Source organism: Rhincodon typus, chromosome 5, assembly GCF_021869965.1.
Source record: "Rhincodon typus isolate 14 chromosome 5, sRhiTyp1.1, whole genome shotgun sequence".
NCBI classification, from domain to species: domain Eukaryota; kingdom Metazoa; phylum Chordata; class Chondrichthyes; order Orectolobiformes; family Rhincodontidae; genus Rhincodon; species Rhincodon typus.
Genome location: NC_063336.1, coordinates 89367829 through 89512007, shown reverse-complemented (window position 1 = coordinate 89512007; position 144179 = coordinate 89367829). Strand labels below are relative to the sequence as shown.

The following is a 144179-nucleotide window of genomic DNA, read 5'->3' as shown; positions in this document are numbered from 1 at the left end:
AGCTGTTATAGTCAAGCAATGATTTTCATTTATTTTGTACGATTTCAGGCCTTTACTAGAAGGAAAGGAACCTCAGAAAAGCATTGCATCCTCAATCAGTAAAAACCTTTTGAGAAACTGTAATGATAGAATAGTAACAATACAGAAGGAGGCCATTTGTTTCTGTCATATTCATACTGCAAGAGCATCTGATTTAGTGCTACTCCCTAAAACATTTGCATTGACCTGTACTTTTTTTTCTTTTCAAATAATTATACATTTGTTTGAAAGCCATGATTGGATCTACCTCTGCTACATTCCTGAGCAGTACATTCCAGATTCTAACCACTTCCTGAGTTTCTCCCTTGTGCAGTTGTTGTTTCTTTATCTTCTTAAATCTATGTTCTCTGATTCTTGATGCTTCCACCAATAGGAACAGTTTTTCCAATTTACTCTGTCCAAATCCCTAATGGTTTTGAATTAATTCTAAGTTTATTTTCCGCTGAACTCCATTGAAGTGGCTAAAATAAGGAAATGGAGAGGGAGGGGAATGAAAGACTACTTTGAAGTTCCATTTTAAAAAATTGTTGGCTAAGTTAAAGAACTTAGATACAAGATACGCAGGCTATCAGCTATCTTATGTTTATATAATCTAAGCACTTTCCTGATAAATGGGTCATTTGCATTGTTTTCAATCATAGTTTCCCTGCACACTCGACAGTGGGATTCAGTCATTGTGATTGGAAGCGATTAAATGAACATTGACTGGCATGGTACTGCCTGGCTGAAACACACACTCCCTCCATGCCGTAGAATGTGCAAATTTACTACTATGACATCTTCCAAATCCATGACTTATGCTACTTAGGACAAAGGCAGATGTTGCCTAGGAACCTCCGAGTTGGCCTCTTAAAATGTTCACGCTAACCAAACTTTGAAAGCAAATCTATGTACAGAAGGTTTGGTGCAGAAGTGGGCTATTCAGCCCATTGAACCTGTTCTGCCATTCACTAAGTTGAATAGTTTATGCTAAAAATAGTTGGGCAGCACATGGCTAATTGCAAAGTGCTGAAATTATTTATAGAAGCACCTAACATCAATGTGCCAAAGTAAATTTCTAAGGCAGACCCTGCATTGTATTCCATCTGAATGTGATTGATTACAAGTCTGGTCCTTTCAAACATGTCTTCTAGGTATCTTCTTTTTCAGTTAAGGAATTCTTTTCTCTGTTCACCAAGTTTAGTGATTCAGAAGTAGCACCAAGTTTATAAGCTACTCTTGCACAAAGATAAATTAATCTTATTACCAATTACAACCAGTGTTTTTGTTCAAGCCTGCATGGCATCTCAGTCCATGATCTGAAAATTAATTGAACAAATGATATTGTGTCTCCTAACCTATCTATACATCTCTCACTGGTATCATTTATATGTTATGTATGTGATTCTGAAGTCTACAAATATCACATTTAATGAGGTCCTAATCATGTAGACACGTTAGTAAGAACTGTGTTAAGTCTGCCCAGCTGCATGACCATAAATTGAGGCTACAATAGTTAGGCAGCAGGCACAAAGTGATAAATCAACTCTTGCAGGTTTAATTCATATAATGGCTGCATGCATTGGCCAATGTTGTGTGCAATGATGTGGAAATAAAGAATTTATTCAGTGTGTATGCCTGACTTTGCTAAAAGCACAAATGGTTCTGGGATGTAAAGCATTATTCATGTCATTTTAGCGGTTTGGTTAATTTGTTTTATGGAAAACATGATCATTTTCTCAATTTTTTAAAAAGACCCATTTTCTTTCAAGTCTCATTGTGTTCTGTTTGCTTTTTCTGTGTTTCTTTGCAGTCTAATTTGTGCCAGTGTGAGCAGCATTGTGTACTTTTTTTCAATACTGACACCCGCCATTATTTTCAAGCCACATCATGCAACGTTTTCCTTATTCTGCTCTTTGTTTCAATTCTGCTTGTTTTCTTCTCACTTTCTGTATCTTTCCAAACACTGTTTACCAAAGCTCGTTTTCTTTTTACAATTTTAGAGCTCTATTTCTTTGGCTTGGCCTCTTTCCTCATCTCTCCTTTAAAGGCATGGCAGCTCTTGTAGGAAGCTACTGTTATGCAAGCACATTTTAAAAAAAAAAATAGGAATTTATACCTTTTTGACTTTAAAACACTATTTAGGTTAACTTTTGATTTTGTTCTTTTGCAAGTACTGTGTACAGTTCATGTGTTATTTTGATTTGTGACTGTGATGTTTACTTTTGCCCTTTTTAGCCCTCAGCCTTCATCTCTCCATTCTCAAATCCACCATCCCCTCATGATAAGAAAATGGTGTTTGCTTGTGGTGACAAATGCAATTAAATATTTTCTTTATCCAATGCAGGAAGTGAGTTTTAGTTAAGTGTTATAATTTGTGGGTAATTATGCCTTTCACTTTCGAAAGAATTAGTTTTGAAGTTGCGGAATAGTTGAAGAGAATAATGGGTGAAATTATATAAACTTCAACCCTGTCTTCTAACTTGAAAGTCCAGTTACTTTTGGATAACGTTGAAGCTTTGGCCATATTGAATCTGCACGGTTTATGACTTGAGAAGAGTATACACGATATTTAAGGTGGATCCTTATGTGAGTTGTAGTTCGTAAAATCTGTTTCAAAATTATTTACTGACGAACAGGTGAAAAGGAGTGGAAAAAGCACTGAATTAAAACAGACGGATGCTTGGCAATACAAAACTAGATGAAAAATCCTAATGTGTACTTTAGAATGTTTAAGAACTTTTTCATTTCATACATTATCTCTGAAAAATGTTGAAAACGTTTTTACAAAATTTTTAGAGCAAAATTGCTTTCATTTTAAAACAGAGCAACTTGTCAATCGTTCAACTTAGAAGATTGCATTTGCTTGTTTTTTACTAACCAAATTTTATAACTTTGTGGAAATATGTTTATATAATTTTCTGTGCTAAATTGATTCCAGCAGATAACTTGCCTCGCTGTGGAGCACTGGAAAATTTGGTGAATGACATGTCCGATGAAATGTGGAATGAACGTGCAATGAACAGAATCAGTGCAATACGCTTTTTAGATGATGAGGATGAGGAGGATGATGAAGAAAAGGTAATGGATGAGAAGCTAATTTTTGTAAGGTGCAGGAAAGACTTTTAAAATTAGTTTGGGAAGCACTGGAGTTGTCCCTAAGTCTTAACTTATAATCCTTATCTAAAGAAAAGTTTTTTCTGGTCCAGATAGTTACTTCAGACATCCATGCAATAACTACTTACTACCTTGTAGTTCACCTAATGGAAATTTGATGTGAAATGCATGATTAAATGTTGTAAGTTGTTATAGTCATGAATCCACTTCTGTCCACCAAAAAATGATCTTGTTTATAATGGCCTGAAAATGGGCAGTTCTTGTTTGGATTAATTCACCAACTGGTCTGTCTGGGAATAAGGTCAAATGCTGCCTGATAGACTCCAGAGTTGCACCCTTCCCTTCTCAGACTCCTATAAATAGGCAGTCGATCCCAGGAACATCGAACAATGTTATGAACTCTGACAGCTTGGAAAAGTCGGCACTGAGGGGTCCAGAAACCTACCTATCTATTTTTGTTCCCAGTGTCTCAAATACACATCTGAAATGGACATTGCCAAATTACATCTTGCTAACAGCTGACTGACACATCCCACCTTTCTCAAAGTGACTATTGCTGTGTCCAAAGCCATGTGACATCTGAGATTTTTAACATATGCCAATCCCATTTGAACCATTCATATGTAATGTTGATAGATCTGTTGGCAGGATTAGCTGGTGATATTTACTATTTCCATTAGAAGCAGATTGAAAGAGCAATGGTACTAAATCTTGAACTGTACATAACTTCACGTAAACTTCTCTCCTGGACCTTTCCAAATGAGTAGCATCTGAACAGTGGGACACTTCGGTGCACTTTCTGATCTGCCACTGGCTCCAGCTGTTTTGACTAGAGCTTCAGTAGACACCCTTTCAATGATCAGACTTTCAAACTATTAAATCTGACCCCATGTTGACTTCCATCAATCACATTATTGTTACAGTGAAGAAGGAGACCATTCAGCTCATTATCATCTCCAAATGTGTAGTTGCGTTTTTGACCTTCTCTTGCCTTCTTAGCGTAACCCTTTACATTCTTCTTTTTCAGATAACAGTCTAATTCTCTTTTGGGTACTTTGGTTGAACCTGCTTCCACTGAGTCATTTTTACTACTACTGCAAATTAGTTTAAATTTGTGCCTTCTTGTTCTTGATTCTTCATGAATGGGAACAGTTTCTCCCCATTCTCTCTGTAGAGACCTCTCATGATTTTGAATACCTCATTCAGATCTTCTTAGCCTTATTTTTTCCAAGGAAAACAATCCCAACTTTTCCAATCTAATCATAACTGGTTGTTCCTTATCCCTAAAACAATTTCCGTGAACCTTTTCTGCATTTTCTGCATCCTTTCTAAAGTATGGTGCCAAAAATTTGATGCAATATCCTGAACTAGTCTCTTATTCTGCTGGTTGAACAAAGAACCACTGTCGTTTGCAGGCTCGCCAGTTGTCACTCTGGGCAGCAAGAAAGTACATCACTTCACTTTGGAGTACCCTAAAATCCTCAGCATCGTCTTCACCTCCTCATTCTTTTGTTCTACTTGCCACAAGAACAATAGGCAAGATCCTGACCCGGTAGACTTGTGTGTATGAATGAAAATCTGTCTTAGATCCTCTATTTTTGGCCAACAAACCTAATATTGTCAGCCATGACTCGTGCTGTGTTGTAAGATTTTGTGAAACTTAACAATAGGAACAAAATATTTGATAGGACAATAGAACAAAGGAACAGCAAGCTTGTACTGGACACCACCTCAATTTGTTACAGAATTTTATCTGAATTTTCTTTCAAGTTGATTTTGAATTAACGCGAGAATAAAGAATTTTTCTTTCCGTTCTCTGGTGGTCTGAGCCACTTTGTGGAGAAAATTTCACTCATTTAACCTGTTTAATATTTTTAACACCAGTAAATCATTTCTTTCTACGTTTAACTGTGAGCCACAAAATAAAACTGATCAATCCCTATCATGTTTTCACAGACTAAAACAAATGCGTCATTGCTAAAAATTAGATATGGCTGATATCCATCTGTGTCAAGACCTAACTGCTTAATAAGCCATTGTTTGTGAACTGAAAAAGCAGATGTCTGATATCTGAGCAGGGTATAAATACTAAAGATACTACTTCCATAAAGCTGCTTTCACTCTTTTATCTTGTGTTCTCTAAACATTATACATAACTTCACTACAGTTTGAAACATGTAATTTGTGCTAAGTACAAAATATTCAGCCTTTTGTGCAAGATCTTTAAATCCAAGAAAATCCAAGCAAATTATTTTGCTATTCTGTAAACAGTATAAACTTTTGATCATTGAAAATTTGTATTTTTCAAGAATTGTTGAAACAATTTTTATACTACATAAATAATAAGTAAATATTCTGAAATTCAAGATAAAGTTGTGAAATAACAATTGACTTAAACTAAATACAATCTTCTGCTATACTATTTATTTGCTATGAAGTAGCATTAGTGGATTTTCTCTAAATTGAACTTGAAGGAGCAGTGCTTACTGTGCATTACACTTATAGCTGCCCACAGAATTTTATTGAACATTTGAACAATGATTTATCATTACAGAAGATAATTTCAAGCACTTTTCTGTGCTGGGGAACAATGGAAAGGATTCTCCAATTAAATTTAAAGACCTTCATTAAAATATGTAGAGTATAAACCAGGAAGAATAAATTAATTATCTAATGCAAACAAGGAACAAGAATAGACCATTGCACCGCTTGGTCTGCCTGTCATTTAATGATAACATTCTATTAGCTTTCCTAATTACTTGCAGACTAAACATTTATGATTTATGTTTTAGGGTACAAATCTTCCGTATTGCAGAGCTCTGCAATCTCTCACCATTTAGATAATATGCTTTTTTTATTCTTCCTGCCAAAATGGACAATTTCATATTTTTCCACATTATACATGATTTGCCAGCTTGCTGGATCTTTGCTGTCTCACTTAAGTTGTATGTATCTTTTTGTATCTCCTTATATCTTCTTTGCAACTTAGTTTCCTACCATGTTTGTTTCAACAACAAATTTATCAACCATACATTTCCCTCATATGTGACAACATGGTTGTGTGAAAGTGAAATCATAGTTCAACATGATTTCACTTTCACAAAACCATGTTGTCTCTGACTGATTACCTTGAACTTATTGAAGTGCCCTGCTATAACTTTTTAATAAATAGCTTCTAACATATTCTCCTTGACAGATATTAAGCTCACTGGCCTGGTCTGCTATTTCCACCCTTTTTGAATGTTGTGGGTGTGGGTCACTTTTTTGCTACCTTCCAATCAAATTGGACCTTCCCCAGATCAGGGGAGTTTTGGAAAATTAAAACCAATCCATCAACTGTCTGACTGTCCACTTCCTTTAAGATCCTGTGATGACGTCTACCGCAACCCGGGCACTTGACAACTTGCAACTCTAACGATTTACTTAGTGCCACTTTACTGGTGATTGTAATTTTCCTGAGTTTCTCCCTCCTTTTCAGTTCCTGATTTATAGCTGCTTCTGTGATGTTCCTTGTAGATATTTTCTAATCAACCTGTTCGGAGATGTTATTACATATCCCTGGAGCAGATGGGACTTGAACTGGGCTTCCTGGACCAAAGTTAGGGACACTACCACTGCATCCTAAGACCCCTTAAATCTGTTCAGATATTATTATCCATCTCTGGAGTAGATGGGACCTGAATCTAGGCCTCCTGGTTCAAAGGTAGGGACAGTACCACTGCGTCACAACAGCCTCCTATTTTAAATGTCATTTTAAATTTCTCACTTATTTTCTGTATCTTAGGCCAATCTTTTTCTTTCTGTACCTGATTTGGCGTTATATATTTTAAAATCAACCTGTTCAGATACATTTTGACATGCCTCTGGAGCAGGTGTGACTTCAACTCGGCCCCTCTGGCTCTGAGGTAGGGTCTCTACCACTGCACCACAAGAGCCATTGTGAAGTTCCTTGTATCCTTTATTGTGATGACTGAAGCAAATTACCTCTTCAGCTCATCTGCAGTTTTATTAATCTCTATTACTAATTCTCTAGACAAATATTCATTTTTTTTATTGTTTTCCTTTTTCATGTTTAAATAAATTTTTAGATAAAACTTTTACTATGTTTGTATATTTATGGCTAGCTTTCCCTTGTACTATTCTTCATTTATCTATTTATTGGTGTCTTTTACATTCTGTCCCATCTTCTCATGTGCATCTGTCTTTGTGCAATTATGTTGCCATCTGTAAGCTAAGTTATCCAAAGCAAAAAAAGAAAGATAGAGTAAAACAGAGTGAAAGAGGTAAAGGAGGGGTGAAAAACATCTCCGACAACAAAAGATTAAATTCTGCAAAAATGAGTTTCCAGACTTCTTAAATTTACTTTTTGGGGCTAGGCAAGTAGTTTAGTTACAGTTAATATTTAACATTTTGGTGATATCTTCACTTCTACCTAATAGCATGGGCCATTAGCATTTTTGTTGTATTTAATTGAGAAACTGGTGAAGTTTATGAAGGAACGGGCAAATAGGACGAGAACTTCTATATTTTGGCATTTAACTTCGATGCCACATTAAATGTCAAGTGAGAGGAGATCTTATTAAAAATGGATTTAAAATGTCAGTCCAGCAATGCGCACACACTATCTATCATAAAATGGGAGTTGGCGAATTAAGCATTAGGAAGCACTAGACATAATAGGGATTAGTACAATGTGGTCAACAGAAAGGTCAGCACTTAGTAATGAACATTGCAGAATTCAGCAGATTCAAAGAAGTTGGAGAAAAGGTGGGTCGAGTGGCTGTGCTTATTGGGAAAGCCTGACATTAAAAAAGGGGATTCAACTATGAGGAAGACAAAAATAGAATCTGTATGGATGGCGACACTGAAAGGTAAAGTATCGGTCACATTAGTAGATATAGTCCACAGAAAGCAAGGAAAATTCACTATTGGAGATGAGAGAAGAAAAAATAGAGATGGAAAGTTTTGGCTATAGCAACCATAATATGCTTTAGGACGATACCAAAGAGCAAAAGTGTGACAAAAATTAAGTTTGTGGATTTGAAAAAACTTGAATTTGAGGTTCTGAGAATGGGGGAGGGATTAACAATGTTGCCAAAAAAAATTACTTCACGCAAAAATAGGGAACATTTGAAACGCTGTTCAGCAGAGTGCAGAGAAAATGTATCTAGCTAAATGGAAAGAATGGACTAAACACAGATGGGCCTGTGAATAAATGAAGACAGAAGGAATTAAATGAATGTTAAGAAAGAGACTTGCATCAAGTACGTAGACAGCAGGAGCAGTGCAAAAGAGAGAATAAGTAGTTAGAAAGGTGAGGAGAAGGTACTATAACAGGAGACACTAGATAGATTACAGGGGTTGTTAATAAATATTTTGTTCTAAGATGACATGGCAGGTAGACGTGACATTGTATGATGAAATGAGCAATGAGAAAAGTGCAGTTAAAATTTCAAGTGTAGTGAACACATGATCAAACTTGAATGAATGAAAAAGTCCCTGGTCCTGATGGAATGCATACTTTAGAAGAACCTAGTGATAACATTGCAGAAGCCTTGCTAATCATTTATGATAATTCCTTAGGGTGCATGCCAGAGAAGTGGTGGATAGCTAATGTACTTCTAATATTTAAAAAGTGGGAATGGAAGTTGGAGAATAAATTATAGTCCAGTCAGCTCAACAATGGTGGTAGGAAAAATAATGGAATCCTTAGCAAAGGAAAGAACAGAAGAACATCTAAAAATGAGAAATATAATATGAATAGAATGTTGGATTTCAAAACACACAATTTTACACCACCAACTTAACTGAATTTTGAGATAAAGTAATCAGTGTTGATGTTGTCGATGTAATTTTTCTGAATTTTCAAAAGTCATTTGATAAGGTGGACTCATAGTGGACTCATGAATAAGATCAGAGAATGTGAACTTGGGGTTCAAGTGGCACAATGATTTGTCAACTGACTTCAAGACAGCAAGCAGAGAATGGAAATGAAAGAGAGAATGTGGGAAGTGATGCTCCAAAAAGATCAATGCTCAGGTCATGCTGTTCATAATTCACTTTAACAATTTGCCCTCTTGATGCAAAAATACAAATTTTATAAATGGAACGGACATCAAATTGGGAAGGACGCTGTCAGTACTGAGCATGACTATTGTAACAGATTACAGGGGAACATTAATCATTTTGCAAAATGTGCAAGTAATTGACACATGATCTTCAGCAGAGGTAAACGTAAGATTGTATGTTTTGATGGGAAGAGTAGGGCAGTCACTTACTTGCAGAGTACAGGTCTACATGAGGCAGAGGACTACAGATATGCCAACCAGTCAATTTTCTGTTGCATGTTAGCAACATCATAAGAAGGCAAACCAATTGCTTTGTTTTATTTCGATAGAGATAGGATTGAGAAGTAGAGATGTTATTGCTAAACCTGTATCAGAACTTAGATCAGATTATTAAGACTGGCAGTTCTGGAACGATATTATGAATAGAAAGATGTGCCGTGAAGAGTTACAAGGACAACATCAGAAGATACATGAGTATACAAATCAAGAATGGTTTGACAAACTGGGTTTCTTTTCACTCGAAACAATAGAATGGCTTAAAATAGAGAATTAAAGAGAGTGGGTGGCATGGTGGCTCAGTGGTTAGCACTGCTGCCTCACAGCGCCAGGGTCCTGTATTTGATTCCAGTTTCAGGCAACCATCTGTGTGGAGTTTGCACGTTCTCCCTGAGGGTTTCCTCTGGGTGCTCTGGCTTACTCCTACAGTCCAAAAATGTGCAGGGTAGGTGGATCGGTAGTGTGCAGGGATGTGCAGGCTCAGTGGATTAGCCGTGGGAAATGCAAGGTTACAAGGATAGGATTAGTGGGGATAGGTGTGGATGGGTTGCTGTTTGGAGGGGTTGTGTGGACTCGATGGGCCGAATGGCCTGCTTCCACACTGTAGGGATTCTATCATTCTATGGGTGCAGTGAGAATGCTCTTCCCCACAGGAAAAAACAAAACTAGAGTCCAACAATACAAGATAATTCAATAGAGAAGAGGCATTTAAATGGAAAGAATAAACTAAACACCAGCCGGAATGTATGAATTAAGTCATAAGGGTTGAAGGTTAAGAAAGATGCTTGCATCAAGTGCAAAGACAGCCAAGAAATCTGATAAAGAAGACACATATTTACCCAAAGCATGACAAGAATGTGGAGTTCACTACCACAGGGAGTGGTTGAAGTGACGAATAAAGATGCATGTAAGTGGGAACCACTCAAGCAATGAGACAGCAAGGGAAATAGATGGTTGCATGGTAAATTTAGGTGACAATAGAATGGAGGTGGTCTGAGTAGAATATAAACTTTGGCATAGACTAGTTGTGCTGCTTGGCCTGTTGCTGTGTTGCACATCCTATGTCATAGAGTCCGAGATATCTACAACACAAGCAGAGGACCTTCGCCCGTTGTGTCCATGCTGGTGAAAAAAACAATCACCTAACTATTCTAATCCTGTTTTCTGCCCCTCGGCCCAAAGCCTTGTGTGCCTTGGCATCGCAAGCGCTTGTCTACATATGACTTAAATGTAGTGAGGGTTTCTGCCTTAACCACCCTTACCGATTGAGTTCCAGCCTTCCACAACACTCTGGGTGAAAATGTTTTTCCTCACCTTCCTCCAAACTTTCTGCTCCTAACCTTAACTTGTAGAATCATGGAATCCCTACAGTGTGGAATCAGGCCATTTGGCCCATTGAGTCTCCGAAGAGCATCCCGTTCAGACTAACCACTGAGCCACTGTGCCACCCTTGTCATTGATCTCTCTATCAATGGGAAGGGTTCTTCCTGTGTACCCTATTTATGTCCTTCTGTAATTTTATACATGTATAATCCTATGTCAGCTTCAAATGTGATACCACTAGAAGTTGCTGTCTGACTTCCTTTTCAACAATGGTGAGTGCACAGCCACTGTTGTTTTTACTGCAAAATCTTGGCAGTTATAATTTTTTTCATTAAAGCACTGTTTGAATGCCTTTCATACCAGTAAGGTGTTAGCTTTGGTTGTCAGATATATTGCATCAATATTAGGAGGTTATTAGAGTCTAGTAAATTTGTCTTTACTATCTGATTGGCAATCTATCCAACAACTTGAACATTCAGTTCCTGCTTCATTGACAGTGGCAGCAGTGATGCACTAAGGCTCCTCTGACAACACCTTCCAAATCTGCAACTTTTACCACCTAGCAGGACAAGATGCATGGAAATGCCACCACCTGCAAATTCCCCTCCAAGCCAACGATCATCCTGACTTGGAAATATATTGCTGTCCTTTCATTGTAATCCGGTAAAAAAGAGTCTTGAACTCCCTTCCTAACAGGAATATGGGTATACCTACATCGCAAGGACTATGGCAGTTGAAGAGTGCAGCTTCTTCAGGGTAATATGGGATGTTCAGTAAATGATGGTTTAGCCAGCAATGCCAACAAACCATGAACTCGCCTTTAAAAGGTGTATATTCTAAATATTTCCTGCTGTTTGCAGCTGTGGTGTATCAATGATGCATTGAGCTTGTTTGATATTTGAACGATTATATTAAATATTTGTTTTATCTTGCAGAATAGTATTGAATTTTTACAGCAGGTGTCTTTCAAGCTGTGTGGAAGGTTGTGTTTTCTTAGGAGTATTTGTTCTAATCCGAATTCTTTGCTCTTTTACTTGATTTCTTTATGTTTAGCTATAACCCGCTAAACAAGATTGGCCATTTTGTGGTCATTCAGGGATATAGGAGGCAAATTACGTGGCTTTACACTTGAGGCTTGAAATGTAGGACAAATATAACCTAATCTATGGCAAATATCTGTTGTTATTTCATTAGCCCCTTTTCAGGAAAGTTTCGAGAACAGGCTCTCCAAGGCAGGTGTCTGATTCCTATTCAGACAGATACTAGTAAACCACATCTTTCTTACTGTTATGATCTTCACATATTCAAAAAATGTAGCAATATTTTTCTGAAATGCTGCCACTTTGTACTGGAAGTTTCTTTCTCCTCTGACCTCCCTCACTTAGCTGACTACTTTGTTTTTCTGGTGTACATCTCCACAGCATGTTGACCATTCCAGTTTGAGAGATCCTGATCTGTTTCAGGTTATCAAGGAAGCAAAATGAGTTGAATGTAGACATTGTTACTGTTAGAGGGGATAAGACAATGGCTGACAATTCTCCTCAAACTGTTCTTCATGTGCTTATCAGTTCATATGTGAAGAAGTTGAGATATTTGGTTATTGCATGTCTGAATTATTATAATAAGTGTTTGCATTTCCACCATTACTAAGACAGTCTACCTCCATATGTTTTCTGACAACATCCCTTCCTCAAGTTGTCTGCTCCTCAGTGCCTTTGTTACCTCTAGATGTAACCATTTTAAAACACTTCTGGTTGGTCTTGCATGTTCCACCCTTTAAACTTGAGGTCAACCATACTATGGTGTTATTCAAATCTGTGTGCTTGCTGACCTAAATTAGCTTCTGATAAAGCAGTACCTTCAATTTAAATTTGTCCCATGTTTTCAAAACCCTCTATGGCTTTGCCTCTTCTATGTCTGTAGCATCACTCAGCCTCACAACCCACCAAGGTATCTGTGATGCTCTAATTTTTATTTTTTGATACATCCACAACTTTAATTTTTCAATCTTTGGGAGTTCCTTCAGCTACTTCAGAAATTTTAAGCTCTAGAATTTACCCCCAACCCACTCCATTTCTGAATTTTTTTTTCCTCTTCTGAGATGCCACTTAAAACCTCTGTCTTTGACCAAGTGTCTGTGTGTCTGCCTGGTATCTCCTTACGTGATTACTTTGTTTTATAACACAGCTGTGATGCACCCTGTGATATTTTACTAGATTCAAAGGTGATGTAGAAATACAGATTGTTGTTTGCATTTAATTTGGAATTATTCACCGAACCTAGAATTTGTGGGATTTGAACACGATCTGCCCTATATAAAATTATGAATTTGACAATACTTCTCACTTAATAGAACATTTCTTGGTATCATAGTATGTACAAAACAACCTTCAACTTCTGGTGAATACAAACAACGCAAGATCTCTCTTTGTTGTTATTTGGTTACATAATTGGGTTGCTTCTAGTGGGCAGCTGCCTTAATTGTTTTGTATTTTATGTCTAGGGTACACTTCTGAGGAGAGCCACTCCACACCCAGGGGAACTGAAGACTTTAAAAAAGACAGCAGAAAACTTGAGGAATGATATGAATGCTGCTAAAGGACTGGACTCCAACAAAAATGAGGTCAATAATGCCATTAAAAGAGTGACCACTTCTGTATAGAGTTTTACCTCAAACTCACGCCTTGTGTGTCTCCCCGACTGTGTGAACGTTAATGTTAACCCATCCTTGGAATTGTTCCAGTCTGTTTGTACGCACCAAACTCACCTGATTTTGTTTCTTCATGTCGCAGTGTTTGTTGTAACTGCAACCTGGGAGAAAGTGCCTTGTTTCTGCTAATGATTGCACCAAATTGCCCAGACATATTCTGCACATTTTATCATGTCATGTTTTGCCTAAAAGAACTATTCATCTTTTTTATATATTTTATATATATAAATATATATATATATATATATATAGGTAGATGCACTACTGTATAGAAGTAGAAATCCTTGCATATAATTTTGTTATACACAGGGTGAATGCATTCTTTTTAAAAAAGCTATATTTTTGGGGGTTGTATGCCCAGGTATTTGGACCTGCTGAAAAATAATTGTACAGTTTTATGTGAAATTTGATACTTTTATACAGGTTGGCAGCTTGATTGTGTAAATTTTTTTTGTATAGCAAGTTTAATAATAGGTAATGCAAGTTTTTGAATTTCATCAAAAGTGGTACACTTTTATTTTTCAGTAGCTATAGAAGTCAGTTCTTTGTTTCCCAAATCATCTGCATTTTGTGTTGAACCTGTTTAACTTTTTTTCCAGCTGAGTTGCCCTTTCCCCACCCTCCCCATTCCATGTTGTAAGCCAAGTCTTTGGTATGATGTGCTAATAGCACAGAGCTCTTTTACTCCTTGGGATAGTTTTGCAATGGTTGGGCACTTTTTGTGGGACACAGAAATACACAACACTAGATCAGATTAGAAGACTTTCAGGTTTGTTATTACTTTTAGTTCTTGCCCTGCTGAACAAACAGACTTTGCACCAAATGAATGTGCTGTGAACAACACTTTAAAAGGTTAATTCTAATCAATGTAACATCATCTTCCTTTGCCTGATGCAGCATTTTCTTTTGACTGGAATTTGTAACTATTATACAGTTGTGAACAGTTTTATAATGTGTAAAACCTGGGGTTCAGTCTTGATTTTTATTCATTGATCATGTACTGCACAAAAAATATTATGTTTTACAGTAAGTGAAGACTTAGTTTTGGCCATAGATGACCACTATAAAAATTTGGCAATAGTCTTTCAAATGAACACTTGATTTTCTGCTGGTGCTGAGAAATATATTGACTAGGTGTATAATCTTATATTGGGGACCTCCAGTCAGGCAAATCATAGAAATAAAACCGAGTGGTTTATGAACATGTCTAAACAGAGATTGTTACGGGTTTGAAGTCACTCATTTCTGTTTCTTCAGAATATGTCCTGAACACTTGTCATTTTGTTAATTACATTGCTGACTCTTTTTGTTCATTGTCGTACTGTATATGGAAACTGGTAGGGTCTCTTTGTATAGATTCATTGATCTGCTTCTTTCTTTCTAGATACATTTTATGTATTTTTGCTGAATAAACATGATTAATTTTTGTAAGAATTTGTAAGAATCTGTAAAGAAAACAAATATTTTAGCATACTTTGAAAAATTTACATTAGCTGCTTTACAGTTGACATTGAAGAGCTTCCTGCTGGGATTTTGCAGCTTTTGATCTTTCTTCTCTTTTGCTGTTAATACGTTGACTAATATTGTTGTTTTCTTCCATTTTTCCAGCTGTTCTGCAACTGCTGTTTTATTTCAAGGATTTCTGTTCTGTTTTTGTTGTATTGACAATTGCCTCATTCTTTGTGTGCAGAAGTATTATGCTTGTTTTATACATTATGACTATATATTTCAGTTACAGAATTATACCTTCTATTAATTTATATTTATTAACTCCTGTTAATGCTAACTTTCTCCATTGCTGCAGAATTGCTGACTTTAACGAAGAAACTTCATACTTTTTGATCACTATTTTATTTCAGGATTTCATTAATGAGCACATGAATGAACAAATTGTTTCTGTATTGGATTTTGTGCTCTGAAATTTGGAAGAACACCCGTTACTTTCCTATGTGCTGTATTTTAAATGAAAATCAACTTACTGATTCATCATCAGCTCTCACTGGTGGCACTATCAGCTATGACATTCGGTATGAAAATTTCACTCTCAACTCTTGAAATTTCTCTCCTTTTGTGAAGAACTGGCCCTTGTGGTTACATTGCAGGTGTTTTGCTGTGCATCCTATTATTAGAATATTTGTTAGTGGCATGCAATCTTGGCTTTAAAATATTTACATTCCCAAGTGGGGCATACTAATTCAAGGATTCCCCACAAGTGAGGAGTCTGTCTTTTAAGATGAATGTGAAGTTCAAATCAAAAATGCATGTCAGGTACTTGTCAAGAGCACAGGAGAAGTAATTACGGTTTTAAAATCAAGTTACATGGAAAGAGTAAAGAAACAGTCAAGAATTCTACTTCAAATATGGCAGGCAATGGCAAAACTATATGAAGTGCATTGGTTAAACAGGAAGAGAGAGATAATAAACGGGTGAAGAACGAATCAGTGCTGAAGGACAGATTAAAATGTGTGGTCAAAATAAGAGTTCTATGTATGAATGCGTGAAGTGTAAGGAATAAATTTAATAAGCTGCAGGCACAGATTCAAATTGGAGATTATGATACAGTAGTCATTACTGAGACATGGCTGCAGGATTGTCGGGATTGAGAACTAAATACAATAGGTATAAGGTTTACAGCATGAACAGGAAATATGGCAGAAGAGATGGAGTTGAGTGAATAAACAAAATTACTTCAGTGGTGAGGGAGGATATAATGAGGAGAATTCAGTGAAGCTGATGTAATTGTAACACAGAACCCGTAAAAGATCTAAAACTGTAATTGGTGGCGTATACACTCCTCTGGTAGCAACTCTGAAGTGCTAGACTGTATAAACAGAAATTAGCCAAGTGTATGCAGTATTGACAGGGGACTGTATAGTTAAGGACACAGTGTTTCTGTGACTGCAAACGAGACTCCAGGATGGTCTATTGTGTCCCTGGTGGCAGGGTCAGAGATGTCTCAGCGTGCACGGGATGTTCTGAAGGGGAATTGTGAGCAGTCCAAGGTTGTGGCCCATATTGGTACTAATAGTACAGGCAGAAAAAGAGATGAGGTCCTTCAAATGGAGTTCAGGGAGTTAGGTAGAAAGTTAACGAGCAGGAACTCTAAAGTTGTGATCTCGGGATTACTTTCTGTGCAATGTGCTAGTGAGATTGGGAATAGGAAGGTAGTGCAGTTAAATATGTGGCTAAAGAGCTGGTGTAGGAGGCAGCGCTTCAGGGATGTGGATCATTGTGATGTGTTCTTATACAGGTCCCACCTGCCCCAGAAGGACATATTGCACCCAAACTGAAGGGGCACCAAAATCGTGGTGGTGGGGCTGAAGAGGGGACCGAGAATAGTTGATCACCAAGTTAAATGATAAAGGAAGTGTCAGAGACTAAAGCCAGTAAGGCTAAGAGAAAGAATAGACAGGGAGAAGTTGCTGAACACAGCAGGTCCGGTGGTCTGAGATGTATTTCTTCTAATGCGAGGAGAATGTCAGTGAAGGCAGATGAAACTTGAACATAGAGCTTGAATTAGTACATATAACTATTATATAGCTATTTCAGAGACTTGGCTGAGAGAGGGATAAGACTGGCAGCTTAACGTACCAGAATTTAAATGTTTCAGGCGAGATAGAGAGGATGTAAAAGATTTGGGGGAGTTGTGTTACTGATTGGGGATATTATTGCAGTTGTACTGAGAGAGGGCATCTTGGAGGTCTTATTCAGCAAGGCCATATGGGTAGAACTCAGGAATAGGAAGGGTGCAGTCACTTTCATGGGACTGTACTACAGGCCTCCCACCGGTCAGCGTGTGATTGAGGAACAGATATTGAAAAATGTGAAAACAACGGGGTTGTTGTATTTGTGTTTTATACATGAAGGTAGCAAGGAAAAGGTAGATCCACTCCAGGATAAAGGAGTGAATTTATGCATAGAGCCAGAGAAGGTGGGCAAGGTTCTTGAATATTTTCCGTTGGTATTCACAAAGGAGAAGGACATGGTGGATGATGAGTTTTGGGAAATGTTGATATTCTAGGGTATGTTGGTCTGAAAATGAAGGTATTGGGGTATTTTAAGAGTATTAAGTCCCTAGGACCTGATCAGATCTATTCCAGAATGCTGAGGGAGGCAGGTGAGGAAATTGATGGAGTCTTGTATGAAATCTTTGTATCCTCTTTAGTCACAGGAGAGGTTCCAAAGGGCTGGAGAATAGCCACAGTTGTTCCTTTGTTTTAGAAGAATAACAGGGATGATCTAAGAAATTACAGGCTGGTGAGCCATACATCAATGGTTGGGACATTATTGGAGAAGATTCTCTTGGATAGGATTTACTCAAATTTGGAAAAATATTAACTCCATTAGCGATAAGCAACATGGCTTTGTGAGGACAAGGTCACGTCTCACAAACTTTATTGAGTTTTTTGAGGAGGTGACAAAATGATTGATGAGGGCAGGGCAGTAGATACTGTCTATATGGACTTTAACAAGGCCTTTGTCAAGTTCCGTTATAATAGGCTGATACAATGAGGTGAAGTCACACGGTATCTGAGGTGAGCTGGTAAGATGGATATAGAAATAACTCAGTCATAGAAGACAGAGAAGTGGTGGAAGGGTGTTTTTCAGTTTTGAGAGCTGTGACCAATGGTGTTCCACAGGCCTCAGTGCTGGGATCCCCGTTGTTGTCTTTATATATATAAGAAATGATTTGGAGGAGAATGTAGGTGGACAGATCAGTAGGTTTGCGGATGACACCAATTGCCAGTGATTGCAGGTGATGCATTTTGGGAGATCTAATAGGGGAGGGAGGTATACAGTAAACGCTAGAGCCTTAGAAGCATCAACATATAGAGGGATCTAGGCATTCAGGTCCACAGTTTCCTGAAAGTGGCAACACAAATGCATAAGGTGGTCGAGCATTTGGCATGCTTGCCTTCATCAGTAGGGATGTAGAGTATAATAATTGGCAAATCATGTTGCAGCTATATAGAACTTTAGTTTTGGAATAGTGCATAGAGTTCTGATTGCAACAATACCAGAATGATATAAGATCTTTGGAGAGGGTACAGGAAGTATTTACCAGGATGCTGACTGGTTTGGAGGGTATTCGCTATGAAGTGAGATTGGACAAACGATTTTTTTTTCCACTTGAGAAACCGCAGCAACTCCCATTGGGCAATTAGGGACAAGCAATAAATGCTAGCCTAGGCAGCAGTGCCCACATCCTGAAGGAATAAAGCACTTGAACATCAAAGGATGAGGAACAACCTGATAGAAATTTATGAAATTATGAAAGGCATGGATAGAATGGATAATTGGAATTTTTTTTCCCCAGGGTAGAAATGCCAACTACCCAGGATAGAGGCTTAAGGTAAAAGGGATTACGTTTAAAGCAAATGTGAAAGGCAGGTTTTTTACGTAGAGGGTTGTATTTGCCTGGAATGTGCTGCCAGAGGAGGTAGTGGGAGGGATACGATAGCAGATGTATGAATAGGCAAGGAAAAAGAGGGGTACGGACAGCGTAGAATAGAAAGGCGTCATGTTGGTACAGTCTTGGAGGGCTCAAGGGCCTGTTCCTGTGCTGTCCTGTTTGTTGTTCCCATTTAGCAAAGCAAAAGTAGTATTAATGAGGGATTTTAACTTTAACATAGATTCGAAGAGGCAGACAAGCACTTGTTAAAAAGCTAGTGATTTTCTGGAGTGTGTCCAGGACAGTTTCTTACAGCAATATGTCCTTTATGCAAATAGGAGATTAGCAGTTTGGATTTAGTAATGAGCCAGATTTAAATAGTAACCTAATTAGAGTTTAGAATGATGAGGCAGAATCTCATTGAAACTTGTGTGTAGCTCTGGCCTCTAAAAGGGCTTTACATGCACGAGAGAAGATACAATAGGGTTAGAGCTTAAAAAAAACAAGTGATTCTTTTCTCTTGAAGAGTGGAGTGACATAAGAACATTTTTGAATTTTGACGGGTTTGATACAGTAGGCAAAGTGAAGACATTTCCATTTGTGGGTAAATTCTATAAATGCATTTGACTCCTAGATTATATCTCAAAATCCAATAACCAATTTGGGAGAATTGTTTTTTGAAGGAGGAAGCAGTCAGAACGTTGAACTTGCTACCACAAGTCACTGAGGTGAGGAGTACTGGTGCATTTAACGGGAAGCTAGATGAGTGTATGTGGAAGAAAGGAATAGAGAGCCATGCAAATAAAATTAGGTGACTTGAGGTCAAATAAATTTCATTTGGATCATAAACACTAGCACATACCAGATTAGCTGAATAGCCATATCTATGCTGCAATGTATGTGTAATTCGATATAAATTCAGGTTTGAGCTGACAAAAAAGGATTGAAGAGCACACTGACAGTATAGCAGCATATCACCATTCTCATGTGTTCATAACCAGAGCATTAGTTTAGGTTAGTTCGTCTTCTCAGATCTAAAGGGTTCGTTCTTCACTCAGAAGCTGTGTCCTCGAGTCCTAGTCTGTCCTGCAAGTGGGAAGATCTTGTCCATATCTACTGTATCCAGGCCTCTCAGAATTCTATAAGTTTCAATGAGATTCTGCTTCATCCTTCTAAACTCTATTCAGTACAGACCTAGAGTCTGTAACTACTATTCATGTGACAAGCCCTTCACTCCCAGGATCATTTATGTGAACCTCCTCTGGACCCCCTCCAATACCAGCAACACCTTTCTTTAGATGTGGGCCCCAAAACTGCTCACGGTATTCAAAATGCCATCTGACCAGAACCTTTTATAGCCTCAGCAGTAGATCCCTACTGTTGTATTTGAGCCCTCTCGAAATGAATGCTGATATTGCATTTGTCCTAATTGCCAACTAAACCTGTATGTTAATCTTGAGAGAATCCTGAACTAGGGCTACCAAGTCCCTATATGCTTTAAATTTCTGAAGCCTATCCCCATTTAAAAAATAGTCTGTGCCTCCGTTCTTCCCACTTTGCCATGTTGTATTTCAACTGGGACTTCCTTGCCCACTCTCCTTATCTGCCCAAGTCCCTGTGCAGCTTCCCTGCTTCTTCGACACTACCTGTCCCTCCACCTATCTTTGAGTCATCTGCAAACTTAGCTACACTTCCCTTAGTTTCTTCGTCTAGAATGTTAATTATTAACATAAATAGTTGTGGTCCCAATACTGGATCCTGCGGAACTCTCACTAGTCACTGGCTGCCATTCTGAAAAAGACCCTTTTATCCCCATTCTCTGCCTTCAGCCACTCAGCCAATCCTCTCTCCATGCCAGTACCTAGCCCCTAACACCATGGACTCTTATTTAGCAGCCTCCTGTGTGGCACCTTGTCAAAGGCATTTCTGGAAATCCAAATAGATCATGTTTACTGGCTCTTCTTTGTTTAACTAACTTGTTGCCACCCCCAAAGAATTCTAGTGATTTGTCAGACATGACCTTCCTTTTGAAGAAGTCAAGCTGACTCAACTCTATTTTACCATGCACTTCCAAGTACTCTGCAATCTCATCCTTAATAGACTTTAAAATCTTACCAATGAACAAGGTTGGGCTAACTGACCTACAGTTTCCTGTCTTCTGCCTCTGACCCTTCTTAAACAGCGGAGTTACTTTAGCCATTTTCTCGTGCTATGGGACCTTACCTGACTCTAATGATTCCTGAAAGATTACCATCAATGCCTCAACAATCTCTTCAGCTGTCTCCTTCAGAACCCTGGGGTGTAGTCCATCTGGTCTGGGTGATTTATCCACTTTCAAACCTTGCAGTTTCTCCAGTGCTTTCTCCTTAGTGATGGCCAGTGTACTCACCACTGCCTCCTGGCTCTCTTGAAGTTCTGGTATGCTGCTGGTGTCTTCCGCTGTGAAGACTGATGCTAAGGTACCTATTCAGTTCTCCACTATTCCTTTGTTCTCCGTGACTATTTCTCTCCAGCCTCATTTTCCAGCAGTCAAATGTTCACTCTTGCCTCCCTTAAACCCTCTTACCATTTATATATCTAAAATTGCTCATGTAATCTTCTTTTATATTACTTGTTAGGATATTCTCATTGCAACTTCTTCCCTTCGCTGCCCTGCTATGTTATTGCTTTTTTAGTTGTCCTCTTCTGGTTTTAAAGGCCTCCCAATCTTCTGATTTCTTACTAATCTTCACCTCATTATATGCTTTTTCTTTTGCTTTTATGCTGTCCCTGACTTTCCTTGTCAGCCATGGTTGCCTCTTCCTCCTTGGAATAAACTTCTGCTGTGCGTCCTGAACTACCCCCAGAAACTGCTGCCATTGCTGTTCTACCATCTTCCCTGCTAGGCTCCCCTTGCTTTCAACACTGGCCTGGTCCTCCCTTATGTCTTTGTAATTACCTTTACTCAGTTGCAATACTATTACATATTACAGCTTCTCCCCCTCAAAATGCAGAGTGAATTCTACTGTGCTATGGTGACTGTTCCCTAAGAGTTCCTTCACCTTAAGCTCCCTAATCGAGTCTGCCTCATTACACATGAATAAATCCAGAATAAATGGGGAGCTGGAGGAACACAGCAGGCCAGGCAGCTTCAGAGGAGCAGGAAAGCTGAGGTTTTGGGTCGGGACTCTTCTTCAGAAATGGGGGAGGGGAAGGGGGCTCTGAAATAAATAGTGGGGGGAGGTGGTGATAGAAGGTGGACAGTGGAGCGGATAGGTGGGAGGGAAGACAGATAGGCCAAGGAGGCGGGGATGAAGCTAGTAAAAGTGAGTGTAGGTAGGAAGTGCGAATGGGGGTTGGTCAGTGAGGAGGGAGGGGTGGATAGGTGGGAGAGAAGACGGACAGGTCAAGGAGGCAGGGATGAGAGATGGGGCTGGTCTTGGGATGAGGACCTGACCACCCCCACGACCTCATCCCAAGAACAGTTTCCCCCCCCCTCATCCCCGCCTCCTTGACCTGTCCGTCTTCTCTCCCACCTATCCACTCCACTATCCACCTTCTATCACTGCCTCCCCCTCCTCTCTATTTATTTCAGAGTCCCCTTCCTCTCCCCCATTTCTGAAGAAGGGTCCTGACCCGAAATGTCAGCTTTCCTGCTCCTCTGCTGCCTGGCCTGCTGTGTTCCTCCAGCTCCACACCTTGTTATCTCAGACTCCAGCATCGGCAGTTCCTACCATCACTAAATCCAGAATTGCCTGTTCCCTAGTGGGATCTACTACAAACTGCTCCAAAAAAATCTTGTAGACATTCCACGAATTCCTTTTATTGGGATCTGCTGCCAGCCTAAATTTTCTCAATCCGCTTGCATATTTATGATTATTAAAATAGCATCTTTTTTTTAATGCCTTTTGTGTTTTCTAATTTATTTGCTGCCCCATATTCTGACTAGCGCAAGGGGGTCTGTACATAACTCCAATCCAGAGTCTTTTTTCCATTTTTTGTCCCTCAAATCTACCTACACAGATTCTGTGCCTTCTAACCATATATTGCTTCTAGCCATTGGTTTAGCTTAATTTCATACTAACAAGACAATACCACCTCCTCTGCCCATTTGCCTGCTCTTTTGATGGGGCACGTATCCTTGGATATTTAGTTCCCAGCGCTGCTCCCCTTGTAGTCATGTCTCTTGATACACACATCATATCTGCTCATATCAATCTGCGCTGCAAATTCATGCAGTCATGTCTCTTGATACACACATCATATCTGCTCATTTCAATCTGTTCAATTCATTTACTTCGTTCACATACTGCACACATTTAAGTACAACATGCTCAGTCCTGTGTTTCCTAATTTGCTGTGACTGAAGTTAGATCCTGATCCTTTCCATATTCTCTGTCTCTCCTGAGCCATTTTCCACCCCCCTCTCCCTCTTTAACTAGTCTAAGTCCTTGGGACCACTGTATTATCCTTTCCATTTGGATCCTGGTCCCAGATCAATTCACGTGGAGACTGTCCTGATGGTACAGTTATCTCCCATCCCAGGATCCTAGCGGAAAGTAAGCCAAGGAAGAAGAAATGCTAGATAAGTGGTAATGGGAGCTATGAATATGTGAAACTGGGTTGGTTGCGCTGGGTGTGGGAATAGTTGATAGACATGGAAGAAGGTGTTCATGCTGTAAACTGTTACACTTTCTGGACTCAACATCAAGTTTAAGGTTCCCAAGCAAAAAACGATAGGGTGTTGTGTTTCCGACATGCATTGAGTCTTGCTGGAGCACTACAGCTGCCCTGAAGCAGAAAAGTTAACATGGGAACATATGTTGAAGTGGCGGACAACTGGAAACTCAGTCATTTTTATGAACAACAAGTAAGTATTTCACAAAGTGGTTACCCAGTCTTTGTGTTGTCTCCCCACTGTAGAGGAGATTGCATTTTGAGTAGCAAATGCGGTAGACTAGACTGAGTGAAGCGCAGGTAAATCGCTCCTTCACTTAGAAGGTGTCTACAACATTAGATAATGAGGATGCAGGAGGTAAATGGCAATTGTTGCACCACCTTCTGTAGTTGCATGAGAAGGTGCCGTGGCAGGGGGGTGTTGGGAGTGGCAGAGGAGTGAACTGGGTGTCCCGGAGGGAAAGTCCCTGGAGAATGCTTCCGCTATGTGTCTGGTGATATTCTGCTGGAGGTGATGGAAAGGGTATGTTGTGATCCTTTGGATGCGGAGACTGATGGGGTGAGGACCAGAGACTCCATCATTGTTGTGGGAGGACAGAGAAGAGGAGAGGGCAGAAGTGTAAGCAATTGTTTGTATGTGGCTGAGGCCCCGTCTACCATGATAGCAGGGAATCCTCGATTGAAGAAAATGTTGGACGTTTTTGAAGTGTTAACTCAATTTTTCTCTCCACAGATGATACCTGACTGAGTTTCTCCCGCAGTTTCTGATTTTAATTGTTTCTTCTGTCTTAATATCACTTTTGCTGTTCACTGTAATGGCTTTCCCCTCATAACTCCGTTGATTACTCTTTTCTATGACAGTTCGACCTTAATTTGACTGCTAATACCTACTTGTTGAACTGTTTATTAAGGTAAATGTTATGAATTCCTGTAATGATTTTAAAACTGCTGTCATGTTGCTGTAATCCTCTTAACCCTTCCTGTGAATAAGATACAACTTTCGTTACCAACGCTTGACTCTGAATAATTATATGTATCTTTCCATATAGCATCAATTTATATAGTACTTGCGGTGGATCAGATTATTGCCTTCTGTAGTTTAGATTGATTTGTATTTTGTCGCTGCCAGTGCAATCTAGCATCTGGCTTTTTCATTTCTATCTATTCTTAGTTACTAAGTAAATTGTTTCAGTGTTTTACTGTTTTTGAATAGACATTTCTGCTCAGTGTCCATTTCTGGCAACATTTGTATGATGTACGTTAGAAGATTTTACAATTTTAAAATTAGTATTAATTTTCCTGATAGGACTCTGGAATGTAGACTTCAGGAAGAAAAAGCTCCATGATGACATGAAACATCCAAGCCTTTACAGGTGGCGCAGTTTTGTTGCATCAGGGGAGCTGACCTCTTACAGAGGCCACTCAACATGAAGTAATAAGAAGCTACTTGCTTCTGATTAATCCTCAAGAGTCTGGAACCTTGTTTGCTAATACTCCTGATTGGTCCATCTTTAAACCATTCCATGTCTCAGCTGATTGAAAGCATGTTGGCCAACATGGTACAAGTGCATTTATACAGTTTTCTTTCTCAAGGAACTGTGAAGAATGTCCTGTGTTTGCATATTTTTTCAGGAAGGGAACACCTGAACAAAGGTCAGTATATATCACATGTGAACTCGCAGTGATTTGGCTCAGCATCCTTACCGGAGCCTTACTGAGCTTCTTTTCTCTTCAATCTTGAAATAAGTTTTGTACATTAAGGACAAGGAATGAGGCAGAGGCCCTGTTTAGTTTTTCTGAATTAGATTCTACCTAATGCTTCCCGAGAAGGCGGTGTTCCTAACTGTCTAGGTTCTGTGATCCTCTTGGCAGGATATCTTAGTGATTTTCTACTGTGCATCACCCCCTTGGTCTCAGTTATATAAGCGGTCTCGTCCTCCTTTTGGAGGGCCAGTTACATGGGGCTGGATAGCTTGTGATTGCCAGTTCTTCAGATATTGGCAGATTGTGAATGAGAAAGAAATTGAAATGCAATGCAATGAGAAATCTGTTGAGTGGAATGATAAAGCAGTGCCAGTATTACATTAAGCATTAACGAAAACAGAAATTCTTGGAGAAACATGTCAGGTCTGGCAACATCTGTGGGGACAAAACAGGGTTAATGCTTCAGGTCCAGTCCTGAAGAACGGCCATTGGATGTGATAGATTAACTCTACTTTGTCACCACAGACGCTTTCAGACCTGCTGAGTTCACAATTTGTTTTTTTTTGCTTGATTTCTGGCTTTTGCAATTCTTTATTTTGTTAATTAAGCAATATTGTGTTTACTGATTAACTTAATACCTGCTAAGATGGTTAGATGTGACTTCTCTCAGGATTTCAGTTGCTCGGAGGAGAGAGTCCAATCCTCAAATAGTGTGCTCAACATGGGTTATGGTGTTTAAAATGTTTTGTATTCTCACCACTTTGAAGGAATGTTTCAGGAATGCATAGAGTTACAGAATGATTCAGCGCAGTAACAAACTATTGAGCCTAGTGTGTAAGAACTGTATGACTTGTCCGATTACCCCTCTTTGTCTTGGTTGTACTACACTTTCTTTTACTGTCAGGTTAATGTGCAGTTCCCTTTTGAAATCCATGATTGAATCTGCCTCCAGAATCCTTTCAGATCTTGGTGCATTAAAAACATGTTTTTCCTCATGTTGCCTTTTGTTCTTGCCAACCACCTTAAATTGATAACCTCGAGTTTTCAACCCTTCCACCAATGAGAATTATTTTCTCTGCATTTGCCTTGTCTAGACTACTTATGGTTTTGAACATCCCTATCAAAGCTTCTCATAACCGTCCCATCACCTCCAGTCTATCCTCCCTGCAACCATTTCCATGAATCTTCTCTGGACCCTTGCTTAAACTTGTGCATCCTTCTTAAAGTGATCAGAATGGGACACAATAGTCCAGATCAGTCCAAAACAGTACTTGAATTCTATGTACCATCTCACTGCCTGTAGCCTTCAACTAATTTTGTGCACTTACAGCCGGACCTCTTAGTTCCTGCATCCCCTTTAGACTTGTACCCTTTAGTTTATATTGCCCCCTTTGCTCTTCCTAACAACATTTATCACTTTTCACTTCTCTGTATGCCATCTTCCATGTGTCAGCCTATTTTGTCACCATGTCTGTTGTCTTGAAGTGTCTCACTATTCGTCCTCATAGTTCACTTTACTTTCAAGTTCTTATTATCAGTCCTTTATACTGGAGACTTGGCCATTAATATATATTGGGGAAAAGTCTTGATTCTAGTTCTGACCCTTGGTGAAATGCACTGTATACCTTTCTCCTGTCTTGTCATTTAATTAGTTTCTTCTTAATGCTGCAATTGTCCCTCCGATTCTGCAGGCTACAACCTTGCCTTCTACTTTGTTATGTGGTATAATATCAAATGTCTTTTGGAGGTACATATATGCCACATCGAGAGCATTATCTTTCATCAATCCTCTCAATTACATCAAAAAACTTAACCAAGTTAGTTAAGATTATTTTCCTTCATCACATCTATGCTGCCTTATTTTCATTAAACTTCACTTGTCCAAGTCTCTGTTAATTTCTGTTCTGGATTATAATTTCTAAAACTTTTCTACCACTGAAGTTAAACTGATTAGTCTGTGGTTGCTGGGTTTCTAGTTAAATCATCTTGAAGGAAAGAAAGGATCAGTTGCAATTAATCAGCCTTCTGGCATTACCCCCATATTTAAGGACGATTTGAAGATTATTACTTTGCAGTGCCGGTTCTTCCTTTTCTCAACTTCCTTTGATGCTTCCATGTAGTCCTGGTAACATATCAATTTTAGATGCCACCAGTTTATCTAATACCTTTGTCATTAACAATGTTTAACTTTTCCACTAAATGATTAAGGATATGGAAGACATCAGAACGTGATCACAGGTGTCCAACTGCAGGGGATTTTCAGGTTGCAGTGTGATTTGGAATTTTATTTTTTGCCCAAGATAGTATCAATTCCAAAACACTTTCAAGAAGTGCTGAGAATTCAAACATCAAGTCCATAGTTCCTTAGCACCTTAAACTGGGTGTCCCTGTCAGGGCCTACATTGTTCTGAGTGATTTGGTTGATTGACTCTATAAAATCCCTCAAACACTTCATTTCCAAGTATTTTGAAAGAAATTGTGTGCTTGAATTTTTTGTTTCACAGGATTTTATAATCAAAGTATTAGTTTGTGTGATGAAATCTCCTAAAACTGGTATGTAGCTACCAGACAAAAAAGTTTTTGATCCTGTTTATTGCCTCACAAAATCAATGACCAGTGTTCCAATATGAAACACATGTTCCATAAATTTGGACCAAAAAGTGGTACTTACCAACGAGTTGTTGAGTTGCAATTTTTATAAAGTTGACTTAATTTCACTCTGGAGTTCAATTGTGGCAGCAACAGTTTCATTTTCAAGTGTAGGTTGCCAGTGCAGTGTTCACATGTTGGTCTATTCCGGGCTAATAGTTTTTACAGTGCATCTTTCAGTAAAGAAATAAACAACAACTTGCCTTTATATAGTGCTTTTCATGATCAACTAAGTCTCAAAACACTCAACAGATAAGACAGCAAGGTGCAGAGCTGGATGAACACAGCAGGCCGAGCAGAAAGGCTGACATTTCGGGCCTAGACCCTTCATCAGAAATGGGGGAGGGGAAGGGGGTTCTGAAATAAATAGGGAGAGAGGGGGAGGCGGATAGAAGATGGATAGAGGAGAGGATAGGTGGAGAGGAAACAGACAGGTCGAAGAGGTGGGGATGGAGCCAGTAAAGGTGAGTGTAGGTGGGGAGTTAGGGAGGGGATAGGTCAGTCAATGTGGTATCAATGTGGATTTCACAAGCTTCAAAATCTCCCCTCCCCCTACCGCATCCCAAAACCAGCCCAGCTCGTCCCCGCCTCCCTAACCTGTTCTTCCTCCCACCTATCCCCTCCTCCCACCTCAAGCCGCACCCCCATCTCCTACCTACTAGCCTCATCCCGCCCCCTTGACCTGTCCGTCCTCCCTGGACTGACCTATCCCCTCCCTAACTCCCCACCTACACTCACCTTTACTGGCTCCATCCCCGCCTCTTCGACCTGTCTGTTTCCTCTCCACCTATCCTCTCCTCTATCCATCTTCTATCCGCCTCCCCCTCTCTCCCTATTTATTTCAGAACCCCCTTCCCCTCCCCCTTTTCTGATGAAGGGTCTAGGCCCGAAACGTCAGCCTTTCTGCTCCTATGATGCTGCTTGGCCTGCTGTGTTCATCCAGCTCTGCACCTTGTTGTCTCGGATTCTCCAGCATCTGCAGTTCCTACTATCTCTGATTCAACAGATAAGACCGTACTGTTTTCTTGAAGGGTAGTTGTTGGGGGGCAGGAAAAACAGTAACTAATTTTGCATATGTAACTCCTACAAATAGCAATGTGATCGTGACCAGGCAATTTGTTCTGATTGAGGGATAAATATTGGTCAGGACATGCGGGATAGCTCTCTTGCTCATCTTTGAATCTTTTATTGTATCTTTTATGCCGGTTGAAAGTGCAGACGAAGAATCGGTTTAATGTCTTTTCTGAAAAATGGCACCTTTAACTGTGCAACATTCCCTTAGTACTGTGCTAGAGTATCAACCTGATTTTTGTGCCAAGTCTCCGAATGAAAGTTGAATACATAAGTTAGTGTCTCAGAGGCACAAGTGCTACCAACTGAGAAATAACTGACACTGCACTTGCAAACTATTTAACATCTGTGTCTCTGACAGATTTTTATGTACTTGTCAATAAGCAGCTGGTTGTTCTAAGCTTTCAGCCAGCACTCTGCCTGGAGGCTGGTCAAGTACGTTGAAATGCACTTTGCAGAATTTGGCCAGTTGAATGATATTGCAGTCTGACATTGTTTTTTAGAGCCAAAATTTTCTGCATTCAAATGCAGGGAGCGTTGGGGCTTGTTTGTTTGCTCATGGACCTAGTATCAATGATTAATTCCTCTAACGGGTAGTACCAGTTTCCTGCAATTGTGCATGGCCTTTTTTAGAGCTTGCTAGCTTAATCGGGTACTGATGTTTTGAAATATCCTTGTTCTTGTTATGTTAATGAGAACAGAACATTAATGTAAAATCTTTGCTGTTAAAGGTCAACAAGTCTAAAATTTCTTAGACGTGGTCTGTTGGAGTCTCAGTTCTACATTGAAATGAGGCTTATTCTTATTACAAGCAATGTCATGGCCAGCTTATTTTAAAAATGCCTTGACAAATTTAACAGCAGCCCATGTGGATTAGGTATGCGGACTTTCAGAACTGCTTTATTTGCTGTTGTTGCAATAATATTACATTCAAATATTTGAAATTTCATTCTTGGTCCTTGATTTGGTGAGAGTGAGCAACTCTAGGACAAAATTAGTACAAAGTCTATCTAAGGTTGATTCAAAGAATATTCTGCAGTTGAAGGCAAACTTGTTGCATTTTTGGGAAATGTTTAGAATAGTTTCTCAAATAGGAAACATCAATGGAAGTGGACATTTTTTCTAGTTTTGAACTCTATAAACAAAAATGTTAAGGAACACAGGGTCAAGTGAGATGGAGGAACCGAAGGAAATCTATTTAGCAGGGAAATGATTTTCGGGAAATTGGCTTGAACTATCTGTACAAGCAAGGTGTCTCCTATGAAGGATGAGTATCATCACTCTACCACAGCTGATGAAATGCGTGTTAAATCAACTATGTGAAGGTCACTATGGTATTGCTGGAAGAACAGAGATAGCCAGAAACTAGTTTTGGTAGCCAGGGCTTGACTCCAAAATTGAGGAAAAGGTGGGAATATGTGCAGTTTATTCAAAAGTTCATAACCTATCTCCATTAGCACCAATTTATCTATGGGAATGGCCAGAAAAGACATGACAAAGAATTCATATTGACTACTCACCAAGCTGGCTGGTTATAGTTCAGACGTTTTGACGCCATGCTAGGTAATATTAGTGCAGCCTCTGATGAAGCGATGTTGTTCTACTCCGTTTAGTATTTATATGATCCAGTCTGTTGAGGTGTTTTGTGTCATTTCCAGTCCTTGTTTGCGTATGTAGTCTAATTCCACATGTTTATTGATTGCATTATGGGTGGAGAACCAGGCCTCTAGGAATTCCCGTGCGTGTCTATGGTTGGCTTGAGGTAGAATGGTCATGTTGTCCCAGTTAAATTGATTGCCTTTGTTGTCCGAGTGTACTGAAATGAGGGAAAGTTCGTCGCATCGTTTTGCTGCTTGCTGGCGTTCATGTATTCTGATGGTTAGTTTCCTTCCTCTCTGGCCGATGTAATGGTTTTGGCAGTCCTTGCACAGTACTTTTGTACACTGTTGGTCCTCCATGTCATGGGTATGGGGTCTTTGGTTCTTATAAGTGTTTGTCGTAGTGTGGCTGTGGGTTTATGTGCTTTCCTGATTCCTAGTGGTCGTAGGAGTCTCGTTGTCAGTTCCAATATGTTCTTCACAGACAGTAGTGTGGCCAGTGTATTAAGTCATATTGTGTCCTTTTGGTGTTGTTTATCTAGTGCAACACACCTGAACTTCGCAAGTGTGGGAGAGGGGTGGTCATTTTAGCCACAATATCTGGGATTCTTCTGATTGATAACATGGTTGTGTTGAGCTCTAAAGTGAGTGTTTCATGATGAGGGAAGGAAGTCTTTATTTAAAGCCATTAAAGCATCAATTAATCTCTTTCCATGTTAGCCCCATATTAATTCATTTGAATTTAACTGTGAATCTTGCTGTGTAACAGTTTCTGTATATATTCATTATACCAAAGTCATTCTATGTGTAGGTGAGAATAATGTTTCAGATGTGTTTAATGTTCAGATTTTAGAGGAAAAACAATCACATTTATATCATGCACGTCATAACCTCAGGATGTCTTAAACTTGCTTTATAACCATCAAGGACTTTGTTGAAGTGTAGCCACTGTTATAGTGAAGGCGATGTAGCATCTAATTTGTGCAGAAATTTGGACAAGTAATAAAGAAAACATACGAGCAAAGCAAAAGTAGTCCTTCAAGTCTGCTCTGCCATTCGATATGTTCCCGGCTGATTTGATTTTAACTTCAGTTAAACTTTCCTGCATTTCCCTGAAATTTTTTTCAGTTGATAATCAACTATCTCTGTCTTAAAAATGTTTAAGATTCTGCATACACTGCATTTTGCCTCAGTGAATTCTAAAAACTTGCAACTCTTGAGAGAATATTTTCCACTCATCTCAATCTTAAATGATAATTATCATTTAGTTTGTTTTGGTCCTGTTTGTTGGAGGATAAATATTGACCAGGACATGATATACACAAGTGAAGTATTTGAAGTCATTGTAGGTTATGTGTTTAAGTTCTCCATGACTGGGCTTGAACCCACAAACTTGGATTGTAATCAAGATTGTTACCATTGATTAGTGGCTGACATATTCACATTCAACAATATTCAGTTTTAAGTATGTATTGAGAACTCTCTGAACAGAAATGATATGAATCAATGCATCCTACGAGAATATTAAGTTGAATGTCATTCAGAAAATGCCATTCTTCCTAACTATACATTTACCTGTCTTTAAAAATGCTAAGCAACACCTTATAAATTACTCTGATCCATATTTATTTCTGATGGACAGCATTGCTTTTTATCTTGACAGATTTGAATATCATCTTCATTGCATCCTACAAGCCTATTTATTCTAGTTGTCTTGTGCGTTATCAGTGTCCATTTTCAATGTAATAGACGAGCTATATATTTTAATGCCTGCCTGTGAATATATGTTTTCCAATTGCCTGAAGTATTTAAAAATGTTATTCATACTCATCATCATTTGAGCTTTTCTTTGAATTTCAAACTATCAGGGTCTTTCTCTCTTTTCTTTCCCTTTCCCTCTGTTTTACTGTACTCTTGAGAGATAGTGACAATAAAGCTGCTTCTAATTCCCTCCCCTTCCCTTCCACACCGCCCTCTCTCTCTTTCCCTTTTGTGCAAGTGTTGATATCCAAATTCGTACATTCCAAACGTCACTTTCTTAGTGACCTGTACAAGGTGAGAGTAATTTGTATTTTTATACCTACAGCTATTTAAGGTGCAGCCAAATTACTGATTGATCTAATTTTATTGTTATGCTGTTATTGGTCAATAATTGCTCCTAATGCTTTGACTTTGCTCGTTCCCTTCTTGTGTGCAAGCTTCCTTTTCTAATATGTAATGGTTAATTATTTTTCTACATCAAAATCCTCTACCTTCCCTTAGTTTATATGCTTCCTATGCTTTTTCAATATCTTACTGTCATCTGAGCATCTTACAATATTATGGCAAGTGTTCTTGGAAACAGTCACGAATAAAAACACAGAATTTGTCTGTCACTGGTTTCCAGGGCAAAGGGAAATCTGTTAATATAAATGTTACACACTTGTGAATGAAATTGTGAGCCAGTTATCTAGGATAAGTTTTAAAAAAAAAACTTTTAGGCATATGTTGTGTGTGTAGTAGACTTTAAATAACAAATATCGTATTTTTCTTGCTTCAATCTTTCCTTACACATGCTGCATAACAAACTACTGCTGTTTCTCATTTCTCTGCTCTCTCTTTACAGAAATCCTCGTTCCCTCTAATTTCAGATGTTTAAAATGTCTGTGTCTTGCTGGCACTAAATGAAAACTCACTGTCACAATATTATCTTAGCATACACCGGTGCCTGTCAGGCAAAGGCTGGAAGAGATGCCTTCATGCTCCGCTCTACAGGAGTGGTGGGGGGCGGGGGGGAATTTTGTTTGGTGATGTAGGATGCACCTATGAAATCTATGATCCCTAGTGCTGAGGGCAACAGCAGCAGATGCATGTGAACATCATCACCTGCAAGTTCCTTCCTGCATCGCACACCATTTTTATTTGGAACTGTCACTATTCCTCTATGTTACCTGGGTCATAAACCTGGAACTCCTTCATTAAAAGCACTGTGGAGTGTACAAGCACTTCATTGACTGCCGCAGTTCAAGAAGGCAACTCACCACTACTTTTCTCAAGGGCATTTAGGGATAATACAACTGCTGACGTGGCCACTAGTGCGCACATTGTGAAAAGGCAATAAAATGTGTCGATTTAGAAGATTTCATACTAGCTCTTTGCAGGGAACTTGGTTGCAGTCCTTTTTGATCAGACAAGTAAGATGGATCCTCTCCACTGCTCATGTTTGCGGTGTTTGGTAGACTTCATGCCTTCATTCTCTTTCCTGCTAGTGATCTACAGGGCCTCCTTGGTCAAGTAGAGGCAAGCCAGTTGATCTACTAAAGAGAAGACTGTCATTTTAAACAGGATGTAGTTTATTGCTTGAAAGCAACTATTTACAAGTTACACTAATAAGACAGATCTAACATTTAAATCTTCCTTCCTCAAGATCCTAATCTCTATTCCCATCAAATTTATATGATATCAGAGTGGATGGTGCTTGAAGCACTCCGTATTGAGCCTTCCAGCATTTTATGCAACGATAATGACATGGCAGTTATTTGGCACTATTTAATGTAGTGATGCATCACATTGTAAAGGAGGAGGGAGAGTTGGGGGCATTTAGAGGGGGAGTTTGAGCTTAGGGCCTAGACTAAGCCCCATGGATGTGTTTAAAATCAGGATGTACACGAGGCCACATTTAGGGGAGTGCAGAGATCCTAGAAGCTATAGAGTCGGAGAGCATTACAACGAGCGAGCATGGAGGGATTTGAAAAGAAGGAGGGGAATTTAAAAAATCAGGTCATTGTTAGACAGTATAAATCAGCAGGCAAGGGCATTATGGTTGAATGAGAATTGGTGTTAGCATGGCTTATATTCTAGGCCACCTTTGCAGCTATGTCTGGATTTTGATGGGGATTAACATCCATGCTCAGCAGTCCACCTGTGAACTGATGGCCTAGTTGGAACATACGGAGCATAGAGGACTGTTGCTGTATACCATTCATGATGCACTTCTTGTGGTTGCAATCAATGGAGATGGCAGCTGGTGGAGAGCATTGAAGGCACTGTGCATACAGTCCATGACCCTTGTGCTCTGAAGAAGACTGTGATGTGGGTGTAACCTAGTACGCTCTCATTCTCTTTGCCATGTTCATTGAGAAATATTCTTGCAGATATACAGAATCCTGGTACAGTAGTGAGCAGAAGACTGGAGTTATTGTTGATGTTGCCAGCAGCAATCTGTGATAACCCGTTGGCATGAAGGGAATCTTTGCTATATAAAAATTGTATGATTAAAGCTAATCCGGTTGTTCTCTACTCAGCCCAAACTCTTTAGCAATTGAGAAGACTGATTCTCCAAATTACAAAATTAGACAGCCATAAAATAAGCAACTGACTTTTGCTCCAGAAGAAGAGACTAAAAATGGGCATTAACCTATCACTGTAAGAGTTGTGGTTTCTTGTGCTTCCTAGCATTTGAGTGAAGGCTTACTACTAGGTCATTGTCTACAAAGAGTGAAAGATTATTAAATATTCACTGCAGTGACTTTGGCCAGGCATCCCCCGCCCACCCCAACCCATCCAGCTCCCTTAGTGTTTGTCCTTATGTGGTAATAAGCTCCAGGACAACTGATCACTGGAGGTGATTAAGCACTACTTGATAAGCATGTTTTCTTAGTTCTTGATTAAGCTGCTAGACAAAATTATTGATTGTTTTATTTTCCAGATGCATCATGCTAACCTGGCCCAAATTTACATTGTTTTTATAATACTGTTGAATCATTGATTTACTCTAGATTTCGTTCTTTCCTCCTGTCTGTATGGTGGTACACAGTTTGTGTGGAAGCTCAGGAGCAACAGATCTGAAGGATAGAGGGAAAGCAACTTTCGAAGAATTGAGAGGACCTCAGTTTCTGAGGAACCCAGCATAATAATGAAAATCAACAAGCGCCCACAATTGTCTGGAAAATGTGGAAGTGTAGGTAGATTATTGAATATTGTTGAATATAGCTGTGTTCATAATGGTCCGAGCCATTGGAGGGCTATAAGCCATCTCCTGTGCCTTTGGCCCATGGATCAGGAGCCATTTACCTTGCTATAGGGGATCCATCTCAGGATGCTTGGCCTATTTCCATGCTGCTAAATGATTACCCAAGGGTGATTTTTAGTTTAATGCCGTTTAATGTAAAAAAAAATTCCATAATATACAAAAGGATTTTTTTAGAATTGGTCTTCATTTGCGTATTAGTACGAGGAACACTTGCAAGTTAATAATATTGGGCAAGTGTGGATCAGTGGTGGAAAACCTGGTTGTATGGTTTGCTGAAGAGAATCCCTCTTCACTGATTTATTGACAGACTTCGAGTTCTGACAGCTAGTAGCACATTGTCTTCCTCACCATCCTCTGTTTCCTCATCCATTACTGTGGCAACTGCAAAGCTTTGCTACTTTAAATGGCAGAGTTGCAGAACATGCCACAAATCACAAATCCACAAAAATCTGGAGATTTGCTTGGAGCTGTTTTGTTCTGGGTTGACCAGTCACTGAGAATGATTTGTTCAGTGGTGGCTGTCTTTGAGTGTTGCTGTAGTTGTATTTATATTTGACATTTTTGTGATGCTTGTGATGGGTGTCATGACAATGGTGTGGAGAGATATGTGTTCAAGATCTGGTCTGTGTTAAAGGCAGGGTGGGTTTCAAGACTGGCATTATTTCTGTTGTCTGAAACCTGCATAGGGACCTGCATTATCTGCTGTGTATGCTTGTAGACTTGTTGAATATTCAGGGAGTTGAATATCTTGCACTTACAAATAGAGCTGGTTTGTGGTAGGAGAATGCATTACAGTCAATATGACCTGTGGAATCTCAACAATACAGAAAATCTCAGGTTCTCTCCTCCTGATCAGTCTTGATTAGATGCATAACAAATCATATTTATTTTGTGAAGAGGTTATATTTAAAGCAAACTGATAGTTAACATAAGCAACAGTCATAACATGTTAACTTTCTTGCTCATTAAGTAACAGGCAATGCTTTGTCTCCTGATGTTTGGCCTCAGTTGCTTTTGCAAGAGATGATGCAGTTAAATCATTGCCTGTTTGCTAAAGAACCTCTTCCTCATACACTGCTCCCCTGTCATGTCATGAGATATTGTATGCTGACTGGGTTCCTTTACCTTTTTTGAACATCCACAAGTCTTTTCTGCCATTTTTGCCCAAGTTGCTGCTCTGTTAATACAAGGAGCAGTTAACATGACTTATAATTTAACAGGATATAATTGGTATGAAGTCTTCAATCTTTTGAGATGACTTTGAAAGCATAACCCATATGTACTACGCAGTACCTGATCTGTAAAAATAATTGGTTAAGTGCTGAAAGAGCTAATAATGTAGGTGCAGCCAAAAAAACTTGGAAAAGAGAAAATATTTCTAATTCCTCATATTATAAAATATTACAGTCCACCATATTTTTGCAGGTAGAAATTCAGTTTGTTTATTGTTTCATTGTGCCAGTCACTTGGTGTTCCAAGTTTTACAGAAGGATGACCTGTTCCAAGGACTGTACACAATTCATTCATTTTCTCATACCCATCTTTGCCCATTCTTTCACTTATTTTTAATCTCTACATTTAACATGAGATATTAGTTTTACCATTAAGGTCCCATCAAAATAAATTTAAAAAGAATAAAGAATTGCAGATGATGGAAATCTGAGACAAAAACCAAAATTGTTAGAGAAACTTGGTAGGTCTGGCAGCCTCCATGTAGAGAAAGCCAAGTTAACATTTTGGGTCCAGTTAGCCGTCAGAACAGGCAAGCCTTGCAGTTGCCACAGCAGTGGATGACGTTCTGAAGAAGGGTCGTTGGACCTGAACAATAACTCTGCTTTCTCTCCAAAGATGCTGCCAGACCTGCGGAGTTTCTCCAGCAACTTCTGAAATTATATCAAATATTTGCCTGACCTAGTGTAATACAGTAAAAGTGGACTTCTCAACAAATGATTCGCAGCAGGAAATGTATCCAGTCAGGCCATTTCATAATATACCTAAAAATTAGTTAGCATAGATTTCCCGCATACTCTGAAATCATCCTTTATTGATTAGCTAAAGTGATCAATCAGGAACAACAAAGTAGTGAGTATTCAATTTTAAAGCTCAGGAATTGCCAGTGACTTTTTATCAAAATGGGCAGTCCCAAATAATGCACAAAATCTGAGAGCAGAATGAAAGTTGGTAATTGTTCAAAATAGTTCAACATGCCACTTCTCATTCTACACACTGACTCATCGTCATTGATAATCCACTGATTTGAGGATGGTGCCCATTCAAGATTGTTGATTCTTGACCCACAGATATTTAGGCACGAGGGCACGATGTCCCACATTGGAGTGAGATCTGTATTGCAGGATTTACTTTGTTTTCTTTCCTCGTCCATGATCCTCTGCCTCACCGTGACAAATTTTAACTCAAAGTCTGAAGTAGCTTGATGGACAAGTTGTCACTTTTTGGAGGATTGGTAGTGAGCACCTCTGTCATCAATTTCAACATGACCACACTCAAAGGAAAACTTTTGAGTAGCTTTGAAGCATTTTTCTTTGACCTCTGGAATGTTGACCATTGGGAGTTGAGAAAACAGGACCTGGCAGGGAAAATTGTTTTCGGCATCTTGGTACAAGTATTCAATCCAGCAAATTTGATTGTACAGTAGTTTTGTCCAAATACTTGTGGGATTGGCTTCAAGAAGAATACAAATATTTGTTCAATTGTCCTCTTGTTTAATCCAGGTGATGCAATGGAAGCATTGCTGATGGAATTTCTCCAGCAGCTCTTTTGTATCTCGGTTTACACAGCTCGGGTTTCTCTGCAGCATAAGCATGTTGGCATAACTGTTCTGTACCATAGGACTTTGGTTGACTTGCAGAAGTTTTTGTTGTCAAACACTAGCTGTTATTTCTGGAACGCTGAGATAGTGTAGCTGATTCAGTGCTGGATTTCCTCATCAACAGTGGCCTTTTGGGAGAGGTGGCTGCCAAGGAATAGGAAGTCCCCAACATATTCCAGATTCTCTTTCACATATGGTCAGTCAAATCAACTCTTCGGTGTGTGGGTTGATAGTTTTGAATTGACAACAGTCAACTTGTAGAACTGAAGAAATCAGAAGTGCTTGTAAGTCTGGTTCAGAGTGAGCAATGATACTGTAGTCATCCACACACTCAAGATCGTGTACAGTGACCAATTTAGTCTGGCATAAAGGAAACAGAAGTTAAACAGTTTTCCATATTAAGGCTTCAGAAAAGATTTATAAGGATGTTGCCAGCGTTGGAGGGTTTGAGCTATAAGGAGAGCTTGAACATGCTGGGACCTGGAGCGTCGGAGACTCGGTGACCTTATAGAGGTTTGTAAAATCATGAGGGCCATGGATAGGGTGAATAGTCCAAGGTCTTTTCCCCAGGGTAGGGGAGTCCAAAATTGGAGACATAAGCTTAAGGTGAAAGGGGAAAGATTTAAAAGGGACCTAAGGGGCAACGTTTTCACGCAGAGGATGGTGCATGTATGAAATGAACTGCCAGTAGAATTGGTGGAGACTGGTAAAATTACAACATTTAAAGGGTATCTGGATGGGTATATAAATAGGAAGTGTTTAGAGAGATATAGGCCAAATGTTGGCAAATGGGACTAGATTACTTTAGGATATCTGGTCAACATGAATGAATTGAACCGAAGGATCTGTTTCTTTGCCGTACCTCTCTGTCTCTATCTTCAATTATTTTTAATTAACTTGTTTGAACGTGTGGGACAGTTTAGTTTTGCAGAGGGTGGTTCATGTCTGGAATGAACTTCCTGAGGAAATGGTGGATGTGGGCACAGTTACAATATTTTTAAGACATATAGATATGTACATGAATAGGAAGGGTTTGGAGGGAAATGGGCCAAGAGCAAACAGGTGGGGCTAGTTTAGTTTGGGATTATGTTTGGCATGGACTGATTGGACTAAAGGGTCTGTTTCCGTGCTGTATGACTGTATAACGTTATGTTATGACACATTCCCCATCCAACGCAGGTGACCTTGAACCCACTCCTCTGGCAGAGAGGTAGGGTCGCTATCACTCTGCTCCAAGATCTCCAAAAGTATTTGGAAGTAAAGTTGTTTTTTAGATATGCATGACACTCTGGGGCAGTGGTACTAGAAACTGGACCTTCCAACCCAAAGGTAGGGACACTATCACTCTGTCTGAAGACTCTAGGTGATCATTAATGTAGACACCAGAGGATAGTTGATTTTGATCAAGTGAATAGCCACTGAAAGGTAGATCGTATATAATATCGGGGCTATCACACAGCCTGTTTGACCCCAGTTTGCAGGCATCTGTTTCAGATCTCACACTCTTAAGAAGTTGCAGTTATGTTATCATGAAGCAGTAGTAAGATTATACTGAATTTTCTTGAACATTCAAATCTCTAGAGCACAGTCCACAGAACCTTGCAATTTACTGAGTTCAATGTTTAGCTTAGGTCAATGAATACATTGAAGACTTCTTATGATATTCTCAACCTTAATCTTGTAAAAGGGATGATTTGTCTAGCAACAAATATCATGTTGGAAATTCCTCAACAGGTCTAAAGTCCAGGCCTAAAGAATTTCCTCAGGCACAGGAAATAGTCAATTCAGGAGATTATATGTCAGAATGCTCTCTGCTATGGACTAGAGGGAATTACCCTGATAGTTTCAAGAGCATGACTTATTTCTCTACTTGAAGATGGTTGCAACTATTACATTCCTGAAGGAGAGGTAGTGAGGAGGAAGAGGATTCCTTTTGCTCCCAAATCCATAGGATGAGTGCATGGAGTGAGCCAAGTCCATTGGCTTTGAATACCTCAGCTGGAATTCCAAAAAGGATAAAATTAGTCAAAATAGTCATTTTATGTTGCTGAGTACCTTCATTTGTGTTTGAAAGCTTTTTAGAAAGTAGGTTTGAACTTATCTCATTTTTGTTCGCTACAACCCTCGTTCTATACGTAGAAGGGAACTCTTGCAATTTGAGTTTGTATTTATCAGTATGTGTCAGTGAAAATCAGAGAATGTAATTAATGAAAATCTAAAGATGTTTGTGAACTTTGAATTTATTTTCTGTTACATTCCATGTTTCATCATCAATTGCTTAAAGTTTAATTTAGTGTGTTCGAACTATGCCAGCAAATGTATTTTATTTTGTTAAAAGTCAAAGACTTTATTGATGGTCTTTGAAAACATTATTAGTTGTTACTTTCCTTGGGTGTCATTCCTTGTACTATTAAATTATTTCTCCAGTTTCTTTTGAGTAAAACCAAAGTGGAATGTAAATCTGAAATCTTTTCAGATAAATAAAGAACAAAAAAAATACAGCACAGGTACAGGCCCTTCAGCCCTCCAAGCCTGCACAATTTGCCCTTCCACAGTAAAACTGTGGAAGTCTTCACTTACAGGATCCGTATCCATCTGTTCCTTCCTATTCATGTATTTGTCCAGGTACTTCTTGAATGCTGCTATTGTGTCTGCTTCCACCATCACCTCTGGCAGTGTGTTCCAGGCACACACCGCCCTTTGTGTGAAAAACTTACCTCACATGTCTGTTTTAAACTCCATCCCATCGCCCCACCTTGAACCTGTTTCCCCTAGTAATTGACCCCTCCACCCTGGGAAAAAGTCTCATACTTTCCACTCTATCCATGCCATTCACAATCTTATAAACTTCTAACAGGTCACCCTTCGACCTCTTGCATTCCAGTGAAAACAACTTTTGTTCATAGTTAAAATCCCCCATACGAGACAACATCCTAATAAACCTTTTCTGTACCCTCTCCAAAACAGCCACATCTTTCTGGTATTGTGATGACCAGATGCGATATTCCAAGTGTGGCCTAACAAAGTTCTATAAAGCTGCAGCATAACTTGTGCATCCTTATACTCAATGCCCCTTCCACTGGAGGCGAGCGTGCCATAGGTCTGTTATTTTTAATACCTTGCCTACCTGTGCTGCCACCTTCAGTGATCTGTGAACCTGCACACCCAATTCCCTCTGCAAATCAATGCTCCTAAGGGTTCTGCCATTCCCTGTATAATTTCCAACTGTACTTGACTTTCCCAAATGTATCATCTCACATTTGTCTGGATTAACTTCCATCTGCTATTTTTCTGTCCATGCCTCCAACTAATCTATATCCCACTGTGTCCTCTGACAATCCTTCTCACTATCTGCAAACATAGTAATTAGACCAGGTACAAATTATTTATCTCAACCATGAACAGCAGAGGTCCCGGCACTGATCTCTGTGGAACACCACAAGTCACAACCCTGAATTCCAAAAAGCATCCTTCCACCGCTACCCTCTGTCTGTCTCCTATGACTAAGCCAGTTCTGTATCCATCTTGCCAGGTCACCCTGATACCACGTGACCTCATCTTTTGCACCAATCTGCCATGAGGAACCTTGTCAAAGGCTTTCCTGAAGTCCGTGTAGACAACATCAACCGCTTTTCCCTCATCAATCATCGATCAAGTTAGTGAGGCAATACCTCCCCCACACAGAACCATGCTGTCTATCACTAATAAGTCAATTTGGTTCTCGATGCATATAGGTCTTTTTCCTGAGAATCTTTTCCAATAATTTCCCTAACACCAGCCTGAGGCTCACAGGCCTGTAATTTGCTGGATTATCCCTGCTACCGTTATTAAGTAATGGGACAACATTGGCTATTCTTCAGTCATCTGGGACCTCTCCGTGATCAAAGAAGATGCAAAGATATCTGTCAACACTCCAGCAATTTGTTCTCTTGCCTTCCTCAATGTTGTCCAATAGATCCCATCAGGACCCAGGGACTTATGTATCTTAATACTTTTTAAGATGCACAACACCTCTTCCTTTTTAATCGCAACTTGGCTTAGAAACTCAGCACTCCCTTCCCTGAGATCATACTCCACCAATTCTAATATATATAATGCCTTGGGGTTCTCCTTAATTCTGTTCACTAATGACTTTTCATGACCATTTTTGGCCATTCTAATTCCTTGTTTAAGTTCTTTCTTACTTTCCTTACATACTTTAAGGGCTTCGCAGCTCCTAGACTTTACATATGCTTCCTTTCTCTTTTTGACTAAGTTCATAACATGCCTGGTCATCCAAGGTTCACGTAACTTGCCATATGCATCTTACATTCTCGCAGGAATGTGCCGCAGCTGAACTCTTATCAGCTGCCATTTGAAATACTCCCACATGTCCGATGTGGATTTACCCTCAAACAGCCGCCTCCAATCAAAATTCTCCAGTTCCTGCCTAATATTATTGTAATTTGCCTTCCCCTAATTTACGTGAGGACTGCTGTGTCCCTATCCATGAGTATCTTAAAACTCCCAGTATTATGGTCACTACTCTCGAAATGCTCCCCCAGTGAAACTTCACTCACCTGACCGGGCTCATTTCCCAAAACCAGGTCCACAATAACCCCTCCCCTGGTTGGTCTATTTACATACTGTGTCAAAAAACCCTCCTGAATTGTCCTTGCAAATAAATGTTTTATGAAGTTGAATTATGTGAAACTGTGATTTGTTTTACTTTGAGATCCAAAAAAAACCCTTTAATTAATAATGAGGCTGATTAAAGGAAAGAAATCTCAGAACATTTTCTGAGCAAGGTATTCAGGCGAAAACTGTTAGGAATGTTCTCTGGAGTGGAAGCCTTCATAACTTAGTCAGCTTCTGTGATGGTCTCACCAGATCTGGGACAGAGGACTAGGTTCTGGTCCCACATGCCCTGGAGGAGGAGTGTGTTTTAGGTTCAATAAAACTATCATTTTTAACCCAATGTTAAGGATTAAGTGTAGCCCCGCATACAGGCTGCTATAACCTGCCATATCTTGCTCATGCCCAATACACACTGCATACCACCTTACATTATGTCCTGGATAGTACATATTTTGATTGATCATTGGTCGTGAACATGTGATAATAGAGAACTAGCTTACAGATTTCCGTTTTGATATGTTCACCATGACTTGATCATGAAAGCAGATCTGAAACTCTTAAGATGCTGTGCAATCAATGTAGCAGCCATGGCTCAGAGATCACTGTTTCATTTCTGTCAAGACTTCAACATGTTACCTGGAAATCTAGGCGGGCACATCAGTGCAGTACCAGGGAATGCTGTAGTATTGAATATGCTTTCTATTCGACAGGATGTTAAACTGAGCCTTGTCGCCACATGCACATACGTATACAAACACTCTTCCCCCAAAAAACCAAAACTCTAGGTCCTATTTCAAAGATGAGCAGGAGAATTTTCCTCCATTGTCCTGATCAATGTTGATCCCCCAAAAATTATTGGTAAAGCAAGTTATTTGGTCATTTTATTAATTGCTGTTTGTGGGAGCTTGCTGTGCACAAATTGACTGCCATGTTTTGAAATAATTTCATTAACATGAATATTTAATCAAAATTGCTACCACTTGAAAACCAGTGCACTCCTGCTTGAGCAAAAGGAAATAATAACATTTGTGTGGAGGCATCATAAACTATTAACTCTCATTTGTTGTGACTGGAGTAATGGAACATTCTAAAGTTTCTTTGTTCTCTCAGCCATATCTGTAGGTAGATTCCACATCTGTTACATAGCGAAATTGTCTCAAACTCCTCTATTTGTTGTTATAATAGTGTCATCCATCTATTAGATATCCTGTTTCATGTAGATGTATCACTGATCTTTCACAAACAAGTGCAAGAAACCCAGCAGATCTGGCAGCATCTGTGGAAAAAGAAACCGAGTTAATGTTAATTATAGTGATTGTAATGCGGTCAGCCAGGTGGACCTCGGTAGAATGAGTTGCCTGATTGGACCAGATTAATAGCCCCCATCAGGGAGCCCTGGCTGACAGATATAAATAGGAGTGTCAGACATCCTGACCTCCGAGAGCTGGCTCTGAGGGAGCTGGAACAGTGTCACCACTTTCAACATGTAACATGTGGAGTTATTTCAGCAATGATGAAAGTAAAGCATGCTCAAGAATAAATTCATTTACAACAGTCATCTTTTAGTTAGGATAAGTATTTCTAGCATCATGCTGTTATCTGGGAAGCTAGACTTGTTTGATCCTGTCATGGAAGATTGGGCCCAACATGTGGAAATAATTGTTATGTAATGGGTTATTTTTTTCCAGGCAAATGACATTGGGGCAGATGAGGACCAATGAGTAATTCTCCTGACAGTTTGTGGGCCTGCAGCTTTCTAGGTTATTAGAAGCCTTACTTTCCCTGAGGCACCAGATTCTAACACTTTTCAAGTGTTGACGGATTTGGTTAAGGAATATTACAATCCCAAGTCCTCTTCTAAGCTGACATCGTTTTTACTCGGTAATTCGAGAACAAGAGGAATCCATATTGGAATTTTTGACTAGGTTCAGACGCCTGGCAGAGGCATGTAACTTTGGTTTAACCCTTAATAAGATGCTGAGACCCCATTTGCTATGTGAGATTAATGATGTAACCATGCAAAAACGCCAACCAACTGAAGCCCAAGTGGACTTCAAACAGGCATTACAACTGACTTCATCATTGGAAAGATGAAATCACAATATAGGACAGCGTATTGTTATGGGTAGCAAGAGTAATTGTCCTGAGCAAAGGTCGCTGCCAGATACTGGCTAAACTCGACCAGGGTCATCCTGGGGTTCCAAAGTGAAGATGTTGGTGAGAAGTTATGTCTGGTGGCCCCAATTGGATGCAGACATAGCCACGTTGTGGGGCAGTGACCAGAGTGCCAACAAGGATGGAAATTACCACCAGTGTCTTCCCATGTTCGTGGGAATAACTGGGTAAACTCTGGACTCAGTTACACATCGACTGTGGGTCCTTTCATGGGCTCACTGTGTTTAGTTATTGTGGATGCCCACTGAAAATGGTTGGATGTACATAGAGCTCATTTGTCAAACATGGGGATCATGTTAGAAAAACTGCGCGCATCTTTTGCAATACATCAACTTGACAAGTGTTGGTCATGGATAACTGGCCATCGTTTTCCAGCAGGGAATTTGATTATTTCCTAAAGTTGAATGTATTCATCATATAAGGACAGTTCCAATGACCTGGCAGAAAGAACAGTCCAAAACTTTGAAAACAGGCTTAAAGAAATAGTCTGCAGCTTCACTAGGTACCAAACTGTCCAGGTTCCTATATGATTTTAAGACCACCCCTCATGCAGCTATAGGATAGCCCCCAAAAAATTACTAGTTGGGCGAAGACTGTGCAGTAGGTTAAATCTGATCTTTCTGGACCTAGTGGGGGAAAGAAGGTGAAACAATGTCAGGAATGCCAATGCCAAAGGCAAGACTCTGCAAAGCGAGAAAGAATGTTTACTGCTGGGGATGATGTTTGGCATTGGAACCATAGGACTGGCCTTGCATGGGTCTGAGGCATGGTTGATGTGAGGTCAGGTCCAGTGACAAATAAGGTTCAGGTAGGCATGACGATCCGGAACAAGCATGTGGACCAAATGAAAGCTGCAAATTTGCAAATGGGGTAGGAGCAAAACATGCCCTGCTCCTCAGAACATTCGGAAAATCTGTTGGAACCTATAGGTTCTCCCTGTCCATCAAGCATTGAAGATATCTTTGGAAGCTGAGATGGACACGATGGATGTCACCACTTTGACGCCTGTAGAAAGGAATGAATTTCTTCCGAGACGCTCTGGCTGCAAGAGGCGCACTACTGTGTATTACACACCGGCCATATCCGAAGCAAAGTTGGAGGTACCTGACCTGGTACTAAAGTGCCCCAGGAAGAGGTACAACAGACAAGAACCAACCTCTGCCCTTTGACTCAGAGGGGGAGAGATGTAGTGTTTGTAACAAGGTCAATCAAGTGGACCTCATAGAATATGAGTTCCCCAATTGGGGCTGTTAACCTGCTCCAATTGGGGGCCCTGGCTGACAGATAAAAACAGGAGTGTAAGACATCCTGTTCACTCTGAGGGAGCTGGATCAGTGTCAAGAACTTTCCATGGGTAAATATAGGGTGACTTAATGATGGGATACCGGCCTCCGTGGTATTATATCATTTAATAGTCCAAAGATTCTCCTTTGCTTGTGATCTTGCAGTTGAAGACCTGTTTTTGCATTTAATAAGATTATTTCTCAGTCTGAAAGTAATCATGCAAAGCAAAAGCTATGATTGGCCCAATTTAATTCAAACATCTGGAAGAAAAGAATGTATTCCTTTGGAAGAATTTGTAGGAGATGATGGGTGTGGTGGTAATATCACTGGACTAGTAACTCAAAGGCCTGGAGACATCAACTCACAATCCACCATGACAGCTGGTGAAATTTAAATTTGATAAATAAATTTGAAATGTAACCTAGTCATAGGAATGGTGACTGTGCCAACTGTCATTGTTATAAAAACCCGTCAGGGAAGGAAATCTGTTGCCCTTATCCTATTTGCACCGCATGACTCCTGACCCACAGAAATATAATTAAGCTAATTGCCCTCTTAAATGGCCAGGACAACCACTCAGTTCAAGGGCAATTAGGAATGGGCAGCTAATGTCAGCCTTGCTGGTGACGTCCACGACCCATGAAAAATAGAGAAAAGGACCTTTTCAGAATCATGGGACATTCCAAATCACTTCACAGCAAATTAAGTAATTTTCTTTCAATTATAGTCACCATTGTATTGTTTAAAAAAATGACAGCTAGTGTGCACATAGCAACCCCCCTCAAACAGCAATGTGATATTGACCAGATAAACTGTCTGACATAAGGGGCGAATAGATATTGGCAAAACACTGTGTAAAATTTTTGTTCTTGGAATTGTGCCACTCATTGAATGAATCCACTTGAGAAGTTTAATGGCTCATTTGATAGCTTGCAACTCCAACATTGCATCACACCCTCAGTATTGCATTGATGTGTCATCCTAGGTTGCATGTTGAGGTTGGTTGGCTTGCTGAGCTGGTTTGTTGTTTTGCAGATGTTTTGTTACCATGCTTGGTAACACCCTCAGTGCAGCCTCTGATGAAGCGTCGGTGTGTTTTCCCGCCTGGTTTTTAAACTCTGGGGTCCGTTGAGATGGATTGCCTCACTTCCGGTTTTCCTTCGTAGTGGAATGTATATGGGGTCGAGTTCAACGTGTTTATTAATAGCATGCTTCGTGGAACGCCATGCTTCCAGGAATTCTCATGCTTGTCACTGCCTAGCCTGTCCCAGGATCTTGGTGTTGTCCCAGTCGAAGTCGTGGTTCTCCTTGTCCATGTGGATTGAGATGAGTGAATATCGGTCGTGTCTTTTTGTAGCCAGTTGGTGTTCATGTACTCTTGTTAGTTTCCTTCCTGTTTGTCCGATGTAGTGTTTCTCGCAGTCTCTGCAGGGGATCTTGTAGACGACATTGGTCCTGTCCATGGCGGGGAGGGGTCTTTAGTTCGGGTGAGCAGTTGTCGTGGAGTTGACGTGGGCTCGTGTGCCACTCTGATGCCCAGCGGTCGTAGGAGTCTTGTGGTGAGTTCCGACGTGTTCCTGATGTAGGGTAGTGTGATGACTGTGTCGGGGCGTGTAGAATCTTCCTGATGCTGTTCCTGTAGGCATCTCCTGACCCAGTTTTTTGGATATCCATTATCCTTGAACAGTTGGAAGAGGTATTCTTCTTCCTCTTGGCATAGTTCTGTGTTGCTGCAGTGTTGTTGCCCTTTTACGAATACTATTTAAAAGGGCAACAACACACTGCAGCAACACGGAACTACGCCAAGAGGAGGAGGAATACCTCTTCCAAGTGTTCAAGGATAATGGATATCCAAAAAACTGGGTCAGGAGATGCCTACAGGAACAGCATCAGGAAGATTCTACACGCCCCGACACAGTCATCACACTACCCTACATCAGGAACACGTCGGAACTCACCACAAGACTCCTACGACCGCTGGGCATCAGAGTGGCACACGAGCCCACGTCAACCCCACGACAACTGCTCTCCCGAACTAAAGACCCCTCCCCGCCATGGACAGGACCAATGTCGTCTACAAGATCCCCTGCAGAGACTGCGAGAAACACTACATCGGACAAACAGGAAGGTAACTAACAACAAGAGTACATGAACACCAACTGGCTACAAAAAGACACGACCGATATTCACTCATCTCAATCCACATGGACAAGGAGAACCACGACTTCAACTGGGACAACACCCAGCTCCTGGGACAGGCTAGGCAGAGACAAGCACGAGAATTCCTTGAAGCATGGCACTCCACGAAGCATGCTATTAATAAACGCGTTGAACTCGACCCCATATACATTCCACTACAAAGGAAAACCGGAAGTGAGGCAATCCATCTCAACGGACCCCAGAGTTTAAAAACCAGGCGGGAAAACACACCGACGCTTCATCGGAGGCTGCACTGAGGATGTTACCAAGCATGGTAATGAAACGTCTGCAAAACAACAAACCAGCTCGGCGAGCCAACCGACCTCAACACCCACAACCCGAGCTACAGATCGACTCCAAAACCTTAGGTTAAGTGCTTAAAGTGGGGACTAAACTTCTGACTTGGCATGCTACCACAGAGCCAAGGCTGACTATCTTTGCAATATAATGTATGTGTTGCCCTTCCCACATCAGTGAAATTTTTTTTATTAATTTACGGGATGAGGGCGTCGCTGGCTAGGCGGTATTTATTGCCCAGAGGGCAGTTAAGAGCCAACCAAAATGCTGTGGGTCTGGAGTCACATGTAGGCCAGACCAGGTAAGCATGGCAGTTTTCTTCCCTAAAGGACATTAGTGAACCAGATGGGTTTTTCCAACAATCGACAATGGATTCATGGTCGTCCTTAGACTCCTATCTCCAGATATTTATTGAATTCAAATTCTATTATCTACTGTGGTGGGATTCAAACCTGGGTCCCTAGAACATTATCTGGGTCTCTGGGTTAACAGTGCAGCGATGATACCAGTAGGCCATCATATCCCCAATAATGCTTAAATAAATTCCAACTTCCTTCCTGTATTGCAACCTTTGCAACATTGTAAAATTGTACTCTAGCAACTTCAAATCTGACAATTTCTATTCCTATCTTATCTTTGTGTGTTGGTCACTAAAAGGCAGGATCAATGACAGATCATCCAGAGACCAGTTAGGTTCCAACACAATGAGTTTTTTCAATTAAACGGACAGAATAACAAATTGTGTATTCTTAACAGACTTAATGCTTAATAACATTTTAACCATTTTTTTTGTTTCAGTCCTGCTTAAAATACAATTTTTGTGAATCCTTGGCTTTAATCTCCTATCTAAATGTGGATATTAGTGCTACTCTTTCTGTGTAACGAAGAAAATGCTAAACAAAATCCTAAGTATGACAGAATCATCATTAAACTACTTTCAACTGGACGGATTTCTTGTCAAAATCAGTGATAGGCTAAGAATAAATGAAGCAATTATTTCCAGAATTCAATGAAAATTAAAGCTCGGGAAAAAAAGAGCAAAAAATTTTAAATTTAACATGAGCAGTTTGAATGTGGCACAAATTGATGATTGGAGGCACATTCTGTGAAATAAGTTTGGGGATGCTGAACCTAGTGCCACGTTTGCTTGGGCCTACTTCACAAGGCTGCCTTACTGAATGTAATAATAGATGATGTGGGCAAAAAGGGGAAAACCATTACCCTTGTTTGGTAGTGAGTGCATTTATTTTTTAATCAACTTGTTCTGACATAGGACACACCTCTGGGACAGGTAGGATTTGAATGTGGCCCTCCTAGTCCAAAGTTAGGAATACTACTACAGCACTACAAGACCCCAAATTGGTTGCACTATTTGGCTGCAATAATGTGAACTTTATTTTGTAACTCTCTCCTTAACAGCACTGTGGGTCTGCCTACAGCAAATGGACTGCCACGTTTCAAGAAGGTAGCTCACTACCACTTCAGGGCATCGAGAGGATGGCAATAAATGCTGGCCAGCCAGCAATGCCCACATGCCATCAGTGAATATATAAAAAAAACAAATCTGGTTATGTTGTATCTAAAGTGGGAATGCTTCAGATTGATGTGTGATACCAAACATTGGAAGCATTGCTAAGCCTAAAAAAGCATGGGAAAGGTTTGTTCCAAACTATAGCATTTAGTAAGAGGAATGTTCTGAATCAAATATTGATTAGGCAATTCCTTAAATTGTTCTACTACTGGAATAATGTTCTTGAACACTACAATACTTAATATATTGTTGAAATAATTTTAATGGAATTTTTAACAATTATTTGGAACAAAGTGCTATTGTGTTGCTCGTCGTGATGGTGAGGGAAAACAGCCTAATTCACTGGATGAGAACTGTGTGATGAGAACAATATATCCTGTCAGTGAATGTGATATAGAAATTGAAATCTTTACATTTGAATGCTGAATCCATGTGATATATCTAATCCACAAGAGAAACTTTAAATTGAACTTTCATTTTCTTTTTCTCTGCATGCATAGCTACCATGTTTGATTCCAATCTTTCTTTTCTGCCCATAGAGTTCCTTGAACTGCCGACCTAAGTCACCAACAAACTGTACTATTTCTGGCTGGGACTTAGGTGGTGTATATTGGACTGCTTCACCATCCAAATGGCAAATCCTTTCCCTTGAACAGGAGTCAAAAAGGTCTGCGGGTCATGACAGATGGAGCAATTGCAAAACCAGCCCTGAACAGGAGGCTGAGGAGGAAATGGAGGATCAATTTGACGATGTAAGAAATACACAGTAACAAAATTATTGAGTATTATTAAGTGGGGTTGTATATGATGTGATAAATTACAGAGTCAAGAAAAATTCACATTCTATACTGAAGTACAGGCAAATGATTAGCTTGCCTGAAACGCACAGGTCACCCAATTACATATCTGAAAATGACACTTAAAATTCTTACTTCATGTAACCTTTGACCATGCTAATATTGTTAAAGCTGCTTGTTACCTCATCTATTTGCCTTACCATTGTATCGCTACACCTCCATCAAGATGAAAAATATTTGCCTAAAAGTTATGTTGCAGATTTTAGCATTTGTTAGCATTTAATTTGTTTTTACGAATGTTAATCATAGAAGCTTATTATTACTACGGTAGTTTATTGTTATCCTGCAGTTTGTTTAAAATCCCTAATTGAACTGTGAGAAAGCAAGAGCTGCAGATCTAGAGTCGGAGTCAATACACGAGTCTTGATGAAGGGTGTAAACCTGAAATGTCGACTTTCCTGCTCCTCTGATGCTGCCTGACCTGCTGCGTTTCTCCAGCTCCACACTGTATTGACCCTAATTGAACTGCGTCGTGTTCACTTTATTCAGATGCATTTGTCCAGTAACATTAGGAAGTCCAGTCAATCTGCTGTTGCATCATTTTCCACTTTAATAGTATCTGATGGCATTCATTAAATTGGAAACATCAGGGCTATCTCGCAATAAACTGAAATAAGTCTGATACACAATGGTATTTTGACTCCCTGGGATACTGCACTGTAAACTGAGTCTTGCTATTCCTGGAGTTGTGCTAAATGTTAAAGATTTACACAGTACCCCAATTTACCCGATTTTTCAGACCAAGGTTTCTGTACTAAACTAGAATTGTTATTTATTGTAAGTAATTTCGCAATAGCCACAAATAAACAGATATTAACCATTGGCATATAACACTGCAAACTAAAACTCTGATCCTCCTACATGCTCTCACACACTTATTGATGGACGTAGAGAAAACCTGGAAAGTCCGTTTGGCAGTTGTTGTTTCCTAGTACCAATGTTGAGATGAATCCGCTTCGGCTTGCCAGGCCTTTGGTGTTCAGTTATCTTTCTCTGGAAACTTACACTGGTTTTTAAGAAGTATAGTGACTGGTTCAATGTTGATTTGAATTTATCAGTTCAAAACTCACAGATCTCTGCAACTGCTGCAAGAAAGGCAACTGGTCTTCTTCAAGTTTACGCTGAGTTTTTTTTGCTACAGAGAACAGGCAGCTTCTACTGGGGACAATTCGAACGTACCCTTCTGTGTCCTCCTCTGCCTTGGGGTCTCTGTCCCTGTAACGTGTTTTCAACCTGCTCAGTTTATGAGAACCAGTCAGCTTCATATGTAAACAACTCCTCAGCTCCTAATCGTCTGCACTTTGCAAGAACTCCCCCTGTCATAAAAACAGAGTTCAAAGTAGATATTGAATTCCTTGCTGTGAAGTTATGCAGTCATCCTGGTAAATCCCTGTTTTTTTAAAAAAAATAGTGCTTTCTCCTTGCAGTCCAAAGTTTTTAAAGATATGAAAATAAAAAGACGCTCTTCTACAGCAGCAAATCATAAATAGTGCATTTAATTTAATCCATGTAAAAAAGATATAATGTGGATTATAAACTAAATGTTACAATTTTAATAGAGCTGTAGGGACAGAAACCTGTGCTTCACAAACAAATCTTTAAAGGAGATTAGGATGAATTGATTAGTTTAAGAAAATAATGCAGAATTCTTAGTCTGAAAAGTAGAGGCATGGAGTATAAAATTTTAATAAATTAAGTCATACCTTTGCATCTTTATTAGTTCAGCTTCAGTTGGCAAATTATATCCAATTCAGGGTGACACACCTTCAGGAAGGATATTAAGGCTGTAGAGAGGGTGCACAGGAGTTTTATTAGGTTAATACCAGGGAATTCAATAATTGGGAGGGACAGGAGAAACGGGGATTATTTTGTTAGTTTACAGAGAGATTTACAAAATTAATGGAGGGCTCTTATAGAAGAAAATAAGAAGAAACTGTTCCTGCTGACCAGCATGTTGGTCACGAGATAAGGTAGATTTAAGACAGATGGCAAAAGGACAAGTGGGGAACTAAGAATTTTTTTAAACCTTTTAATTCTTGTGATCCGGCATGTTCTACCTGAAAGGCAATTTGGGGAGATTCACTGATAACTTGAAAAAAATCGAATCAATTCTTCAATGGTGAAAAATAATTACAGGGATTTGGGGATAAAACAGGGGTAATGAGACTAATGGGTTAGATCTTTCAAAGAGCTAGCAAAGACACAATGGCTCAAGTGTCTGTCTTCTGTGCTGCACAATTTTACGATAATATTTTGTCAGAAAATCAACAGTAGAGCTCAGTGAATTCCTGAAAGTACCTAATTCAATGTTTAAGTTTAATCATGTATGAAAAATTCTTAGACTGAACAATGAAATTGTGTGAATTAAAATCCAAAGAAATGGCCAAAGTCTGCATTCTGAACGTGAGTTTAGATGTTATCAGCAGATGAACCATGGATACAATCATATTGTAAACTCTACTATCAAAGTAGGAAAAGTAACACTGTGGTGGGTGAGTCCATCATGTCCAAGGTTCCCCTCCCGTGGCACACATGATCTTGACCCCGCCATGTATATAATTGTTCCTTCATCCCAGCGCTTCTTTGTAAATGCTAACACACAAGTAGCATCACCCTTTGGCTTGCATTGTTTCATGAGGTTCACCGCCATATTCTCAGTGCAACTTGGAATGGACAATAGTTGCATCCTCTGCAGCATCAACCTGTGGCAAGGACAAATAGAATAAAGTAACTAACGTTAATGGAATGATTTCATTATGAACTCAGTGGTGCATTATTATGATGCACATATCTGGATTTAATCAAATACTTAAGCATAATGAAATATTAATCAGGTAATTGCTGATCTGTTTTTTTATTTGTTCATGGGATATGGGCATCATTAGCTAGGTCAGTATTTATTGCCCATCCCTAATTGCCCAGAAGACAGTTAAGAGTCAACCACATTGCCTTGGCTGTGCAGTCACATATAGGTCGGACCAGGTAAGGTTGACAGTTCCCTTCCCTAAAGGGCATTAGTGAACCAGATGTTTTTTTACCCCTGACAATCGGTAATGGTTTCATGGTCCTCATTAGATTTTTATTTCCTGTTTATTATTAAATTCAAATTCCACCATCTGCCATGGCGGGATTTGAACACATCTCCAGAACATTACTTGGGGTCTCTGGATTAATAGTCTTGTGATAGTGCCACTAAGCTATTGCCTACATATGTGAACAGCAGATAACTTTGCCAGTTTTGCTTTAGTGATTGCATTCTCATCTCTGTCAGACGGCTGTGGTTCAAGTCCCACTTCAGAGATTTGAGTATCTAATCTAGGCTGGCTGTGCAATTCTGAGGGAGTACTGCAGAGTTAGAGAATTGCCTTTTGGATGTTAAACAGAGTCCCATGTGCTCTCTCAGGTGGAAGGTAGGGATCCCATGATTACACTGAAAAGAGAGCAAGCAAATTCTCCCGACCAATGCTTATCTTCAACCAAACCTAAAAGTGATTGTTTCTTCATTATCACATTGCAGTTTGGGGAGTCTTGCTACTCACAAATTGACTGCTGCATTTCATATAATACAGTAGGGACTAAACTTGCGATGTCAAGTAGTTGTGAGATGCATGATATAATGAAAAGTTGTTTTCTTCAAGTGGAACTTTTCTCAATATCTTCTAATTGTTTTTTGGTTTGTCACATTTCTAAAACTTCAGGAACCTGTATCCAAATTTTCTGGCAGCCTGTTTGACACAGAAGAAGGTTTTCAACGGAATCGCCACATGAGAGCTTTTCTACATGGTAATCAAAGGCAACTTAACATACCAGGTAGCTCGGACACCAGCAAGCAACAGGTCTGTAAGTTGGCAAACAATACTGGTGGAGATGTTAAGTGTCCAGAGAGAAGTAATTGCCAGCCGACACTTTTAATATCCACGGGATTCAAAGAAACTTTGGCAAAGGTAATAGCAAAGTCTTTTCTATCATTTCCTATTTGAATTAATTTACCTACTTATGTGGTTAGTATTAGCTGTGCCTGGTTAGTAGTTTCCCTCACTATGAATCAGGAACATCATTAAGGACTTCAGCACATGACTAAGACTGCACCCTTGTGCGTTATTGAGGGAATGCTGTCTTGTCTGAGCTGCTTTTATTTTTCAACTATTCATTCATGGGATGCATGCAACATTGGTTAGGCCAGCATTTATTGTCCATCCCTAATTGCCATTCAGAAAGTGGTGATGAGCTGCCTGCTTGAACTGCTACAGTTTGTGTTGTGAAAGTATGCTCACAGTGTTGTTAGTGAGAGAGCTGCAGGAATTTGACCCAGCAAGAAGGAGTGGCACTATAGTTTCAAGTTAGAATGATATGTGACTTAGAGGGAATTTGCACGTGGTGCTTTCTATCATCTGCTGCTCATGTCCTTCTAGGTGGTAGAGCTCGCAGATCTGGAAGATGCTGCCTAAGCAGTCTATGTGAGTTGCTGTAGTATATGTTGTAAATGATGCACACTGCTGCATTGTGTGTTAGTATGGACAGAGTGAATGTTGAAGATGTTAGAAGGGATTCTAATCACGCAGATTACTTTGTTCTGGACAGTGTTGAGCTTCCTGACTATTGCTAAAGTTGCACTTTCACCGAAGAATATTCTAGCATAGTCCTGACTTGTGTTTAGTGAATAGATTTTTGAGGAGTCAGGTGGGGAGTTATTCACTGTAGAATTCCCAGCCTTTGACCTGCTGTTGTAGCCATAGCGTTTATATCGCTGGTCCAGTTCAGTTTCTGGCCAACCGTAACCCCCAGGGCGTAGCTGTGGCGGATTTGGTGATGGTTCTGACCATTTCTGGAAAGGTCAGTGGACTTGAAACATCAACTTCTGTTTTCTGTTCACAGATGCTGCCAGACCTCCTGAATTTCTCCAGCATTTTCTGTTTTTGTTTGAAGCGAAATTAACTCATTTATCTCATTTGCTGTTTTGGATCTTTATGTCTATAATGTAGTTATCTGTGTGAGTACTATATATGCTTTGAGAAGTAAATTCTTGAGTTGTAAATTTGCAAAGAAACATACTGGGGTTCTGATAAGCTGGAGTTTGAATTTAATTTATTATACCTTATTCATTAGACCTGTGAGATATTTATTTGGCTGTAACATGTCTGGAACTAAATTGGGTGCTGATCTTTTTGTATTGGCTCAGAAAATATATTCCTCCTAACTGAAAGAAATATGGATTGGGGAAAAGTCCCACACTTAAACTAATTGCATTGTAGAGTTTATTTTATCTAAATGGTTCTAGCCACTATTAACCTTTTGGAATCTAGTGCTGTATTCACAAGATAACAATACATAGAAAAACAATAGATATTTTGCGCAATTCATTAAGACTATCCATATATTTTCTTTGATAGCATACTGGTTTTCAAGACTGTTTCCAGACATATCCTGCTCATGTGCTCTGGATTTGAGTTATGGTTGAGTAACAGATCCAAGAAATTCTATCAGGACTTTGAGTTGGGGATTTCCAGCTCAATTTGAGGGCCTGACCTACACGTGCACATACATATATACAAGTATCATGGATATTATTCAATGTGTGAGAGAGAATGCCTGACATGGAAGTTACATCCTGCTCCATTTACATTCAAATATTGCACTTTGACAATCTGTATCATATGCTAACCAAGCGGAACATCAGCACTTGCTAATCGTAAGCCACAGATAAAGTAAAACACATTTGAGTTTTATGTTGTTTAACCAGTAATTAAAAAAAAAATGATGCTGGATGTTACTTGCATTATACTACGTTACTTTATACAGGGTGACTGGTATTTCTTGTTGGATAGAATTTGGTGATTACATTTGGAGCCATCAAGGCTGGTACTGTAACGAATGCCCTCCCATGAGTTACTAAATGACGAGAACCTTGAACACATCATTGGAAAATCCCTAACCTCTTGCAGCCAGAATCCTCACCAGTGATGATACCTTGACCATTGGAAATAATTAGGAGAAAAATTATCATTCCCTGTGATATGAATAACTGGGAAGAGTTTTGGGACCTGGCAAATAGAGTGATCAAAATACTTTTTTATTGACCAAATAAATCCACTGCTGCAGAGCACGAATATTTAATATAATATATAGTTATTTCAGCTGATGCTGAGAGATTTTGGGGAGAGAAAAACGTTGTTACTCTCATTCAAAACAATATTTCCTAAAGTGGGAAGTGCAGATATTATACACTTCCCTTTCTGAGTCTGTTAAAGGCTGATTTCAGGTGAGCTTGTTCAGTGATGGTAAAGCACTATTCTCACAAACAATTTTTCACTTATTCAGTGTAATGTTTCAAATATGTGAAAATGTTATCAATCGAGCAAACCTGTTTAATGGAAACGGCATCTATTGAGTATGTAGTTATTTTAACTCAAAGTTCCTGATTTGAATTCAAATCCCATCACAATTCACAGGTTTATATATCTTTCTGACAAAGAGAATACTTTTCTACAACCCTTTTTTTAAATCATAAAATTGCCATTGTAAAATGACAAGATTTGTATGTGTGCTGAATGGGTAAAATTAAATATGATTGATGAGATACACAGCCTACAAAGATGACTATGCAAACAGTGTATAGTTTCATGAATAATAACCGCCCTTGGTACATTGTTGATGTAAAGAAGGGTTTGATATACCACAGTGCTTTTAAAAAGACTTGACAAGTTGATGAAGGAGAACAACTTTGGGACATTTAAAAGGTTACAGATTAGTCAAAAACAAAAACAAAGTTGCTGGAAAAGCTCAGCAGGTCTGGCAGCATCTGTGAAGGAGAAAACAGAGTTAACCTTTCGGGTCCGGTGACCCTTCCTCGGAACAGATTAGTCAAGTTGTCTAATGAGGCACCATAGGTAAAAATTTTCGATTCACACAGGTATTAGCATTACTGGTGATGGGGACGGGTGGTGTAACAAAGTTTCAGTGCCTAGTTCATATGATGGCTAATGATTAGGATAATGGTCTTTCCTGTCAGTCTCCTTCACATTTGTCCGTATTTGTTATCTATAACACTGACTGTATGACTTTAGGCTTATTGTTACTGAACGTTCACATGCCAACTTTCAAGTGTTGAGAGCAAAATCTCTGATTTTGCTTTCCCTTTCTGCATGAATCTGTGACCACATTTTCAGTAGATGAGCTGAATGTCAAATCAATATCAAAAACAGTGCTAGTTCTGGTTGTGTTTTTTTTTTTAGAAGCTCAATATTACAGTGCACAGTCCGATGGGAAGTCTGGGGATCAGTATTGCTGGAGGAAAAGGGTCAACTCCATATAAAATCAGTGATGACGTAAGTTTTTATATGTTAAACATGATGAACAATATGAATTTAATTGACTTGCCATCTCAAAAATGCTTTTGATGGTGAATTTTGAGACATAGTTTTGAATAAATGTTATCACTGACAAAGCAGAAATGTGTTGTATTATGTAGCTGATTGGTCAAAAATATTCCCTGTTATCAACCGCATTTCCACAAAGGTTTCTAGTATCCTTAAATGGAGCTCCAGAGCTCATTAATGCACACCCATGAATCATGATGTGTGACTAGAATAGAAGACAAAACAGCTAAGTTGTTTATAATTTCTGATTATTAATATTTTAGATTAGGTTTTTGGAAAAATACAGTTTCATGGATAATTGTTGAACTACACCTGTTGTGTAGCTGATTTCTAGAGTTTAAATCAATGGCCACGTTGAGAGAAAAGTAAAACTTAATGGTTCCACTATCATATATATGCATGGAAAAATTGAATTTGTAAGACTAAATATTTAGTCAAAAATTAGGTGGTCAGCTTTTACATGAGTAACATTTTTAGAGGTGCTGAATTTCAGTCTCTCCTTATGTCTTGCTATTACGGTGTTGCCATGTTGAATATCTTCTCCAATCATTCGGTCGTTCTACTCATTTCGTGTGTTAACCTTTTGAAGGGCTTGTTTCGAGTGATATGCAATGGTTGAATAAGGCTGGTTTGATCATCAGGAATCACTGCAACATTACTGTTTTGTGATCTAACTTTAGCAACAACATCAACAAGGTTTGATTTGAACATGTCCCGGATGAGAAGATCTTTATCTTTACACAATCTACCTCGTTGAAAACATCAAATTTTCTTCAGCTATAATTTCAACGCACCTTCATCCATCTATTCTTTATTGTGAACCTAGTTGTCTACATTCCTTCCGGGAATTGCTGTTTCAAGAGGAGTATTCACATGAATATCGCCATTGGCTTAGGCTTTGTCCTGTTTGACATACATGGCAATGCAATAGTGAATTTTCTCTCTTCATGGCCAGTTGTCTTCACCAACACTGTTTTCTGTCCAGTTTTGCTGTTTGTTTCTCTGTTTTGCCTATCAAAATTCATGGGAATCTCAGCAGTGTTCTCAATAGAGATCAGTCTGCATCCATTTTCTTTGTCAATGTTTGATTATAAGCTGTTGAAATACAATAAGCATGCTATCAAATTCTTCTGAAGATGCTGTGAAATCTTGGTCTTCTAATACTGTACAAAATTGTCTCCCTTCATAAACTTGATAGAAAATATTGAGCTGTCTTTGAAATTTGTAAATCTTCTTGTTTTTTTTAAATATTTGTTCAAGGATGTGGGTGTTGTTGTTGCCCTTGAATAGGTAGTGGTGAATTGTCTTCAACCATGTAGTCCGTGGAGGAGGGATACGGTCACGCACAGTGCTGTTATATAGGGAGTTCCAGGATTTTACTCCAGCAAGAGTGAAGGAACTTGTTTCAGGCTGAAGATGTGGATAGATACTAAGGAAATTGAAACTATTCTGACAATTTTCATTGATCTGTATTTTGCAACTTCATTTCTAATGGCAGCCTCATGCTAGGCTTTCTCCACTTGAACACGTGCACGAACTTGTGGATAGCTTCCTCTAATATCTAAATTTCTTCTTTGATATTCTAGATTCTCGAGCTTCTGTATTACTTGTCTGTTGTACAATGTCAATTACTTTAAGTTTGAACTGGGCTGTGTATCTGTTTTTCATCCTTGATACTATATTGCTATAATACAGAGCAGGATTGGTGGAAATGCCATGTGACCAGTAATGTGGTAGGCTTAACAGCATGTGTTGTATAAGGAGCTGAATAGTGTGTTATTCTATTATTTAATCAACAAGGTTTGCATCAGTTTACTTTCAATGGTGAGCAGGTGGTAAGTGCAAGAGTTTAGAGTTTCTGGCTAAATACAGAGGGTTATCTTGTACATGAGATTAATTTTTACTTGGAAGCAGATGATATTTCTTTTTTTTTCCTGATTTTGATCTGCCTGCATTGGTTGTTATTTCTGGTTGAAGAGAGTTGGTGAGAAACTTGTGTTCAGACCTTTTTAAGTATTTGAAGTGTAAGATCTGGGTGCATGGATTTTCTGGCTGTAAAAATTCCCAAGGCTGTTCTCAGCTGTCTTCTCAAAGGAACATCTTAGTCTCTTATGAAGTAAACTCGAGCAATTTTCCTCAACTGCGGTCTCTATATGCAAATATCCATCCAGTTGACTTTCAATTTCTGTTTCTTTATTTTTCATTGGGACTTTGACCCAGGCCAAGTCCTGTTCTTTCCACAGTTGATTGGTGGAGAAGTGTCTTGTCTTGTGCTAAATGCTAGACACATCTTCAAAGTTGAGAAATGGACGGAATGCATTGCTTTAAAATAAAGTTGACTCCCTGTCTACTTGTATAAAATCTACAAATACAGGGCAGCTTTGTCATCAACAGAACAGAGAATTCTATCATTTTGGGTATAGAACCCTTGTATGACCTTTCACTTGAAACATGAGCTTATATTTTCATTTTATACATGGTGGCGATATTGCAATGTTAATGATTTACTTTGTTTTGTGACAGAAACTTTGGCAAACAACTTAAATTTTTCTCATGAAAAACATTTAATGTATAAAAAAAATCCCTTAGTTTCAAGATGTGAACGGAAAATAACTTCAGAGGCAGGTCCAGAAGTTAGAATCCATTTAAATCTTAAAAAAAAAATTGTTCAGATGCCTACTTATGATTTCTGTTGTCAAAAATATATCCATGTTTAAGTATAACAACATCTATGTATAAAATTGCCACATGATTAGTTGGAATTTTAATATTTCTCGTCAATTTCCCAACAGATTTTTTTTGTTGAACAGGTGTACATGTTACGTTAGATTGTGCTCCCTGCATTGCATTCCGTTGCTGCATTATTTTTGTTGAGTCTACTCCCATTGCTATTACTGTACACTTGAAGCTGCAGGAAAAAAAATAGAGGGTGGAAATTGCTGAGGGAGTTTCACTGTCAGTCCACAATTCAGATGAGAAAGATTAATTTGTGTGGATGCATCAAATGTAGCTCACTGACTTGAGGTCTCTGGACTCTGAGTACCCCAACTCTCAGATGCATTGAAGGTCAGTGACCCTGCAACCACAGCATGTCTGAAGTCATAAGTTTCACCTGAGAGAATATCACAGTGAAGTCATCTATTGCAGGGGTGTCTAATATCTGTGAAAGTTACCACAGCAGTAAACTTTTACACTCTGATCTTTGAGTTACCACAGGGAATATCTGCCAGGTTAACCAGTTAACAGTCATGGATGTATCAAGAAAATGCCAGATCTGTCTTTAACTCTGTTTCATTAGGTAGGTTTTTAATTGGTTAAAATCAGGCTGTATTTATATGTATGCCAATTGTTTTCACTTTCAGAAGAAGGCATTACTTGAGTATGTTGCTCTAGAGTGCAGGGTACAGTGGAAGATAATACATGTTAGTATTGGGCTTTCTTCGCCTCAACCCTACAACCAACGTAATCAGTAAAGTCCTATTTAATTAATACTCAGCTGTTTTCTGACCATAGAAATTTCATAATTCAAGTGTATGTCGTTGCAAATAATTCAGCGCCTTAGTTATGTTCCCTGCAATGTTTGATGGCAAATACACTGTAGAATCAAAGCAAAATACTGTGGATGCTGGAAATCTGCAATAAAAACAAATTCCTGAAAATGCTTAGCAGATTTGACAGCATCTGTGGACAGAAACAGGAGTCAGAATTTTCCAGTTGAAAATAATTCTTCTTTAGAACTGAAAGAAGGTAGAAATATGATGAATTTTGTCATGTGAAGTGGGGGAAGGGGAGGATGAGCAAAAGGGAAGGATTGAGGATAAGAGAGATTAAATGACAATGCTTTGCTTCTTTACTACAAATGTTACCACTTCCTTTGCCTTTTGTTCCACGACAGGTTTGTCATTTAACCTCTCCCAAACCCAGACCTCTCCTTTTGCTCTTCATCCCACTACTCTCTTTAAAATGCAAAAAGATTACATTTCTACCTCTCTTCAGTTAGAGTCAAATAGGACTCTTCTTCAATGTTAACTCGTGGTCATAGTTTAAAATAAGGCGGTGCCCATTTATAACGGAGATGAGGAAACTTTTTCTTTTCTCTCAGAGGATTGAGAGTCTTTTGAATTCCCTTTCTCAAAAGGCAGTGGATGCAGAATCTTTATATATTTTTAAGGCAGAGCTGGATTGATTCTTGATTACCAAAGGGATGAAGGATTATTAAGGATATGCAAGAATGGAGAGTTGATCAGCCATGACCTTATTGATTAGTGGAGCAGGCTTGAAGGGCTGAGTGGCCTTTCCTTCTTCGTTTGTTCATAACTCTGTTTCCCTCTCCATGGATGCTTCCAGACCTAATAAGTATTTCCAACACTTTTTCTGTTTTAAGTACACCAAAGAATGGTCACTGTGGACTACAACAATGATGACAGGGGCATCAAAAATATCCTGAATAGTGAGAAAGTAAACACCATGAGGCAAATACCTCAAACAGAATTATGTAAAGCAGACCAAAAGAATGGTAAAATTGACAGTCATGCAGGCAGGGTGCAAAAGACCTTTCAGCAGGATGAAGGAGGACAGAGCAATAGTAGAGCAGGAATAAGTGTAGATGCGGCCAGAAAATAAGGACTCATTGATCACTGGTTCAAGTGATTCCTACCTCCTACACAAGTATTGCAACTGAACGGAATATTTTAGCTGTACAGGTAGACAACATGCTGTACTTGAATAAAATCAAAATACTGTGGATGCTGGAAATCTGACATTAAAAACAGAAAGTACTGGAGAAACTCAGCAAGTCCAGCACTGTCCGTGGAGTCAGGAAACAGAGTTAATGTTTTGACTCCAATTATGTATTGTCTTCAGAAGAGTCATACTGGATTTAAAACGTTAACTCAATTTCTATCTCCACAGATGCTGCCAGGTCTGCAGAGTTTCTTCAGCCCTTACTATTTTAATGCAGTATCTGAAACTGCCAGCTTTGTCCCAACATTCATTAGATAGTTCTTGCAGGGCATGAGCGTGACTACCTACAACTGAGGAGAAATTAAATGATCGGAACTTATTAGATAAAAGAAAGCAATGCAGGGGCCAGAGTCTAACAACATGGATGGTTTTTCAAAAGTAAGATTATTATGACTTTTCCCCAAAGAAAGCTAATTTTCTGGCAGTCATTAGGATGTTTGGTGCCCTTCATTGCCATGAATAAATCTAAAAGATGTGTTTTTCCTTTCTTAAATACATCTACATACTGCTTTAGTATGTTGCCAGATTATATCAAGACCATTGTTATGTCCTATTACCACAACAGCTGAGATCTGAATGGAATAGACTGGTGATAGGGTGTAGAACTTCAATGCCCTATATGGCAGTATTAGTTAAAAATGTACTGATAGCAACTGTGTGTTTAAAATCTTCTAATGGAGGTAACTAACCAAAAATTTCAAAATGGAAACTTTGAAACTTCTCCCTCGTCTTAAATATGACTGGGCATAAATACTCCAGACATCTGAAACTAAAATCCAGAGAGAAATTTCACACAATTGTAAAATCGTGTTTGTATTGAACAGATGCTAGGTATTAACATGCTGCTTTTGTTACATGAGGGAAATATAGAGAAAAGGTCTTTGTATTTTGATACTTTATATCATTTTTGACTTCTGCTGTACAAAATGCTTCCCATGTTTACACAGAGGGTTTCACTATTACCTGTAATTGTAGTCTGACTCGGAGTACAATTGTTTTCTAACATCTGATTTCTAAAATAAGATGTTAGTGTAACAAATAATGATTCATAGTGTTGTCTGTGCCAGAGAATCTTCATTTCTAAAGTATCGAAGGGGGGTCCTGCTGATCTTGCTGGTGTACAAGTTGGCGATCTAGTACTGGAGGTAAGTTCGTGCAACTCCTTGTCACCAATTCTCAATGATCTCTTTTCATGAATATAAGAATTTGAGAAACACTTGCTGATCTCTCTATGTTAAGATGCCTCTTTGAATCCATCAAAATAATCTGGCAAAGATGAAAGGAAAAGGAAAGAAAGTGACTTTTATAAATTCATGATGCCCTCAGGGCACTTGACAGCCAATGAAGTACTTTTGAAGTGTGGTCACTGCTGTAATATTGCAAATTCAGCAGCCAATTTGCACACAGTGAGCTTTTTTAATGACTAATTAATGAGCACTCAGAGTGAATTCTTGAATTTTTCTAACCCAGAGGGCTGTAGAAGCTCAGCAATTGAGTTAATTCAATTTAAAGAGATTGGTCAATTTTTTTGGATATTAAGTGAATTAATGGGCATGGGAATAAATGAGGAATGATATTAAGGTAGAAAATAAAAAAAAAACGACTTCATTGAGCGATTTTTTGCAACATGGCGACAGACATCCAAATCAAATCAGCTTCTTATTCCTGTATTCACAGTAAAATTAAAATATTCAATGACCCTCAATGGTTACTAACCAGACTTTGTGAATAACTGATACCAGACACTAGGCTTATTGCTTCAACAAAAGATTTAACTATTTATTAACAATACAGTAGTTTTATCAAAGCAAAGTTAAATCATAGATAGTCTAATTAATGTATATCATTTAAACCCAATCATTTTTGATTCTATCCCTGACTTGCACACAAAGACAGAGAGCCAAACAGGCAGTTAAGAGATAAATTAGAAATAAAAGAAATAAATGAGATGTAACTGGCAGGTTCACTTAAGCTGTCTCCACAAAGAGTAATCTCACTAGCACATGGGATTGTACATTGCTTGCTTTCTGACATCCCTGATACATGGAGGTAGCTTCCAGTAGGCTCTTAGGAATATGCATTTAATTCTATTCTCTGAACTTTTAATATGTTGATGATGAAAGGTTAACCCAGGTGCTCAGGACCAGATGCAATATTCCAGATGAAGTTGAACTTAAGTTTATATGGTGTTACAACCAGTGATGAGGGGTCAGCAAGAGATATGGTCAGTGTGAGGAAACTTCAACAGTGTGAGATAAATACTGAGTGACCTGAGTATACCATTGGCAAATTGGTTCAAAGTGGAAAGTTGCTGCAAAAGGGGACAGAGGCTCTCTAACTAGGGTTTACTGCAAAATGTAAACCCTCTGGACTGAGAGATGAGTGGAAGAGGATAAAAGGTGTGGAACAACTACCTGCAGTGAGACTAGTGGTGGAGAGACGTCACAAACTATGATGTGACATAAATGTGGGGCAAAAAGCTGATTGATGAGTAGGAATGCTGAACATTTCTAGTCTTTAAAATAAATTCTTCAGTTTAGGTCTCCAATGCTTTTTTCTTCTCTCTTTAAAAAAAAAACTGGTTGTTACTGTTGATTTTTTTCCTCTTTAGTTTATGAAAATGAAATATTGCAACAAAGCGTAAAGCCCAAGGAATTTAGAGCAAGTAAATTAAGTCAAATGTGTTGGTAGGCAGGTGATGTGTTGCTGCTGCAACATGTGGAAGCAGCTGGACACTAATATGATCAAGAGCAAATGCATCTGTAGTAACTGTTTGCAGTTTGAGGAGCTGGAATCTGAGCTACAGATATTGCCTCCACTATCTCTTTAGCTCCTTCCTCTAGAACCCCTGGGAGTAGGCCATCAGGTTCTGGTGACTTGTTTGCTTGAAAAGCAGCATGTTTATGTACTTTGTGTCTACAGAAGGCAAGGTTCTCTGCAGCTGTAAATATTCCTATAAACGGTGAATTGAAATAAGCGATGAGAGCCATTTTGTGCAATTTGTGAGGCGTTCCTAACTGGTTTCATTGCTTTTGGATAACGTGTTAATTTCGGCTTGGCTGCTGTTGTCTAATCCAGACTGATTTCCTGAAACTTTGCTACTTTTATGTGGTCAAGTGATGCCTTGGCCATTTTAAACTCAGTGTTTTTCATTCCTTTTTAAAACCATTCCAGTCCAAGGAAGACCCAGGTATTAAATTGAACGATGTTGTCCAAAAATATGTAGTCCATATTTAATATAATTGTGATAACAGGTTTACAGTAACTTTCTTGCTTTTGTACCCTATGGCCCTATTTATAAAGCACAGGAACTTCTATGCTTTTTCACTTGTGCTCTCAACATGCCCTGCCACTGTCAATGGCTTGTGCTTCCAATTCCAGCTGCTCTTGCACCCCTTTAGAATTTGGCCCGTTATGTTGTCTCTCCCTATTCTTCCTACCACAAAGAACGTCTTTGCACTTCTATTACATTATACCTGTCACTTGTCTGCCCATTCCACCAATCTGCCTATGTCTTTTAAAGTTTAGCACAGAAGTTGGAATTTAGGAATAAGAAGGGAGTTCAGACAAGGGGCACGGGATTTATAAACGATTCCAATGGGCTGAAGGCAACAAGATCCTTTAATGGAGAAAGGAAAGAACAAGATGTGAGGAAAGGGTAACTGGTGTTCAAAACAACGTAAATGACTCAAAGGTCTATTGTTGAGCTTCATTGTACTTGCAATGGACCTCATCTGTTTGTTCCTACTTAGGAGGAATGAAAGTTTCCTCGTTATGTCCGGACATGTTAGCACATATGCAGGAGGTTCCCCCCACTCCATTGCTTTGAGTGCCTTATAGTTTGGGTAGTTAAGCTATTGATGAAAGCTGTAGACGTGGCTTTGAAAGTTCCTACTGCCATTGTTTAAGGGGCTTGTTAGTTACTTTATTGAATTGAGCACAGCATAAAGAATGCATTTCAGTCCATGGGCAGGTTCCCTTGCAAAGCTTGAAATTTGATTCTTCAAATTTTTACTGACACAATTAAATGATATTCACAGTCATTAGATTATTCATAAAATAATAGTTAAATAGTGCTTAAAGGAAAAGTAAACATTTGCTCTAAGAGTTCCCTCTATAGGGCATGTCATTCACTTTTGATGTCACTGCTGTTACATAACTGCAGATTCATTCGAAGTAAAGCTCTACATTAAACTTTAACAACTTTTGCCAGTGCTTGAGCCCAGAATAAAATTCAGCACATAGCTATTATCTCATGTACATGGAATGTGCCGTTTATTCCAGCTACAGTTTGAGAGACAACACCCACATGAAATCACTATGTAATGAGCTGCTGGCAGAAACAGTCTCCAACTACTGTCTGCCGGCTCCCCTCACCAGTTCACTAAAACACCTGTAGCCATGGCAATATCCTTGCCATAATTGCCACTAAGTATTGTGAAACATGAATAGGCCAAATAAAACCTGTTTTTGTTGCTGTTGTTGAGTGCCCATGGCTTTTGCAGAAACAAATGTGGTACATAATCCACATGGAACTTAAAACATGAGCTTTTAATAAAACTGAACTAAAGAAACCTGCACAAGATCATATTGTAATAACAATTATACATCTTTGACTCTACTTCAACATTTAGTCATCAACTTGCAATATCACATATATTGGATCAGTATCCAACTCTAAATATCCTGAATAGTTATTTCAAACTACTTATTATTGTCCTTCATCAACTTTCACACAAAAGTTAAACATCAACATTAAGATCCTGGAATGATGCAAGTGAAGTTGTTGAAAATTGTTCTTCAACAAATCAGGAAACCTGTCTAACTCTGTTGTGATGTTGGGTAGAGTACTTGTGGAATAAGAGGCAAGAAGTTAGAATTTGGTGTTTGTAAAATCTTACAGTGGAAAGCATTGCATGGTCCCTTTAAAAGATGATGTGCCTTTTCTATGCTTGGTGAGTTAAAATAGATGTCTATGAGCAGCAGCTTGAATGTTTGCAAGTATGCAGAGAGCACCGAATTCAAACACTTGTATCAAAAGGCCATACAGTTAGCTGGCCAAGCAGCAGTTTTTACCAAAACAACAAGTTTTGAATTTAGCCAATCAATTTGAACCAGGCAGTTAGATACCAAAAACCAATTAAATTTAAAGGTTTTGTCAATATAGGACCAATCTTAGTGTAAGAAATTGATATGTCATCAAGAGTATAAAAGAGGAGGGCAGTTGGACAAAAATAGGAGAGCTAACAGCCATCTGCCAGAGTTAATAGCCCTCAGCTCTCAAAAGTCAATCACTGGCACTCTCAGTCTCCTCTAAGTCTTAAAGAAAGCACCATCTAAAGTAAAGGTACCAATGGCACAACTAGTTAACATTCCTGAGAAGCAAATTGATGGAGAAGGGATTCCTGACAGAAGAATTGAGAGAGAAGGCACAGAGCATTCTGGAAGACATGTAGCTTGGCTATATTTTTGAGAGACTAAATTCTTTTTTTATTTTTAGGTAAATAGGATTTGTTTTTATTGGAACAGCATACCATTAGACTCTTGCTCTATTTGGGAATAGTCCCTAATTAGAAGGCATTTATTCGGTTTGTTAATAGTTTAGTTAATTTCTTCATTGTTAGAGTTAAATAAATTGTTACTTGTTGATTTTAAAGTGAGTGTCAGGGATTCATTTTAATTAACCACTAGAAGTTACTGAAAAGCAGTTTACCCTAGTTTTCACACTCTTTTTGCAGATTATAGGGCGAGGTGCTCCACTTTGGTGTTAGTTCTCAGAGGAGGGTCAACCTCTGCTTTATATCAATTCCAATATTCCATAGGTTTCCTTCATGATTAGAATAATTACTCTGTGGGACATATGTGGGCTTGACTATGTTTACTGTGCAAACCAGATGATGTTGCCTGTGATGACCACAATGAGGCTCAGAGACCTGATCTGTTTTTGATTGGACCCCATAAGCATGCTGCCAAGCATATGCGAGTGCTCAACATTGCTTCAAGGCAGCTTGTGATCACAGAAGCTGGGTAATAGGCCAAGTCCTACTCCAGGCTTGCCAATGTTATAAACCAGTAGGATTGCAGGAGAGGAATCTGAGAGAAGCTGTCTAAAGATGGACCATAAGTACATTCCTGCGCCTTCCGATGGCACAAAAATGAAGTCAAAGAGAAAAAGGGCCTATTTTTTGCAGTTCTGCAGTGACCCCTTTAAAGACACCACTAAGGCTGCTGCACACCATAGGTCAATGAGTGAGGCATGTATGTATGACATCAATTGGTCCATAAAAAATAATATTAGGGATGTTGGACTTGATTTAAATATGGCTTGCACAGGATTGCTGGCTGCCTTGTTCAAGGTCCACCCAACAGAATTTGAGCAGAATCTGAACCTTGTTGATAATTGTGCAGCTGCTTCTCTGTTCTTGCCAGGAAATGGGGTGGAGACTCTTTGAAAATTGCCCAAATTGTTTTTAATAATACAACATTCACTAACTTCTGCGTACAGGGTCTTCCAAAGTTAATAATGGTAAATGTCAACAAAGTCTTTTGTTTTGCAGGTCAATGGAATAAGTCTGCAAAATGTTACCCATCATGAAGCAGTGAATGCCTTGAGGAATTCAGGGGCTGTAATTAAGATAATAATTTTGAGGGACAGAGATGTGACAAGTGATGCCACAGTTACTTCTGACTCAAACAATGGTGAAATAGATATCATAAAACCTCATCAGACTGAGCAGTCCTGCTTTATAACTCAGCCATCTGCCATCCACCAGCAACTCAAAATTGGCAATTTCTTTCTTGAAGGAAAGGCAGTATCTACGTGCAATGCAAATAGCTTAGTAAGTAAAGTTTGTGCATCTGAATGAAGTGAACTAATTATGACCTTGGTGATGTTATTGTTCCACCCATTCCATTTCCTCTACCATACATACCCTTATCTTTTAAAGGTTCATTGAATACAACCAAATGAGCATTGGTGTGCCTTAGCATATACACATATGAATCTCTTCATATGCATGCTGATTTTAGGGAATTATTGAATAATAGTTGAACAGGGAGTTTTCAAGGACAATGTCACAGAAAACCACCTTCGCAGTACATAAGAACTGGGAGCAGGAGTAGGCCATCTGGCCCCTTGAGCCTGCCCTGCCATTCAATAAGATCATGGCTGATCTTGTTGAGACTCGGCTCCACTTGCCCGCCCGCACACCATAACCCTTAATTCCTTTACTGTTCAAAAATTTATCTAGCCTTACCTTAAACACATTCAGCGAGGTAGCTTCAACCGCTTCACTGGGCAGGGAATTCCACAGGTTCACAACCCTTTGGGCGAAGAAGTTCCTCCTGACCCCAGTCCTACATCTGCTTTCCTTTATTTTGAGGCAATGCCCCCTAGTCCTAATTTCACCTGCTAGTGGAAACAACCTCCCTGCCTCCACCTTATCTATTCCCTTCATAATCTTATGTGTTTCTATAAGATCTCCCCTCATTCTTCTGAATTCCAATGAGTATAATCCTAGCCTACTCAGTAAAATCAGACAGTTCAAAGAATGAATAAAAACCGAAAGAACTGCGGAGGCTGTAAATCAGGAACAAAAAACAGAAGTTGCTGGAGAAGTTCAGCAGGTCATAGAATCCCTACAGTGTGGAAACAGGCCCTTCGGCCCAACAAGTCCACACCAACGCTCAGAACATCCCACCCAGACCCATCCGCCTCTCACCTACCTAATCTACACATCCCTGGACACTATGGGCAATTTAGCATGGCCAATCCACCTAACCTGCACATCTTTGGACTGTGGGAGGAAACTGGAGCACCCGGAGGAAACCCACGCAGACACAGGGAGAATATGCAAACTCCACACAGACAGTCACCTCACGGTGGAATCGAACCCGGGTCCCTGGCACTGTGAGGCAGCAGTGCTAACCACTGAGCCACCGTGTTGCCTGTCTGGCAGCATCTGTGAAGAAAAAAATCAGAGTTAACGTTTTGGGTCTGGTGACCCTTCTTCAGAACTGATGGTAGCTGGGAACATGTTGGTTTAAATGCAGAATATAGGGAGGGGGGTGGGGTAGGGAGTAAACGATAGGATAGAGCCCAAAGAGAGAGAAGAGTAGTTGGATAGATAAAGGAGTTGATAACGATCTGGCTAGGAGGGTGAGTAGTTATTAATGGGGACTGTTAGTGACTAACAATAGGTAGTGTGTAGTGGCAGTCTATGTGATAACAAAGCCTGGTGTGTAGCGTAGGGGGCTAGGACATGGGAGAGTTTCGACCTTAAAATTATTGAATTCGCTATTGAATCCAGAGGGCTGCAGAGTCCCCAAGTGGAAAATGAGGTGTTGTTCTTCCAACTTGCGCAGTGCTTTGCTGGAACACTGCAGTAAGCCTGAGATGGAGAGGGAACAGGGCGGCGTGTTAAAGTGGCAGGCAACAGGTAGCACAGGATCTTTTTGGCGAGCGGAACATAGACGTTCTGTGAAGCGGTCACCCAGTCTACGCTTTGTTTCTGCAATGTAGAGGAGACCACATTGTGAGCACCGAATGCAGTAGACTAGATTCTGGGAAGTGCAGGTGAAGTGTTGCTTCACCTGGAAGGTATGTTTGGGCCCTTGGATACCGGGGAGGGAGGAGGTAAATGGGCAGGTGTTGCACCTTTGCTGGTTACAGGGGAAGGTGCAATGGGGCTGTGGGTCGGAGGTTGGTGTTGGAGGTGAACAAAGAGTGGACCAGACGGAACGATTTCTACGGAAGTTGGACAGGGGAGGGGAATATGTGTCTAGTGGTGGCATCTTGCTGGAGGTGACAGAAATTCAAAGATTTGAGTTTGTGGTAACCTGCTCTGCACAGCTTGAAGTCACGTTTTCTTGTCTGATGAGGGAAACCAGAAATAGTGAGGTTGTGAAAGAAGAGTTCCACGCAGTTCAATAGATAGGTACAATTGTACTTCCATTTCCTAAATCCGAGTAAAACTATTCTGTGGTAGCCCTTTGAGTGAGTTTTCTTTTCTGTTCATTCTTTGCCAAATCCACAAGGTGGCGCTGTAGACAGTCCTGTCACTCTTGGGTTAGTCCCCTTGCTATAACTCTTCAATGTATGGACAAAATGAGAAAAAGTCGGAAGAGATAAGGTCTTCAATTTCATTAAATTTCATCAAAGAACAATTTTCTTTTACAGACTCTGACAAATGTATGTGTGTGAGACAGATATATAAATGCCTCATTAACTTTTCCTTTAATATTTTAATGTCAGGAATCTGAATCTGTAACGTTGAAGAACCACACCACTAAATCTGCAAGTGAGATGCCGCTAAATAACACCTCGTTCTGTATTGTGAACCACGCAATGCCAGTAAGTAGCAACTTTTTCCTACAATTTTGAGGCATCAAGAAAGAAATGGTACAAATGTTTAAAATGTTAATAAAGGAAGCAAAAACGACATAAGGTAAATTCATTCTCATGCAGTGAGTGTTTAGCAGCCTGGAATAGACTTGTTTGAGTGCGTAGTGGTTGCAGGTTCAACAATCACATTCAGAAGAGAAGTAGATGATTATTTGAAAGGGAGCACTGTGCAGGTTTATAGGGAGAAGTCAGGAAAATTGTGCTAACAGAGCAGCTCATTTGGAGAGACAATGCCGACAGAATGGCTAAATAGCCTCCTTCTATAATGTAACAATCCTGTGAATTATAGAAATATCCCACTATTAGTAACGACTATAAAAGCTCTGACTTTGTGTTTTGGAAGACCAATAATTTAAAAAAAATTATTAGCCTAGATCTTAAAATATACAAGTATACTGTATACAGTGTTAGGTCATTGTAGGTGCTGTATCAAAAATGGTTCAAGGCATAATTATCCCCAACAACAATTTCTACTTTTGAATCAGTTGTTAAATGATCTTCGTAGTCAAATATGGCTCGTGCTCTTTGTTTCAAAATTTTCAGCAGTCCTCATATGAGCTTAAACTGTACTTGGCAACATGGGATACTCTAGCCAAATCTAATCAAACCCTTAAACATGGTGCGTACGCTAAGTATATTTCCACTATGTGGACATTACAATCAAATTCGATGACTGAAATGGAAGTAGAAAATTGAGCATTAAAAGGGGAAAAACAAACTATGCTTTCAATCTAACCAGCAACACCACTAGAAACTGAAAAGTCAGTTAGCATCATTAGAATTGGAAAATAAATCAGAGAAAAATTACAGCAGAAGAAATATTAAAACAATTTAAAAAATGAAGAAAGCAAGGACTATAGCAATTTATGACCAATGGTGTATTTTTGGCTGCCTTGTTCTTTTGTGAGGGAAATTTCCCCATACAAAATAAAATTGTAAACTTGTTCATTACAGTTTTATGCATTTGTTGCATGAATTCCTCCATTGCTATCTTGGGATAGGACTTTAAAATTGTTCTCAAACAGCTTTTAAAGTGTATTATTAATAATGCAGTTTTCAAACAAGGCAAGTCAACACTTTGGGAGACGAGTTCCATTTTCCTTTAGTCCAATGGTTAGTTCAATTCATCACCAGTTCCTAGCACAACTCCCAGTCCTTGACCAGAAATCTTATTCAAATTAAACAATCTCACTTAAGCGGGTAAAGTATGGAGAAGGAGTAGAGAAATTGAAACAAGCATAAGTCACATAGGGTGACAATAATAGGATTGGCTAGACTAATTTCTCTCTTCCAACTGAAGAAGTTTACAACAAATGGGGGGAACCAATCTAATCACCACCTTGCTCCCTGGCCAACATCTCTGTCTCCGGCTTGCTACAGTGTTCCAGTGAAGCCCAGCGCAAGCTGGAGGAACAACACCTCATTTTCCGCTTGGGGACCCTACAGCCCTCCGGACTGAATATTGAGTTCAATAATTTTAGGGCCTAAACTCTCCCATGTCCCAGCCCCCCACCCCACACACCAGGCCTTGTTACCACATAGCCTGCCACTACATACCCCCTGTTGTTAGTCACTAACAGTCCCCATTAACAACTATTCACCCTCCCAGCCTGATCGTCAGCAACTCCTTTGTCTGTCCTACTGTCTCTCTGTCTCTTTGGGCTCTATCTTATCGTTTACGCCCTACCCCACCCACCTCCCTATTTTCTACATATACACTGACATTTTCCCAGCCACCATCAGTTCTGAGGAAGGGTCACCGGATCTGAAATGTTAACTGTGTTTTCTCCTCCACAGATGCTGCCAGACTTGCTGAGCTTTTCCAGCAACTTTGTTTTTGGAACCAATCTAATGTTTGTGATGTAGATTTCTTTAACTCTAAATTATGAAATTAATAACAGTAAGAATCTTGATATTGCTGATGCATTGCTCTGTACTACTTAGATGATTTTCTATGTTAGATGAGTTTTGCCATTCTAGGGGATCTGGAACATATTAAATGAGAGCAACATTGTTTAAATCTTAAGTATAGAGATCAAAACCAGTTTGAATTGAGGTGCTACAGTTTTTGCTTGGCAGCTATAAAGTCTCAGTCCAGGTACTATTTTGGAGTAGTTCATAATGAAAAATTGTCCATAATTATATCCAATCTGAGTAACCTTGCACAAGGTGGCCATGAGGGGAAGAATAATTTGCATCCAAAGTGTCTGTCAAACGCTAGACTTGAAACAAATTATTGGCGCTATCCAATGAGAGCTCTGAACTGGAATTCCTCTGAACATACCTGATTTGTGTAATGGTTATTGAGAATCCTAGATGGATAGAGTGGATAGCAAAGCATTCTTCAGCATTATCCATCCATACTTGATGAAACCAATTCAAAATCACCATCCTTTCTGCACTGTTTGTTGTTTGTTCAGATGACCTTAACCAGTGAGAAATTTATGTGACTTTGTGGAGTGTAACGTATATAATAACAAAACGGTTTATTCCCTTTAACTCTTTGAGGTGAGAAAATGGCTAAATGATTTGAAAACTAATAATATAATAGGTGGGTGTGAACACTGAATTGATCTATCGTTATTGCATTCTCACATAACTATGCCTTTGCTCTGAGCTTTTCATCTTTTTTAGATTGATTTCAGGCTGTGTCCCTACGATCTCCAGCCTCCTCATTAAATCCCTCAAGGAGGGCAATTAAGAATGGAGATGCACATTAGAAAAATATTAGTGTACAGTAAACTGATTTTAAAAGCTGTTGTTTGAAATTAATTCAAATTTGTAGTATTTCTTCATTGCCTTCAGTTGTGTATAATTACTTAATTATTTTAGATATCTGATTATTTCTTTCTATTACATGTTGTTTAAATATCACCACCTTGATTTTAATTTTTTGCTTTCTCCTTTTGTGTATTTCATTTTGTTCCCTCATATTTGTTCCTGATTTTCATGCTTCATCACTTCCTGTCTTGATCCTAACTCTGCCCTCAAGATGCCACGCATTATCCTTACTTGCCCTTCTTCTTCAGATGAGGAATTGGAACAGTTAACACGAGAGCAGGGTGCCTACGGCTTAGAGGAACTTGAGAACTCAGACAGCAGTGGCTTTTTAGGCATTTTATCCCCTTTAATCACTTACTGTGAAGAATAAACATTTCCCCCAAACATGCACCATTTTCAAGTAGACCAGATGGCCTTACTACTTCTATACATCATTAGTTAAAGGGGCCTTTCTGCAGGAGGCAAAATTAGCACTTGACATATAATGGATGGTTACATTGTTGCACTTCAATCATGGTTTTTGTTTTCTGGAAATTTGGTTGGTCATGTATTAAAGTAACAAAAATGGAAGCTGGCAAATTAAATCATGTGACTGACTGAAAAATGGTAAAGTTCAGTTTGTTTTAACTGAAGTGCCCACGAACTACTTAAAACAATTAAACCCCCATGCATCTCCTGGTTAGGAAACACACTACCTTGTTTGTAACTGTGGCATATAGGCCTGGAAGATCCTTGATCCTTGTTCACAGCTCAGGCCCGAGCTGAGATGACTTAGTTGGTCTTAGTTACCAATGTGTAAGAGAAAATTTGTCAAAAATTCTTCTGGTTGTTTACTGTCTGTTGATTTTTTGCTGGAAACCTGTGCTTTGTAGCCATAGTATGAGGTCAGGATTACTTCTGACATTCGCTACCCCGTCACCACTGCCAAAAAGCCTGCGAAATTGGCTGAACCTTCCTAAAGAATGGATATTGTAGAGATAGGGAGAAAATTGGAGTGAAAATAAATTCAGATCACAAGATAAACTTAGCAGTTTTAATCAATAAATCACAAGCAAAATATAAATATAATGGGAATTACGGACTATCTTTCATTTCTTTTATCCTGGGATGTCATTGCCCTTCAATATTGCACCAAAATTGAATGTCTTTTTCTTTCAATAAAATATAAATGCCTAAAACATTGACTGTGCCTTCAGTGTGAAGTCATTTGAAAACAATTTCTTTTCTCATTAATTTAAGATTGATCTCCCTGCCACCTGTACAGTAAGCTCCTTTTCTACAGAGCTGACAAAGATCCATTCAGAGAATTCATGCCTGCACGCAATTAATGTTGTTATGGTTCATGATTTCAAGATAAAGAAGGGAGACACTAACATGGAGTAAACAGCGACATGTTGCAAAATCAGGGAGGGAGAATTGAAGTGTATGAGATTATAAACTAAAGTGGAATTGAACTGAGTTGGAGTCTTGACAGTTGCACCACAACTACTAACTAGATTGAGGCATTTAGGAGGAAACTGGACTCATTCCTGTTTCATCAGGGTGTGGAAGAGGGAAAATATGAAAAATTAGTCAGCATGTGTCCTGAAACAGGAGCTGGAGGAAGGGGCAGAGTGGATGGTTTGAATTAGCCTTTCTCATTCCTCTGCTCTTATATTACAGTTTAAATTCACCTAGTAACCAACCATGTATACACAAACAGATGTTGGCTGCACTAAATAGCTCACCAGATTTTTCTTTTGAGTTCTAGGAATTATTTTCATTGCATAAAGAATGTCATGAAGTAACTGAGAATGAAGGTAAGGCAAATGTCCTTCCCTCCAGGTAAATATACAGGCCTGATGTGCGACTGCACCATGCGGAGCAGGCCCAAAGTTCAACTTCTGGTTTCTGCTGATTTAGCTGATGTCATTGCCCAATTGGAAAGACAGGGAAACGGAACCAGGCAATTTGTTCTTTGTGCATGTATGCGTGTGGATCTTGAATGTGGATGGATTTGGATTGAATTATGGCAGTTGGATAGACTGCAACCTTTCCTGTTGGTGAGTACAGTGGTCCTAGTGGAACTGCATCTGCACAAGTTAGTTTCAATGGCAGAATAGTCGAGCCAATTGCATTTGAATTTAAAAAAGCTCTAAGAAAGTAACTAAGAAAAACCTTTTGCCAACAGAAAATCCATTAATTTGATTGTGATCTTGAAGTTGATGTTAGCAAAACAAAAAACTTTATTCTTGAATGTAAAGGCCAGTGCGTGCCTGGTGTTGTGGATTTGGGCAGTTACAATGCATATTGCATCCTTATCTCCCCTTTGTGTCATTCTTAGATGATATCTTTTTAATCTTTTACTTAAAATGTTTTCAATAAAACATAACCATTGAAAACAAAGTCCAGCCATTTTATAAACTGATTTTTAAAATGACCTACTCTTGCTTTGCATTTTTCATTAGTAGCTGTAGTAAAGAGGTACAATTTGCAAAATCATTACAAGAATCAAAAAATGGAGTTATAATCTAAAGATGCTACAAGTGAAATTCAGCTTGGAAACTTCTTTGGATTCTGTTTAATTTTTGTGTGCAATGATTAGGTTGCAATAAATAGATAAGAATTCAATTCATTCCTAAATCATCAGAGATATGAGAGTGGGACAGGGAGAGATGGAAAATTGTCATGTCTGGAAACATACGGGGATCAACCTGTTCCTCTTGTTTATATCCAGTTCATTACACACAATGCATCCAAAAGCAGATGTTGGCAGAGTTAAATAGCTCATCAGATTCTTTTTTTATGATTCTTGGAATTGTTTTTCATCACAATGAGAATAACATGAAATAACTGAGAACAAAAGCAAGGTCTTTCCTGTTGGTAATCATACAGCCCTAATGTGGAACTGAGCCATACTGATCATAAAGGACATTGCTGCAGACCCAATCTAGCAGCTGGTGATGAGGGAACCAACGCCAGGGAAGAACATATTTGACCTCTTCCTTACCAATCTATCAGCTGCAGATGCATCTGTCCATTGCAGTATTGGTAAGATGACCACCGCACAGTCCTTGTGCACATGAAGTCCTGCCTTCACATTGAGAACAACCTTCATCGTGTTGTGTGACAGTATCACCATGCTAAATGGGACAGACTTTGAACAGTTCTAGCAACTCAAGATTGAGCATCCATGAGGTTCTGTGGACCATCAACAGCAGCAAAATTGTATTCCCCAGCACAGCCTGCAACGTCATGGCCCAGCATATCCGCCATTCAATAATTATCAATTAGCCAGGGGATCAACCTTGGTTCAATGGAGAGTGCAGGAGTGCATAGAACATAGAACAGTACAGCACAGTACAGGCCCTTCGGCCCACCATGTTGTGCTGAACTTTTACCCTAAACCTAAGGTCTATCTAACCTCTACCCCTACCTTATACTATCATCCATATGTCCATCTAATTGCCGCTTAAATGCCCCTAAGGAGGCGGACTCCACTACCCTCTCCGGCAATGCATTCCACACCCCGACCATTCTCTGAGTAAAGAACCTACCTCTGACGTCGCCCCTATATCTATCTCCACTCACTTTAAAACTATGCTCCCTCGTAATAGTTACGTCCACCCTAGGAAAAAGTCTCTGGCTGTCAATCGACATCCATAGGTGTGCAATGTTCAGGCAGAAAAAAATCCTGTGTCCTTAATCATCTTTCATCTAAATCAGCAGAGTCTGTGGAGCCCTGGCTGCTGATCTAGAAGATCTGTGCCAAGATGGGTTCTTACCAATCAAATACGAAACAGAACTCAGCTGATGACAGCCCTTTATTTCATGCTGAAAATTGCTGCTTTTCCTCATTCGAAAGCAAAGCTTGCCTGGAGGTGCAAACAGGTTTCATCAGTACCCAACATCAGAGGCGTTTCAATCACAAGGCCTAAAGAATTAAATCTGCATAGCAGTAGAAATATGAAACTAATGCAAAGAATATAGATCTAATTTGCTTTGAAAATGTACAGCTATAGAAATACTTTGTGTTAACGTTATTCCCACTGAACTTCCCTCTTCTGCCTTAACAAATCAACTGTTAAGTAGGAGTTAAAATAAATATATTAATTGTTCCCTACTTCATAAGGAAGAGTGCAGATCACACTTCCCGAGCATTTTCTAGGGATAACAAACAAACTGGTCCTGGGAAGATAATGTTTAGGGCCTAAAGGTTGCACAGCTGCTAACCAAGATGATGTCCTGTCCATCTAGTAGGCAGTCCCTTCAGATTCTGTGTATGTTGTATTCTGGTTTCCATCAGCACCAGTAAATGTCAACAAAAGATTGTTCTGGATAGATATGCCAGGAGCAGTACCAGGCAGACTTAAAAATGAGGTGTCAACCTGGTGAAGCTATCAAACAGGACTACTTGTATGCCAAACAGTATAAGCAGCAAGTGGTAGGCAGAACTAAACGATCCCAAAACCAATACATCAGATCTAAGCTCTGCAGTCTTTCCACAACCAGTCATGAGTGGTAGTGGACAATTAAAAAAACTCACTGGAGGAGGAGGCTCCACAAATATCCCAATCCTCAATGATGGAAGAGCCCAACACACAAATGCAAAAGATAAGGCTGAAGCATTCACAGCAATCATCAGCCAGAAGTGCCAAGTGGATGATCTATCTCAGCCTCCACAAGTCATCACCAGCATTATGGATAACAGTCTTCAGCCAATTCGATTCTGTCTATGATATATTAAGAAACAGTTTCAGGTACTGGATACTACAAAGGCTGTTGGCCCTGACAACCTTTTCAGCAATAGTACTGAAGACTTGTAATCCAGAAATTGCCATTCCCCTAGCCAGTGTTCCAGAACAGATGCAACATTAGCATCTAACTGACAGCTGGGGAGACGATGGCCTGGTGGTATTATCACTGGACTGTTATTCAAGAGATCCAGATATTGTTCTGGGGAAGTGGATTCGAATCCCCCTGTGGCAGTTGGTGGAATTTGAGATCAATTAAAGAAAAAAATCTGAACTTAAGAGCCTAATGAGGACCACGAATTCCACTGTCAATTATCAGGAAAAAAACACCTGATCTACTAATGTGCTTTTAAGGAAGGAAACAACCATCCTTACCTGGTCTGGCCTACATATGACTCCAGATCCACAGCAATGTGGTTGGCTCTTAACTACCTTCTGGGCAATTAGGGATGGGTAATAAATGTTTCCGAGTCAGTGAAGCCCTCATCCTGTGAATGAATACTGAAGCAAAAATATCGAAAATTGCCCCGGTATGTCCTGTACACAAAAAGCAGGACAAATCCAACCCAACAATCACCACCCCATCAGTCTACTCTCAATCATCAGTAAAGTGATGGAAGATGTCATCAGCAATACTATCAAACAGCACCTGCTCAGTAATAACCTGCTTAGTGAGGCTCAAACATTTTCACTGATGACCTTCCCTCCATCATAAGATTTGGCTTCCGCCAGGGTTACTCAGCTGTTGACCTCATTCCAGCCTTGGTTCAAACATGGTTTATAAAAAAAGCTGATTTTCAGAGGTGAGGTGAGAGTGTTCGTTCTTGACATCAAGGCTGCATTCGATGAGTTTGACATCCATGAGCCCCAACAAAACTGGAATTAATGAATATTGGGAGCAATCACTTTGCTGGTTAGAGTCATACCTGGCACGTGAGGTGGTTGTGGTTGTTGAAGGTCAGTTACTCAGCTCCAGAACATCCACTGCAGGAACTTTTCATGGTGGAGTCCTAGGCTCAAACATCTTCACTAATGACCTTCCCTCCATCATAAGGTCAGAAGTGGGCATGTGCAATCATTGGTGAACAATATCCAGTACCATTTGCAACTCCTCAGATATTGAAGCAGGTTATGTTCAAATGCAACAAGATCTAGACAATAATCAGGCTTGGGCTGACGAGACAAGTAACATTTGCATCACACAAATGCCTAGTCATGACCTTCTCCAATAAGAGACAATCTAATCATCACCCTTACCATTCAGTGGTGATACTTTCACTGAATCCCCCACTATCAACATCCTGGGGGTTACCATTGACCAGAAACTCCACTGGACTCGCCACATGAAGACAGCGGCTACAAGAGCAGGTTAGAAGCTCAGAATACCGCGGTGAGTAATTCACCTCCTGACTCCTCAAAGCCTGAACCAACTAAATGGCACAAATCAGGAGTTTGATGAAATATTTGCCTGGATGGGTGCAGTTCCAACAACCCTCGAGCTTGACACCATTCAGGACAAAGCAGCCCGCTTGATTGGCATCAAATCCAATCCCTCCACTACTGATGCTTAGTAGCAGCAGTGTGTACTATCTATAAGATACTCTGCAGAAATTCACAAAAGATCTTTAGACAGCACCCAATAAACCCACGATCACTTCCACGTGGAGGGTCGAGGGCAGAAGTTACATGGATACATCACAGCTGCAAGTTCCTCTTGTCGCTGGGTCAATATCTTGGAATTTCCTACCTAAGGGCATTGTGGGTCAACCTACAGCATATGGGTTGCAGCAATTCAAGAGGCAGCTCACCTCATCTTCTCAAGGGCAACTAGGGACGGGCAATAAATACTGGACAACCAGCAATGCCTGCATCCTACATATGAATACATTTTTAAAAAAAGAAAATCCCAGATGTTCAACCTCTGGTTTGTGCTGGTTGAGCTGATGTCAGTGCAGCGGGTGTGGGGCAAGAATGGAAGGAAAAACTGAACTAGAGTAGTTGAATTTTGAACAGCAAACACTGATTCTTACTAAACTCTGCACATATGTGTGGATTTTGGGTGAGGATAGTACTTAGCTCCATTGTGACACTTGATGCTTGCATTGTCTACATTCTTTACAATGGAGTCTCTCACACTAGCAATGGCCAATTGGGCAAAGACAGCATCCCCTATGAGGGCTGTGAACCTGAATTAGCCACATGGAACTACTAAATAATCTAGACAATTGCAGTTTTAGAAATCTTTGACACCAAAAACAATTTTTCTGCTAACAGAAAATGTAGAATTTTTCACAAAACAGGCATTGACCATGCCTTGGCACAATTATAGTTGCTGTATCTTGTATGTTAAGCCAATACTGCTATCTTCATCTTGAAATACTAGTATGGAGTATTTTTGAGCTGTAGGTCTACAAATATACTAACGCCAAGGTTGCTTGTTCCTATACTAAAGCTCTTCAATTCCTTATGTATGGTAAGAATCCTTTGCTTACAGCAATATGTAATTCGTTTTCAAATACATCTCTCTAGTATCATATCTTAGACCTCTCTTCACGTGAATTACATCAATCCCATTATACCACATCAGCCCCCTCCCCTAAGTGTTTCCTCCAATTTTCTACATTATTCCTATAGTTGACTTACTTGCATCATCTTTGCAACCATTATCATCATTATTAGCATTATCACTGTTATCACCATCATCCCCATCAGTGCCCTACCACCTCCAAATCTTCTCGGTTACAACGATCTGGAACTCTGACTGGACGTTCTGATCTTGTTCACTTGAGTTCGTAACTACACTGATGGTGTTGTACTAAGGTTAGAATAATTTTAACCTCTTTACCTTGTCTGATGTAGTATATCTGTGATAATTGTGCTCAGTCTCACTTCTTGACCCAAGTCAAGTCAATATTTTCCTGTTCCTCCTGAGTGCCCCTTTAGGTGGTTTGACACTTATACCATCCTGTATGATCTGTTCCTCTGATAACAGTGGCTTTTGACTTCATGTCACCTAACCAGATTCTCTTCCCTGGCTTTAAGGTTAGCTGGGTTTTCGTCCTGTGTCTTTAATTGTTCTATCTCTGCTGAGTTTTTCTGTGGCTTTTCTCTAGTTGTTTTTCCTTCCTGTAGAGGTTTTGTCTGGCTAACAATTGTGTTCTGAAACTAGTGCATCTGTCTTTAACCTCTTTATCATTAACAATTCCATTATTACTCTGAACTGCTAGATCCACTGCTGCCCGTGAGAGCACATATGCTGTTACTTGTGCCTTGCCTGGAACATAGACAATGCTATTGTCATATCGCATCAGTAAAAAACTGAATCTTTGTGTGAGTAGAGGCATTTTTGAGATTTTCTTTCAAACCCAATAATATGGTCTGCCTCAGTATACAAGCCTATTAAAGCTCTGTGTAACTGTTAATACTTCCCTATGTCACATACTCCTGTTTTGTCTCAGTCAAAGAAATTGACATGTAAAAGACTGATTTTGCACCTGAAAAGAGTGTATTTCACTGCTTACATACGTAAGTGCTGGAAATTCACTGATGCCCCTTGTCTTCCTTGGGTGCACCATGATGCCTTATTCTTGGATATTGTGTCCTGTGAATGTAATTGTCATTCCAGAGAATTAACATTTCTCATTTTGTGTCAGACCTGCATTCTATAGCCCATCCCTTTAACTAATCCCTCACGCTCTGTTTGAGTTCCTCCTTCACTTTACCTTGCACTGAGATATCATCCATATGGCAAATGATTCTAGCTGTTGCACATTGTAAAATCTCAGGTGCAGAGGAAACCCCACATACCACCTGAATTACATAAAAAATGTAGCTAGCACTCTTGATCTTTAGTCTAAGGGTATCTTGCTGCCATTTTGTTGCCACTTTTACCAAACTATTATTGATTGAAAAAATAGGATGGGTTTCCTTTTTAACTGAGTGAGATTCACGCAGATTCATAGAACATCGGAGCAGGAGTAGACTATACAGCCCCTTTAACTTTTTCTGCTATTCAAGATTGCAGCTGATCATCTATCTCAACAGCATATTCCCCAGGCTTTTCCCATTTCCCTTGATATCATTAGTAACCAAAACTCTATCAATCTATGTCTTGAATTTACTCAATGACTAAGGTCTCACAGAATGTTTCCAGAGAATTCCAAAGATTCGCCACCCTCTGCATGACTAAGTTCCTTCTCATCTCATTCTCAATAAAAGTCATTTAGGACTATGTCCCATGATTCTAGACCCCAGCCAGGAGAAACATTCTTTCTGCATATACCCGGTACCTTTTAAAAATTTTGTAAATTTCTATGAGATCACTGCTCATTCTAATAAAGTCCCAAGAATCCAGTCTACTCGATCTTACAGGAATGTATTAGAATTGATCACTAAAGCATTTATAGCTGCACACTTACATGTTTCAGAAGGCCTGCTTGATTTCATCAAGGGAAATTATGTTTAACTAATTTATTCACGTTCTTTCAAGGAGTAGCATATACTGTGAATGAAGGCGAGCCGGTAAACATACTAGGATTTCTGGAAGGCATCTAATAATGTACCATGTCAAACATTAATGTGGAAGCTAAAGCCTCAGTGTAGCGGGCTAACATGTTAGCATGGATAGAGGATTGGCTGGCAGGAAACTATGCATAAACGATGTTTATCTGATTGGTAGGATGAGACAAGTGATCTGTGCTGGAGTATCAACTTTTTACAATTTACGTCAATGACTTGGATCACAGTGACACCAGATAGGTAGGAATGTTTGTTGTGAAGAAGAGAAAAGGAACTTGCACGTGGATTTGGAGAGGTTGAGTGAATGGGCAAAGACCTGACAAATGGAGTATAATATAGAAAAATGTGATGATTTTCATTTTGGCAGGAAGAATAAAGAAGCGGAGTGTTACCTAAACAGAGAACATCTGCAGAATTCTGAGGTGCAGAGGGATTTGTGTGGTCTGGTGCATAAACCACAAAAGGTTATTGTGCATGTACAACATGTAATCTAGAAGACTAGTGGAATGCTATGCTTTATTATGAAATAAATTGAACATAACAGTGAGGATGTTATGTCTCAGTTATACCGGACGTTGGTGACATCACGTCTGCAATACGTTGTGCAGTTTTGGTCTCTCTATTTAAGGAAGGATGTAAATACATTGAAGGTAGTTCAGAGGTTTACTGCATTAATACCTGGAATGAGTGGGTTCTCTTATGTGATTAAGTTTGACAGGCTGGGTTTCTTTCCATTGGAGTTTAGAAGAGTGAAGGATGACTTTCTTGAAGTGTATAAGATCCTGAATGGTCTTGGCAAGATGGAAGAGGAAAGGATGTTTGTGCCAGTTCAGTACTAGAGGGGCACTGTTTTAAAAGTGGGGGTTGCCCTTCCAGGATGGAATGAAGAAATTTTTTTTCTCCGAGGGTTGTGCAGCTTTGAAACTCTCTGCCTCAGAAGGTGGTAGAGGCAGGGACATTGAATATTTTTAAGGAAGATGGATAGAGTCTTGTTCGACAAGGGAATTAAAGGTTATTAAATGTGGAATTTGAAACTCAAAGATTAGCCATGATATTATTGAACGTGGAGAAGGCTTGAGGGCCAAATTGTGTACTTCTACTCCTATTCCTTTTATTCTCGGGTAGTCTCACCATCCAAGTTATCAATCTGGGAGCTTCTCCTGCACTACTTCTATGGCAATTTTATCCTTCCTTAGGGAAGGGGAACAGAGCTGCACGCAATACCACAGTTGTGATATAATCACTGTTCTATACAATTCAAACAACACTGCTTTGCTTCTATCCTCACATTAGCTTGTGATAAAGGCTAACATTTTGTTTGCCTTAAAATTGCTTCCTGCACTTGCACGCTAGTTTTTAGTGACTTATGAACGAGGATATCTATATCTCTTTGGACATCAACACTAAAATTTTTCACCATTGAAAATATCACTGCAATTCCACTGCTCATAACAAAGTGTATATCTTCACACTTAACTACATTATAGTCCATATTGCGTACTCTTGTCCACTCACTCGGACTGTATAAATCCCCTTGAAATTTCTTTGCATCCTCCTCATGACTCTCATTCCCACCAAGTTTTGGATCATCTGCAATCTTGGAAATATTATATTTGGCCCCAATGTTCAAATGATTGATAGATTGTGAACAGCTGGTGCCCAAACACTGATCCTTACTGTATCCCACAGGTTGAAGCTGACCAACCTGAGACTGATCCACTTATTCCTACTCTCTGCTTTTGAGGTCCTGTCTACAGTCTCATGCATAGCTCCCTAAATCCTATTTTCTCTGCCTCATCCCTCTTACGTTATTGGTGCCAATGTGGACCATGGTCTGTGAGCTGTTCACCCTCATGCTAAAGGATATCCAGCAATTCCTCTGTGGCATTCTTGATCCTGGAACTAGGGAGGCAACATAGGAGAGGCACAGTGGATCAGTGGTTAGCACTGCTGCCTCACAGCGCCAGGAACCTAGGTTCAATTCTACCCTCCTGTGATTCTGTGTGGAGTTTGCACATCCTCCCCGTATATGCGTGGGTTTCCTCCGAGTGCTCCAGTTTCCTCCCACAGTCCAAAGATGTGCAGCCTAGGTGAATTGGCCATGCTAAATTGTCCATAGTGATCAGGGATGTGTGGGTTAAAGTGGGGGATGGGTCTGGGTAGAATGCTCTGAGCATCAGTGTGGACTTGTTGGGCCAAAGGGCCTGTTTCCACACTGTAGGGATGCCATGATAGCATCCTAGAGTCACATCTGCAGCCATAGAAATGCCTGTCTATTCCCCTAACTACTGATTTAACTACCACTATTGTCCTCAAACTCTTCTTCTAAAACCCCCAGAACCCCGCGAGAGGTGAAGCTGAGCCATTTGCAGTGCCACAGCTTGGCTATTAATATATTCCTCTGCTGATCCATTACCCTCGCCAATAATCAAAGTGGAAAACCACTTAGTGAACAAGGTAGACTCAGAGGATTCCTGCACCACGTGACTGGTCTTTGTAGACTGCTAATGGTCACCCATTCCCTTTCTGCTTACTTGGTCTTAAACTGTAGCATGACCACGACGTTAAACATTCCACCCACATAGTTCTCAGCTTCACAGATGCACCACCGTAACTTGTGCCATCCTTCGAGTTATCCATTTGTCTTGTGAAGTTACTAGTCCTGAGCATCATTATGTGAGTTCTGTCACTGGTGATGTGACTTCACTTTTAATCATGCTGTCTAACTGTGATCGACCTTTCCCTTTTAAAGGATCAGGAATTTTTCTGGGAGTTTTCAAGCAGATGGGTTCAGCAGAATGTAATTCTGCTTCAATTTGTGCAAACCTTTGACTAGCTTTAGAAATCCTTGCTGAATTGTCTCCATCTTTAGTGTGAAGTATCGACTCTCTCTCTGAGAGACCTTGATGAATATATTCATTTCTTCTCAACAATGAGGTATTCGTATTCCTTGAAAACGCAATCTTTCATTGACATTTTGTCCAGTGGGTAAGCTATATATGATTTGCCCACATACCTGAATATCTGCGCCTCCTGGACCTTGAAAGTTTAGATCAGCTAGTCTGATTTTCACAAACTTCAACCATGGCAAGCTGTCTGCCAGTCTTGTCATAGCATCTCCTGTGTCGCATTTAAATTTAAAAGGAAGGTTCTGAAACGTTTAAGCAGTTTTCTTTCCACAGATGCTACCACACCTGCTGAGTTTCTTCAACAATTTCTGTTTTTGTTCTATATATAAACAAGTTTTTCTTGCATTTTTTTCTGGATTGTAAGGGTCAGCTGTACAAATTTGACATGAAAACCAAAAAAAAGGGATGCTGTAAATCAGAAACAAAAACAGAAATTGATGGAAATGTTCAGCAAGTCTGGCAGCATCTGCAGAGAGAAATCAGAGTTATCGTTTGGGGCCCAGTGATCCTTCCTCGGAACTGAGGACCCTTCTGAGAATGGGTCAACGGACCTGAAGCATTAACTCTGATTCCTCTCCACAGGTGCTGCCAGACCTGCAGAGCTTTTCTAGCCAATTTCTGTTTTTGATATGAAGTTGGCTTTGAGAGATTTGGGACAGTTCGAGTTTTGTACTTCCTTCCTGTCTTATCATTGAGATTTTTCCTCCTTTTTTAACATTACATTTAAACTGTTTGTATTCTCTTTAATAATTAATAGCTATCTAAAACTTTTTGCTTTAATATAGACATATTTTAAAATGAATTCCAGTTCCCAAGTTTGTTTGGGAGCTCTTCCCATAACTGGACAGTAAACTCTCTTGGAAGAGGTGGCCAGTGATGTCGTATTCAAGTTTTTACAATAATTATGTGAAACATTAACAATAGATGAACAGGTATACATTGCAAATTCCAGATAGAGGATTCAAGGAATGAGATTATAAACTTGATGCAACATGATTAAACGTAGTCTAGTATTTTTTCCTTCCTCTCTCTAACATAAAAAAGTGCTAATCCAGATGTTTCAAAAAGAAGTAGAGCATTTTAGACTTATTTCACCTTGTTCCTATAACTCCAATAATCTTATTCAACATTATCAAAGGCATTTGGGAATGCTGCATAGAAGTTGGAAAAGTTGACCAGAACTTAAAAGCAAGACTAAAGTCAATGAGAATCGGAGGGAAAACCCCACTGGTTGGAGTCATACCTAGCACAAAAAACAGTTGGATTGTTGGAGGTCCATCATATCAATCCAAGGTCATCATTGCAGTAATTATTTAGGGCTGTGGCCTGGCCCCAACCATCTTCAGCTTCATTAACCTTCCCTCCATCATAATGTCAGAGTAAGGATGTTTGCTGATGACTGCACAATGTTCATCATCATTCATGACTCCTCAGACAACCATAGCATAGAAACTAATGATGAAGTAGCCATAGACGTACTGTGGCTACAAGAGCAGGTCAGGGGTAGGAATCCTGACTCCCATCACTGGCATCCCTTCACTGCTGCTGGACCAGAAGCCCCTAGATGCAAGGCCCGCCCTTCACTGCTGGACCCAATTTCTCCCACCCACCATGCTCTAAAAACTGTATCTCTTAGCTGGCCCCCGTGCCATCTTGCATCTTACCAAACTACTTTGTGTACTTTTTTTTTGTTTAACGGCAGCTTTAAGGTAACTGTCAGGACCTTTAAATTTCAGAGTTTGGTAGCTGACTGGGATGAAAAGATCTGGAGCATAGGAGGTTGAGGGGTGATCTTGTAGAGGTTTTTAAAATCATAGATAAGATGAATGGCAGGTGTCTTTTCCCTATGGTGGGGGTTTTCAAGACTAGGGCATATTTTTAAGGTGAGAAGAGAAAGATTTAAAAAAAAGATGAGGGGCAGTTTTTTTACAGTGAGAATGCATGAAGAATGAACTTCCGGAGGAAGTGTTTGATGCAGGTACAGTTACAACGTTTAAAAGATATTTGGATAAGTGCATGAATAAAAAAAGTTTGGAAGGATATGGGCCAAGTGTAGGCACGTGGGATGAGTTCAGTTTGGGAAACTGAAGGGTCTGTTTCCGTGCTGTATGACTCTGACATGTTTTTTGTAATGATTGTAATGAGGTCAGCCAGGTGGACCTCACAATATGGGTTTGCTGATTGGAGCTGTTAATCTGGTCCAATCAGGGAACTCTAGCTGACAGATATAAGCAGGAGTGTCAGAGGTTCTGGTCACTTTGAGAGCTGGCCCTGGAGAAGGTGGATCAGTGTCAAGGACTTTGCATGTGTAAATAAAGGGTGACATGGTGACAGGATACTGGCCCATGTGGAGTTATTTCAGTGGCGACAAGCAAGCAAACATTCTCCCGAAAAAATTCACTTGCAACAGTCTTCTCTGAGGTGGGGTAAGCGTTTCTGCATCATGCCATTATTTCAGAATCTTAACTCATTCGATCCCGCCTTCGAAGACTGGGCCCAGCATGTGGAAAGAATGCATTATTTTTCTGGGCAAATGACATTCGAGCAGATGAAAAGCAACGAGTAATTCTCCTGGTAGCTTGTGGACCCACAGCTTTTCGGTTACTAGGAGTATAACTTTTCCTTGAGGCATCAGATAGTGAAATCTATCAAGAGTTGACAGATTTAATTAAGGGATATTATGATCTCAAGCCTCCTCTAATTCTGAGATGCTATCAGTTTTACTTGGCAATTTGAGATTTGAGAATATTGGGATCTTTGGTTAAGATGACTGCCAGAGGCATGTGACTTTGGTTTAATCTTTAATGAGATGCTGAGAGTCTGTTTGATAAATGGGATTAATGACGTAACCATGCAAGAGCACCTACCAGCTGAAGCCCAACTGGACTTCAAACAGGCACTGCAACTGGCTTTATCATTGGAAAATGGGGTGGTGGAGCATATAAATTGCAGGATATTCCAATAGAAGCGAACACCATTGCCAGTCCAACTGAGCTTAGGGAACATCACTTGGATTGCATAACTTTACTCGGGATATATCCTAAACAGAGGGACACTAGGTAAGCCCAGAACAAAACCTCAAAACAAAGGCAAGCCTCAGCCATATCGTTAAAATTTTCTTCAGGATCCATTGTAGTTGCTGCTGGCATGTGGACTTGAGACAGTAAAAGAGTCCCACTAGACCTAAATGGAGTAAGAGAACTCATAGGCCATTATCCAGGAGAGTGCACACCCTGGAAAGTCTGTTTACTTTTGGTTTGGAAATGTTAAATTGCTGAGCAACATTCAAATCAGAACCAATCAAAATAAGCATTTGGTTAAGTGGTCACTTGGTTCTAATGGAGGTCGATACTGACATGGCTGTTTCAATGATCGCAGAACCAGTCTTTAATAAAATTCATGCTGGACTCCAACTCTTAAGTTTCTGCAATACCTCGGCTAGACTGAGATCCCATACCGATGAACCTTTACAGATTAATGATATAACCGTGGTTCTGGTCTCTCTTGAGAAGCAGCTAGTTCAGTTACCACTGATTATAGTAAAAAACTTGAGGCACAAGCCTGATGGGGTAAAATTTTTTAAGAAAGATTCACCTAGATTGGCTCCACATTTTTCGATTAGAAAATGGCCGCCTTAGTGAAGTCCTAATTAAATACCTGGAAATTTTTCAGGATGATCTAGGCACTATCAAAGGAGCCAAGGCCAACTTGCATATTGACCAGGAAGCAATTCTGCAAGGCCTGCCCCCTGCCATTTCCGTAATGGGCAAAAGTAGAGGCAGAAATCAGAAGGCTGGAAGGCGAAGGAATCATCAACCCAGTCTACTTTATGAAATGGGCAGCACCGCTTGTATCGATTATGAAACCCAGCGGGTCAGTTCGACTTTGTGGGGATTTTAACCAAATGGTAAGCTGCTTCTTGCAGCTGGATAAATACCCAATTCCTCACACAGAGGATTTATGTGCAAAGCTGGCAGGTGCCTGTCCTTCATGAAGCTGGACAGGACCCATACATATTTGCAATTTGGTTTGATGAGGATTCCGAGAGTTATGCTACAATTGAAGCGATATAAGAGACTGCCATTTGGGGCATTGTCAGCCTGTGCAATTTTTCAGAGGAAGACGGAGAACATTTTGCAATGTCTATCCAGGTCACCATTTATCCAGATGACAGGCTAATAACCGGGAAGACTAATAAGGAGCACTTAGAGAACTTGGACATAATCTTTAGACATTTGTTCCATGTGGATGTGCGCTTTAGAAGGGAGAAATGTGTGTTCCAGGCACCCCAAGTGACTGACTTGGGCTACAGAGTTGACAGGATCAGGTTTCTTCCGTTGGAAGATAAAGTGAGGGCGATCAAAGGTGCCCCGGCTCCTACTACACTGTTATGGACCTTAGGTCTTTCCTTGGGCTGATGAATTATTATGGAAAGTTCATACATAACCTGGTCCCCATTCTGGCATCTTTGCATCAAGCCTTCATTAAAAAGGGTCAGCCTTGGAAATGGTCATGTAGCCAAGCCGTAGCTTTCAGAGAAGTGAAGAAATAGCTACCATCCTCAAAGGTGTTGGTACTCTAGCATCTCAAGCGAGATCTGGTATTAACATGTGACGCCTCTCTGTATGGTGTCGGGTTAGTATTAGATCATAGTGGCCCAATGGAGAGGAATGCCCAATTGAGTAAGCATTCAAGACTTTGGCTAATGTAGAGCGTAAGTATGCCCAGATAGAGAAGGAAGATTTGGCAGTCATATTTGGAGTCAGGAAGTTCCTCCAATAACTTTACAGATGTTAAATTTGTAGTAATAACAGACCACAAACTCCTGCTAGGTTTACTTAGAGACAAGGCAGAGCCACCCATCGCTTCAGGTTGAATTCTGCAGTGCACTTTCATAATAAAGGCACACAATTACAAGTTGTATCACCTTCCAGGAGGCCAAGTAACAAATGCAGATGCATTAAGCTGCCTCTCCCTGGAAGATGCACCACCGGTGGTGCCCCTGGTGGAAGAGTCCATAATAATTTGAAATTTTCTGGACACACTTCCAGGCACGGCTGACAATATCAGACTTTGGACATAGAAAGCAACCACAGAAGGTTAGTGTGCATGTACAACAAGTAATCAAGAAGACTTGTGGGATGCTGTGCTATATGATGAAATGAATTGAACATGAACATAATGAACAAATTGAGGATGTTATGCTTCAGTTATTCAGGGCATTAGTGATGTCATATCTGCAATACATTGTGCAGTTTTTGTCTCCTTATTTAAAGAAGGATGTAAATACATTGAAGGAAGTTCAGAGGTTTACTAGATTAATACCTGGAATGAGTGCATTGACTTATGTGGTTGGGTTTGATAGGCTGGGCTTCTTTCCAGTGGAATTTAGGAGAGTGAAGGATGACTTGATTGAAGTGTATAAGATCCTGAATGGCCTTGGCAAGGTGGAAGAGGAAAGGATGTTTGAGTCGGTTCAGTACAAGAGGGGCACTATGTTAAACCTGGGTGTTGCCCTTCCAGGATAGAGATGAAGAAAGTTTTCTCTCTGGGATGGTAAACTGAAACAGCTGGTGGTAATGGGGGAAAACAAAGGGCTGTCACAAGCAGAATTGAAACCTTTCTGGATCCGGAGAGACCAGATCACAGTAGAGGACAGCATAGTATTATAGAGACCAAGAGTGAATATCCTTAGCAAAGTAGCTGCTAGATACTGGTTGCACTCCAGGGTCATCCAGGGGTATCCAAAATGATGATGTTGGTGAGATGTTATGTCTGGTGGCCAGGACTGGACACAGACGTAGCTGCATCAATGAGGCAGTGCCCAGAGTGCCAACAAGGACAAAACTTACTGCCAGCAGCTCCCCCACATACATGGGACAGTCCAGGTAAACCTTGGACTCTGTTACATGTTGACTATGCAGGTCCTTTCATGGGCTCAATGTTCTTAGTCACTGTGAACGCTCATTCAAACTGGTTGGACATGCATAGAGTTCATTTGTCAACTAAGGAGAAGATGATAGAAAAACTGCATGCGTTTTTTGCTATACGCAGACTCCTGGAAGTGTTGGTCACAGATAATAGGCCATAATTCACCAGCAGGGAATTTGAGCATTCCCTGAAGTCTAATGACATTTGTCATACAAGAACAGCTCCATACCATTCATCATCCAATGGTGTGGCAGAAAGAGCAGTCCAAACGTTAGAAGGCAGGCTTAAAGAAACAGCTTACAGCTTCACTTGATACCAAACTGTCATGGTTCCTATTTGGCTGTAGGACCACCCTACTGCAACTATGGGGATAGCTCCAACGGAGTTAAATCTCATCTTTCCAGAGTTGGTGGCGGAGGATGAAACATCACCAGGAATGCCAATGCTGGAAGCAAGACTCTTAAGTGAGAGAGACAGTTTACTTCAGGGGACGAAATTTGCTGTAGGAACCACAGGAATGGCCTGTTTGGGTAAGAGCAATGGTTGATGCAAGATCAGATGCAGTGACATGTAAAATTCAGGGAGATACGGTGGTCCCGAACAAGCACTTGGACCATGTGAAAACTGCAAACTTGCAATTGGGGCTGGAGCAAAATGTGTCTGGCTCCTCAACTGCCTTTAGACTTTTTGGGAACTCATGATACCTCAGAATCTGCAATAGTCATGGTGGATGTTGCCACCTTGATGCCTTTGCTGCATGAAGAAGATGCTGTAGGCATAAGAGGTGAGCTACTGTGCATTACACTCTGCCTGCATCCAAGGCAGAGCGGAGGAATCTGATCCAGTGCTAAAATGCCGCAGGAGGAACTGCAAAAAAAAAAACAGTCTGTGTCCTCGGACTCCGAGGAGGAGGCATGTCGTGATTGTGGACCTCATAGATTATAAATTCCCTAATCGGGCCAGATTAACAGCCCCAATCGGGGAGCCCTGGCTGACAGAGATAAACAGGAGTGTTAGAGGTTCTGTTCACTCTGAGAGCTGCCTCTGAGGGAACTGGATTAGTGTAAAGGCCTTTTGTGTAAATAAAGGGTGACTTGGTGTTGAGATACCTGCCTCTTTGCAATTATTTTTGTTTTCCTTCCCCTCCCCATCAACAGTCTGCATTACAAAAGACCAGTCAGAATAGAAGTACACATCCACATTTCTGAAAGATCCCTAATCAAAATCTCCTCTCAGAAATGCAGAACTCCCTTCTTTCATGAAAATGAAGGACCAAAATGTCAAACTGCCTAAGATTGCCACTTCTCAAGATCTGGCCCAATATTGTTTGGAATGTCTTTCCTGTTGGCTTTTTGGATTCACCAGGTGATATGGACAGCAGAAGTTCAGGAAATCAGCCAGTCACCACTTTCTCCGGGGAAATTAGATCAATAAATGCTACTTTATCCAAGGATGTCTACATTCTTTGAATGAATGAAAAAGCACACCCCGCCTAAAGTGGACATTCATACGAAAATAGGATTTGCTAAAACAGAATACGGTTCATCTACTATCCTGGTGGTCATATGCTACCATGAGAATTGACTTGCATACAACAGTCACACCCTCTCAATTAGACTAGAACACCACCAGAAGTGAAGTGAGGAAAAGTCCTGGAGAACTTTGGGAACTATTGGTGCAGAATCACCTTTCTCCTTACAACATATTAAACTTTTCCACAGCCCAAGTTTCATCTTAGTCATATGCTGTTATCTGATTTTCAGGTCACGTTCATCTCATCTGAGTTGGTGAGATGTGGAAATAATATTGTGGAAAGTTGATTATGAGCAGGACGTAAAAGAAAAATGCAGAGGCGAATTACCTCAAAATGCAGTCTTTCTTCATGAAGTTAGACCCTTGAATTTTTAGCAGTGACTTAGCAAGGAATATCCTGTCAAAACAAAGGCTTGTTTTTTTTTCCTTAGCATGAAATAAAAATACTATAAACATTAACCTCCCTTCTATTTGATTTAAGTAACATTCCCACTATTTTTCTTTGGGTTCTTCTATCAAATTTGAATTGACTCATTAAAACTTCATGCAAAAATAATGTTGCCATTTATAGCCAGTCCAAATCTCTGCAATTAGTGAAGCCTTTGTGAATCATTAGGTTAAGATATAAAGTTTAAATGCAGTTTTACACTGGATCATCATATTGTTCTCTACTTCTTTCGATTTCTTTTTGAATAGTCAATTAGAACCAGATGGCTAACAAGAAAAATTGTCCTGAGCTTGTGCACTACCTAGATCTGACTTGTTCTAAATTAATTGCTGGAAAATAAAAGATTTTAGCTAAATAATAAACAGAGAAAAAAAAACTTGTAACTAATACACTGGAAATCTATGATAAAGGCTCTCTAGGCTTTGTGCATGTGGTTCAAGTTACCGGTACCTGGCTACAAATTTACCCTCTCCCTGTTAGCCCTCTCTCCCTCCCTTGCAGTATATACAGAGCCAGTGCTGGCAGGCAGAAAGACTGACAGCACCAGCTGGACCAAGAATACGGACTGTGTCTTCATCGTGGAATAACATCACAGCTCAGGATCTGGTTTCATTCCAGTGGTAAGCAAGTGCATGGGTCAAGTTCAGATTACATGGGATTTTGTTTGTTCATAGTTATAGTGCTCTTTGAATACAACTGCCATCATTTGGACTTCTAAATACTTAGAGAAATCCATAAGTTATACAAAAAACTTAGCAATTGTACAAGGTTTTTGAGGACATTTGTAGCTTGGGTTGTTGACGTGGTTGTTGACTTGCTCGCTGAGCTGGTAAGTTTGTTGACAGACATTTCGTCACCATACTAAGTAACATCATCAGTATGCCTCCAGAGAAGTGTTGGTGTTCTGTCCTGCTTGCTATTTGTGTCTTTGTTTGCTGGGGGGTGTTGGTGACATCACTTCCAGAGTTGTTTCTTAGTGGTTGGTATATGGGGTCCAGTGTACATGTTTGTTAATGGAGCTCCGGTTTGAGTGTCAGGCCTCTCGGAATTCTTGTACGTGTCCTTGCTTGGCTTGTGCTAGATGGCTACGTTGTCCCAGTTGACTTAATGTCCCTCTTTGTCTATGTACATTTCAATACACATGGACAAAGAGGGACATCAAGTTGACTGTGATAATGTAGCCATCCTAGGCCAAACCAGAAAAGACACGCACAAGAATTCCTGGAGGCCTGGCACTCAAACCGGAACTCCATTAATAAATATGTACAGCTGGACCCCATATACCAACCACTAAGAAACAAATCTGGAAGTGATGCCACCACCCGCCCTGCCCCAAGTAAACCAAGACACACAAATAGCAAGCAGTACAGAACACTGCGCTTCACCGGAGGTGCACTGATGATGTTACTTAGTATGGTGACGAAATGTCTGCGAACAAACTTACCAACTTAGTGAGCAAGTCAACAACCGTAGTAATTGTAGCCCAACCCATCTAGCAGAAACTGGGTGATGGCACTTTATCAACAAACCTACCCACTTGGATCCCAAGTCTTTCCTACCATTTCTGATTTTAACTTGCAGGCGGATGAAGCAACTAGGCAAGAGGTGCAAAATCAGGGATCCATTATGTCTATACTCTCCTGAATGCATACTCACTGGGTTCTGAGAAGAGATGCTGAGGCTTTCTCGCCAGGTTGAAGCAGGTTGGCAGATAGAAAAGGCCCTTTCAAGGTAAGTGTGAAACTTTCCTTTATCTGCCAGGAAGAGCAGGAGAGTTCTTCCACATCCCACAAGTCAAGTCCTGGTTTTCCCCCGCACTCCCAGTTCCCTTCCCCTCACTTCCCTCTCGAAATCCTCTCCCTACCACTTAGCTGTCGACTAGTCAAGGGTCTCTCCATCTTTGCTTGCCAGCAGCCTTTCTGTGTCCTCTACTTATCTTCTCTAGATGGAAAGTTGATCAATGTAATTTGCTTGAGTCCAGAAAGTACCCAGACCAAAAATGCTTCTTTCCCAAATGGAAACTTTAAAAAAAAATGCAATCCAACCATTTGTAGATGCGACCAACTGTTTTGAGGGGCGGCAACTTGATATATCCTTTTCCAACCCCAGGCCTGATTTTAGCTGCAGACCAGTTTTTGATCGTGACAGATAACATCTGTCCTGTTGATCTCCAAATTAGGGGCAGAAAATTTTTAACTCCCTATACCCATTTCAACACTAGCATCTAACGTCTCACCTGTTTCAAGAGAGTCAGCAAAAAGGGAGGAAGAATTACACGGCTTGGAGGCACTCCTGCTCCTGCCGCTGCTGGCCTCATAGGAAAGCAAGGATACTTGCATGTTTGGGCCTCCTCTGGCTCCGAATTATTTTCCCTCTGCCTTGACCTGGCTGCAAAGGCACAATGTCTTTCCTCACTGGCTGCCCATTTAAGATTATGTCTTCGGGACATGATGAGTATATGTATTAAGGATCCTGACTTATTAGGAAATGTACTGGAATTGTGTATAACTACTGGGATATTCTTCTCCCTTCCTGAACTGAACTTCATTTCATTGAATGTGTCAAACACATTCAAATGTTTTCTGATGTCTGAAGTTAAATGGCATTTCAGATGATCTCTACTCAGTACCCTGACGAGAGTTGGCATTCTGTTATTAAAAAAAAAGGTTCTTTATGTAAGATTGACTGACACCCTTTAGAGTTTTGATTAATCCAAGAATAGTACGGGATAGTAGGGAGTGCTTCTTTTTATTACTATATTAGAGTATGGCTATATCAGAATTTATTCTACTGGGTATTTTACTATTTCTGAAGCTGGCAGCTTGGTCTTTAGCAACAGACTGTTATAAGAAATGGATGTTATAATAATCTTGGGTTGAATTACAATCACTAGCTTAGCTTCCAATTGCAGCCAACTCGAATTAAAAACAGGTGAAGGTGGAAATACTCAGGTCAGACAGCATCTGTGTGAAGAGAAACAAAGTTAATGATTTAGATTCATGATATTTTTTAGAACTGTTTTTGTTTCTAATTTAAAGTAATTTACCTTTATTGTTCAATCATTTAGTCACCTCTTTTGGGGCAATAGTGGGTAGCACATGCACCATCAAAAACGGATTTTACAGGCAGGCCTTATTGTAAGTTTGTTTTAGCATTTATATCTTCACTGTACTTGAAGATCCGCACGATGGACTTTCCCAAAATAATTCAAGGTCCAATTCACATGCAGTGGTGCTCGAAGCAGTGAAGAAATTTTCTAATATTACAAAGGGATCTTGATCAATTGGGCCAACAAGTTGAGGAGTGGCAGATGGAATTTAATTTAGATAAATGTGAGGTGTTGCATTGTTATGGGACAAGCAAGGGTAAGACTTACACAGTCAATGATAGGGCCCTGGGGAGTTTTGTCGAACAGAGAGACCAAGGGGTTACTTATTATACTGTCTGTCACATGCACCTGCAGACACTGTCTCACTCTCTCACACTCACTGTCTCACACTCACTCACTCATTGTCTCGCTCTCGCTCTCTCTCACGCACTCTCTCTCTCGCGCTTGCGCTCGGGCTCTCTTTCGCCCTCCCTTTCACTCTCTCTCTGAGATAGTAAGAACTGCAGATGCTGGAGTCAGAGATAACACAATGTGGAGCTGCAGGAACACAGCAGGCCAGGCAGCATCAGAGGAACAGGAAAATTGACGTTTTGGGTCGGGACCCTTCTTCAGAAATGGGGAGGGGGAAGGGAGCTCAGAAATAAATAGAGAGAGGAGGGGTGGGGCTGGTGAAGGTAGCTGGGATGGTGATAGATGTATGCAGGTAGGGAGTGGTGGGGAATTGGTCAGTGAGGTGGGAGGAGCGGATAGGTGGGAGAGAAGATGGACAGGTTGTATCAGGTCAAGGAGGTGGGGATGAGAGGGAGTGTTAGTCATGGGATGAGGCCAGGGGTGGGGAGATTTTGATACTGGTAAAATCCACGTTTAGGTCATTGGGCTGTAGGCTCCCGAGGTGGAATATGAGGTGCTGCTCCTCCAGTTTGCGGGTGGCGTCATTGTGATACTGGAGACAGCCCAGGATGGACATGTCACCCAGGGAGTGGGAGGGGGAGTTGAAATGGTTCGCGACTGGAAGGTGTTGTCGTTTGTCACGAACTGAGTGCAAGTGCTTTACAAAACAGTCTCCGAGCCTCCGCTTGGTCTCACCAATGTAGAGGAGGCCACATCGGGAGCAATGGATGCGGTAGTTCACGTTGACAGATGTGCAGGTGGAACCCTGTCTAACGTGGAACGTTTGTTTTGTGCCATGAATGGAGGTGAGGGGGGTGGTGTAGGGGCAGGTGTAGCACTTCCTGCAGTTGCAGGGAAAGGTGCCGGGAGTGGTGGGGTTAGTGGGAAATGTGGAGCAGATGAGGGAGTCACAGAGAGAGTGGTCCCTGTGAAAGGCGGATAGGGTGGGGAGGGAAGTATATCTTTGGCTCTCGGGTCGGATTGTAGTTGGCAGAAGTGGCAGAGAATGATACTTTGGATATGAGATTGGTGGGGTGATATGTGAGGACAAGGAATATTCTGCCTTTATTTTTGTTGGGGGGAGGGAATGTGAGGATGGAGCTGTGGGAAATGCAAGAGTTGTGGTTAACGGCATTTTCAATCACTGGAGGGGGGAAGTTGCGGTCCTTGAAATTGCAGGACATCTGTGATTTGCGGGAGTGGAACGCCCCATCTTGGGAGCAGACATGGCGGAGGCGGAGGAATTGAGAGTAGGGGGAATGCGTTCTTGCAGAAGGTGGATGAGAGGAGGTGTAATCTAGGTAGCTGTGGGAGTCAGTGGACTTGAAATAAATGTCAGTTTCGAGGCAGCCACCAGAAATGGAGAGAGAGGTATCGGAGATGGTCCAGGTAAATTTGAGTTTGGGGTGAAAGGTGTTAGCTGGAGTCCAATTCTGCTGTTGTTGGCCCACAGCGTATCATGGATGCCCAGTCTTGAGTTGCAAGATCAGTTTGAAATCCCATTTAGCATGGTGATAGTGCCACACAACATGATGCAGGTTATTCTCAATGTGAAGGCAGGACTTCATCTCCACAAGTACTGTGCAGTGGTCACTTACTGATATTGTCATGGACAGATATATCTGCAGCTGGCAGATTGGTAAGGATGAGGTCAGGTATGTTTTTCCCTCTTATTGGTTCCCTCGCTATCCACCACAGACCCAGTCTAGTAGCTATGTCGTTTAGGACCTGACCAGCTCAATCATTAGTACTGCTGCCAATCCACTTTTGGTATGGAGGTTGAAATCCCCCACCTGGGGTACATTTTGTGTCCTTGCCGTTCTTAGTGCTACCTCTAAGTGTTGTTCAACATGGAGGAGTACCAATTTATCAGATGAGGGAGGACAATACGTGGTAATCAATAGGAGGTTTCCTTGCCCATGTTTAACCTGAAGCTATGAGACTTGATGGTGTCCAGTCAATTTTGAAGACTCTCAGGGCAACTCCCTCCCAACTGTATCCCACTGTGCCACCACCTCTGCTGTGTCTGTCCTGCTGGTGAGATGGGACATTTCCAGAGGTGGTGATTGTCGGTGTCTGGGGCATTATCTGTAAAACACGATTCCATGAGTATGACTGTGTCAGGTTGTTGCTTGACTAGTCTGTGAGATAGCTCTCCCAATTTTGGCACTAGCTCTCAGATGTTAGTGAGGAGGACTTTGCATTATCGACAGGGCTGTTTCTGCTGTTGTCTTTTCCATTGCCTAGGTCAATGCCAGGTGATTCGTCCAGTTTCACTTTTTTTGAGACTTTGTAACGATTGGTATAACTGAATGGCTTGTTTGGCCTTTTCGGAGGGTAATTGAGAGTCAGCCACATTGCTGTGGATCTGGAGTCACGGGTAGGCCAGACCAGTTAAGGATGGCAGATTTCCTTCCCTAAAGGACATTAGTGAACCAGAGAGGTCTTTCAGACAATCGATAATGATTTCAGGGTCATCAGTTGATTCTTAATTACAGATTTTTTAAAATTGAATTCTAATTTCACCATCTGCCATGGTGGGATTCAAACCTGGGTCACCAGAACATTACCTGGGTCTCTGGATTAATAGTCTAGAGGTAACGCTACTAGGGATTTACAACAGGAGTGAGAAAACATTGAAAGACATTGAGATAACAAGGTGTAGAGCTGGATGAACACAGCAGGCCAAGCAGCATCAGAAGAGCAGGAAAGCTGAAGTTTCGGGCCTAGACCCTTCTTCAGAAATTGGCTTGCTTTTGAGTTTAGAATACTTGATTGATTTTGACTTTGAAAAGCCAAGAGATTGGACAGCTATTGGTGGTTCAAAGGAGAGTTGTCTAAAGTCAGATCTCAGAATAGTCTCTCTTCCACAAAAAATATTCTTCAGAACTAATAAGGAAATAAGTGACCTTAGTGAAAGTGTAGTTTCTAAAACTTTCAGCTCAAGTATCTGGTTAAAAATCTGCTTGGTTATTCAAAGCTGAGAAAGTCCAAGATCTCAGTTGTGTATGGATTCAAGGAAAAGACTTCACTGCTTACAAGGCAGGAATTGAGGAAAAAAAATTAAGTCACACCTCCTGATTGATAGCAGCAAAATGCTGCTGATGCTGGAAATTTGAAATAAAAACAAAGTGTTGGAGAACTCAGGAAGTCTGGTAGCATTGGTGGAGAGAAAAACAGAGAGTCCATTAAAAGTCTTCAGAACTGAAAAGGGTTGGAACGTTGTTTTTTTATGCTGTAGACAGAGGGGAGGAGGAACAAGTAAAACAGATCATAAGCATGCTGAATAAAAGTCAAATGTTTGCTAATGGTGGCGAAAGGAAGATGGAGGATTAAAAATGGAGCAAATGAAGGTCCGAGAAGGAGAAAACGGATCAGCTGTGCTGAGAGCAGAGTATGTGTTGTGGGTGGATTGGGAGGGGTGGGTGCTGCTGGACCATAGGGTGTAAGAAGTGTAAAGCATACAGAGGTCATGCTCTGAAGTTGTGGAATTCAGTATTGAGGCTGTCAAGGGCCTATGTGTAAAATGAAGTGGTTTCATTCTAGCTTGTGTTCTTCGTTAGAACACTGTAGCAGGTCCAGGACGAAATTTGTTTAAATGGGACCAAGGTTTATTGAAATAGCTTATGCATTAATAAGGCTTGATTACCTCCCATCAGAGTCATAGCATATCTCATAGCTCTCATGCATTCAGTGAGGCAGGCATGTCTGACAACTTTCATGCACTCAGTGGTATGCTTCTCTTTTGCTCTCTTATAGGCAGGACTAAGGTGAGCCATAATAGATGACAACAGCAACAAGCTGGCGTGAACAGGCACAGTCATATGAACTGACCCCTGTGGAAGAAATGATGCTGGTGATAATTGGGGTGGCCATCACTGAGGCAGTGGTCAGTTATGTCAATGAAGCCACCCAAGATGACAATACATTCCTACCTAATTTACCCTCTCAAATTTTATGTTACCACCATCCCATATCTTCCATGACTTCTAAGCTCTCTGGGGAACCGGGAGTAGTAGCTAAGAGCAATCATGCACCTCTTGCTGCCTGTACATCCCTCAATACAAACCTTTCCTTTTACAACAATACTTTATTAACCAAGAACTGCAGTGTGGAATGGTGTCTTGAGGCCAAAGATTTGGGAGGAGCAGAACATTGAAAAAGGAAAACTATTTGATGATTATAGCTACCAGCTCAGGTACTATAACACTGCTTGTAGCTTTTAAGTGGTATAGAGTTGGGATCTGTACATGGTGAATCACTGAGTGTGAATGGGTTGCTGTCAGACTGGTGACGGGGCGGGGAGAGTGTTAGTCTGTGTGCCAGCTCTGCAGAGGGCAAGTTTGCATGTAAGTTCTGCTGACAGGACTCTGGTAAGTATGTTGTTGTGACATGCAGGAACATGCTGATGGGAATGACAACAGTTATGCTTGGTGCATTAGCTGGCCTTCCAGCCAGTTTGTTCTCACTGCCAAGGAGCAGGAATCGTCCAGCAGAGACTTTAGAACCCGACCTTTGTGGTGTGGAAATGGTGGCCTTCTCCATGAGTGCATTTGTGGACCACACAGAGGAGGGAAAGCAGGCAGGTGGTGGAGTGAGCGGAAATGAGTGACAATCTCTCCATGACCTACAAACCATCTGTTTTCTCAAAGGATTGCTTCTGCTGCAACTTATCAGCCAGTCATCCTATGCAGTTGTTGCCCATGGCTAAGGTTGTGCTGCCCTAAGCAAGAACTAAAGTTGCCAGAGGGCATCCTATAAGGCCATCTGCTGCTTCCCCCAGTACAAGTCAATTAACTTTCACCAGCTATGCTACAGCTTCTGGAGTAACTACATAGGAGCAGTATGACAGGGAAAGCAGTAAAATGCTGGTCTGACGCAGTGGAAGAGCTTTTCTGGGACTGCTTAGAATTGGTGGACTGGACCATATTCAAGAATTCAGCAGACAACCTAGTCGAGTACGCCACCACTGTCATGGACTTCATTAGGAAGTGTGCAGAGGACTGCATGTCAAAGAAGTCAATCTGGGGGTGCCCCAACCAGAAACCTTGGATGAAACCAGAAATCCACTGTGTGCAGCATTTCAAGTTGGACGACCCAGGCCTATTACAGAAGATCCAGATATGACCTCTGCAAGGCCATCAGTGACGTCAAGAGGCAGTACTGGACCAAGTTAGAGCCCCAAACCAACCATACAGACTCCTGCTGCCTATGGCAGGGCCTACTCAATATAATGGGACACAAAAAAGAGGAGCAAGATGGCAGATAAAAACACATCCCTCTCTGATGCACTCAATGCTTTCTGTGCTCAGTTGGAGCAGAATGCCAGCGGCGTGATGTCATCTGTTCTGACAGCCCCGGATGCACCTGTTCGCTCTGTCACAGATGTCAGATCGATCTTCTGGAGAGCCAACCTAAGGAAAGTGATGGGCCAGGATGGAGTCCCCAGCCCTGTACTTAGATCCTGTGCAGATCAGCTGGTGGAGGTATTTGCTGATATCTTCAATCTTTACCTTTTACAAGCCACCACCTGCTTCAAAAAACCCCATCATTCCAGTACCAAAGAAAGCACGTGCAATGTGCCTTAATGACTACCACTCAGTGGCTCTGAGCTCCATAATCATGAAGTGCTTTGAGAGGCTGGTCATGGCCTATATCAACTCTAGCCTCCAACCAGACTCAATTCCCTGCAATTTGCCTACCGGTGAAACAGTTCCATAGTGGATGCTATTTCCCTAGCCCTACATTCATCCTTGAGACCTCTGGATAACAAGGATACCTGTGTCAGGCTCCTACTCATCAACTACAGCTCCGCCTTCAACACCATAATCCCCTCCAGACTAATGTTAATACTCCAAGTCCTAGGTCTCGGCTCTGCCCTCTGCAACTGGATCCTCTGCTTCTGACCCACAGACTGCAGTCAGTGAAGATAGAGAACAGCACCTCCTCCATGATAACCCTAAACACTGGCGCCTGGCAAGGATGTGTTCTCAGCCCTCTACTATACTCCCCGTACATCTACGACTGTGTTGCCAAATTCTGAACAAACGCCATCTACAAATTTAAAAACTGAAAGAACTACAGATACTCTAAAACAAAAACAGAAGTTGCTGGAAAAGCTCAGTAGGTCTGGTGGCATCTATGAAGAAAGATCAGCATTAACATTTTGGCTCCGGTGATCCTTCCTCAGAACTGATGGTAGCTAGAAAAATGTCGATTTATGTGCAGAAGATAGGCAGGGGAAGGGTAAGGAGTAAACGATAGGTGGAGATAAAGTCCAAAGAGAGAGAAGAACAGTCGGATAAACAAAGGAGTTGATAACGATCTGGCTAGGAGGGTGAATAGCTGTTAATGGGGAGTGTTAGTGACTAACAATAGACAGTGTGTAATGGCAGCCTATGTGATAACAAGGCCTGGTGTGTGGGGTAAGGGGTTAGGACGTGGGAGAGTTCAGGCCTAGAAATTATTGAACTCGATATTGAGTCAGGAGGGTTGCAGGGTCCCCAAGTGGAAAGTGAGATGTTGTTCTTCCAACTTACACAGTGCTTCGCTGGAACATTGCAGTAAGCCTGAGGTGGAAAGGGAACAGGGTGGTGTGTTAAAGTGGCAGGCAAATGGAAACTCAAGGTCATCTTGTGAGCAGAATGTAGATGCTCTGCGAAGCAGTCACCCAGTCTACGCTTCACTTCCATGATGTTGAGGAGACCACATTGTGAGCAGCGAATGCAGTAGACGAGATTATGGAAAGTGCAGGTGAAGTGCTGCTTCACCTGGAAGATATGTTTGGGCCCTTGGATACTGGGGAGGGAGGAGGTAAATGGGCAGGTGTTACGCCTTTGGTTGCAGGGTTACTGTGGGGCTGTGGGGGGATGTTGGGGAGTGAAGGAAGAGTGGACCAGGGTGTCCCAGAGGAATGGTCCCTGCGGAAGGCGGACAAGGGAGGGAAGGGGAATGTGTGTCTGGTGGTGGCATCGCGCTGGAGTGGTGGAAATCGCGTCTGATGATTGTCTGGATATGGATGCTGGTGGGATGGTAGGTAAGGACAAGTGGAACCCTTTTGCTATTGTGTGAGGGAAGATAGGAGGTGAGGGTGGAAGTGCGGGAGATGGGTCGGACCTGGTTGAGGGCCCTGCCAACAAGGAGGAAGAAGATGAACATTTCAGAGGCTGCCTAATCAAAGTTGGCTTCGTCTGAACACACACGACGGAGACGGAGGAACTGAGAGAATGGAATGGAGTCTTTACATGCAGCAGGATGTGAGGATATATAGTCCAGGTAGCTGTGGGAGTCTGTGGGTTTATAGTGGATATTAGTTGTCAGTTTGTCCCCAGAAATGGAAAAAGAGATGCTGGGGTCGGGGGGGCGGGGGAAGAAGGGAGGAGTCAGACAGACCAGGTGAAAGTGAGGGCAAGGTGGAAATTGCAAGTAAAATCAATGAACTTTTCCAATTCCGTACAAGAGAGGGAAATAGCACTGATGATATCGTCGATACATCAGAGAAAAAGTTGTAGGTGGGGGCCGGAATAGGACTGCAACAAGGAATGTTCCATGTACCCCATGAAGAGACAGGCCCCTGCAAGTACCGATGGCCATCCCTCTGACATGAAGAAAATGAGAGGAGTTAAAAGAGAAGTTAAGGGTGAGGATGAACTCAGTCAAGTGGAAGAGGGTGGTGGTGGGTAGGGATGGTTCAGGCCTTTATTCCTTGAAAAAACTGAGAATCCCACGACCATCATGGTGGGAGATGGACGTGTAAGGGGATTGCACATCCATGGTAAAGAGGAAGTGGCTGGAGCCTACAAACTGGAAATTTTGAAACTGGCGTAAAGCATCAGAGGAATCACGGGTGTACATGAGCAGGGACAGTAGGAAGAGATGAGTTCTGTGGGGCAGGAGCAGACTGAAACGAAAGGTCTGCCCAGGCAGTCCTGTTTGTGGATTTTTGGGAGGAGGTAGAAGCAGGCTATGCAGAGCTGGGTGGCTATCAGCTGAGAGGCAGTTGGGGTGTGGGGGTGGGGTTGTGGAGATCACCAGATGAAATGAGGTCAGTTGCCGTAGTTGATACAATGGCGTGATGTGCCATGGTGGGGGTCATGGTCTTAGGGGAAGATAGGAGGAGATATCTGAGAGCTGCTGCTTAACCTCTGCAATGTAGAGGTCAGTATGCCAGACTACAATAGCACCACCCTGATTGGCAGACTCAATACCAAAGTCAGAGTTGGAACTACAAGTTTGCGGACTTATCAAACACCGATGAAGCAAAATATAGGAAGGAGATAGAGTACTTGATGTTGTGGTGCAATGATGACAATCCCTCTCTCAATGTCAGCAAGAAGAAAGAACTGAGCATTGACTTCAGGAAGAAAGGAGGAGGACACACCCATCTACATCAATGGAGCTGAGATGGAGAGGGTTGAGAGTGTCAAATTCCTAGGAGTGACGATAACCAACAATCTGTCCTGGATCTCCCACGTAGATGCGATGGTTAAGAAGGCATAACAATGCCTCTTCTTCCTCAGGCGGTTAGAAAATTCAACATGTCCATAATGATGCTAACCAAGTTTTACAGATGCACCATAGAAAACGTTCTATCTGGGTGCATAATGGCCTGGTACGGCAACTGCTCTGCCCAGGAGTGTAAGAAACTACAGAGAGTTTTGTGCATAGCCCAGACCATTAAGGTAGCCAATTTCCCATCCATTGACTCCATCCCATATACTTCTCGTTGCCGTGGAAAGGCTGTTAAGATTGTCAAAGACCCCTCCCACCCAGTAACGCTCTCTCCCAATCTCTTCCGTCAGGCAGAAGATACAGAAACTTGAACACACACACCAACAGGTTCAAGAACAGCTTCTTCCCTGCCGTTATTAGACTGTTGAATGGACCTCTCTAACTTCAAGTAATGATCTTGTTTTGCGCACCATCTGTGCAGTCGTAACATTGTGTGTCTCGCTCTGTCTAAGCACCCTATAATCTGTACGTCCTTGTTTGCTATGATCTCCCTCTACTGCTCGCAAAACAAAGCTTTTCACTGTACATAGGTACATGTGACTACAATCAAATCAAATGCACCCATTTGATAGGCATTAATTAAACACGAGTGATCAGTTGAGAAGGGCATGGATTATTGGACGTTCTGTTGGATAGTAAGTTTAAAATGGTGGTGTCTTTTGTTTCAGGATTGTGGCCAAGAGGATGCCGTGATGGCCCAATATAACAGGTTGGTGCGTGGGGAAGGAGATTCTGAGTTGTTTGATCAGCTCACAAAAAGTCCATCTACAAAATGGATGTACCATCTGTTTGTTCTCTTCTTCCTCCTGTTTCCTCGTCCTGAGGTGCTCACCATTAGTCTCATGACAAAAGATGTGCCCATAAGGTGCCCAGATTGTGGGAGCAACTGCAGACTACAGTTTGGTAGACTGCTTCAATGTGTACAGGAGGGCTCCCCTCAACCAGTCCAGGAAGAACTGTTTCTGCTACAGCACCCTGATTGTCTGTTGTACGGTGTTCCTCTAGGCATCATATCTCTGACGATAGTGCTGGGCCTGGCATGGCAGGCTTGGGGAAGGAAGATGTCTGTCTGCTAGATGGACAGGAGGTAGTTCTTGGTGCTGAGCAGCACCCGCCCCCACAACCTCTCCCCAGGTATATTGATTGCCACAACCCATGTTATACTTGTCTATGGACTTTATTAGTATTAAAGGGGGAAATTTAAACATGAATTGGTCTTTGATTAGAAGGGACGTGTCCTTGCATAAAGAGAAGTAATTTATTAAACAGTAGTAAGATAACAGGTTACATCAGCCTAAGACTGGTTAACTACATTGCCACTGAGTGAAAAGTATGGTTATTTCCTAACTCTGTATATGCTACATGGTTTTGATTATGAAACTGACCTACAGTTAACAGCAAACTATAACAACTGATTAACTTCTCCCAGAGACCATAATCTATATATCAGAGGGCAGAGCTATTCAAATACTTGAGTTAATTTTTTCTGACTATCTGCCTTATATGAAAGGTAATGCCTTCAACTTCTCCCTTTATCCTTCCTGTGAGCATTTGGTCTTTTCTGCTGCCTCTGCTCAATCTCCATTGATGCTCTATCTAAAGCAGAACTGCTGCTATTGCCCACAAGACTAGGATTAAAAGGTGTCTGTAGGAACCCTTCAGGATCTCACAATTACTTCTGAATGTCCAGCCATTCTCTTTGCAGATTTAAAAGTCTTCTCACAGCTCGTCCAACAAATGTGGTACAGAATCAGAAAATAGATAGCTGAAAGCACTTCACCTGTGAGTTGGAGAATGATGCCTGTAGATGGACTTGGCGGCAAGGTGTCTGATGCTGCAAGAACACATGTTCAGCTGTGCGTATAATGGACAGAGCATTGACAGGAATGGCAAGGTCCAAACTGGCAGATTAGGTTGTCAGATTAGTATTGGGCAGTTACTGATGTCACGATCTCCCCATTCAGCATGCTTGTGGCACACCAACAGGACCCCATTCTCAAGACGATGATTTTTGGTGATTGTGCCAGAAGTTGACATCTCAAAGTCATTTTATTTTACCCAACAAGCTTTGGTAGCACAGAAATCACTGGTGCGATGGAGGCACATTGTATGAAGTCTGTCATTCTCCAGATCTTTAATTCTGGTGCCTTCTGACTGACTACACAACATAATTCTGAATTCCTTTGATATTCCAGAACAAAGGTCCTCAAAACAATTTTTTATATAACCACCTTTACGAGTATTCATTCGCAAGATTTCAGGCAGTGTTTGGCCACACAAATATAGATGATGAACAATGAGCTGCAGTGCCTTTGATTCATCGGTTAAAATGTGGGCCCCTATGCAAGGATAATAGGAGCAAATATACCAAACCTTCAAACACAGATGACAGAACAGGACATTTTCTGCAGCTCATAGCAACCAACTCTAATTCCAACTGTGTGCTGTGATCAGCAAAACAAAACGCACCATATGCTGTTGTTATCTTACTAGCTGGGGAGTCAGTGGTGTTGTGTCAAGGAGCTAGTAATCTAGATACCCAAGTAAATATCCTGGGAACGTGAGTTCATTTCCCACCATATCAGCTGGAATTTAAAGTAAATCAATGACAATCTAGAGTATGCATCTAGGCTCAGTAATGGTGAAACTACCATCAATTGTAGTAAAATACATCCAACTGGCTCACGAAAATCTTTATGGGAAGGAAGTCTGCAATCCTTACTTTGATTGATTCCTAACTATCCACTTAAATAACCCGACCAGTCACTTAGTTCAGGGGCAGTTAGGGATGGGGAACAAATACTGGCCTTGCCAACGACTCTCTCATCTCATGAAAGAATGAAGAAAAACACCCAAAACATTAGTGAAAATTTCCGTGGCTCATCATAGGTGATCATCAAACAAAGGTTGACACCACATCACAATTGATATTGGGACTGGTGACCAGAAGCTTGGCCAAAGAGCAGATTTAAAGGAGCTTCTTTAGGGACAATGAGAGTCAAGGGCAGCGCAGTTAGGGAATGAATTCCAGAGCTTGGACACTGGGCAGATGAAAACATGGCTGCCAATAGTGCAATGATTAAAATTGGGTACATGTATAAGGACAGAATTGGAGAAGCACAAAGTTCTGGGAGGGTTGTACGGCTAGAGATCCTCCAGAAACTGGGAGGAGTGATGGAAGGATTTCAGAACAAGGATGAGCATTTTTAACTTTGAGGCATTGTTGGTCCATGAGCCAATGTAGGTTAATAAGCTGAGCGAAAAGGACTGGCTGCCAATCCAGGTATCATGTCATGATGCCGAGGCTAGACAATCACCCAAGTGTGTAACCATGCCCCACTGTGAATCATTTGACTTGATAGAGGAGGGGAGAAAGTGTAAACAGAATGAAAAATTGACCTACCTCTGCTATTTTTCTGGAAAATTAAAACTCAAAACAATGGCCACTTTAATCTATAGCTTAGTGCTTCCATCTATTTGTAGCTGTGCTACCTCTATAAATAGAAAGCCTGTCTACACGGCCATTATCAATTCAGCTGTCTGAAAGTTCTCTGAAGAACTTTCACAGTGCTGTGAATTCCAACATGTAGATGACTTTTTAAAGATAACACTGATGCAGCTGAACTAAAACTGTCTTGGAAGCAGAGAGGAATAAACAAGCAGGAGGCAGAAACTTCTACTAGTAAGACATTTTTAAACACTGCTGGAAAGAAATTAAAATGGGCTTACATTAGTCACATTCTATTTGTACGATTGAGTTGGTTGAAAGTGCAGCTGTTGTTAAATTTAAAAAAAAACCTTGGTTTGAGTAACAGAGCAGTGTCCTAATGGGTATCGTTCATCTGTAACCTGTGCCCTTGAAGATTCACAGCTTTTTCTTTCTAGGCTCTTTGTTTGGATTGATATCTTCTTAAAAAGGTAAACCTGAATTATTGGAAGTTACTAGATGTTTTTAATGGAAATATGTTATGATCGGAAGACATTTTTAACAATTTCATATTTCATCTATCTTTCAACAATGAGTGTTTAATGGAGTTGTTTCTCGTTGCTTCATACACAAGGCTACATTTAACACATTGTTCTTCTCATGTGGGACAGATGATCTATCTAATGTCATAGAATTTGATGTGTCAGAGAGTTGGCACTGACTGAGAAAAATAATTCTACACTTAAAAATGATAAAATGGTTGGGATATTTGATCTATTCTACGAGGGGCTGAAAATCGTGAAACATTGCAGAATTCTGTTTGTTTCTCTGGAGTACTATGTGCAGTTCTGGTCACCTCGGTACAGAAGGATGTAATACCACTAGAGGGGGTACAGAGGAGGCTCACCAGAATGTTACCTGGAATGAAGAAATTGAGCTGTTAGGAGAGATTAGATAGACTTGGATTGTTTTCTTTAGAGTAGGGAAGAATGGCAGGGGACATGATTGAAGAGAATAAGATTGAGGGGTATAGACAGGGTGAGTAAGGAACAGCTGATCCCCTTGGTTAAAGGGTCACTCATGAGAGGGCATAGTTTTCAGGTAAGGGGCAGGAGATTCAGAGGGAATATGGGGAAAATACATTTTCACTCAGCAGGTAGTAGGAATCTGGAATGTGCTGCTTGGAAGGTATTGGAGACTGGAAACCTTACAACCTTTAAAAAAAATATTTGGGCAAACAGTTCAAATGTCATTAAATTCAAGGATAAGGGACAACTGCAGGAAGTTGGGATTGGCGCACCTTTTGTGGTAGTTATGTCAGTGCAGATTTGAGGGCCTTTTTTGCGCTATGTGAATAGATGAAACTATGAATCTCTGAAGCTGTTGACTATAGTAGTCAACAGTGAGGGAAACTGCTGGAAAGTTTTGTATTTTCTTTCAAAGTCAACATCTTTAAAGCTACTGCGTTTCTCCAGCAATTTCTGTTTTTGTTTCAGAACTCCAGCATTTGTAATTCTTTGTTTTATTCTCTTAAAAGCTACTGATGAATTATGCTGAAAATTTCTGCTTTCGCATGGGGTCTGATTTGGAGAGCTGTAGCAGTGAAGTGGCTGGACATTTGTGCTAGGGTTTGTCGCCATGTGTTTTCACCTTTTGAAAGCACAATTATATGAAAGGATTCCTGTTCACCTGCAACCCCCTTTCTGAGTCAGTTTTGGGGCTGATATCGGAAGAAAGCAATTTATTTAGAGTCCTTCTTTGCAAACTTGGATACATAAACCTGTGCAGGAAGCAGGCATACATTAATTACAGGACTGCATGGTGGTCACAGAGAGAATCATCAAATCACAGAATCACTACAGTGCAGAAAGAGGCCATTCAGCCCATTGAATCTGCAGCAACCCTCCGAAGAGCATCCTATCCAGATCCACTGCCCCACCCTACCACCATAACCCCACATTTTGTTAATGGCTCATCTACCTCACCTCCATATCTCGGAACACTATGGAACAATTTAGCGTGGCTGATCCACTTAACCTTCACATCTTTGGACTGTGGGAGAAAACTGGAGCACCTGGCAGAAACTCATGCAAACTCCACACAGTCAGTCACCTAAAGTCGAATCAAGCCCTGGACCCTGGCGCTGTGAATCAGCAATGCTAACCACTGTAACGCTCTCAAGATCAAAGCAAATAGCAACTGATCTCAGAGGAACTGATTGACAAAAGTGTCATAAGGGTTTCCCCGTAAGGGAGTAGTACTCTCTCAGCTGGCGAACCTCATATCACCATTGGCTAACCCAACCCATATCTCCTCCTACAGACTCCACATGTATCCATTCCACTGAGCAGGAATCTCCAGAATTGGTATTGGTTTGATGTCCACCCTTAATACGTGAATAACCAAGCTGCTGAGACTTGGAAATATGGAAGATTGGATCCTTTAATGTGTTACAAATGACATTATTCATTCTACAGTTCTTTCCTAAATGAAAACTTATTGACAGTGAAACAAGTTGTTGAAATTTTTTTCCCTAATTTCAAGCAAAGCTGAGGAAGCTTGACAGTTGATGAATCTATCCTGTTAAGAGAAAAAAGAAAATTTGGGAAATTTATACGTGTAAGTCATCATCTTAAAATAAAAGATTTTGGGTGGGATCTATTTTCAAGATCTATATCCTAGGGAGAGAAGCTCCTTCCTAGGATCTACCATTTGGAAGGTGAATAGTCAAAAGTTCACACATCTGGAATGCTTTCATCAAGAAACAGCTAATGGGTTTATCACCTGTTAAATGTAGACTGTAAATGTTGAAAAGGTGCAAAGCCTGATAGGATTATTTTGCTGTATCATATCTTTCTGAGGCAAAGAGAAAGAGTGAGCCAGAAATGGCTGCAAAATGAAAAGTAAAACGTCAAAATGTAAATGTGAGAACCCGTGCAATACCAGCGAAGAAATAGCTAAGATTTAACCTCAAAAAGTTTGATGCATTGTTATACATTTCACATTATATTAGGTCTATTTATAACCATTTTGTTATCATATTTGAGGAATTGTCTGCATACTATTGAAACATGTCCTTGCATTCACTAGTCTTGTACACAACCATGGCTTAGTACATGGATGCAAAATCCAAAGTGACCTAGAAACTTGATCATGTAATTATTAGGTTTACGTTGTTAAGATTCCACTGGTCTATTTCAAGAACCCTAGCCAACTATAGGCTATTTAAAAGTGTACCAAATGTTTGACATAAACGCATAAATGTTCACCTTCATTTGGAGTATAACAGTATATGTTATGAGCTGATACATGACATAGTCCAACGCAGAAAAGAGATTCAAAGGTTTATGGTTTCGCTATTCCCTGGCCCCACACCCACACTTTCATTCTACAGATACCAAGTTGTATCAAATGTCTTTGAGTCATTTGACAATAGTTTCTCAATGCCAAGTTTAGAATGGGATAGCTGAACAAAACATCTTACTGTCCACCTTGAATCTTTGTCATTTGCTGCATTTTGAAAATAGTTGTTAAACACGTTTAATGCTTTTTAATTATTTTCATAGTCAAAAAGCTGTTAAATATTCTTTTGGACTTTTGAGAGAATAGAACAGATTTCCATACATAAGTTAGAAATTCGACTGGTTACTTTGCACCAGTTTTCATAATGTGAAGCTACCAGTGTTGTTACATAGAGTTGATTGTAAAGGTGGAGACACAGGCCAGAAAGAGAATATTTTTCTCTAGTTTCTCCTGTCTCCCCACCCAGGTTTCTTCTGGACTCACGTTATCAAAATTCATGTTCCTGCAACTTTACTTTGATTAACCACTGACCATCAAACCTCTGTCTGGCTTGCCTTTTGCTGACATTGTTGATGGCTTTCTCACCTCGAGGACTGTCTCTCTGTTCAAGTTCAAATCCACTCTCATCACCCAGTTTTTTTTTTAAAAAAGGACCAACCCTTGACTCTTTCTATTCTTGCAAGCCACCAGCCCATTTATTCTTGCCTCTCCAGATCCTTGAATGTGCTGTCATAGTTCTAATCTATGCTCATTAGATAGAATAGAATAGTTGTTTAGAATAGAATTGTTTCTCAAAACTCCATGTTTGATTCCCTTCAATCAGGTTCACCGTCCACCCCCCCGCCCAATAGTCCTGAAACTAATTTTACTAAGGTCAGAGATAACATCTTACATGATTGTGACACTGATAACTTGTCCATCCTTGTCCTCGCTGATCTGTCTGCCAGCTTCTTGATATCTTACAACATGATACCAGGTATTTCAAAATTACTTCATTGACAATACAGCAGTTTAGAAAGTTCTGCAGCCATAGAAGTCACTAGATCAATACAAGACTTTTTTGACATATTTCATCACATATTTATCCTCCAGTGCTTTTCCTTTGTTGGCCACTTGCTGGACCCCATTATAATCTATTTGGTCATAAGCAGTGTGTTAGACTGTACAAAAGCAAAGTACTGCTGGGGAACTTAGATAAAAACAGAAAGTGCTGGAGAAACTCAGGCGCTCTGGCAGCATCTATGGAGAGAGGAATAGAGTTAACTTTTTAAATCTAACATGACTCCTCTTCAGAACCAAAAGGGCTGGAAATTGATGTTTTTTATTCTGGGGACAAAGGCAGAAGAGGAACGTGGATGAATGGTGAGCATCCCGAGCAAAAATAAAGGGAATGTTAATGGTGAGAGAGGAATGATATAAATGCTAAATAGGGATTAATGGTTGATCTGAAAAATAGAGTAAACCAATGCGAACAGGGCACTTTTGGACAGAGCGTGTTGTGCAGAAAGTAGTATAATCGACACTGAGGACAGTGTTATATGTTCAGAAGTTGTTGAACTCAATGTTGAACCCTGAATGCAGTAAAGTGCCGAAATTCAGAATGGTCTTCACTGGAGCACTGCAAAAAGGCTGAGGACAGAAATGCTAGCTTGAAAGGATAGTGAAATAAATGGCTATGCAGCACCCTCAGTGGAACTATCCAAACAAAGCCCTTACTTTTGAAATTTCTTATGTTTCTTGCTTTACTCCTTTGTTTTATTACTTTATATAAACTTTCTGTACATTTTCTGTTTTGCTATCACTTTGTTATCCGTTTGGTTACTTATCTCTTGACCTTAGTCATTAAGTTATTTGTATTAACTTTTTACAAGATTGTTTGGAAATCCAAGTAAAATGTGTCAACTGTGATTCCGCTTAAAGGCATCTCATCTCTGAACCAGAATGTTGAGAGTTCAGGTCCCACGCCAGAGATTATTTCACAACAGTGTCAACTGATACTTCAGCATTCAGGGACAGCTGCACTGTTGTAGGTGCTGTCTTTTGGATGAGATGTTAAACACAGGATGTCTGTTCTCTCGAGTGAATCTTGTATAATTGTGTAGATTCCACACCCCTCCAAGTATTGTACTTCTAAACCAGTTACATGATAGCGCAATGTTTGATGATCCTGTATAAAAGTCATGCTTTCAGTCACTCCTGGCTCAGTGAGTTGGAGTTGGCATAGTGTGTTCAGTGTTATGTATGTGTAATGTAACACTAATAGTCTAGGTTCTGTGCTTACTGACTACGTGTAAGTCTGAGATATCATAAATGTGCAAAAGTTGGTGTTGTTAATAAACTTCAAGATATCTATCTCAGCAAGAACCCAGACTTTATGATATATGTTATGAGTTAATATAAAAGAATGCACTCAGACCATATTACGATGGCAGCGATGTTTGATCCAAAGTGCCACATCAGACATAGAAGATTCCCAGCCACTATTTCAAAGAGGAGTGGCAGTAGTCCTGGTGTTTTGGCCAGAATTTATCCTCAATTTAAAAAAAGAGCTCAGGTTATCTAGTTATTATGTCACAATTTGTTTGAGCTTGCTGTGTACAAATTAGCTGTCCCAATTCCTAAAATATGACAATGACCATTCAAAAATACTTCATTTGTTGTAAAGATCTTCAGCCCTACTGAGGTTGCAAAACTTCTATATCAATGTAAGTCTTTCTTTCTTAGCTGTTACTTTTTCAAAAAAAAAATCACTAAGGTCGGTCAAGGATGAAACTTCCCTTCCAAATGTATGCTGACTACTTCTACTTTTGATTTGTAGATGTTTTTCTGTTCCATTTCTCAGTATGTCCAACATTAAGCTAACTAGTCTACATTCCCTATGTTTGTTCTGCCTCTCTCTTTAAATATAGAAAATACATTAGCTGTCTGCCAGTCTTTTAGCATTGTTCCCTTGCCTAATGAATTTATACTCCCAATGTAAATAGTGATCTGTTATCTCTTTCTTTGCTTTTTTTTGATATGAGTCAGCATGATTAATCCAGACCAGGGATTTCACCTTTTCTAATTTTAGCCAGCTTATAAATTATCTCTTCACTTTCTATCTTAAATCTCTTATTTTTTCATATAATTTCTTATCATAATTTTGTATCACTTCTCCCGAGGCAAAGTAATTATTAAATATTTCTGCCTGTTTATTGCCATTACCTGTGAATTTATCTTGTATCTTGATTGTGTATAAATAATATACAGCTATAAATTAACATCTAGAAAGTTGAAAGATGGCAAAAGTTTAAGATTGATTTTTCTACTTGGTGCACTTACTGCAGTGTAAATCATACCTAACATTTATTTGTTAGAAGTCATTAACAATGAGAACCGCAATATTAGTTCTTTTTAGTCCAACCTAAGAGAGCCAGAAGAAGATTGCTTTTCACTCTTTATCAAGCTGTTATGTTGCTGCAGTGGTGATACTTTTTTCTTTACTGCAATGATATAATTTCTTATACCTACGCTGTTGTTTTTGTTTTGTGAACAAAACCTCTCATTAGAATTGTCTCACTTAATACTTCTCTTCCAAACTTCAAAGTTCTCTAAACCTACCTTTTTGATTATGATGTCTGGAACCTCCTATATTCAACACCACTCCCCCACCCCCACTCTAACTCACTCCAGCCCACCTTATTTTTGTTTGAGTCTGACACCCAAATATGAATTAAAGGCATTATGTAAACACAAGTCATTGCAGTTAACAAGTCTTTTTGGTAGCTCCAATTTCCTCCCAATGAGGGAAGAGTCTAGCCAATGATAAGAATGTCAGCACCCACCTTCCAGTTGTACTGCTCAGTGATGAGTTCATGTTTCATTGTTTAGATGCCTTGACCATATAGTTTGTGTCTGGAGGCCGTAACTTCTGTTTCTGGAGTCGTATTTGATTTGATAAGACAATGATTCTCATTCTTGTAATAACTTTGAAATGACTGAGGTCCATTGACGTAAACAGGTTGTATCAAATTTGAGTTGGTTAAGTCAATAAATCCTCTGGGAACGTCTGAGGTATCTTTTTGAATGGTTGTGTTTCTATTGCATTAACATATGTGTATCAGTAAGCATTTGGCTTTTTGCTGCTCTGAAAATGTGTTCTACTTCTGCACATCTTCTGAATGTGACTTATAATCTTACGGATCTAGCATTCTTTAGTCATTGCTGTGCACTGCTTATGCTTATGAGGATTGTTGTTCCACAGATCTAAAGCTGACTTTTAGGCCTAGATGTTTACCACAACAGAGAATATTTTTGCCATGGCCCAAATGCTGGAAGAAGTCCAGAATCCCAATTTCTGCCACAACCCATCTCTTGTTTTCACAGGAGAACAATTGGAGGTGGGGCATAACTCATGTATGTGTGGTTCCCAGAGGCAGCTGGCTAATTAGGTGATCAGGCTTTTGGAGACCCTGGAGTGTGGATCCCGAAGTGTAGATATTGGATCAGATAAATGGAAGTCTGTTCTCGGTGAATTTCTTTTAGAATAGCTGGGATACCCTTTTGGGGAGATGAGGTATTCCTTTGGACCTGGTCCTGGGTCACCTTCAGGGGAAGTTAACTTCTGTTCGGTAGAGGTAAGACACCCTTTGGGATTGTGAAAGGTTGGCAAGCTTATGCATGATTTGTTTTAATTGATTCATAGGATGTGGGCATCATTGGCTAATGTTTACTTTCCATCCCAAATTGCCCTGGGGAAGTTAGTGATTAGCTGCTGCCTCCTCGAACTGTTGCAGCCCATGTGGTGTAGGGACAATCACAGTGTTCAAAACAATTAATAATGGCCAAACAGAAGATTGGGTACCATGGAGAAATCAATTCAAATCTAACCGTCCACCTTTGACGCTCAATGGTATTATACTTGCTGAATCTCCCACTATCAACATACTGGGGTTTACAATTGACAGAAAATGAACTGGGTTGGTCTAATAAATAATGTGTCTACTACAGCAGGTCGGAAGCTAGGAATTTTATGATGAGTAACTTATCTTGTGCTTCCCATCCTATGCACCCATCTACAAGGCACAAGTCAGGAATATTCCGAAGTTAATTCCAGGCTTCTGATGCAGCAACAGTGAAAGAGCAGCGATATAATTTCAAGTCCGGATGGTGTATAAATTAGAGGGGAATTTGCAGGTGGTTGTACAGCTGTGCATCCACTAGTCTTGTCCTTCCAACTGGTAGAGGTTGCAGATTTGGAAGATGCTGGTGTTGGAATCTTGGATGAATTACTGCAGTGTACCTTAGTAGATGGCATGCAGTGATTCCACTATACGTAGTGGAGGATTTGAAGGCTGAAAGTGTTGGATGGGGTGCCAAAGAGAGAGATCTTTTTGTCCTGCATTGTATTGAGCTTCTTGAATGTTATTAGAGCTGCATACAACCGGGCAAACGGAGAGTATTCCATCACATCCCTGACTTGTGCCTTATGATGGTGCATAGGATGGGAAGCAGGAGATGAGCTTCTTACCATAAAATTCCTAGCTTCTGACCTGTTATAATAAGCACATTATTTTTATGGCCAACCCAGCTTACTTTCTGGTCAATTGTAAACCCCAGGATGTTGATAGTGGGATTATTCAGCAACTATAATGCCGTTGAGCATCAAAGATAGATTTGAGAGATAGTAGGAACTGCAGATGCTGGAGAATCTGAGATAACAAGGTGCAGAGCTGGATGAACACAGCAGGCCAAGCAGCATCAGAGGAGCAGGAAAGCTGATGTTTTGGACCTGGACCCTTCTTCAGAAGTGGGGGAGGGGAAGGGGATTCTGAAATAAATAGGGAGAGAGGGGGAGGCGGATAGAAGATGGATAAAGGAGAAGATAGGTGGAGAGGAGACAGACAGGTCAAAGAGGCGGGGGTGGAGCCAGTAAAGGTGAGTGTAGGTGGGGAGTTAGGGAGGGGATAGGTCAGTCCAGGGAGGATGGACAGGTCAAGGGGGTGGGATGAGTCTAGTAGGTAGGAGATGGGGGTGCGGCTTGAGGTTGGAGGAGGGGATAGGTGGGAGGAAGGACAGGTTAGGGAGGCGGGGACAAGCTGGGCTGGTTTTGGGATGCGGTTGGGTGAGGGGAGATTTTGGAGCTTGTGAAGTCCACATTGATACCATTGGGCTGCAGGATTCCCAAGCGGAATATGAGTTGCTGTTCCTGCAACCTTCAGGTGGCATCGTTGTGGCACTGCAGGAGGCCCAGGATGGACATGTCGTCTAAGGAATGGGAGGGGGAGTTGAAATGGTTCGTGACTGGGAGGTGCAGTTGTTTGTTGCGAACCGAGTGTAGGTGTTCTGCAAAGCGGTCCCCAAGCCTCCGCTTGGTTTCCACGATGTAGAGGAGGCCATGACAGGAACAGCGGATACAGTATACCACATTAGCAGATGTGCAGGTGAACATCTGCTTGATGTGGAAAGTCTTCTTGGGGCCTGGGATGGGGGTGAGGGGGGAGGTGTAGGGGCAAGTGTAGCACTTCCTGCGGTTGCAAGGAAAAGTGCCGGGTGTGGTGGGGCTGGAGGGGAGTGTGGAGCAGACAAGGGAGTCCTGGAGAGAGTGGTCCCTCCAGAAAGCAGATAAGGGTGGGGAGGGAAAAATGTCTTTGGTAGTGGGGTCAGATTGCAGATGGTGGAAGTGTTGGAGGGTGATGCATTGGATCTGGAGGTTGGTGGGGTGGTACGTGAGGACGAGGGGGATTCTGTTTTGGTTGTTATTGCGGGGAGGGCATGTGAGGGATGAGTTGCGGGAAATGCGGGAGACATGGTCAAGGGCGTTCTCGACCACTGAGGGGGGAAGTTACGGTCCTTGAAAAATGAGGTCATCTGAGATGTTCGGGAGTGGAATGCCTCATCCTGGGAGCAGATGCGGCGGAGGTGACGGAATTGGGAATAAGAGATGGCATTTTTGCAGGAAGGTGGGTGGGAGGAGGTGTACTCTAGGTTGCTGTGGGAGTCGGTGGGCTTGAAATGGATATCGGTTTCCAGGTGGTTGCCAGAGATGGAAAAAGAGAGGTCCAGGAAGGAGAGAGAGGTATCAGAGATGGTCCAGGTGAACTACAGGTTGGGGTGGAAGGTGTTGGTGAAGTGGATGAACTGTTCGAGCACCACGTGGGTGCACAAGGCGGCGCCGATACAGTCATCCATGTAATGGAGGAAGAGATGGGGTTTAGGGCCAGTGTAGGTACGGAAGAGGGATTGTTCCACTTAACCTACAAAGAGGCAGGCATAGTTTGGGCCCATGCTGGTACCCACGGCCACCCCTTTTGTCTGTAGGAAGTGGGAGGAATTGAAAGAGAAGTTGTTAAGGGTGAGGACGAGTTCAGCTAAGCGGATGAGACTGTCAATGGAGGGGGCCTGGTCGGGCCTGCGGGACAGGAAGAAGCTGAGGTCCTTTAGGCCATCTGCATGGGGAATGCAGGTGTATAGGGACTGAACGTCCATGGTAAAGATGAGGTGTTGGGGACCAGGGAATCGGAAGTTTTGGAGGAGGTGGAGGGTGTTGGTGGTGTCACGGACGTAGGTGGGGAGTTGCTGGACCAAGGGGGAGAAAATGGAGTCGAGATAAGTAGAGATAAGTTTGGTGGGGCAGGAGCAGGTGGAGACAATGGGTTGACCAGGGCAGTCAGGTTTGTGGATTTTGGGAAGGAGATAGAAGCAGGCGGTGCGGGGTTGGGGAACGATGAGTTTGGAGGCTGTGGGTGGGAGGTCACCTGAAGTGATGAGGTTGTGGATGGTTTGGGAGATGATGTTTTGGTGGTTGGGGGTGGGGTCATGATCAAGGGGGCGGTAGGAGGAGGTGTTAGAGAGCTGGCGTCTGGCCTTGGCGATGTAGAGGTCAGTGCGCCATACTGCAACCGCGCCTCCCTTGTCCGCGGGTTTTATGATGAGGTTGGGATTGGAGCAGCGGGCTGCCCGTTCTGTGGGGGAGAGGTTGGAGTGGGTGAGAGGGGTGGAGAGGTTGAGGTGATTGATGTCTCGACGGCAGTTGGAAGTGGAGGCCTTGGGGTAGTGTCCAGGAGGAGGGGGTGTGTTGGAGGCGGGAGAATTGATTTCTCCAAGGTACCCAATCTTCTGTTTGGTTGTTTTTAATTATTTGCGTATCCTGTCATGTCTTTTTAATGTGATTATTTGTTCTTCTTTCTCTAAAGTTGCTTTAAATTCTACAGTATCTAAACACTGCTGTATTACTGGCTTTAAATCTTTTACCTTTGCAGTAAATCAGTGCTGTTTTAATCTCTTTCTTTGGAGGACTTCTAATTCTGTAAGTAACAATGTTGTATTATTTTCTTTGAAGTAAGCTTTTAATTTCTGTACAATAACACCGCTGAATCTTTGTACTGTTTACTTGGGGTCTTTCCAAGTTTTAACCGAGATTCTCTCACCTCCTTCAGTGACAAATGCACCATAGTACAGAGTAGAGGGAGAAAAGAGAGAGATGGTAGTAATAGGAATAGCTTAGTTAGGGGAATAGATACTGTGCCCTGCAGCAAAGACAAGAGTCCTGAAGGCTGTTTACCCACCTGGTGACAAGGTCCAGGATATCCCTTTGGGACTGGAAAGAAACTCAGTGCAAGGGAAGGTATCATGGACCAGACCAGAGGCCCAAAGTATATTATGGAGGAACCCTAAACCATTTTATATTCTTTTAAAAGGTAAGTGTAAGGTACTGTGTTCCAAATATGATTTGATTGGTCCACCATTAAGCTTTAATCAAAACACACGTTATTCTCACACCATGGTTAAAATACAATAATAAGCATTGGCAAAGGCATTTAAGCAACATAGTTATAATTTTCAAGTGCTGCCTCTCTCCAGTCCAGTAGAAAAAAACACCAGAAGAAATAATCTGTATTGTTTACTTGGGGTCTTCCCGAGTTTTAACTGAGATTCTGTCACCTCCTTCAGTGACAAATGCACCATAGTACAGAGCACCATTCAAGTAGGGGGAGAAAAGAGAGAGATGGTAGTAATAGGAATAGCTTAGTTAGGGGAATAGATACTGTGCCCTGCTCAGATTCTCCAGCATTGGCAGTTCCCACTATCTCAGAAGAAATAATCTGCCTCTTTTTGATTTTTAAGAGAAAGCCTCTTGTCTAAGACTCCTAGCAGTGGAGAATTCAAGCTTTTAGCTCCAGCAGCCAACAGAAACCTTTTCAACTAATTGAAGGCAAAACCAAAAGCCTTCCTAGGTCTGTGTGAATCTTGACCCTGCCCAGTCATGGTTCTTTTGTCTTTCGTAGATCGTAGAATCCCTACAGTGTGGAAACAAGCCCTTTGGCCCAACAAGTCCACACTGACCCTCACAACAGTACCCCATAATCCTCCTAATCTACACATCGCTGAACATTATGGACAATTTGACATGGCCAAACCACCTAGCCTGCACATCTTTGGACTGAGGGAAGAAACCGGAGCACCAGGAGGAAACCTATGCAGACACAGGGAGAATGTGCAAACTCCACACAGACAGTCACCCGAGGGTGAGAATCGAACCTGGCTCCATGGCGCTGTGAGGCAGCAGTGCTAACCACTGAGCCACCGTGCCACCCTGGTTATTTAAAAACAAATCAAAGGAGAACTCAAAGCTGTTTACTAACTGCCTGTCTGAAGGAGAAGTTTTGGCATCACAGTTATAACACACCTCTACAATACAAACAGGACAGAGAACATATCTGTTAAAGGCACAGTATTGTCACAAAGGATCCGATTGTCATTGTAAACATAGGTAACAATGATAGGGGAAGGTATTAATATGGTGGTGAGTAGTGATAAAGGTGCAATAGATTGTGATGTAGAATCAGTATCGGTGGAAATGATAGCCAGGGAAAGACGACACAGGTGGGAGTCATCTGTAAGTCCCCAAAGAGAGTATAAATCAGAAAATAATGGAAGTATATAAAAAGGGCACTATGATTGTCATGGGAGATATTAATCTGCATATTGACATTGGAGATGAATTTCTGGAGTGCATCAAGGGATTGCTTATTAGAGTAGTGTGTTGTAGAACCTACCAGGGAATGGGCTATTTTAGCTCTAATAATTCTAAACTAGAATTAATATGATATCTCATAATTAAGGATCCTCTAGAGATTAGCAATCAAAACATGGTAGAATTTCAAATTCAGGTCGAGGGAAAGCAGCCCAAGTCTCAAATCAGTGCCCTCAAATAAGGACAATTACAAAGATATGCAGAAAATGATTTCTAAAGCAGGCTGGGAAAATAAACAGGACAGCAGATGAGCAGTGGCAGTTTTAATCAGATATTTCATAATGCTCAGAAAAATTTATTCTATTCAAAATGATGAGAAACATGAACCACCTAGGGTTAATAAAAAACGGTGAAGGAAAGCATCCAATCAAAATCAAGGACATAAAAAGCATCAAAAACTAATGGTAGACCAGAGGATTGGGAATTCAAGAACCAGCAGCAGATCACTAAAAGACTAATAAAAATGAGAATTGATAATGAAAGTAAGTTGGCAAGAAGTATAGAAACAAACAGCAAGAGTTTCTACAGGAATGTGAAAAGAAAGAGAATGGCAGATAATGTAATCCAAAAGTTTGCATTGGTCTTTACAGTGGAGTGCATTATAAACATCCCAAAGATAACAGATAAACAAGGTGCTAGAGGGAGGTAAAGTATTGTAACAGTTTAAATTATGAGGAACAAAGTATTTGACAAATTAATGTGACTGAAAGCAGGCATGTCATATCAATGGCCTGCATCCAAGGATTTTAAAGGAAGTGGCTGCAGTGATAGTAGATATATAGGTCAAAATATTACAAAATTCACTGGATTTTGGAAGGGTTCTAGCAGATTAGAAAGCTGTTCAAAAAGGGAGGCAGACAGAAAGCAAGAAACTCTAGGCCACTTAGCGTAATATGATCGACTCCATTCAGGAAGAAATAGTAGAACATTTAGAAAAGCTTAACACAATCAAACAGAATCAATGTGGCTTTATGTAAGGAAAATGATGTTTAACAAATTTGGCAGCCTTCTTTGAGGATAAAACAGACAGAATTGGTACATGTAGTCATTTTGATTTCCAGAAGGCATTTGATAACACACAACACCCAAAGGTTATTACTTAAGGTTAGAGTGCATGGTATCGGGGATAATGTCTTTTCATAAATTCAGAATTTGTTAACAAACGGAAAGCAGAGAGTCAGGATTGATGGGTCATTTTTAGGTTGGAAAGAATTATTTTTGTATCACCAGTAAATTTGGATACATTACAATTTGCCACATGCTCTAAGTTATTAATGTAAATGGTAAATAATTGAGGTCTGGACTGGTCCTTGTGGCGCTACACTACTTATATCTTTCCAACCTGAAAAAGACCTATTAATCCTGAATCCCAGTCTTCTCTGTGTTAAACAATCCTAAATCCCTGTTTTGGTAGGAAGAATCAAAGAGCAGACTATTATTTAAATGGAGAGAAACTCCAAAAAAAAGTTCAGAGCTGAGGGATTTGACTGTTCTTGTGTATGAGGTATAAAAAGTTAGCATGCGGGTACAGCAGGTGATTAAGAATACAAATGAATTTTGGCCTTTATTATTAAGGCTTTGAGTTTAAAAATAGTGACATCTTGACACAAATGCACTGGGCATGGGTGAAGCCACACCTGGAATATGTGTATATTTTTGGCTCTGTATTTAAGAAGGGATGTATTGGGATTGGAGGCAGTTCAGAAGTGACGCACTGGGCTAATTAACAGCTCAACAGATTAGGCCTGCATCCATTTGAGTTTAGACACATGAGGGGTAATCTTATTGAAACATACTAGAATATGAGGGAACTTGACAGGTTAAATATTGAGAAGGTGTGTCCACTCATACGGAAATCTCTAACAAGGGACATAGTTATAGAACAAGGGAACATTCATTTAAAAACTGAGATATGAAGGAGTTTCTTTTCCCAGAGCATCTGGAATTGTCTACCTCGGTGTTGTGGAGATGAGGTCACTGAAAGGAGTTAAAGAGGAGGTACGTAGATTTTTGAAATATCGAGGAGTTGGGGCAATATTAGGAACTGGCATGAAAGAGGAGTTGAGGCTAGGTGCTGATCAGTTACAACCTTGTAAAATGGCATGGCAAGCCTAAGAGGACAAATGTCCTACTCCAGCTCTGATTTCTCCAGTTCTCATGAAATGTGCTGTAAAATTTCCACAGGGTCTCTGAATCTGTTTATTTAAACATCAGACAAACTGGATTATTTTCTGCAAATTGAACATAAAAACATAAGAACTAGCAGCAGGAGTAGGCAATTTAGTTTCTCAAGTCTGCTTGGCATTTAATACGATCAATTCTGATCTCATCTTGATCTCAACTCCATTTTCCTGTCCACTGTCCATAACTCTTCAACTCATTACTAATTAAAAATCTGTCCATCTCCTCTTGAAATTTACTCAATGAGATGTAAGGAAAATCTTTTTCACCCAGAAGGTGGTGGGAATCTGGAATTCAATGCTTGTAATGGTAGTAGAGGTAGAAGCTCTCATAATATTTAAAAAGTATTTAGATGTGCGCTTGCGATGCCAAGGCATACCAGGCTATTGGCCAAGGTCTGGAAAATGGGATCAGAGTAGTTAGGTGGTTCGTTTTAACTTGTACAGATATCTTGGGCCAAAGGACCTTTCCTGTGCTGTCGATCTCTATGACTAAATTCATGAATAAATGACTATGACTCTATGAATAAAATTTCACCTTTGTGGAACTGTAGTTCAGTTGAAATTTGCCAGAAATTGATGGTGCAAGCTATTTATGGAATGAAAGGTTAAGGGGAAAACCAAGTCCACTTTATGACACATGAAGAAATGCATTACTCCAGTAAAATCTGGGCTAAAATCTTGGCCTGCGTTGGGCTTCTGGTGAGGGGCAGGAAATAATAGTGGTGACCATTAAGCAACAAAAGTTAGCTCTCTCGAACATTGGATGTGTTGGCTTTACTTGGAAAATGAAATAGAAAAATGGCAACTATTAAACAATGACAGCCAAGTTGTCATTGTTTTAAAAAACGAAGCCCTCGTCAATGGTAGCCATTGCCTAAATTAAACCTGGCATTCTGTGGTCATCTGAGCAATGATATGTAATGTGGAGGTTAGTTAAGTGGTAACAGAGTAGGCTGAGGAATATTTTACAAGCAAATTGTAAGGCCATCTATGTTTGTCGTGGAGCATAAATATCAATTAAATAAAACCATAATTTTGATAACTTCAGCAAAATAGGTTTTATTTTAGATGACATACATCTTAAGTATATGCGTGTGTCTATGCATTTGCATAGACTAAAACCAAGGGGCATACTTTCATGATAAGTAGTAGGCTGTTTAAGATTGAATACATTTCTCATCTCATTCGTGGTGGTGACTCTTTGTAGTCTCCACCCCAGAGGGTTTTGGAAACTCAGTCATTGAGAATGTTCAAAACAGAACTTAATAGATTTCTGGAAAATAATGCCATGAAGGAATATGCAGTTAGTGCAGAAAAGTGGGATTGAGCTAAATAATCAGCCATGATCTAATTGAATGCTGGAGCAGGCTTGATGGGCTGAATTGCCTACTCCTGTTTCTATATTCCTACACACGTCTATGGCAAGACATTGTGATCAGTGGCAATTTTGTCTAGTTGCTTTTCAAATGAAAATGCAGTGGTTACATCAAAGATCTTGCCAATGAGCCAGACAGCTTGGAAGGCTGAATCTTTTCTCTGGCTCAGTTCCCACTTTTCTCCCGTGAAATATGATCTTTGGCAGTTCCTGTGAAATTTAATGCAATAAAACATCCCACAGGGTAATATCTGATGCGTCGGAAATTCCAGGCATAGTAATATCTTACTTTGAACATTTTGTTTGTCACCTTATAGGATCCTATAATTATTAAGAAGCAAGTCCAGGGGTGTTCTGCAATGAAGTCAGCAGTAAGTATTAATGTTGGTTGAAGCAGATTCTTATTGCAATTTATAAATCTGAAATACTGTGGCGGCAAAGATCGAGGTAACATTGAGTGTTGCCCCTGTAGCCAAATCCTGAGCGTGCAGCTGTTCAATGTTCCATAAATGCCATTGATCCTCCTGTGCCGGCTTATGATATTCCAGATAAATGATACTGGGGATTCACTGCAGATAACTTCATCCTTAATGTAAGATGGTTGAAATGCACAAGGAATTACCTACTGAATCTCTTCATATATAGTTATTTCTAATATTTAATGCTAGAAATAAGAGCAAATCATATACGTTTTTCACGAGGCTTTTCAGCTAGTTTCATTCAAAGGACTGTTTTTCCAAGTAATGTGCTCAGTGATGCATGTCTTACCCAGCACAGACCAGTTCTGAAAGCCAGTTTAATTAATAGTGTGACTAGTCCCTAGTTACTCTTGACATTTGTTGTGGAAGTTAGAATTACATTCAAGTTGAATACATGAAAGGACAATCTGCAGCAGACTGTTAAATCTGTAGTTACAGTGCAGTAATAGCTATCTTGGAATTGATTATTATTATCCCTGTAGAGATTTTTTATGTTTAAGGAGAAGTTCAAACTCCCCATTATTACCTGAAAGAATTCTACAACAACATTTCAATAAAAGAAACAATCTTTACAAAATTAGGTATGAAATATTACATTATAGTTTTGTAATAGTTAAAACATAGATCAACAGATGAGATGAATTAGAAATATAAACATCAGCTAAATATGAATTATTAGAATAACCACATATCTGGTGATTGTTAAAACAATTTTAAATTATGGATTTTTGAGAAGTCAGCACTAAGACTTCTTTTTGCCTCATTATTTCTGGTAGATTTTAGTGCAATTGCAGGTGGATTATATATTTTGAGCTATTGCCTCTCTCCACTGTGGGTTCTGGTAGACGCTGTACAATGCTGCTAATTTAGAGTTGAACTCAGTAGCCAACCTTACCTTGTGTTGTAGTGTCAGAAAATCCTCTTTGCTATTTAATTGAATGTCTTGTAATGATGAATGGGAGCAGATTTGGAAGCAATTTGCTACTTCATTAAGTAAAGGTTGTTATTCTCCAATGTATTTTCTAAGACTTTGAATGTGTGGTCTTAGTTAATGCAAGCTTTAATTTTATAAAATAATTGCTGCACTATCTAGTTCACAATGTTAAGTAAAGACTGGTCTGAGACTTCAGCATTCAAACCCGCTTTGTTTTGGCTGATGCCTTCCATTCTGTTTTATTTAAAACTTAGTTAGAGCTAAATATTTTGGCTAAACGTCTGGACATTTGTGCTGATCTCTACCTTCCTTGTTAATTACGGTTTGTGAAGCCCTTAGGGATAGTTTGTTACATTTAAAGAACAGGATATGTAGCAGTTATTGCAGCAGATTTTGTGTCGATCAAAATTGTTAATTGTCTTAACATAACATTGAGTACGTAGAATGTACAGGCAGTCAGGACACACTGACAAGCAGAAGTTACTATCCAAAATAAATAACCCACCATGTACAACTAAAACAGATTTATTGATATTTGATTTAAAAAAAAATCAAGGATTGAAATCACATTTGTAATTTCTTATTTCCATTGTTGTCCATTACCCCTTGATTAGATTTCAATTATGCATGACTTGCCCATTATCTTTACTGTGCTCTAATTTTCTCTTATGAGGCTGGGAGGTACTGTCATGGGAAACTTAGACAGTTGCTGCAATGTATTGTGTAAATAAAGTACCATCAGCACAGTGTGGTTGTTGGCCATGAAAGGACTAATTTGAGTAAAGTAGCAGCAGGCTGGTTGAAGAAACTTCTGTTCTGCACGCCACAGAACAAGCAACAATTTGACCATTGCAGGTTTTCTTGCAATTGTACCCATCAACAGAATGGCCAATCCATTTCCCACTTGATCCGTGACAATAGCGGAGAAGCTTGTCAGATCAGGTAGTGAGCCGTGTACCACAGAATATCCGTGCTTTGTCTTGCTCTTGTAGCCATGCAGTTGACAGAACTAGTGCAGTTTGATCAAAACTAACTTCTGATAATTATGCAGCAAAGATCAATGAGGGATGAGTCAAAGTTCTGTAACTGAAGATGGTCATCACCTGACAATTATGTGCCATAAATATTGTGTCCAGGTGCAAGTCCAGATCTTGATTAAGTTCTGATGTTGCCTGGTTTATTTGCTTCATTATGGAAGGAGACATAACTGAAGCTGAATGCTGTGGAATCATCAGTTCCACACTATTCTTCATAGAGAATGATGGAGAGAACATTAGTGAAACCTGTAATTCTGTAGTTCCCATCGGTAACTCCCCTCTGCCCAACCCTGCAATCCCCTAAACATCAGGGTCAATGTTATGCTGCAATGTCAATGATTGATAATTATACAGGAGTAAAAAAAAACCTGATTCACCTAGCCACTGCAGAAGAAACTTTTGATAGAAATTAAACTGTTGCTAGGAAACTGTGCAGGAAGATTGTTGATAAATTCATATCTTAATGGCTCTGACTTGGACTGATAGGCTGGAATTTCTCCAAGTGATATCCACATCTGATGTTGGGTGCAGATCCTCTATCCTTTAGATGTACATTTCCTCACATGTTGAACCTGGTCAGCAACTGAATCAAAGGCTCACATTGTTAAATGTAACATCTCATTTCTGTCATAGTGAAAATCACAGGCACACTTGCAAGATAACACAACTTAATTTATTCAAAAAGCTATTAAAGGCTACTGATGGCCCTAACTCACATTTCCCTAATCTACCTTTTGGGCAATTATCAGATTTCATGCATCTGATGATGTTGAATGGAGGGATAGTAATGCATTATACGTATATGAATGCAAAGTCAGTACAAGTATCTACCTATTCTTGCCTAACCTATGACTTTGAAGAAATATGGCCAAGACCTGCCATGAGATCACTGGGTAGTACTTTGCCAAAATGTTGGTGGCAATAGGACCTGAGGTAAGATAGAAAGAATCAGTTTAAATAACAGCAAAAAGAGAAATCCAAATCACAGCTCTGTAACATTTATTAGTGTAGTGAAAAATCAAAGTCTGTGATCCTGCAAGTGCTGCTGTCATTCTCATTGTGACCTTAAGTCCACTTGAGCTGTTTACAGAGACAAGTTATAAATGGAGGGGTACAAATGTTATAAATAGTCGCATAAGTGAAATGAGCTGATTATTTACAAGACATGACATTTGAAATGAGTCTTTTGTCAAGACCACATTACATTATGCTCATGTAATATTTATTTATTCCTCCTATTTTCAAAACAATGTTTAAAATATTGTCCTTTAGAGACAGATCACTCCAATGTAATACTACTGTGAAAGTATCTATTCCTTACTAGCTGTACAATAATTTCTTAGAAGTGTGGATTCATTGCATGAGGTCATTCAGTCCCCTTATTTCAGTTCTGGCTTTTTGAAAGAACTAACTAATTAGTCAACACTTTTGCTATTGCCCCTGCAAATTTGTCCCTTCAAGCATTTTTCCAATTCTGGTTTGAAAACAATTACTGAATCCGCTTCCATACCCCTCTGAGGTAAAACGTTCCAAATCAGCATAACTCGCTCTAAGATTCGCTCGTCCCATTTCTGCTGTATTGCTTGAGGTCTGAGCGGGGAGAAGCTGGAAGCGTGGAATGTCAAGTAGAGCAAGAACATGAGAAGACTTGATCAGCAACATCCCCACTTACAAACCCTTTTTCTAAAATGGTAGATTCTTTTGGCATTGCAGGATCTGACTTATAGAAGTACAAGTTTGTGATAATAGAAGACAGGCTATAATGAATATCTTGAATTTCAATGTAAGTATTGCCTTTTGCTTCATCAGCTTATCTTAATGCTTATCTTAATATGTTTTGCAGGCAGTGACTAGTTATTGTACTTTTTAACAAGAGAGGTAGAGTATAAGTAGAAGACTCTTGTTGCAGTTGCACTGACACCACACTTAGAGTACTGCGTCCAATTTTGATCTCCTTATGTAAGTAAGGATATACTTGCACTGGAGGCAGTTCAGTGAAGCTTCACTTGTTTGGCTATTGGGATGAAGGGGTTGCCTTATAAGGAAACGTTGAGCAGGTTGAGATAGTGGCTACAATATGGAAAACCCAATCACTCTGTTTCTATCCTCACTTTATGCTCATTTACATACTCTTTCTCATTATGTAAGGACCACTGGACCATGATTGGAAATAGAAATGTTGGCCAGTGGTGCCTGTCTAATCTAGGGGCATTGCCCTCCCTTGTCTGAGCTGAGATTAACTAACTTTTATGACTTTTCAAATTATGGAAAATTCAATTCCTCCATACCTTTTCATAATTCACTTCTTGCAGAATATTTTTTAGTATAACATGTTTCTAGCATCACCATCCAGCGTGTGTAATCATTGATTTTAATACTGTCACATTTTCTGTTCGTCGAAAACTCTTATAACATTCTGCTCTCGAATCATTGGCTATTGTACAAAGGATGGCAGTGTAGATTTATGATTGTAGCCCTCATTCTTGTGGCTAGCCTTATCACATTGAATATTTGAATAGATACCTCATTGAAAATGAAATTGAAAGGAAATTGTAAGTATCAGATGTAGATGCCTGACATTCTGTAGAAGATCATGGCTCCCATGTAAAGGTGATATGTACAAAATTAACTTTTGTAAATTGCAATGCCAAATTGATCTTTTTGCTGTGTTTGATGGAAAGTCAAATTAAAAATTTAACAGACATTTAGTTTTTGTCAAATACCTCCATCGCAATTGGGCGAGGATATCTCAATGAAAATTTGCACATGTTTTGTTAGAAAAATGAGCTTGGATAATAAATAACCTTATTTGTGTTCTATAAATTTGTTTTTGAAAATGCAGTTGTGAAATGGAAATAATTACAATCTGGGTGCCACCTCAACTATGGCTCTGATGTGAGATAGCCAGAAAAAAAACATGCTAGAGTGAAGTAACTTTAACGATAGCAATGCAGCAGAATGTTCTAGAGAACACATAGATCTGTATTTGTTACACTTACTCCTGATCACAAATTGCTTATTTATACTTCTGACTGCACATTTATTGTGTAAGACAGATTGATATTTTAAACAGATTTTGCAGCTCAGTTCCAAATCTCTTTAAACAACATTTAGCTGCCCCTTATTAGTTGTCTTCCAAAATCACTTATGTCAGCAACAATCTTGGAAATTCTGTTTTCAGAACTGTGTATGACAGTGATGCAAGCTCTTCGCTCATTCAGATATACTTAGAACTTTATCATATGTTAAAATACAGTGATTCCTTACATAATTAAAGTCACTAAATGCTCATTTGGAGTCACCAGTATTCACACCCACAGCGTGACATTTTCAGACGAGGAATTCTTGAGGGATTGCATAAAGCCCACTCAGTAATTTCCAAAAATAGAACTTGTCAGTACAGTCCTCTCATGCAGCCTCAGCATTACTTCTATACAAATTATTATTCGTTGCACTCTATATTTTCTTTTCTTTCTGCTGTGCTTTTTCCATTCAGCTGGGAAATGAAGGTTGTGCTGTAAGATCCACACCCAGTTCTCAAGTTACAGAGCAGGTGAAAGTTTGAGTAAATCATTAGTTTGAAGTGATTTGCGTCTTCACTAATATCCTCCCCATTGGTGTGTTATTCTGTAGGATGTTGTTCCACAGTTTGTTTTCCCTGTCATGTGTGTAAAGAGAAATGAAATGTCATACCCAAGTTATAAATTGCAATGTTCATTTTTTAATGATTAACATAAGCTTTTTAGTAATTAACAAAATATGCATCAACACAACATGTGTGCAGCGACCACCCTGAGGACCGTTTTACCAGCTGGTTGTAAGAATGTGTGGAAAACTTACGTTAGAGATAAAGTTTGGAATTGCTGGAAATGTACACAATGTAAGTCAGCAAGTACGTGTGAGAGAGATTGACTGAGTGGAATCATTCATGACGTTCAGGGAGAAGGTGAGTCAACAACTTATTTCCAGAAACGTTTGTTTCATTTTGATTTGTTGTTATTGAATTTTCAAGAGTTCATTTAACGTAACCATCACTTGTGATAGCAGAGAAATGGATGGTTGCTGATTGCTTGCCCACTGCCTGTCTTTTTTATTAATCAATGAAAAGATATGTCAGATAGTAGTGTAATGGGTGAACAATGTTCTGTGTATTTTATGCCAAAAGGTTAAAACTTTAGAATGATATGTCCTGCTGGCAGAGGAATATCCTGGTGCGTTAAAGATTATTGGTGTGGTTGTGTCTGTTTTGAAGGCACTGTACATTTATAATTGAAGGAACATCTTCTCATTTGAGTTATGGAGCAAGTGTTGAAAGTGAGGATGGGTATAGTTGAAAATTTAGTTGGTGGCTGTCTCCCTATCTGACTGTGGGTAGTGACAATTTACTGTTCTGTGTTCTCCCTTTATGAGGAGGTTTATGGTGAGTAAACCTCCAAACATAGAACCCAGGCTGCTTGGAACTTCTCTAATTTTTACCTTAGTGCTAAAATTGTTTGGGTTGGTTTTGTTCCATGGGTGTTTCAGCCGCATGGTTGTTAAACTTTTCCATAGCAGGAGCAGCAATGCATCATTTTGTTCACTTGTATGCTGTAGGAGATGGTCCCTCTTCAGTGGATAGCTCCATAAGGCATCAGGGTGGGTTCTTTAGAGCTTATGATTTCTGTAGCCTCCTGTCATGAATGACTGAATGCAAGATATGATTATAATAGAGGGAAGTTTTTTTGTTTATTGTCCTCTAAAGTGATTGATTTTAATTGGAATAGATTGGAACAGAGGCAGTAAGGATTTGGTACAAAATCATAAATTGCTGGAAAAAATTCAGCAGGTCAGGCAGCATCTTCAAGAGAAAGCAGAGTTAACATTTTAATTCCAGTGACCCTTCTTCAGAACAACCCTCCTGTTCTGAAGAAGGATCACTGAACCCTAATCCTTAACTCTGCTTTCTGTCCACAGATGCCTGACTTGCTGAGTTTTTCAAGCAGTTTATGATTTTGTTTCTGATTTCCAGCATCTGCAGTTTTTTGATTTCTTAATAAGGATTTGATTGTGGTACCATAAATAATATGTTTGAAGGAAAACACCAGCTTTTGTACTGCACCTAATCTATGGCATTGGAAACAGCAAAGGATTTCCTGCAGGTGGCAGAGTTGTCATTGGCTGCCTGAACGGAAATTTCAAACCCAAGGTCAATTGATTTTGTGAGTAAACTGGAGGTAGCATTGCCTGACAGAGCTAAAACGGCAGAGATAATTGAGGTACGCTTGGGTTTAGAGGAATCACACAAAGGGCTGAGTACTTCAGGAGCTGCAGTGTTGGAATTGGGAGATATTCAGTTACAGTTGAAGTGGCCGAAGCATGATGTGAAAGTGAAGAAACCAGTGATGACACAAACAGTTAGGAAAGGAAGATGGAATTATGAAAACAGGAAATGGGAAGGAATTAGAAGTTCAAAGGGAAAGCAAAAAGAGAAAACATGCATATGAGCTAAAAATGGTGCAGTTGAAACAAGAGATTTCACATGCTGATACAGGCTCTGATGGAGAGAATCTGAGTCATAAATTTTGAAGTATAGTAAGGAAATGTTTAAGTTTCCAATAGAGTTAAAGTTATACCAATTCTTCTTTTTTTGTTTATAGTTTAACTGGGGATAAGAATTAAATGTATTTTGCTTAAAGCCGAATAGTGTGCTCAATTGAATTACATTTGGAACACAGTACCTTATACTTGCCTTTAAATAAGAGCAAAGTTAGAGTCTAGGCTATCTCCTTGAGAAATTTGCAGGGGGTTTGGTCTGGTCAATAACAATACAAAAAGGAGGGTAAATGATCCCTTTTTGAATTTTGCAGATGATATGAAATTTTCTAATAATAAATATAAAGGAGGTTATTAACTGACTTCAGGAGGACATGAACTGGTGAAATGGGCAAAGACATAGCTGATGAAATTTAATATAGAGAATTGAAGCATTTTGGAAGGATGTTTAAGAAGAAGCAATGAAAACTAAACTTTATGATTTTAAAGGGAGTGTAGGATCTGACAAATTTGGATCTGTAGGTACCCAATTTTTTAAAAGCTGGTAGGACAAATTAAGAAGCTTGCTAATGGGATTCTTGATTTTATTAACTGAAGAATCGAGGAAATAAGCAACAAAATTAGAACATAATTTTTTGGAACACTAACTGGACATTGGCATTATCTTCAATTCTGGGATGGTGCCTTGGATGAGGAGTTTCAGTTATATGGGAGATTGGAAGCCCTGTGCTTGTTCTCTTTAGACCTGAGAAGGAAGGATTTGGTAGATGCTTTCAAATTCATGAATGGTTTATTGGATTAAATAATGAGAAACTGTTTCTAGAGGCTGACCAATCAGTATTCAGAGCACAGATTTAAGATGCTTAGGTAAAGAAGCAGAGATGAAATGGGGAAACATTTAATCATTGGTGCAATTGAAATGCTCTACATCAAAACATTGTGGAAGCACATGCAGTAATTATATTCAAAGGAAATTGAATAAATATTTTGAGGAAAACTTGCTTGACTAACAGAACAGAGAAGTAGGAATCCATTCAGTAGTGCATTCATCAAGATTCACTGATCTTTCCCAATGCTGGTGCTGTTATCAAAGAATTGGTTTTCAGAAAAAAGTCTATGCTATTGGATATTGCAGACTGTAGAAAGGTGTCTTTACAAAGGTTTGTGTCTCCTATATATAAATACTTATGCTGAATATTGAAAACTACCTTCTTACATGGGGCTTCATAAGAGTAATTTTAGAAGTCATAATCCTGTTTTGTCCCAAATGCTCTGGAACTTTTAAATTTGGATCTTATCTTTGACTATTTATCATCATTTTTAATACTGTATCAAGCTTTTATTCTTTGTGTGTCTGTGTTGTGTTGTACTTCACGTTAGATTGGGAAGGTTGTATTGACTGTGTTTGCTTGCATCGAGTCTGTCCTTTATTCAACATCAGGTGTGATGTTTTGCTGACTTCTTTTAGCTGTGACATGGGAAATTGCCATAAAACCAATAAAAAAATCTAAGTAACAAAATGTACTGGTGTTCATTGTTATCATAAACACTTATCACCTTTGAGAGGACAGAAATACTAACAAGAAAATTATTTGCTAATTTACTTATATATTAAATTTATAGGTCCATGCTAATGAAACAGCCCAACCTCTAGCTTTCACATTTATACCAACTGTTCAAAGACTTCCTGTGCACATTCAGGTCATCAATACCATCAGATCCTCACCTTGGCCTGGAAAGCAACAACAGCCATCCTCGGTAATGAATGAGGTAACATCATAATTTTCAACATGCATTCTTCTTTTCTGCTAAACAGATCATTTTATTAAATGACTTCCTCCACACAAACTCTGAAGTCCTAATACAGATTGTTTGTGCTGTCCTCTTAATATTAGCAACAATGATATCAATTCAATGTGTTTGGCTCAATGCCTTTGTAGCCTTGCTGTCTTGATGTATGCAGATGGCCATCATATCAGATGCTACATTGGGTGATTATCCTAAAATAAATACCTACCTGCATTTATCATATTTTAAATGGTTTTACCATGTTGAAAATCAAATTACTATTACTTTATTACTGTACGTTCTCAGATGACTTTTGATATGACTTTTCACTGGGATAGTGCTTATTCACAAATGGCTGTAATTTATAGATGTTTCAGTTCTAATGTAATCTAATCCATATGGTCTGTATCCCTCTATTCCCCGCCTGTTCTTGTGTCTGTCCTAGTGCCTCTTAAACTTTGCTATCATATCTGCTTCTACCACCTCCATTGGCAGCGCATTCCAGATACCTGCCACCCTCTGTTTAAAAAAACTGTTTTTGCGCACCTCCTTCAAATTTGGCCCCCTCACCATGAAACCTGTGCCCCTAGTATTTGATATTTCCACCATAGGAAGTAGACACTGAATATCTACAGTATTCATAGAGTCATAGTTATATTGCATGAAAACGGACCCTTCGATCCAACTAGTCCATGCTGATGATTTTCCCAAACTAACTTGTCCCACTTGCTGTGTTTGGGCCATCTCCCTCCAAACCTTTCCTATTCATGTACCTATTGAAATGTATCTTAAATGTTGTAACTCTGCCTGCACTCCACCACTTCCTCCAGCAGTCATTCCACACATGAACCACACTCTATGTAAAAGCATTACCTCTCATGTCCTTTTTAAAGCTTTTTCCTGTCACCTTAAAAATAATCCCCCTAGTTTTGAACTTTCCCCACGCTAGGGAAAGGACCCTTGCTATTCACCTTAGCTATGCCCCTCATGATCTTATAAACTTCTATGAGGTCACCCCTCAACTACCTGTGCTCCAGTGAAAGAAGTCCCAGCCTATCCAGCTTGTTTTTATATCTCAAACCCTCTATTTCCTGCAACATCCTGGTAAATCTTTTCTGAACCCTCTCCAAGTTAGTAATATCCTTCCTATTCATGCCTGTCATAATTTTATATACTTTTATCAGGTCACCCCTCAGCCTCTAATGCTTTAGCAAAAACAATCCAAGTTTGTCCAACATCATATAGCTAATAAATCCTAATCCAGAAAACATTGTAGTAACTTGTTTTGCACCCTCTTCAAAGCCTCCACATCCTTCCGAAAGTGTGGTGACCAGATCTGCACACAATGCTCCAAATGTGGCCTAAGTAATGTTTTATAGAGCTGCACATATGATTTTCCAACTTTTATATTCAATGCCCCAACTGATTAAGACAGACATGCCTATGCCTTCTTCATTTACTTGTGTTGCCACTTTCAGGAAGCTATGGACCTGCACTTTAAGATCCCTCACTGCTTCTATTAATGCTTCTACGGGTCCTGCCATTTACTATATGATGACATGATTTGATCTTGCACGTCTTCAGTTTCCAACGTCCTTAAAATACTTCTTCACCTTGCCACAGTTTACATCTCTACTTCCAGCACTGAGACATTCCACATAACGATCTTCCCAAAGCTGCTTGGTACTAGCCATAGCAGTTGGCATCTTGTTGAATTAACTTCACAGTTGCTTGACACTTACTTTTTGATGTACTCCTCACTTGTTTTGGGGAAGGACTGGAATGGCATTTGATGTTCCTTTGTCTGTGGTGAAACCCAATTGTTGGTCACCTAAAATGACAAGATATTGTTCAAAGGAACCTGTCTAGTTTTGTGCCTGACTACTTCTACCCCTTTTAATATGTATCTTTTATGCATTAATGCTCTGTTCTGCATATTCATTGTCTAATAAACATTATCATCTAAATCTAGGAGGAAAAGAAATAAACCTATTGAAAACTTTTCTTGCAGCCTTTGCATATCACTGAAGAACTGCCCTCAGCAGGTGTTACAATGACAGATACTGTTGATAGAGGAACTCCTGGGCAACAGATGGAGATAAGCCAAAGATGGTCGAATAAGGGAGGAGATGTATCTTCTCAAGAAGCTGGATCGTCCGAAGGGATTTTCAAAGCTGAACTTGTATTCTTGGCAGATTCGTATGGAACTGATGGTGATCGTTTTTCAAGAAAAAACGAAGCAGAAGTCAACCTTTCAGCAAAAAAATTACCTTTGTCAAGTCTGTCTCCAAACCCTTTTGTTGATGACAAGAATGGCTATATTCAAAAAGAACTAATAGTGGATGAATCAAAGGCCCCTATGTTACAAAACGCTGAGCAGAAGGTCGACAGGACTCTGCAAGAGCCATTCTTTCAGGCAAGATAGCATTTTTATTCATTCATGTTTTGTTACTTTCATTTAAATGAAATCAAATATTCAGTTGCTTCATTCACTGTCAGTGAGTCAAAATTGTGGAACTCCCTTCCTAACAGCACTATGGGTGAACCTATACCCCAAAAAGGTCTTCAGTGATTCAAGAAGACAACTCGCCAATCCTGAAAAGCACTTAGGGATAAGTAATAAATGCTAGCCTCGCCAGCAAAACCCATATCCCATGAAAGAATAAAAAAAAATGAAAATTTTAACTATTTGGTATCTAAGAACAGTGATTTAAGTATTAGTTGTAGAAAATACGCAGTATTGATAGATATTGCTTGGGAAAGGGTCAAGATTTGTGAACTGTGCATTGTCGATTAAGTTCTATTGAGTTAAATCAAGTTAAAATGATGAGCTGACTCAGTCCTTATTTCTTGTTCTGCTTTTATTTCGATGTTTTAATGAAATAGACAGGAACAGGATCCTCTAGCTGTTCCAAATCTTTAATCAAATCCTTCCTTTTTATATATTCAAATATTCTACTTTTCCCTTAACTCCATGATTGGTTATAAGTTTTTGCATTGTTTTTATGGTACATTAATCATTTCTTGACAGATCACACTGAGGGTTAGCAGTAAATGAGTTTTCAAGCTCTTAATTTAATCAGTAGCTGAGTTGACCAATGCCCTTGTCTTCAGCAAAAACATTATTGTATGTTCCAACTATCCTTTCCTTTCTCTTGATTTTTTTTAACTAAACTACTTCATTCCCATGTTTAAACATTTGGAAACTATTCACAATTTTAATGAAGATTATTTGGGAATAAAACAGTTAACGGATAGAGTAAACGGACAAAGTAAAGATCAATGATGAATGGTTAATTTAATGGAGGGAAGTATGCCAAAAATCACGAGAAATTTCTTCACCCAGAGAGTGGAGAGGCTGTGGAATTCACTGTCACACAAAGTAGTCAAGGCCAAAACATTGTATGATTCTAGAATGAATTGGGAATAGCACTCGGATCTGTGGCGATCAAAGGATATGGGGGAAAAGCAGGAACAGGCCATTGAGTTGAATGATCAGCCACGATCATAATGAAGGATAGAGTAGACTCAAAAGGCGACTGGCCTGCTTCTGCTCCTATTTTCTATGTTTAGTTACCGGAAATATTATTAATGGACAGAACTGGGGAACTGCACACATTGTTAATGGATGTAACTTGGGAAATAGGCAGTGTGTTAATAGACGGAGCTTGGGAACTACACAGTGTGTTAATGGATGGAGCTTGGGAACAACACAGTGTGTTAATAGATGGAGCTTGGGAACTGTCTGCAGTATGAGTGGATGAAACTTGTGAACTATATAGAGCGTTACTGGACAGACCTTGGGAACTGCAGATGTTGTTAAGGAACAGAGCCTGGGAACTGTGCACAGTGTTGTAGTTAGTACTGTAGTTGAAAAAAACACATTGTGTTAATGGACATTTAGGTAAGGAATAAAGTAGAGATCAGTGATGAATGGTTAACTTTTAGACTGGAAGGATATATGAAGTGGTGTCTCCAAACTGTCAGAAATTGAGCCACTGTTCTTTTTGATCTATGTTAGTAACCCGACTTAAGTATACATGGCCTAATTTCCAAGTTTACAAATGACACAAAATTGGAAAAGCAGTAAGCAACATGGAAGATGGTTATAAATTTCAGGAAGCTGTACTAATGAAATGGGCAGACACCTAACAAGTGAAATTTAATAGACCAGTTACAAAGTGATGGAAAGTTTTGATCATAAGAATGAGGAGACTACAGACTCAATGGTACAATTCAAAACAGAGGTACCCGAGATTTACATTAGAAATTGTGAATGTGACAGGGTCGATTCAGATTGTTTACAAAAGAAGCATATAGGATCCTTGGAATTAAAAGGATGAGCGTGAATCAGAGAAATTATAAAAACCTTTTTATAGACTTCAGCTGGAATATTACATTCAGTTTTGACTACCACGATCTGAAATAATTTTGAGAACGCAGCAAAAGTTTAGAGGTAAATTGCTAGAATCATACCTGGGATGATAGACTTCAGTGGAGAGACTGGGGAGGCTGGAATTGTTTTCCCTGGTGCACAGAAAATTTAAAGGAAAATTTAATACATGTGCTTAAAATCAGGAAGTACTTAGATAAAGTGAAAAAGCTATATTTAAGAATGAGTACAGAATATATCTAGGGATAATAACCAGCCAGATTAATATCAACAGCAAGGTAGATATTCCTACTCAGGAAGAAAATAGAAAAACATCTAGATGCCAAAAATATAATAATGAATATTTTGGATGGGATATAAAAGAGATAAATTTGCTTGACGACCTTATTGAATGTTTGACTACGGGGAGAATGTTGACAAGGGTAATCTATTAGATGTACTAGATATGGCCCTTGAGAAAGTATTGCATAATAGCTAACGAAGAAAGTTAAAACTTGAAAAGTCAAGGACAGATTATAGAATGGATAGCTGTTTGGCTGCAAGACAAGGCAGAGATTGGTGATAAGTTAACCATTCAGAGAAGGTGATTTTCTATCAGAATAAGTAGTGGGACCACTGTTATTCAAAATTCAAAATTTTCACATTGGAATTAGAGGCATGATTTGTAGATTTGGTGACAAGCCAACAATAAAATTGGAAAATGGCATGAAGAAACTTGCAGAATAGGTATATAATTTTACAATAAATAGTAACATATTGCATTTTAAAACAAAATAAGAAGTTCAGCAATTACAAACATATGAACATTAGGGAAGTGATGGTGTAGTGGTAATAGCACTAGATCAGAACACCAGGCTCCTGATCTGGGGACATAGGTTTGAATCCCAAAATAGAAGAAGATGAAATTTTAAGGCAGTGACTTCTGGAATTTAAAAAAAAACATACAATCTAATGGTTTCAGAGATAGTGGGAACTGCAGATGCTGGAGAATCTGAGATAACAAGGTGTAGAGCTGGATGAACACAGCAGGCCAAGCAGCATCAGAGGAGCAGGAAGGCTGACGTTTCGGGCTTAGACCCTTCAGAAATGGGGGATGGGAAGGGGGTTCTGAAATAAATAGAGAGAGAGGGGGAGGCAGATAGAAGATGGATAGAGGAGGAGACAGACAGGTCAAAGAGGCAAGAGCCAGTAAAGGTGAGTGTAGGTGAGGAGTTAGGGAGGAGATAGGTCAGTCCAGGGAGGACGGATGGGTCAAGGGGGCGGGATGAAGTTAATAGATAGGAGATGGGGGTGGGGCTTGAGGTGGGAGGAGGGGATAGGTGGGAGGGAGGACAGGTTAGGGAGGCGCGGACGAGCTGGGCTGGTTTTGGGATGCGGTAGGGGGAGGGGAGATTTTGAAGCTTGTGAAGTCCACATTGGTACCATTGGGCTGCAGGGTTCCCAAGCGGAATATGAGTTGCTGTTCCTGCAACCTTCGGGTAGCATCGTTGTGGCACTGCAGGAGGCCCAGGATGGACATGTCGTCTGAGGAATGGAAGGGGGAGTTGAAATGGTTCGCAACTGGGAGGTGCAGTTGTTTAGGGCGAACCGAGCATAGGTGTTCTGCAAAGCAGTCCCCAAGCCTCCGCTTGGTTTCCCCAATGTAGAGGAGGCCACAACGGGAACAGCGGATGCAGTATACCACATTAGCAGATGTGCAGGTGAACATCTGCTTGATGTGAAAAGTCGTCTTGGGGCCTGGGATGGGGGTGAGGGGGGAGGTGTAGGGGCAAGTGTAGCACTTCCTGCGGTTGCAGGGAAAAGTGCCGGGTGTGGTGGGGCTGGAGGGGAGTGTGGAGCGGACAAGGGAGTCACGGAGAGAGTTGTCCCTCCGGAAAGCAGATAAGGGCGGGGAGGGAAAGATGTCTTTGGTGGTGGGGTCGGATTGCAGATGGCGGAAGTGTCG

General features: G+C 40.2%; 3 protein-coding genes across 4 annotated transcripts in view; all 3 read left to right on the top strand.

Moving 5' to 3' along the window:
* lrrc1 (leucine rich repeat containing 1) overlaps positions 1 to 14943 on the top strand; it is a 156734-nt gene extending 141791 nt beyond the window's left edge. The window contains exons 13-14 of one of the 2 annotated variants that reach the window (XM_020528127.2): positions 2963 to 3099; positions 13306 to 14943. In XM_020528127.2, coding sequence (XP_020383716.1) covers positions 2963 to 3099; positions 13306 to 13464 — 296 coding nt within the window. In that variant the 3' untranslated portion in view covers positions 13465 to 14943. Of the gene's footprint in view, positions 1 to 2959; positions 3100 to 13305 lie in introns of both variants that reach the window. The other variant, XM_048597478.1, reaches the window with a different exon arrangement.
* Positions 14944 to 46198: 31255 nt separating this feature from the next.
* Positions 46199 to 97425, top strand: LOC125483157 (tyrosine-protein phosphatase non-receptor type 13). The gene is made up of 7 exons (XM_048597099.1): positions 46199 to 46327; positions 55082 to 55327; positions 58616 to 58708; positions 64570 to 64647; positions 70060 to 70341; positions 72756 to 72854; positions 97340 to 97425. Exons 1-7 carry the CDS (start codon positions 46199 to 46201, stop codon positions 97400 to 97402), a joined length of 990 nt encoding a protein of 329 aa, XP_048453056.1. The 3' UTR covers positions 97403 to 97425.
* Positions 97426 to 103041: 5616 nt separating this feature from the next.
* LOC109917519 lies at positions 103042 to 140266 on the top strand. Its single transcript, XM_048597098.1, has 5 exons — positions 103042 to 103146; positions 104570 to 104680; positions 128389 to 128442; positions 137677 to 137823; positions 139853 to 140266. Exons 1-5 carry the CDS (start codon positions 103042 to 103044, stop codon positions 140264 to 140266), a joined length of 831 nt encoding a protein of 276 aa, XP_048453055.1.
* The last annotated feature ends 3913 nt before the right edge of the window (positions 140267 to 144179 follow it).

Excerpts from the sequence above, each read along its gene's own strand:
- LOC109917519 (XM_048597098.1), top strand. The coding sequence starts at position 103,042 with ATGACAACAGCAACAAGCTGGCGTGAACAGGCACAGTCATATGAACTG. Across the intron at positions 104,681-128,388 it reads GGAGAGCCAACCTAAGGAAA|GATCCTATAATTATTAAGAA; the intron begins GTGATGGGCCAG and ends GTCACCTTATAG. Across the intron at positions 128,443-137,676 it reads GTTCTGCAATGAAGTCAGCA|GTCCATGCTAATGAAACAGC; the intron begins GTAAGTATTAAT and ends TTAAATTTATAG.
- LOC125483157 (XM_048597099.1), top strand. The coding sequence starts at position 46,199 with ATGGATGTCACCACTTTGACGCCTGTAGAAAGGAATGAATTTCTTCCG. Across the intron at positions 58,709-64,569 it reads CATATAAAATCAGTGATGAC|AGAATCTTCATTTCTAAAGT; the intron begins GTAAGTTTTTAT and ends TGTCTGTGCCAG. Across the intron at positions 70,342-72,755 it reads CGTGCAATGCAAATAGCTTA|GAATCTGAATCTGTAACGTT; the intron begins GTAAGTAAAGTT and ends TTTTAATGTCAG.